This window comes from Eptesicus fuscus, chromosome 12 (genome assembly GCF_027574615.1).
Source record: "Eptesicus fuscus isolate TK198812 chromosome 12, DD_ASM_mEF_20220401, whole genome shotgun sequence".
Taxonomy (NCBI): Eukaryota; Metazoa; Chordata; class Mammalia; order Chiroptera; family Vespertilionidae; genus Eptesicus; species Eptesicus fuscus.
In genome coordinates, this window is record NC_072484.1 from 68455586 (window position 1) to 68578595 (window position 123010).

The following is a 123010-nucleotide window of genomic DNA, read 5'->3' on the forward strand; positions in this document are numbered from 1 at the left end:
AGCTGCCCCATGGGCCAGTCCTTTCTCTGCCTCCCACCTCCCTGATCATAAGTGTCTGAGGTCTCTAATTACCAAACTTCCCAGCCCCCGCTGGCACCTTTGGAGAAGTAGCAAGGTATTCTGGATAAGGACTAGTAATCACAGCAGTGGGTACCCCAGGTCAGAGGCCTGCCTAGATCTCAGCTTTTCCCGCTGAAAACCCAGAAGCTTGGATTCCATGCCGCCTAATGCCACTCGGGCTCCGATGGGAGTTCCTGGCCCAGTGGAGCACCCCAGCTTTCTCACATTCCCTCCCTCCCTCCCTCCAGCGGAGGAGGTCGTTTTAAAGAGGAGGCAGGGGGAGGCGTGCTCAGGGAAGAGTCCCAACTTTCTTCAAGCCAGGGGAGCAAAAGGTGAACCCTCTGGCTATGCCTGCTGCTGAGGCAAGGGCTGGCGGTGTGAGCTGGGCGAGAACGTTCCCTTTCCTAGATCTGTAAGATTGCTTCCTGCCTGGAGAATCATCTGGGAGCCCTGGAGGGATGAGCGCCCCAGGCCTTGGAACCAGCTCGCTAGCCAGCTCTGAACAACGTCCCTGCTGTGCGTGCCCGGAAGCCCGTCACGCACCAGAGACTGGAATACAGGCAGGAGGGGGGGGGCACCCCGTCTTGCGTCGCGCCTCAGCGACGCCGCCTTTGTTCCCCCAGGGTCAAGAGGAGCGAGCGCGGGCCGATCTGGTTCCACCCGCCTCGGCTTTGCCAGGGGTCCCCGGGTCCCGGAGCGTCCCCCTTCCTGGAACCCGGCCGCTCCCGCCTCCTCCCTGCGCCCCGCCCCGGGCGCCCGGAGTTACCATTGGGCAGCAGGCAGAGCGCGGCGCAGCCCGCCCGGCAGCACTTGAGGTTGTCGGCGCACTCCCCATCCGAGCTGCACTCCTGCGTGCAGTTCAGCTCCTCCTTCAGCTCGGGGCACACGCCCGTCTTCTCTGCTGCTGTGCCTGGGAGGGGACATTAGGACGGTCAGGGGGAGACCGGAGCCGGGCCCAGAGAATGCCCACCTCCTGCTCCGGGGACCCCAAATCTCAAGCTTCAAGGAATGCTCAGCCTCTGGCCCTAGGCACTCCCCCTTACAGCCTTCAGCAGACCCCACTTCCAAGCCAGGGGTCCCCAGCACCGGAGAGTACAGGAGTTACCTAAGCCTTGGCCCCAGAGCCCTCTATCCTCAGGGGACCACTCTACCCGCCCCCCCCTACCCCCCATCCCCCCGCACGGCTGACAGTCCAGGAGCCATCGGTGTCTAGGCAGAGGGTCCCCCTCCGGACACAGTCTCGCCTGCAGCACAAAGCCTCTCCCCGCCCACCGTACTTGGCCCCACAGCCTAAACTACAAGGGTCACCACCTTAAGCACCAGGGATCCCCAATTTTTCGTCTTCATGGGTCTCCCCACTTCCGCCCCAGAACCCCTACTTCTCCAGCCCGCAGAGAGGCTACGCCTCTGCGGCTCCCCTGGCCTTCCTGGCCCGGCCCTCCGGGCGCCGGCCTCTCCCTGCCCTCTCACCTGGGACCTCGGCAAAGCGGAGCAGCAGGCCCAGGAGGAGGGCGGCGAGCAGACCGTAGCGGCGGGTAGTCATGGTGCTGCGCCCGGCGGGGTGCAGGTGAGAGCCGCGGTCGCCGGGTTGGGGGGATTTAATGGCGCGCGCGGGGGGGGGCGGGGGGCAGGGGCGGGGCCGGGTCGGCAAGGGGGAGCCGCTCCGCACCGCAGGCGGGCGGCCACCTCCTGCCGTTTCACAATCCCCTGGGATCAGGTGTCACTCTTGGCCCCGGTGGGAACCAGGAACCTAATCAGCTTCCAGGCAGGCGCAGCTGACCAGCTGCAGCCGGACCCTTGTCCACTTCCCCTTCCCCTCCTCCCTCCTGGGACCTGAGGGTTGGGCCGCGAGAGGAAAGGGCCCGGCCCAAGACTCTTGGGTTCCCATTCCAAGACCCTGGGTCTCCCCTTAAAGCTCAGGGTCAGAGGGAGAGGGGGAGAGGGCAGGACCCCCAAAGACACTGTAGAGCCTGGGGATTAAGTGGTTGGATTTGGGGTCAGGGATTAGTGATGAGCTCTAGTGTAGTGATAGAGAGCACATAGTAAGGACTGGGAAAAAAGCAATTGTTATGAATAAATGAACCCATTTGACACAAGAAAGGGAGGCCCACAAAGGTGACCCGCCTATTCAGAGGTGACCCGTCTCCAGCAGTTTGGGCTGTGTTTCTTCCTCTTTCCCACACCAGCATGTAGCCGCTGACTAAGCCAGGCTCTGTGCTCATTGTTTCATGGAGCCCCAGCAAACCTGTGACTAGAGAGCTATGATTGTCATCAGCTGTATGTGACAGACGAACTGGGTGTCCGTGGCTTAGACCCTCCCCGAAGGCTCCCATGTAATGCTACAGAAACAAGGTTTTGAATCCAGGTCTCCTTCTGTCGGAGCCCTTCTTTTCCCCATTCCATCATAAATACTCTCCAGGTGCCCACTGTGTGACACATGCGGCAAGACACTTGTTTCAGAGAAAGGAATCAAAGGCAACGTCCTGCATTGGCCTTGAAGTGAGAGGGTCTAGGTTTGACAACGTTCCCCATTTTCCAGCTGAGGGACCTTGAATGAAGCACTCCCTTGTTCTGAGCTGCCATCTTTGTCATCTACAAAGATGTCAGTAATATCAGAGTGCAATGAGAACATGAATGGGATGTTCCTGACATGGGGCCGCTGTGTACTCACTGAGGGCTAGATCCACGTGATGGGCATAGATACCCACCCCTGATACACAATGGATAAATGGTATCTACTGTTACTAAGGACACTAGTAAGTATATACCAAGCTTTAGTATATGCCAAGCAAATGCCAAGAGAGAGTTACCCTGAGAGTTCAACAAGAAGTGCCTTCTAATATCCCTACTCCAACAATCTGAGATTCTGTAAATCCCAGGAGGCTTTGCTGCTGAAGGCTATAGGGGGTCTGGGGCTGTGACCACTGGGATGGCAGGTGAGTAGGGCTCACTTCCAGCCACTGTCCCCTCAGATGGATAAGGCTGAGAATGCCTCCCCCCAACCCCCAGCTGCCCATGCCAGCCTTGGGACTAGAAACATGCCTTCATTGGGAGGGGCAAGGACTGTTTACTCTGAGTTCAGAGAAGTCAACAGCAATGAAGCAGGAGCCAGGTGGGGGCACCCGCCGGGTGAGCTCCTGAAACTCAGTCTAAGGAACACAGAGGATTCTGGTGAGCAGCCGGTTTTAGCCTGTGGACCCAGCTGGCTACTGGGCATTTCAGCCTTAGGCACTGCTGCCCACAGCTTTTTTCGGGCACCTACCCAAGCTCCTTGAGCCAGGAAACTACCCGGCCTCACCACTCCCCAGCCCTCATGGGCTCCCCCCACCTCTCCAAGATTGAGTCTCTTTTACAGGAATGAGGATTAGCCTGAGGCTGAAGGGATAGGGTGGGGCAGAGGATGGAGAAGAAATTCTCATCAGTCTATGGCCAGTGGCATGCAAAAGATGTTTCGCTTTTGTGATGCTAGTCTCTGTGCTAGGGACATTCATATATTTTCTCTTCTACATAAAAAGTAAAAAGGACAGAGGCTTTAGAACCAAATACATTTAGGGCCAAGTCAGAGGCTGGCCACTTCCTGGCTATTAACTAGCGACACTTCGCTTTTTGGATCTACATCTTCTTCCTACATCTTATTTTAAGGATTAAAGGGGAAAAGCATAAGCAAGAGGTTGCAAATCTGGCTAAACCATATCTATTGTTACCCCACACCGTATATTTTTTAAATTTGAATTCATAGCCAAGATTTGAAAGCAGGGGATTTCACATACAAATAAATTTCTAGCTTCTCTTAGAAAAAGTAAAAGATCTGGCGACATAGTCTTACAGTCCTGTGTCACAGTAAGTGGGTCTCAAATTTGAGCGAATATCAGAACCACTTGGAGAGCTTGTTAAAACACAGATTTGGATATCTCCACCCCTAGAGTTTTGATTCGGGAGGTCTGGGATGTGAGGAATAGGGTAAAGAAATAAAATGGAGTCAAGCTGCTATATTACCAAAATCAAGTAGGCTGCGATATCAGAAAACTATTCCATTCTTGCTTTAATGAGCCTGGGAACGTAAACTTTTGAACTTTCCAGTCCTGCACCAATGCCTGGTTATATATCAAACCTCCAGATAGCCCTCTGATTACCCTCTGATGGACTCACATATGCAGACCACCTGACATCCATTGTTCAGATCACTGGGCATGACCAGGCACAGCCTGGCATCGAGCCGATAACCACCGTGAATCAGTCTAGGACTGGAGGACTGATTATTCCCAAGAATGTACTTTTTACTATAAGAACTCTTAACTTTTCTTTCTTCTTCGGAACGCTTCTGGGTCTTTTCCTAGTTATGTTTCCAGTTTGCAAACCCCAAGACGCTTGAATAAATCTTTACCATTTATTTCTAGCAAAGCCTTCAGACTCTTCTTTATTTTGACGGGTGGAGCCCGAGAACTTGCATTCCAGCTGGTTCACTTTATGAGGGAGACTTCTTTCCACTTTCCTATACTCTCCACTATTCCTTATTGTCTCACATACCCTCACCCTCACTCTAGCTACTTGCATTCACATTACTTGCCTGGTCTGGAGGATGTTTAAATTGTGACCTCTGGGGTAGTTGAATAGTAAGTACTCAGTTAAAGGTAGCTAATATTTACTTAACAGTCTTATGAATTAAGTATTGTTATTACTGTACTAGAGGCCCGATGCACAGAATTCGTGCAAGGGGCTCAGCCCTTACAGCCCCGGCTTTGTCCAGAAGGATGCCCAGTCTAATTAGCACATTATGCTTTTATTATTATAAATTACAAGTGAAGAAACTGAAATTCAGTTATGAAAGTGACTTACTGGAGGAAACACAGCCAGTAAACCAGAAGGAAGACACTTGCCAAATGCTTGTAGTCATGTGGTAACAATGACTTCAATATTATATACACACATCTGAGGTTAGCATAGATGATGCATCAAAGATTTTGGACACGACTTCATGACCATAAAATAATATTTATCAGGGAAGAAAAGGAGGAAAGGAAATAAGAAGGCAAGAAAGGTTTACAATGGAAGGTGATATTAGTCAGATATAGGCACACCCACTCTAAGATGACAATAAACAAGTTAACCTTGAAGATTTCAAAAATTCCCAGGACCAGAGTGTCTTTAACTGTACAATGGGGCCTCATCCTCTTGGGCCATTGGATCCACACAAACTTCCTTTACTCCACAGAAAACTACCTCTCTGAGTATATTGGTTATTTTGTTGTTTTGTTTCTTAGCATCTGTTTGTCCTTTTTCTGATAACAGTACTCTTCCTCTACCCAGGACAGGTGAGGCTGCAGGACACGGTGATCAAAGTGCTTGCCCTATCACCAGACAAAGACTGGCCAAACAGATGCTCTCCCTGGATTTTTAACTTTGAGCAATGAATGACTAAAGACCTGAAAATGTACTTCACTCATTCAGAGGTGCCCTGGGAAGACTCCGTTTTGCCCTATTTACCATTTTTTCCAAGTCGGGCTCTTTTAGCCTTCCCTCCAACTCTGCTAGTTGCAAGATGAAGAATCCAATAGAGGCTAACTTAAGGAAGGGAGAATAGATTCCCACACCATTCTCACAGATTCCTTTTCTGCTTATAGTAGCCATAATTAGTTTCTGTTGCTAGCAATCAATGAGATCTAACTGTCTATACCCAGGTCACCACCAAGTTTCTCATTTCCAAATCCAATGGCCTTTTCTCAGCCCTCACCCCACACCTCAACTCACAGTTAAGGCCTTCATGACACAAGCCAAATTCTTTACACAAAAATTATTTTCCCACATAGTTTCAGTGGAAAAAAAAAACAAAATAAAACAAAAACCACAAAAAAAAACCAACACAAAACATTAAAAGCAGAGCTTCCCTATTTGAAGGACCTGAGTCCCCTTTGTGATCTCTTGGGTTTTGAGGGCACAGCTTTCAAACCTCTTTTAGAGGACAGTCTTTGGCATCAAAGACTTGAATTTGATTCCTAACTCCTGCCATTATTGGTTATGTGACCTCGGAGAAGAGATTACGGCTCTGAGCTTCAACTTTTTGGTCTTTAAAATGGGAATAAAACCTCCCAAAGTCGTTGTGAGGTTTCAAGATGAAGATCCATGTGTACTTGTCACATAATATGTGCTAAGTAAGTGATGCTGGGTATTGTTCTGTTCTATTACACCACTCTCGGAGATTACCTCTCTCAGTTACTCACAGACTTGTACCACCACATCAAGATACTTTCTGCCACATTTGTCCTCTGAGGAACCCAGCAATCCCCATACCTTGTCTGAGCCTCAGTTTCCTGCACATAAAATAGGATGATGATGCCATCCCATTGGGCACCTTTGAAAGCCTATCCGCAATTATGAGTGTAAGGCACTAGCAATGTGCCTGGCACACAGTAGGTGCTCAGTACATGTCACTTTCCACTCCACTCCTCTGAGTCTACAACACTCAATCTTTTTCCATTCTTTTTTTTTTTTTCCACCCTCGGTTGTTGGCTTTGCACACTGCCTGGGGTAGAGCATTTCCACCCGGGTGTCCCATCTTCTTAAACTCAACACCTTTATCAGTAAGACCAGCTAAAGCTCCTGCCTCATTATTTAGGGCAAGAGGTTCATAACCGCAGCATCACTGTTGACACTTCCTCTTCTTGCCTGTCCAACGTCACTACGTCCAATCTTCCTTCTGAACATCCTCACACCCATCTGTTGGCTTCTCTGCAGCACAGGCTTTTGTTACCTCAAGGCTGAATGATCACATGCACCCCCTATATCCTTCCTAACGCCATTCTATTGCATATCCTCACTTGGATGTCTAACCTGCATCCCAAACATAACATCTCAAAATCGAATTCTTGATTCCTCCTTACCATGCTTCTTCCATCTCATAGATGGCAACTTGATTTTCCCAGGTGCCCAGGCCAAAAGCCATATAGCCATCCACAACTCCTCCCTTTCTGTCATAGCCCACAGAAATCCATCAGCTAACCCTGTTGACTCTGGCTTTAAATATGTAATTACTTCCAGAATCCTCTTCTCACCATTTCCATCATTCTTGCCTTGTCCAAGTATTATGTTGGCCCTTCTTCCATCTATTCCATCCATTTTCCACATATAGCCACATGTGAGTGCTCCAGTGGACAACCCCAACTAAGCTCCCAGCCAACAGCCAGCACCAAATGCTAGTCTTGTGAGGGAGCATGGACGTCTAGCTCAATCAAGCCTTCTTTTTAAAAAAAAAAAAAAAAATTTAAATTGATTTCAGAGAGGAAGGGAGAGGGAGAGAGAGAGAGAAAAACATCAACAAGAGAGAATCATTGATCAGCTGCCTCCTGCATGCCCCCTACTGGGAACCGAGACCGCAACTGAGATATGGGCCCTTGACTGGAATTGAACCCAGGACCCCCCAGTCCACAGGCCAACACTCTATCCACTGAACCAAACCAGCTAGGGCTCAATCAAGCCTTCTGATGACTATAGCTTCAGCCACCATCTGACCCAACCTCATTCAGAACCCCGCTGATCCAAGTCAACCCACAAGACCACAAATGATAATAACAAAGTGTTCTGAGCCACCAGTTTTGGCATGGTTCATTATGCACAATCGATCACCATAACAGAGGTAAACCAGATGAACAAAGTATCGGCCCTTGGAGTATATTCTCTAGTGAGGAAAATAAGCAAATAAATTACTAAATAGGAACTATCAATAAATACTGTAAAAAAAAAATTAAAGCCAGGTCATGTCAGTAAGTTAGGGGTGGAGGGGGCCGGGGAAGTGCTCTCTGAAGAATTGACATTTGTGCTGAGATCCAAATGATGTCTAAGATCTATCCATACAATCATCTAGGAACTGAGTGTTGAAAAAAAAGGCTAAAGCTCTTGACATAGTCACTTTTGTATGGGGGACAGTCTTTTTTCACACATCTAGATCTTTTCAGAGGTGGTAGAAATTTGCAGCTAGGATACATTAATCACATTCCAGATAAACTGAAGAATATCCTGCAGTTGCATGTTATAAACCATTAAATGGAACTGTTCAAGATATTTTTATAACTGTGATGTACAAAATAAAACAGGTGTCTATTAAATATTGCTTCAGTAAAATGTGCATAGTTTGCTGCCCATGATGAGTAAAAACAGAGTATTTATTAAAATTTAAATTTGTAAAATATAAATAAATAAATAAATGCGTATGTATCATCCTGGTCATAAGGGAAGGGGATGCGGGCTCAGTTGGAGGTAGCACTTCTTTCTACTGCCACCAGGGGACAGGCAGGGCTTCCATAAAGAGTGGTTCCTAATGGCTGAAGAAGGGGTGTCTTGAATCCCAAAGAAAACCAGCAATATCTTCCACCTCCTGTGCACACTTTTGAGAGACCAGAGAGTCAAATACAGAACAAGGTGGGATGGGTACAGTAGTGGACCAGGGTGAGGCCTATCACTGGAGCAAGTGGGCTTTAGGCTACCCCCGAGGAAGACTGTGACCCACTTGGAAGAGAAATTGTGGCACTCCTTAGGCACTGGAGGGACTTCCCATAGACGACTTCCAGGAGGTGACACCACACATGAAAATGGTGTTTGTTCCTTTCTTAAAAGCAGCAGCCAGCACATTTAAAAAGCAGTCAGGAGTCAATGGTATTAAAAACCAACTTGTATGTGCTTTCCGTAAGTTGCTTTGTTCTATAGTGTTCAAAATACTTCAGCACCATAATCAACATAGTCCTCAAAAATGCCCAAACCTGTGAATTTCTGAAGGCAGAAAACATCACCATATTTTACAAAGAAGGAAACTGGCTCAGAGAGATGAAGCGACTTGCCCAAGATCACACAGCAACATCAAGAGTTACTGAAGCCAAACTCTTCTAATTCATACCAAGTCTTTTTCCATTGCAGTTATTAATGAATAATGATCAATAATAATTAAATAACTTATTATTAATTTTTAATAGTATTATTATTACTGTTACCAGAGCTGCCATTCATTGAGGATTTACTCTGTCAGGCACTTGTACCAAGCATTTTACAAATATATCATTTAAATGCTCACCCTAATTTTATGAGATTGATGATTTCAACAGGGCAAGGGGGAGGTTGGAGGGGGAGGGCTCAAGCTTCCTTTCCCCCTCTGGGTATGTCATGCCATAGCACCTCGGGGTGATCCCCAACCTGGAAGCTTTCCACACCTGTGATGTTCAGTGCAGGGGCGGGGGGGGGGGGGGGGGGGTCTTGTTGATGTTTCATTGACTGAATCATTGGCTGTTGCCGATTGACCTCAATCTCAGTACCAGAGGTGGGGGGATTGGAAGTTCTAATCTAATCACTGGGTAGTTTTCTCATGCCTCATCCCGAAGCTATCTAAGGCCCCTCATTGAGTCATCTCACTACTAAACAAAAGACAGTAAATTCCAAGACTTTATGAGGCCTGGGCCAGGAACTTAGACAGATCAAATATTTACCTTTCCATTATACTGCAGTGAGGGTGAGGGAGGAGGCAGGGACCAGGAACAGAGAGTCTCAGAGTTGGAGTAGGGATCTAGTAGAACTGTTTGATGCCTGTTAAGCAGGAGAATTATTTTTTAATTTAACTAATTAATTTATTTTTATTATTAAAAGTCTTACAGATATCCTCCTTTCTCCTCCCCCCTCCCCTTAACCCTTCCACCCCATTCTCACCCCATCCCCAGGCCTTCATTATTGTCTGTATCCAAACCAGAAGAATTTTTTAAAGCTGAAAACACTAGTTATTTTTAGAGTCAGGAAATGTCCCCCGAGTTAAAACCTCCCAACTTACCAGGAGAAATCGGGAGAGACAAGACTGGCTCCACACACACCCAAGTCAGCTGGGCCTTACGTTTGGAAATGAGTCCAGGGCTCACTCCCCTGTGTGCCAGCCGCCAGGCTGCTCAGGAGGATGAGAAGGGCTGCAGAGAGCCAGTCGGCTCATCCTCACAGCCGAGAGAGAGCTCCCAGAAAAGCTGGGTGCTGGCGGAGCTTTAACATCCCAGCTGAGGGCTGGGAACTGGTGAGGAGGGGAGAGGGGAGGAGCAGGGATCAGTCCATTTCATTCTATAATCTCCCCCGCCTTCCCAGGCTTCCTGTTTCTCTCTGCTGGGGCCAAAATGCGTAGCAGTAGTGCTTCTCACACTTTAACATGCCTGCAACTCCCCTGCCGATTTTGTGGAAATGCAGATTCTGATTCTGCAGGTCTGGGGCGGGGCCTGGGAAGCTGCATTTCTAATAGGTCCCCGGTTACGGTGCTTCCCCAGCCCCCTTCCTCTCCTATAAAATGGTCCACAAAACCGCTCTTGAGTAGCAAGCCTGGAGGAAACTCACAGCGGGAGAAGGGATGCGGGCAAAGAGAAAGCTGCCCTTCCCACCCACGTTGGGAAAGTGGCAGAGAAGACACATCAGGAAGAGGTGAAGCCAGACAACTCCAAAATTTGCTCCCCTAATTTGTCCTCTGCCTGCACCTTACTTCTTTGGGATGGTCACAATATCTGCCACGTATCCAGTTATTTGGTTTCTTCTGCAAGAATGAATGAATCCTCTCCAACCCACCTCCCTCAGAGGATTAAGGAATTGAGCCAATTTTCATAAGCTTGCACCACACCACCCAGCAGGCAGGAGTTAGTGAGACTCCGCATTACAGCGTCACCCACCCAGCTACTACAGGGAGACCCTCCAGCCTGGATGTGACTGAATTGCCAGGACCCACTAACAAGTTGCAAGCACCCTGGGGGGAGGAAACACAACTGGAGTTACTAGTCAAGCTGGTAAATTACAAAGATCAAGTAGGATGACACACAGGGGAAGAATTCTGTTTGGTTTTAACTAGACTAGAAACTTTCACTTTTGAACTTTCCAGTCCTGTGTCAGCACCTGGATATACATCAAACCTCCAGACAGTCCTCCGCTTACCTCCTGAAGGACTAAGATAAGAATGTTTACAGAGCCAGACCACATTACATCCATTTTCCAGATGGCCTGTCACCCCTTATCCAGACCACCAACCATCTAGAGCAGCGATTTTCACCTGTTGTGCTGCAAGAATTTTTGAACAGGCAATACCTGACTAGTCAGAGGCACTGACTTCTTTTCCCTTAGATTGTCAAATAAAAAAATGACAACAGCCGAAACCGGTTTGGCTCAGTGGATAGAGCGTCGGCCTGCGGACTCAAGGGTGCCAGGTTCGATTCTGGTCAAGGGCATGTACCTTGGTTTCGGGCACATCCCCATTAGGGGGTGTGCAAGAGGCAGCTGATCGATGTTTCTCTCTCATCGATGTTTCTAACTCTATCCCTCTCTCTTCCTCTCTGTAAAAATCAATAAAATATATTTTTTAAAAAATGACAACAGCCAACACAACAATAGCCATTCGATGTGAATGAATCAAAATTATACCTATTTTTTTGTCAGACGGGCAAAAACTATTTTTTGGTGTGCTGCAGAATTTTAGTGATTCGTTTGTGTGTGCTGTGAGATGAAAGAGGTTGAAAATCACTGATCTAGAGGATTACCATCTCAGACTGATCCAGAGGCTAAGGATGCAGGACAGATTCTTTTTGAGAATGTACTTTGTACTGTAAGAACTCTTAGCTTTTCTTTCTTCTTCAAACCTGCTGGGCCTGGTCAGTGTAGTTCAGTGGTTGAGCGTCGACCTATGAACCAAGAGGTCCCAGGTTCCATTTCTGGTCAGGACACATGCCCGGGTTGCAGGCTCAATCCCCAGTGTGGGGTGTACAGGAGGCAGCTGATCAATGATTCTCTTTCATCACTGATGTTTCTTTTTTTGTTGTTTAATATATTTTTATTGATTTCAGAGAGGAAGGGAGAGGAAGAGAGAGATAGAAACATCAATGATGAGAGGGAATCATTGATTGGCTGCCTCCTGCACGCCCCCTACTGGGGACCAAGCCTGCAACCCGGGCATGTGCCATTGATCAGAATCGAACCTGGGACCCTTGAGTCCACAGGCCGACGCTCTATACCCTGAGCCAAACCAGCTAGGGCATCATTGATGTTTCTATCTCTCTCTCCTTTCCTCTCTGAAATCAATAAAAATATATTTTAGGAGAAACCAAGATGGTGGCATAGGTAAACATCTAAACTGCTGCCTCGTACAACAATTTCAAAACCACAACTAAAAGACAAAACAGTCATCATCCAGAACCACAGGAAAGCTGGCTGAGTGGAAATTCTACAACTAGAAGGAAAGAGAAAAGCACATGGAGACTCAGAGGAGCTGCAAAGGACTGAGGTATGGAGACGCGCGTGCGGAGAGGACTGGCAGCAGAGTTCCTGGCTGGCTTTCTCTAGCGGGAGGGAGACGGAAGCTCCCGACTGTGCTGAACTCCAGTTCTGGGCGAGAATCTGGGAACCCATACTCATTTGGGGAGAAACTGGACTGTCTGGCAGTGGGCGAAACTCGAGGGTGGCTTTCTCTCAGAGGTGCTTGCAGCGATTACCAAGGGATACTGAGACCCAGGGGCCTCATAGGGCAGGGCTGACAGGAAGCCAAGGCTGTCTGCTCCACCCTGAGACTCCACCCCATCCAAGCTGAGCACAGAGGCTTTTGCAATTTTGCAAGTCTCGTCTCATAAGGGTGTCTCCAGCACAGAAGTTCTCTCAGCGTAGATACAGCTGATCTGCACAGCCAATTGGCCTGGAGGTCAATTATTCCCAGTGATACCAGCAACAATCAAGACTTAACTACAACAAGGCTGTACACACAGTCCACAAAGAGGTGCACCAAGAGTGTTCACCTCAGGTAACTGGGGAGGCTGAGCCACTGGGCCCTATAGGACACCTAGCACACAAAGCTACTCTACCAACTCAGGGAAGCAGCGAAAATGTGGAGACAAAGAAACAGATCACAAACGAAAAAAATGGAGGAAAGCAAATGACTGAATATAGAATTCAAAACCACGGTTATAAGGTTTTTTAAGAATTTCCTAGAAAAGGCCGATAAATTTAGTGAGACCCTCGAGGATATAAAAAAAGGACCAACTAGAAATTAAACATACACTGACTGAAATAAAAAATATTATACAGAGACCTAACAGCAGACTAGAGGGACACAAGAATCAAGTCAAAGATTTGAAATACAAAGAAGCAAAAAGCACTCAACTGGAAAAGCAAAAAGAAAAAAAAAGAAAAAAATTTGAAGGTAGTGTAAGAAGCCTCTGGGACAACTTCAAGCGTACCAACATCCGAATTATGGAAGTGCCAGAAGAAGAGAGAGAGCAAGATACTGAAAACCTATTTGAAGAAATAATGACTGAAAACGTCCCCCACCTGGTGAAAGAAATAGACTTACAAGTCCAGGAAGCGCACAGAACCCCAAACAAAAGGAATTCAAAGAGGACCACACCAAGACACATCATAATTAAAATGCCAAGAGCAAAAGACAAAGAATATTAAAAGCAGCAAGAAAAAAACAGTTAGTTACCTACAAGGGAGCTCCCATAGGACTGTCAGCTGATTTCTCAACAGAAACTATGCAGGCCAGATGGGAGTGGCAAGAAATATTCAAAGTGATGAAGAGCAAGAACCTACAACCAAGATTACTCTACCCAGCAAAGCTATCATTCAGAATTGAAGGTCAGATAAAGAGCTTCACAGATAAGAAAAAGCTAAAGGAGTTTACCACCACCAAACCAGTATTATATGAAACTAGAGGCCCAGTGCACAAAATTCGTGCATGGGGGGGGGGTGTCCCTCAGCCCAGCCTGCACCCTCCCCAATCTGGGACCCCTCGAGGGATTCTGACTGCCCATTTAGGCCTGATCCTACCTAAATGGGCAGTCGGACATCCCTCTCACAATCCAGGACTGTTGGCTCCCAACTGCTCGCCTGCCTGCCTTCCTGATTGCCCCTAACCCCATCTGCCTGCCAGCCTGATCCCCCCTAACCCCCCCTGCCAGCCTGATTGATGCCAGCTGCTCCCCTGCCAGCCTGTTTGCCCCCAACTGCCCTCCTTTGCAGGCCTGGTCCCTCCCAACTGCCTTCCCCTGCTGGCCTGATCACCAACAACTGCCCTCCCTTGCAGACCTGGTCCCTCCCAACTGCTGGCCATCTTGTGGTGGCTATCTTGTGTCCACATGGGGGCAGCCATCTTGTGTGTTGGAGTGATGGTCAATTTGCATATTACTCTTTTATTAGATAGGATGCTGAAAGGTATTCTTTAAGAAGAGGAAGAAGAAGAAAAAAAGGTAAAGATAAAAATTGTGAACAACAAATACATATCTATCAACAAGTGAATCTAAAAATCAAGTGAATTAAAAATCTGATGAACAGAATAAACTGGTGAATATAATAGAATCAGGGGCATAGAAAGGGAGTGGACTGACAATTCTCAGGGGGAAAGGGGTGGTGGGGGTGCAGGAAGAGACTGGACAAAAATTGTACACTTATGGATGAGGACTAGACTAGAAACTTGGGGGGAGGTAAGGGCAGAGGGTGGGGTGGGAACCGGGTAGAGGGGAGCTATGGGGGGAAAAAGGAGGAACAACTGTAATAATCTGAACAATAAAGATTAAATTAAAAATATATATATATTTATATATATATGTATATTATATATACATATATATAATATATATATAATATATGTGTGTGTGTGTGTGTATTTTTTAAACAAAAACCTTCTGGGAATTCCCAAGCCAGAATAGCCTATACCCTTTCATACATTTATCATTTGCCAAATGAGCACTTACATGTCCTGACCTCTGTCAGGTTCAGATTGGAAGTCAGCCCCTGAGCCTCTAGGAAGCCCCTAGTCTAATGGAAATTAAAGGACAAGAACACCCAGGGTGATAAAGAATATGTAAAGGCAAGTTCAGGGAGCTGTGGGAGCAGAAGGAAGGGGCACCTACAGCAGCCCAGTGTTTCAGGGAAGACTTCCTGGAGGAAGCAACAACTCATCTGGCTCGGGCAGCTGAATGGGGTGTGGTTGGTGGAACAGGGCATTCTAAGCCAAGCCGCTATGACGGGAGGGAGGGACAGACTGCAAGTCACTCATACAGTTGATGCCAATTGTGCCAGAGGAAAAGACGGAAGATAGGGCAGGGATGGGCATCCACCTAAGGACCTGTTTTACAGGAATCCAGAATTGTATAACCAGAAGGGGAGGTGGGCAAGGCCCATGGGCGCTCTAAGGACCACCTGCAACACAAGCTCATGAGGAGCCTGATAAAAATTTGAAGGCCAGGCTACAACCAGCCCAACTGAATCCATAGGGTCTGGACCCCAGGAAGCTGCATCATTTTCACTCTTACTTGTGGGAAACAAATAGTTGTGAACAATCATTAGAAAACCACCACACACAGCTCCCGCCTCTGCAGCTCTGCCCTTGCTGATAGGGGACCAGTTCTCAGGGCCCCTAGAAAAGGCAGAGGATGATTCATTTTCATGGTCATGGATGTGCTTACATAAACGCTCCCAGCCAAACCCAGGGAGTTCTGGGAACTACTGTCAGAGGAGGCCAGTAGGGGAGGAATAAGCAGACTGGCTGCAGTGGGAGGAGATAGGGGAGTTTAGCAAATAAGCCCTAGTCCCCAGTTCTTCCCAGTCTTAAGGAGACAGGAGGCAAAGAACCAAGGAAGCAGCCATTTTTTATTCCACAACCAGTAAATCCCATCTACCACACCACCGTGGTAGCACAGCCGGGACGTAGGCCAGTGCTGCCCAAGAGAACTTCCTGCGCTGATGGAAATGCTTGCCCAATACAGTAGCCACTTATCCACTTCTGGTTACTGAGCACCTGAAATGTGGCTAGCACAGCGGGGGAAGTGAAATTTTAAGTTAATTTAAATTCAAATGCCACATTGTCTCGTTGCTACTGCACTACACAGTGCAGCTCTAAGCTCTGGCCTAGTCCAGGGGCAGTTTGGGGAGAGCAAGTACCAGAAACAGTCCTTGGGGTCACACCACCCCTCCCCAGAGAGAAAGAGCAGCCCCTGCTATGAAGGGTCAGGTCTCAGGGTCTCAGAGAGGGGGGACGCCGCGGGCCCGCCGGATAAGGTTAGCCAGCCTCTTGGCCAGGCCGCCCGTTCTGGGCTCCTCGATGTGGAAGGTCCGGGTGAGGAGATTGTAGAAGGAGCCATAGCACACGGCCACCACCGTGCACGTGAGGCAGATGACGTTGTAGGGCATGCTGAAGTCCGGCGTTGGCAGGTTCACCAGCAGCGGCTCCGTGTAGAGCCGCATGAAGTAGCTAGAACTGTCGGAGACTGGGAACCTGGGGGTCAGGGAGGAGTGGTGAGGCAGGACCCCTGCTCCTCCCTACCGTGCCCCATCCCCCTCGGGCTGCACTGGGCCAATGCTTGGCGGTCGGGATTTTCAAAGTTCTCTTAGCCTCCCAACCTTTCCAACAGACATCTGAGATGAAGGTCAATGCATAAAGCTGACGGAGAGCTGCCTGTGCTGAGGGGAAAGGGCCCTGCCCTCACTTGGCTGCCTCTTCCATAGCCGTCCGTTCTCAGCTAAAGGCCGTCTCCTCAGAGAAGCCTTCCTGGATACCCACCAGGTCACTCCCAGCACCACCTGGGACCCCACTGCTCTCTGAAGCAGAACCTCCCCTCTGGCAGTTCTCAGGGCCCCTAGAAAAGGCGGAGGATGATTCATTTTCATGGTCATGGATGTGCTTAGCAGTGGCCGGGCAGGGGCAAGTCTTTTGTTTACTGTTGGGCAGCCGGCGCTCTCTGGAGTTCCTGGCATTCCGTAAGTGCTCAACCAAATACTTGTTAAGAGCATCATTGAGTAAATATAGGCTTTAAATACTGCTTTTCTCACCTATCTATTCTTCTGGAAGCTTTGGAATCATTTTATAAAGTCCGTATTAACATTACAGACCACTGGGACTCTTATTAGGACTGAGTGAAATCTCCACATTGCCCAGCCCACCCTGCAGGAACCGGACCATCCGAGTCGATGCCTCCTGAGGCCACACTTACAGGCTGCTGAAGAGGGGACTCTCTTCCCAGTCCACGGGTTTGGCTGCCACCATGCTGGGCACGAGGGCACTGAGGACAGACGGGCTGCAGAGAAGCAGGCAGGTATTCCGTGAGCCAGGGTTGGTGGCAGATAAGGTGGGTGAGGAGGGCGGGGGCAGCAAGTGGGGGTCGTCGCCCACCTGACGTAGAAGCCGTGGTTGGGGTCCGGGGTGTACTCGGTCCACTTGAGCAGCGCCCGCTCAAACTGGATGGAGACCTTGGTGACCGAGCTGGCCGGCAGCTGAATGAGCATCTCCAGGAGGTGGGGCTGCAGCCGGTCCTGGGCAGGCTGGTAGTGGATGTAACCTGGAGACAGGCAAGGCTCAAGCATCACCCATACCTCCTCCCTGGGGTCAGACTACCTGCCCCTCCTGCCCCACCTATCGAGGCCTTGAGGCCCAGATCTGGGCACCCAGAGGTGGGCTCTGGATCAGAGAAGCCGGGCAGGCTCAGGGAAAGGAGCAGGGTCTCAAAAAAGGAAAAAGATGTTTCCAGGGCAGCCATCCAGGCAAGCGACTGATCAATCTTCACATCACAAAAACTGGGCAGCAGACATCAAGTGCCAGAAGTGATGCAACAAGAAGTTCACAGAACCACCTGGGCGTTTTCCTGCCAAAAACAGGGGACCTGAATCTAATCAAGTCTCTAATACTAACCATCAATACCCAAGAAATACAGGGGATGCAGGAACATGTAAACACTGACACAGAACAAATCCAGAATGTAGAACATTCTGTACAACAAATGACCCAGCTTGCCCAACAAAACAAAACAAAACAAAACAAAACAAAACAAAACAAAACAAGGAAACAGTTACAGATTAAAAGAGACTTAAGCCCTGGCCAGGTAGCTGAGTTGGTCAGAGTCTTGTCCCAATATGCCACACTAAAAAAAGTGGGGGCCGGGGGGGAATGATAAAAAATGAGAGGAAGCCGGAGATTGCTGAAGCTACTGCGGGGGCAGGGGAGCGGATTACACTATTCCAGCTGTGTTTGAAGTTTTCCAGAGCAAAAGGTAAAAAAACAGCCTACAAAATACACAGATAGGATGTTCACAGCAGGTATTTGGAAGGTGGTACAAGTAGTGGTGCTGACAGTAAGTAAAACTATTAACCACAGGCTTGAAAATATGGGAAACGACAGAGGGGTTTCAAGATGACGTGAAGCCTGGCCATCGGGGGTGTGCGCTGATTCTTCCTGAGAAGTCCTTTCTGAAGCATCAGTCTCTCCCCACTCCAGAGAAGAACAATGCTTTATTTAGTGCCATCCTGGCACCTAACAAAAGCAATCAGGAAACATTAACTCCCCTTCAGAAAAATAATGGCAAATAAAAATAAATGTTAAAAACGACACTTCTTCCCTCCCAAGGAAGCAAAAACCATTATCTCCAGGCTTGTAATCTTTATGCCCAATACTCTGTTGTTCTTGCTAGCCCTTCGCTAGCAGAAAGCCTGTGAGCCATCACAAAAGACTGCCTGGGCCCCAGGAAGGAGAAAGCGAAAAAGAAAGGAAACTACTGCCCTCCTCAGGCCTCACTAAGAATCACAGTCTATGAGTGTCGATTCTTTTTGCTTTATAAATTACTCCAGACCTGGCATTAGTAACTATTCCTAACATTTTCTGCCTGTGTAGTTTTTCTTGGGTACGGACTTCAGGAATTACCCTGAGAAATGAGGGTTTGGGGGACCTGGAGGGAGAGCGAGCGGGGTGGGCAGGGGTGGGGAGACCCAGCTCTCACTTGGCTTGTTGTCCTTGCCCTTGGAGGTGATGGTAAGGGTGTGCACATACAGCCGCAGGTACCAGGGCACGATGTCCAGGAGCAGCACGGGGAAGGCCCGGTACGGGTGGGTGTTGTACAGCAGCGTGCTCAGCTCCCCGCTCTGCAGCCCGTAGCCACTCACGTACCGCTGGGCGTGCAGGAAGGGCACTGGCGGGGCCTCTGCGTAGACCAAAGTCAGCCGTTAATAGCGCCTACAGGACAGGGTCACTCCCACTGCCACTCCCCAGGTCACACTCAGAGTCTCAAAGCCAGGAGGACATGGTGAAGAACCTGGCTACCAGAACTGGGAAGCCTGTGTTCCGGAATCATCCCCATCTTCCCCAGCCCACAGCGATACAGAATTACTATTATTTCATAAACACTCGTATGTGCTGAGCTCTGTGCCCCTGCCAACCATACCAGGTGCTCTCATGGTATTCTGCACTTTTCCTGGGTAACACTGAACACAGTTGCAATTACTTAATTGTTTGATGCCTGCCTCAACTAGCAGACATTGTTTCTCAAATGCAGATACTATCTTCTGTCTTCAAAAAATGTTTGTTGATTAAATGAATGCATGGACACACTCCATATTTTACATTAGGTATCTCATCTAGTCTGCGAGGTGTTTCTGTCCCCATTTTCCAGAGGAGGCAGTAAGGTTAGGAACCTGCCCAAGGTCAGAGAGCTTTGAAGAAATGGATGTAGAACCAGATGCTGACTCTAGAGATCTGAGTCTAAACACTAGCCTGTTATCTCATGATGATGAGCTGACATCTCAGTGTGTGGTGGCCCGCCCTCACCCACCATTCTCTGGGGGTCTCTTCCACTTGAGCTGGAGGTTGAGGTTGCGGGAGCTGTTGATCACGGCCGTGTCAAGCAAGTCGTAGACAGCATAGGTCTTCCGGGTGCCTAGGATGACATCCTGGTATGTGTTGAGGGGAGGCGGGTTCACCTCCAATGTCTCATTGTCCTGGGGACACAGGGCAGGGCTGAGAAGTGAGCAGAGGGGCAGACTGGCCTTGGGGACGGAGCAATGGGTATGGCTGGAGACCTTGGTACCTGGCTGTAGCTGGTGATGTCCACGTACACTTGGCTCTCTGAAGCCAGGGGGCAGGGCTCTGTGAGGGTTCGGGAGAACATCCGGAAGAGGGACCAGTCTGGGGAGAAGAGAGCAGGGCTGAGTGGGGGCTGGGACTAGGACTGATGTGCACAGATGGGGTGGGGCTGGCAGTGGGTGAGCAGAGATAAGTTGCCATGGTAGCTTACCTTTCTTCCCCTGCCCCGTGACGAAGGCATCAAATACAACGGAAAGAGTCTGCCTCAGCTCCCAGGAGATGCTGGTACAACGAGCATTCTACCCAAGGGCCAGACAGCAGCAATGAGGACATATCACTCCAACCCCAGAGCCTCAGGGACTCCTACCCGGACTTGGTCCCTTGTCTACAATGTATCTTCCTACCCATTGATTTGCTACCACTCACTACTGAGCACTTGACCCTGCGCCATACCCTGTGCCAGCAGCTTTATGCATCAGCTGGAACCATCGCCAACAACCGTGGGAAGTACTACTACCATTACTCTCACTTGACAGATGGGGAAACCAGGCTCAGGGAAACAAAATGACTCACTCAAGGTCATGCCAGCGGTGAGTGGCTGAACTAGCAGGTACACTGCGTAGCTATTCTGAACCACTAAGCTCCATGACAAAGATTCACTGAATGCTTGCCAGGCAACCACTCGGTTTCCTTGGTGCGTGGCCAATGCCCCAAGCAGTCATCACTGTATCTGCCATTTACTACTGGCTCAGCCTGGGCTACGTGCTTTGCCTGCACTTTCTCCCAGAGCCTCTGGATGGCACCCACCCCCATTCGCCATGACTTACTCTGCAAATAGGGCGGATGTGCACTGCCTGGGAGTGGTAGCTAGTGTGGAACAAGCGATCAGCCTTCAGCAGCATAGCGAGGCCTGCCTGGAGGAGGCGGGAAGAGAGGAAAGGTCAGTGCCCTGGGCACCTGGGCATGAGGCGGAGGTTATCTGCAAACACACCTGGCTGACGGCAGAAAGGGCATTTGCTAACTCCATCCACTCTCTGGGGCTCCCACCACGTTCAGACCACTCTGGCCTCACCTTGGAACTACAGGGCAAGAGCTTCTTCCAGGGGGTGAGGTTCTCGGTGCAGACAACCTCCCGCGGCAGCACGGCGTAGCGGAGGAAATAGTGATCCGTGTCTGAGGAAGACAGGGGTCTGTCTGGGGTGGGCCTGGAGGCCCCACTCCTCGGGACCCACACTCCTGCTCCCCATACACCTCTCTGGCGCCACCACCCTAACAGTCCCAGCTGGGAGTGGGACCCTCTCCTCCCCCGGGAGAAAGAAGGCAATGCGCAGACAGCACAGTCTTGGGAAGCCTTCTTCCGGGGCCTGCACACCCAGGGGATTTATGCTCTGGCCCCACTGAGGAAAGAGGAAGCAAAGGTTTGGATAAGAGGTAACAGGGAAAAGGAAATGGCCACAGGGCTTCTCACCATTGGCCAGCCCCAGGGGTTTGAAGGAGGCAGTGGGGGTGACTGTGTTGGTGGAGTCGATGAAGTTGAGAGAAGCGCAGAAGATCCCTGAGAGGACGTTACTGAGCTCCTTCCAAGATGTATCCACACTGGATGGAGACACAAACCCCCCACTGTCCCAGAGCTGCTTCTGCTCCCGTCCCAAAGCCTGCGTTGGCTGCTACACCATTAGACCGGCTAGTTGACAGAATTGGAATGGCATCACTGCCCCTGCTCAGCCCCTTCCTCCTCGCTCCCTGCAGCCACTCAGCTCCTGGCTCAGGTGATTCCTCTTCCTGCCTGGGAACGCCCCACTCACTCCTCTCTGCCCACTTTCAAGGAGGCTCCCTCCTCAACCACAGCCTCCACCTGTGCTGCTGTGGTTCTGCCCATCTGAGCCTCTCCCTAGACCAGGGGTCCTCAAACTTTTTAACCAGGGGGCCAGTTCACTGTCCCTCAGACCGTTGGAGGGCCAGACTATAGTTAAAAAAAAAAACTATGAACAAATTCCTATGCACACTGCACATACCTTATTTTGAAGTAAAAAAAACAAAACGGCAAAAACACCCGCATGTGGCCCGTGGGCCGTAGTTTGAGGACGCCTGCCCTAGACTCTCCTGGGAAACGGCTAAGTGGTGGCAGCATCATGTCCTAAGCATCGTTTCTCCTCTACCAGGCTGGACGCAGCCTGAGGACAGGGAGCAAGTCTGCTGTGTTTCACAGCCATGGGAAGTGCCCCCCATCTCACAGGCTGACAACACTCATTGATTCATACTTCTCTGTGACCCTGGGCAGGAAGGTGAGTAAGTCTGGGTTCTACCTTCAGGGTGGCAAGTCTTACATCTGTAAAGACTCACGGAACAAGGGAAAACAACTATTCTGGGATTTAAAAAAAATAAAAAACACAGCAAATCAAATCAGGTGTTTTTTTTTTTCATAGAGAAATACCAAAACAGATTTGCTCTCTATATTAATCATAGAAAGCATAAAACTAGAAATCTAAACATCAGCTCCACATTACAGGCAATTGGGAGCTGAGGGAAGACAGTGAGGGCAGAGCAGATGGGGGAAAGGGAGGGGCTGTGTTCAGGTAGAAGCCACTGGCAAGTTTGTGGGGGCACTGCTTGCTCCTCATCTGATATCACCTTAGTGCTGCCCTGGGCTTTTCCGATAATCCTCTGTTCAGGGCTTTTCAATTGCTCCAAGCTTCGAGCCTCATATAAAGATTGCACACTTGAAGCCTGAAAGCTCTACCCAAACCAGAATCGTGTTTCCTTTGGTGTGCACAACACTGACCCACATAGCATGTCTTACATTTTTAATTCCTTACTGTATTTAAATTTGCCAATTTTCACAATAAAATCTAGATTTCATGTATCTCTTTAAAAAAAAAAAAGAGAGAGAGAGAGTATCTTACAACAGTGGGCCTCTATTCCCATACCAACAATCCAGAGGGGATGAGTGGCAGCCATCCTCTCAAGCTCTGTAGCCTGCTACAGTCCCCACCACTCCCTATTATCGCCCTAAAATTTATTTTATCATAAATAAATTTTGATATTATGCTATTGATTTTTCCTGGTGGAATTAAGAGGAAATTGTGGTACAACAGCAATACCTAGCCCCTTCCCCTCCCAAACAAAAGCAATTCCTCTAATATGGAGATCTGGCATCTTGTAAGCCAATTCTAGCCCAACAGTGTTTTGTTTGGTCTTACATCCAAGCAAGCTTCAATTATTTGTTATCTGCCTCTGCAGAGGTACTTATGTGTTACCTCCGGTCTGGAAGTAGGTAGGGGAAAGAAGTATATTCAGCGAAGTAAAGCATGCTACTCAGTGGTAACATTATTTCTTACTTCCAAGGCAGTTTTCCCCCCCATAGAATGACTGCCTGCTGGAGCTGCTGTCCCCAGTGGCAGTGGCAAGAAGACAACACTTTCCCCCGCCACGGTCCCTCCATGGCCCGCACCAGGCCTCAAGGTGCGCACTCACTCAGTGACGGTGTCTTGGAACCAGACCCAGAGCTCTGCACCTGCTGGGGCCTGCAGGAAGGGTGGCCCCCAGTACCGAGTCCTCCAAAAGCCCTGAGTGAGTGACAGGTGCAGCTCCCGGAGAGAATACTTGGAGATCAACTGCCCCAGGGCTTTGGGGAAGAGCCTATAATGAGAAACTAGAGAAGGGGGAGCAGGTGAGAGATGATCCTGGAGGGAGGGTTCCCAGTCCCCCCAAAGAAGCAGTACACGCAAGCAAGGCTCTGGGATCGGAGAGATCTGAATTCCAGACCAGACTGTTACCAGCGATGTGATCGTAAGCAAGTGCCTTTACCTCTCTGCACCTCTAACCTCTTCCTAGTAATCTTTCCCAGAACATAGCACCCAGAATAAATGGCAGCCAGCAACAACATCATCAGTGTTGTAGACAGAGGGCTCAAACTAAAGTTCAGAGTGGCAGCCTGGAGCTGCGGAGCGAGCACTGGGCTAGGAGTCGCTGCCCCTCCCCGGACCTTAGTTTCATCAGCGGTACAATGGGATTCTTCAATAACTATCCCATCCTTCCCCCACGGACCCACTTTGTCCGGCTCCTCGCCCACGGACCAGAACCCCACCAGGGACTAGGCCCCTCCCGCAAGGCTTGCCCCACCCACTCCCAGCAGGTGTCCCAGTTATCTTTATCCGTCCAGTGTCGTCCTCTCACCTTCTCCGCGCTGCAGCTCCGAATCCCAGCGCGTGCGGAACTGGAATGTGGCGGCCACGTCTCCAGAAGGCAGCGGGGTGATGACGAGCTCCTCCCGCAGGCTGTCGCGTGGGCGCTCTGCATGGCCCCAGCCGCCTGGCCCCCGGAGCAGCAGCACCAGCACGGCGAGCCGCACGGCTGCCGCCATGCCTGCGGCTGCTTCCGCCCCCCAACAGCGCCCGCCCCCACGAGAGACCAGCCTCCAATCGAAAGAGAGTATGAGAAGTGACTTCCGGCACCATCCCGGAAACGAGAGTGCGGTTACCGGAGCAACGGGCAGGCTAGGCCCCTTAGGGCTGGTGCGTTTAAGTGGGCTGGGCGCTGGGAGGGTAAGGAGGGTGGTGGGTCTGCGGCGTGGCTGGGCGCTGGATTGACGTAGCCGCACCCACGAGAAAGTGCTTAATAATACCGAATGCCTCTGTGGTAGTTGAGAAAACAGACTGAAAAAGATGAATTACTTTTGCGAGGTGACAGGGCTTTGCTCCTGCTTCCCTCAGCTTCTAGTGTCTCCATTTGCTCTGTCCTAAAACTAGCCAGCTCCTCTGGTGGCAGAGCTTTCCTGCAAACCCCTAAATAACTGGCCCTTCTCTTATGAAAAATTTCAAACATACGGCAAAGGTGAAAGAATGAACACCTGTTTTCCCCTCACCTAGATTCCACCATTAACATTTTACTATACTTGCTTCATCACATATTGGTCTATAAATCCCTCAGCTCATCGTATGCTTTAATGCATAAATTGCAAGTTGGTCCGACGGTTGTGGGTTATTGTTAAGCTGATGAATGCATAAATTGCAGACATAAGTAACAAATATTTCAGCATGCATATCATTAACTAGAGTTCAATATTTGTTTACATTTTTCTTTTAGTGTAAAATCTACATACAATGAAATGCACAACAATGAAGGGAAAATTCACTGAGTCCAACAAATACATTCACCTGTGTACCCAAACTCTTAAGATATAGAACATTCCTAAAGCCCGAGAAAGTTGGCTAACGCCCCTTGCCAATCATTCCTCCTCCTCCCCACCTTCGAGACAACCTCTGTTGATTTTTCTTCATAGAATAAGTTAATCTGTTGCAGAGCTTCATATAAATGAAATAATCATATAGCCTGTATACTTTTTTGTGTAAGGCTTCTTTCATGGCAAGAATATTTTTGAGGCCTAGCTGGTTTGGCTCAGTAGATACGAGCATCGGTTTGCGGACTGAAGGGTCCCCAGTTGGATTCAGGTCAAGGGCACATGCTTGGGTTGCGGGCTCCATCTCCAGTAGAGGGTGTGCAGAAGGCAGCTGATCAATGATTCTCTCTCATCATTGATGTTTCTCGCTCCTCTCCTTTCCTCTCTGAAGTAAATATATATATAAAGGGTGCCTTTGAAATCGTGTTTTTGTATGTATCAGCAGTTTCTTTTTATTGCTATATAGTATTGCATTATATGAATATACCATAGTTTATCCATTCTCCTGTTGATGGACACCTGAGCTCTTTCAAGTTTTTAGTTATTATGAACTAGACCACTGTGCAATTTACTTTGTAGACACGTTTATCACTCACCTTGGGTAAAATTTTAGTAGTAAAGTGTAGGTTAGGTGTATGTTTAATTTATTTTTCTTGCCAGTTTGTTCTTGGGCAATAGACCTATTCAAACTTTCTGCCAAATCACACAATTATAAACACCAAGTCATATTATTTTAGAACTAGAAAAGACATTAAAGATGATCAATACTCAGACTATCCAGCTAAGGAAATTAAGTTAAGAGTAAGTGAGCCCTGGCTGAGTAGCTCAGGTGGTTAGAGTGTTGACTCAATATGCCAAGTTTGGGGGTTTGATCTCCTGTCAGGTCACATACAAGAAGCAACCAATGAATGCATAAATAAGTGGATCAACAAATTGATGTTTCTCTCTCCCTCCCACCCCCCTTCTGTTTCTCTCTCCCTCATGCTTCCCTCCCTCCTTCCTCTACTAAAATCAGTCAATCAAATAAAAATTAAAGAGAGGCAGTGAAATGGCATGACCACAGTCAACATACCGCTGGCTGCTGATCCTGGCAGAGTAAAGTCAGGTCTCCAACTCCTCTCTCTTGCTGTCCCTGCCTCTTTATAGAGAATCTCTCCCAAGTGAAAGACTAATGAGCACTCAGCTGAAATGAATCTTGTAGCAAAAATTTCAGAATTCTTTGCAACCTTTTTATTAAAATTCAAATAAATCAGGATCACTGGGTTTATTTTCTTCTGCTTGGGGGTGTATCTCCAATAGCACACAGGAGTTAAGCCAACAGGCTCTGACTGCCGTAACCAAGGGAAATGGGAGGATCTGGGAGTCATTTTGTTTTCAAGATGTTTCCAGGAGGAGCATGTTGGGCGGACATTCTCTGGCCCAGGAAGCTCGGTACCAACTTCCTTTGCTTGTCCTGAGTACCAGAAAAAGCTCGACTGCTTGTTGCATCAAAAGATAAGGTTTTAAATCTGATTCTAAGTCACAAATATTATACAGTGTTTATTGAAAATATGGCAATTTGTACTAGAAAATTGTAGGAAAAATATCTTTGCTCTTGTTGGAACTTCAAATATAGCAACTAGTATTTTTTTTAATTTGTTTATTTTTTTTTTATTCAATTTATTAGGGTGATGCTGGTTAACAAAATTATACAGGTTTCAGGTGCACAATTCCACAAATCATCTGTACACTGTATTGTGTGTTCATCATCCCAAGTCTTTATGTTTAATTTTATAAGGAACTGCCAGACCTTTCTCCAAAATGTGTCATTTTATACTTGTACCAACAGTGTATGAGTTTCTGGTCAACATTTGTTAATTTTTTTTCTTTCCATTTTAGCCATGTGGGAATGTGTGTAGTGGTATTTCATTATGGTTTTAATTTGCATTTCCCTGGTACCTAATGATGTTGAGCATCTTCTCATGTGTTTATTGGCCATTCATGTATTTCCTTTAGTGACAAGTATATTAAAATGTTTTTGCACCCTCCCCTCTTGTTTACTGGCTCGTTTGCCTTTTTATTATGGATTTGTAGGGGTTCCAGTGTTAATTCCTGCTTTAGGTTTTCCAGCTGCCCTATGGGGAACACATTCACGAAGAATTTTGCATATGGTCTCTTAGTAAGATTCACAACCATTACTTCAATGAAGTGCCAAATTTGGTGTCAGGCAGGTCTGCCAAGATATACCCCAACCAACCAGAGAGGACGTGTCAAGAAGGTGTCATTATCTCATTATGATGTCACTCTACTCCCATCCAGTATTCCTGTCCCACTAGACATGGACTAGAAGGCCATGATTTTAGATGTCAGACTAATATGGATTCAAATCTCCCACCAGCCTTAATCCATATGAGCATGAGCAACCTGAGTGTCACTTTCCCTCCTCTATAAAATGGATAAATCTACTTTCAGGGTTGTTGTAAGGATTAAAAGTATGGACATGTAGGATCTGGAATGTAGTAATTGCTTAATAACATTTACTCAAACAACTCTTTGAGGTAAGTGCTATATCTAGTATATCCAGTTCAGAGATGAGAAAATTGTTTTAAGGTCACAGTGAGGGATGGAGCCAGGACTAGAGGCTACACTATCAATCTCAAAATTAATTTTTTTTAAAGTGGCTGCCATCACTATGATTATGATTTTGTTTTCTATGCTTTCTTTCCTTTTGAAATTGCCTGTCCCATCATTCAAGACCCAGCTACCTCCAGAGAAGTCTTGCCTTCGCCCTCTCTAGTGTGCCGCAGTCCTCTGTGCACTTCTGTTATAGCCCACATTACATTTCCATTATCCTTGGCCATGTCTGCTCCTGGAAGAACTCTTGGTTGCCTTGGTATTTCTGTTGCCTAAGCAAGGAGGCTAGCTAGTATATAGTAGGTGCTCAGTAATGTTGAACTAACAAGACATCATTATAGCACAGTTCCATGTTGCCTCACCCTGCCGTGCTGTTCACAGTATCAACTTCCGTGCCCTCCTGGGGACAGCTACAGTGAGCCTTCCAGGGAATCTTCCCCTGCATTGTGGTCTCTCCTATTTGCTCCACACACAGGACTCTATAGAATGAGTTTGTCTTCTTTCCTCCTTTCCAGTCTATGATTAGTTTGTACAGAAGAAGCCACACTGCGGCTGAGAGACTAAAGGCTGGGCTGTTTGCTTCGGAATTGGCTCCAAATCATCCTCCCATCTCCAAGGGCACTGTGTGGCCTGAAGCCAGCTGGAGATGCTGGCTCGGAAGGCCAGCCAAGCCCCTGTGGTTTGGCAGAAGAAGAGGTCATTGTCCAACCAGGAAGTGGTCCTGGGGTCTCAGCTGACCCTAGACTTTTCCAGGCAGGGCTGAGATTCTTAACAGCTGAATTAAGGCTCCCCATCGGTTCACAAACAATTCTACCTCTCCAGAGGGCTGTATATAGACCCCTCTTCCCAGCAGACTCCCTGTTCAAGCCCCACAGATCCTAGCTAGCATCACATGCCTGGGGTACTAAGAGGTTTGTTGACATACTGACAGCAACCAAGCTAGTCTCGCTTCTCATCACTCACCTTGGAGGGGAAGTTCAGTGATCCCAGGAGCTAAGGACCCCTGCATAGCAAAGCTGCAGAGCTTATGGGCTGCAGCCCAGGAGAATGAGAAGCCACGGTCAGACAGGAGGTTGAGCCTTGCTGCTCCAAAGGAAGAGAGAAGGCACAAGAGGACAGACAGAGACCATGTGTACAGCATAGTTATAAGCAACCAAAAAGAACTACACAATTGAACATGATACTGGGCCCTAACCCAACTTAGTGGATGATCTCAATTTGGACACGGAGGCTTTTAGACAAAAGAAACACAAAACTCCCACAAGTTTCTCCCTAGCGCTAGGAAAAGACTTAAGAACTGTCGCTTACAATGGTCTCCTGCAGGGGTGAAAGCAGGATGGAACTATGGGAAGACTGAAGCCCTGTCACTCAGCCTAGGTGACACAAAGAGCTTTGGGATTTGGGCTAAAGGTCACTGATCCATGGTTAGTGTTTGATGTATGAAGAAAGGGTGGCATGATTTGCTTTTTCTAATGTGAGAAAAGACTTCATGTTCCTTAAGGCTGGATCCTATAACGCCTTCTTTCATTCCCACTCTCTCTCTGGGCAAACTCATTGGCATCCATGGGTTCACTTACCACCTATGCATTGGTAACTCCTGTATTTATCTTTCCAGCCCAATGCTCTCATCCAAATCCTACACTCATGGGTCCAACTCTCTACTTAACATGACCCCTTTGATGTCTCAAAAGTACCTCAAACTCATCATGTCCAAAACCAAATTTATGACCTTCTTCCCACACCTGGTTCTTTCCTAAACTCGCCATCTGGGTGAAGCACCCTGTTGTACAAGACAGAAACAACAGTGGCACCCTGCGCCCCTTCCTCTCTCACACCCACCTATCCGGTCTTCTGGAATTTGCCTCCTAAATATCTCTTCATTCCTACTGCTTTTCTATCCCCCACCACCCTCACCCTAGTCCCTTACCTCTTATCTAGTTGACTGCAATCATCTTCCAGTTTCCAGACACCCACTTTGGTCCTCTCCAATCAGTACTCCGTAAGGAGCCCCTCTAGCCATTCTGCCCCTAGTTTACTCCTACTCATCTTTCAGATCTCAGTTCAAATGCCACTTCCTCAAGGCAAACACCTTGTGGCCTCTCCGAATAGGCTAGTAACTCCTTTCTAGCACCAGAGTTGCAATTTTACATTTGGCCTCCTCAAAACTCTAACCTCTGTAACAGCAGGACGGTGTCTTTTTGCCACTACACTCCTAAGGCCATGCTCAATGTCTTGCACATGTTCCACACTGATACCTAATATTTACTGAGTAAGTGTCATTTGTTTATACCCAGTTAAGCTTATCATCACCACAATCTTCTGGGCCACAGTTATGTCATGCATGGATTATTGTGTTGTTTTATGTCTCTCTTGACCCTGTTCTGCTCCAATATATTTTCTACACTGCAGCTAGAATTATCCTTTTAACAAGCAAATTTTACCACTTGTAACATTTCATCACTCCCAATAGAGTTCAAATTCATTAACGTGGCCTCTAACATGTAAACTGCTAGTTACCTATCCCTGTCCTCTTGTTCCTTAGTAATATAACCCTGATTTTATCAAGACAGCAGTGTGCCCTAAAGAACTATCCCAGCCTTCCCAGTAGCCAACGAGCTTCTGAGAGGTTTGAGAGGTAGAAAAGCAATCAGATGCATTGGTAATTTAGTGACTTGGAAGGGTAATTGTCCTTCCAATGGTCAGAATTTCCTTTCTTCTAGATAGTGCCATGTCCCTATGTCTATAAAATGTCCATACATAAAGCATTTCTCATGTTAGCAAGTGCTGGCCAATGAGATGAAAGTGAATAGAACTTCCAAAAATGCTTCTTGATGTGGGACTAGACTGCTGGGTGTGCTTTGCCCCTCTCCAATTTCTTCTCTTGCTTTCTGCCAGTTTCAAGGAGATGATGGTGGGGCTTCAACAGGCATCTTAGACATGAAATATCAATGAGAATTTGAGCCACATGCCTGGGATGGCTGAGCAAAAGAGCCAAACAGGTCCCTGGTGCCCACTAAGGAGCGGCCAGATAGCCCTGTAGTTTGGACTTAAGATGAGGACATAAATCTGTACCTTAAGCTACTGATATTTTCCTAGCAGTCAAATTGAAACTGGGTACAGGTTTCTAAGCATTTTATGACTTGATCATTGTCATCTTACCTCTCCCTTCACCTCCTCCTCAAGTTCAACAGTTCAGCCAAGCTGAATTTTTTCAGTTTCTCACAGCTATTACCCTCCATTTAAAGTCTTCCCAAGCTGCTCTTGCTGCCTGGAATACAGCCCCCAACTATCTAACTCCTACTTACCCTTTGGATATTGGCTTCAAAATCAGCTCTTCAACAACCATACAAGCCAGGTTAAGATGCCCGTTTTCTGATACCCGAGTACTTCCTTGTCATGCTATTTATTGCACTGGGAACTCTGGTATTTACTTTATCTCCTCCCCCAGAAACAGGAAACCCCATGGAGGCAGGGATACCGCCTGTCCTATTCAAAATTGTATTCCAAATGCCCAGCACAGGTGTGCAATAAATATTTCTAGAATAAATGAAACAAATGAGTGAGGGGGATATGGTGTTGGTTTCAGAGCTAAACAAATACAGTGGGTTTGACATCTTTGCAATGTGAAAAATGAAGTGGAATGGTTGGTATATTATCATTTGTTTATTATTTATACCATGCCCTATTCCAAAAAAAAAAAGGACATAAGGAAGGAGGATGGCTGGAGTACCACCTCACTTGAGTGCTAAAGAGTTCATGTCCATTTAGAGACACTGGTGTAGGAGACTCTGTTAGAAGACTGCCAGGGTAGTTTGGGGGAGAAGGAGTGCTAAGGAAAGCAATGGCATCTTGTCCTACCTCATCTCCATCTCGTTGTTTGCAAGCTCTACCTCAGGAGTAAGCCAAGCACTAGTGGGAACGTTGCAGCAGGAAAAGGTTAGCAGTAAAACAACAGAGAGTTAACTCCCAAGGAGAGACACCATCCCACCTTTCTTTCCTCCCTCTGGTGCCTACTACAAGTAGAGTCTGGTCTTCCCGGAAGAGCTCTGGCTGGGCCTAGGGTCTCAGGTGGAGAATAGCCAGCTCAGTCAGTCCATAGGTCGGGCCCCACTGCTAGCTGGAGGCTCCAGGCTCTGCCCCTCCCTCATCCCCATCCTCTTCGTCAGACTGTGCCAAGGGTGTGTCTGCTCCGCTGACACTGGGATTTGGGCTGTGCAGGTTGGTGGAGGAGTCAGAAGATGAGGAGGAAGTGCGGGATGTGGTCCTGTCTGGCGTGTGCATCGGCAGGCGCAGCTCCTCTGGATGGTCGTCCACCCCTGCCCAGAGACAAGAGCTGGTCAGGGCCACAAACAGGGCTTCGAGGACTCTCAGGGATGACCTGGTCAGGAGAGACTGAAGCCGGGACAGGGACTTGTCCAAAGTCACTTAGCCAGTCCAGTGAAGAGCCAGGTCTCCTGACTCCCACCTCCTCCTACTTCTGGGATCACATCTGGGCCCTAGAGTCAAGTCAATGAATTCAAGATTTCAAGTTCTACCTATGTCACTTATTTGCTTAGTGGCTTTGGGAAAGTCACTTTTCCTCTCAAGGACTCTGCTCCTTCTGTAAAAAAAGGGATTCCTCCATTCCAGAAGAGTTTTGAGGATGAAATATAATAATGCTTATAAAATGTCTGGCACATAATAGGCTAGCAATTAATAAGTTAAGTATATGGGCTTTGGAGTCAGAAAGCCATGGTCTGGACCCAGCTTTTCTACTTTCTGACTATGTGACAACTTCTCTGAGTCTAATATCCTTCTTTATAAAATGGAGATAATACTACCTGCCCTAATAGGACATTTGTGAGGATTGAGATAATATATGTAAAGCATTTTAACACAGTATTAGGAACTTAATAAAGTGCTCAATAAATACTATATTAGGATGACCTAAAACTGCTTAAGTTCTCTAAAAAATCCTATTTTTACATAATTTTAATTATATTAATTTTACAAATGTAAAATTAACAAGGCTAAGTGGGGGTTGGGCATTCCTAGAGTTTTAGATTGGGGATCTGTAACACAGTTGCCCTTCCGGTCAACTTCCCTAAAATCAGAACAGACAGCTGTTTCACTGGTGGAAACGCCCCTTCCAGCCCCTATGGGTATACTTCCCCAGTCTTGTCCCCACGCTTCAGAGCCCCAACATCCGGCTCTGGCTAACTGGTGCCCAAGTCTCAGCACAGTAGCATACCCGATGTCTGGGGGGTTGATGGAGGATCTTCACAAGGCAAGAACACGTCTGCTCCGTCCTGGTCCCCAAGGTCAATAAGTTCCACTTGCTCCAGTGTGTCCACATTCACTTCCATGGAGGAAATACTACCTATGGGGGCTGCAGATCAAGAAGGGGACAAGTCAGGAGGACCCAGGCTGGAGCCAAGAGGATGGTCAGAGATATCTGTCAGGTCCAGAGACAGAATTCTGTTCAGAGGAACAAGAAAATAAGAGGGGAGGGGCCCCCAGGATTCTGGATCTATAAGACTTGTTCCCTAGTCCTTCTCCCCAGGACTTACGTCTCTGTGCCTCGAGATGTAGATGGGACAGAGGGAAGACAAACTCTGTCTCTGGCTGTAAAATGTCCTCAAAGAATTTCTGCCGCTCCCGCAAACGGAGCTGCTGACGCTCCAGGGATGCCCGAGGATTTGGGTCCATGTCAGCTCCTGGAGGTAGAAGACGAAGCTATGAAATTGAGTGATAATACAGTGGGGGCTTGAGTTTGGGGACTCCCACTGCAGCCAGCATCCCAACAGAGGGGCCTCTGGTTCCAGCCTGGACACCGCGGGATGTGGCTTCCTCCTTCCCTTTCCCTAAAGCAAAGTCCATTACCACAAACTTCAAGCCCCATACAAAGGCGGGGCTGACCTAGCTCCACAAAGGGGATGCCCGTTCCAGGCACGGCCAGAGAGGCTCCTCTGTGTTCAGGAGATGGACAGGGCCACTGGCCAAGTCTCAGGATCATGCCATCCTCAAATAGGGGAGGCATTTTATCCACTCCTGCCTCCACCTGCCGGTCCTCCGAGCCCAGGGAAGAGGAGAGGACAGAGATCTCAGGGTGGAAGGTCCTCTTCCTCTAGTGGTGTGGTTCCTGCCCGTTCTTCAAAACCCAGACAAAAGTTAAAGCACCCCCTCCCCTCCTCTCTCTCTCGCTCTACACTCACATACCCCATCACTTGCACCTCCATTCCCTCCCTACCCTGCTCTGAAGTCAAAGACCTGACTTCCAGACTTGGCTCTTTGCCTAAGGACATCATCTTTCTAGCCTCAGTCCCCGCTTGGAAAATGGTATAATCATCCTACCAGCCTCAAACACAAGACGCTGCTTGTGAGGGTGCTCTGTAAAATGTAAAGCTCGTCTCTGCACTCCCACAGCTCTTATTTGCACTGCTGTCTCCACCGACACATCTCACAGTTATCTTCCCACTAGTCAGTGAGCAGCAATTGGAAGGGCAGGTCCTGGGTCCAATTCAGACCAAGCCCCAGTGCTGAGAGCTTTCCGGAACACCAGAGCTCTGGGCCAGCCCAGGCCCTATACATTCACTCGCATTCGCTCAATCTCCTTCCAGGCATTCGGCTCAGAGCCCATCGCCAGAGGCAAGGGAGTAGTATCTAACCTGAGGACCAGATCACCCCCCTCCGCAGACAACCTTCCCCGCCTCATCTGTATTCAAGCATATTCAAGACCCTGGTCAGCTCAACAAGCGCTGGGATGGCCGAGAGGGACCCGAACCCAGTGGACCAGGCAGGGCCCAGGAAGTGTGGGGAGACCTTGTGGCCGCGGGCTGGGCTGGCCGTGGAGGAGGAAGGCGCTGACGCTGATTCCTGGGAAAGGCTTAGATCTGCGGCCCAGGTCACAACGCTAAAAATACCCGGGCCCCTGAGGCTGACAGCTTTAGCAGCGGTTGGGGGAGGGCAAGTAAGAGGGTAGGAAGAGACAGGGACCAGGGGCTCCGAGCGCCCCCTCTTTTCTCCCTCCCCCAAGCCCATCAATCTCTCGAGACTGAAGGAGCTGCCCGCCCGGGGGGCCCCGCAGAGCCGAGTGCTGGAGAGAAGGGAGTTGTTTACCCCACTAAGGGTGCTGGGAGAGGGGTGAAGAGATTTGGGGGCGGGAGGCTGCCAGGGGCCCGGCTGGAGACCAGCGAAAAGGAGAGCGCCCTCCTGGCCCCACCCGCACTGTAGTCAGAGAGAGCAAAAGAATTCCCTAAAAAGGGACGTGCCTGGTCTGCCGGGGAAGGGAGGGGAGGTGACGGAGGCCCCCCCTCCCAGGGCCGGGCCGCCCGGGCTCACGTCCTCCCACCACACACACCGGCCCTCCCGCAGCACCTGCGCCCGCCGCCGCGCAGCCCCTACCTGCCGCGCCAGCGCCCCGGCTGACTCAGTCTGTCCGCTCGGGCGAGACGGCAGCGGGGGCGTGGGAGCGAGCCGCGCCGGCCGGGGTGGGGCTGCGCCGCCGGTCTCCCCCGGGACGCACGGGCCCTGGGAGCCGGGAACGAGGAAGAGGCGGGAGGCGGAAGTGGGGGAGGGGCGGCGGGCACACGCTCTTGCCTCTCGCCCGGCGGTCGCGGGGAGCCCCTCCGGGCGCGAAAGCTCGTACTTCCAGGTCGGGCGAAAAGTTCCCGACCCGCATCCTTCCTCCACGCGCCCAGCCTGCCTCCTCCGCGCTCCGTCTGCCGCCGCCCGCGCGCTGGGCTCCGCACGCTCCGCTCCACTAGCCGCGCCCCGCTGCCAGCGCAGACCCGCCGCGGGAACACGCGCGGGAGCACGCGCGGACTCCGGGACTCCCGGCTCACGCACACTTGCTGCTTTCGGACTCCCGAAGCCCCGAAGCAACCAGCACGAACCCGCACCCGGCACCCTCGGCCAAACTCGCACGTTGATGCGCGCACATCTCAAGAGGGCACCAGCGGGGAAAGGGAGGCTGAGGACGGGCCGGAGGGGAAGGGCATCGACCCAGTGCACCCAGGCAGGTGCAGTGGGGCGGAGGAACCCCTGACCCTAGGACTCACCAGGCAGCCCGGTTCCAGGGTCCGGGACTGGGCAGAACCAACGCCCAGACTTCCAGCGCACTGGGCGGGGTGGGCGCCGGGACGGGGCGGGTCAGGACTAGAGGGGTGGGCCTCCGCGCCGCACCCCCAGACGCCGGCGGCAAGCCAACGCTTGCAGGGTGCTAAGAGGGGCGCTGCACGCCCGGGCTGGCGGGGGTGGAGGGGAGAGGTGCAAACTGCGGGCCGAGAGGGGAAAAGCTTGCTCTCTCGCAGCGCCTCCTGTTCCAGACCAGTGCCAGTGTCCTTGCAGTACCCGGACAGAGAGACTGTGCCCATTCTCTTCCTCCTCCCTTCCACCCATCCTCTGGTGCTCCTAGCTCCAGAAGCCCCCTCCTCCCCGGGGGAGCGGGGCGGGCAGGTGTCTGTTGGAGATGCTTCTGCGGCGGGGTCACTTGATCATTCAACGAACATCCTAGAGCAAGCCAAGAACTAGGACTCGTCCTTGTCGCCTCTCTGTCCTTCGCTGCCCTCATTAAAATACATGTTCATTTCCTGTCGATTCTCTTTCCCAAATATCTTTCCCATCCACCATTCCTCTCGGTTTCCACCACCATCTCTCCCTTGGCTCCTACACCAGCTTTCTGGCTGGTTTTTCTGTACTTCCTCTGACCCTGTTACACTCCATTCCCCACACAGCAGTCAATCATCATTTCAACAGGCAAGTCTGACATGCTACCCTCTGCTTAAGTCCCTCTGTTGTCAGGATAATATCTGGGCCTGATATCCGAGCTGAATTTTGAATAAATTAGTTCAACAAGCAGAGATGAGGGGAAAAAGAATGGAAGTGAAAATTCATGAGACATGTTTCCATGTCAGGGGACCAGCACTCTGTACAAATACTTAAAGCACTGCTTCTTCTATTGTTATTAGAATCTCAAAACAAGTCTGTGAGAGAAATACAGCAAGCAGCCTTCCCACTATTTTGCAAGCAAGGAAACTAGTTTGTGGGAAGAAACAAGTGCAGTGGTTAAGAGCACAGGCATGGTAGTCAGACCCTCGGGTTGTAAACCTGGCTCTGTGTCAAGCCAGCTGTGTAAACAGTTAACTTCTCTGATCCTGGATTTCCTTGCCTAATAGATAAGAATAATTAATCTCTACCTTAGGAGATAATTCATATAAAATACTTAGTACAGGACTTGGGTACTTTGGAGGTGCTCAATAAACTAGCTGTTTTGATTGCAATGGGTTCTAAGAGAGGGAAGAAACTGCTTTCTTCCACAAATTTCTGGAATTAGAGAAGTATGCCTTAATAGTTAATACTGCTACAGAGCTTGTTATGCACCCATCACTATTATAAGTACTTTGTATATATTAACTCTTTTAATCCTCTTAACAATCTTTTGAGGTATTATTATTATTATTTTCATTTTACAGACACAGAAATTAGGATGCAGAGAAGTGAAGGGGCTTGTCCGAGGCCATACAGCTAGTAAGTGATGGAGCTGGAATTTGAACCCACGGTAGGCTGCCTCCAGAGACTGTGCTTATAAGCACTACTCCCAGCCTGTTCCTCTTTAACCCTGTTGCAGTTTTCATCTTCCAGGGAATGTTTTGGTCAGTTGATTCTTACTCCTCATTAATGGATGGAGTAGATACTTGGTCCCATTTCCTAGCACAGAGGAATAAGGCCAAGTCAGGAGTACAGTGGATGAAAACTCAGCTCACCAAGTCATCTCCCCCCTTTTCAGGCTCATCCCTAGGAACAGGACTCCATGGATTATTTTGAGCTATCCCCAAGATAGTGACAGATCAGGAACTTCTGTCCCTTCTTTTTGCCAGGTATTTGCCAGATGAAAGGGTTGAGGGGGGAGAAAACATCCAAGCTAGAAATAATTCAGGTGGCTATGCTGGAAAAGTGTCAGCCAAGAGAAAGACCCAGGCAGTGGGCCTAGGAGTGGATGGCAAAGGAAGTTGAAAGGAGCAGTGAAAAAGCAGATGGCTTAGATTCCTGGCTTCCATTTAGGATGCAGAAAGCTGGGAAGAACATCATTACCACACTAATAGTTTTTTTTTAATTGTTAGGTAATCTATAAAATTATAACTTTTATTGAATCCATCAGAGAGCTGAGGTTGCAGAGCAACCAATTAACCTGAATTCCAAAGAAGGACAGGAGCCTCCAAGAAGAAATGGGATGCAGGCACTGGCATACTTATGAGGCAGGAGGAAGACAAGGTCTCCACACAAGCAGGTAAGGAGAGTTCAGCTACGGTTTTTGTTGAATTACTAAAGGCCCAGTGTGGCTAGGGTAAGAGGGGGAGTCCGCACATGCTAAAAGTAATCATGGAAACAATAAAACCCAAACATGGTTCAACACTTGACAAAACGCAGTCCTCAACACTAATGGCTTAAAAAGAGATGACAATTTATAGGTATAAACAATTTATCCTCAGTCTCTACTGTTCTATACATTATGTCCAGAAATCAATAAAAATTACAACACATATACAAAAAGCAACTTTACAAAACAAACAAAAAACCCTATTGTCAAGAGACAAAGTAATCAACAGAACCAGACTAAAGACCCAGATAACTCTCTGGAGTTATCTGACAGAGAATTTAAAACAATTATAACAATATGTGAAAGACTCTGTTGGAAAATGTGGACAACATACATAAACAGAAGGGGAATTTTAGCAGAGAGATGGAGACTATAAAAAAAGAGTCATATGGAAAATTCTAGAAAATTTAAAAACATGTAACAAAGATGAAGAATGTCTTTGGCAAGGGCATCAGTAAACTTAACACACCTGATAAAGAATCAGTGAACTTGAAGATAGGTCAACAGAGACCACCCAACTGAAATAGAGAAAAAAGAGTAACGCAAAACAAAACAGAACAGAACATCCAAGAGCTAATAAATGTGTAATTTGAATCCCAGAAGAGATACAGATAAAAATACACACACACACACACACACACACACACACACACACACACACACTATGACCTATCTACATATTCAAATTGTTGAAAACCAAAGATAAAATCATGAAGGCATCTAGAGGAAAAAGACACACTACCTACAAAGGACCAAAGGTAAGAATTAAAGCACACTTCTCATCAGAGAAGTTATATGATTAGAAGTTATAGGACCGTAAGACAATAGAATGATATCTTAAAAATACTGAAAGAAAAAACTGTCAACCCAGAATTCTATATCCAGCAAAAATATGTTTCAAACTTGGGTACACAAACACTTTTTTCAGATGAACAAAAATAAAATTCACTACCAGCAGGTCAGCACTATAAGTAACAGTAAACGAAGTTCTGGAGGCAGAAAGAATATGATACCAAAGAGAAACCTGGATCTACATATTGAAATGAAGATCTCTGGAAATGAATGGAATAACGGTAAATATAAAACATTTTTCTGTTTTTAATCACCTTAAAAGTAATAGACTGTGTAAAGCAAAAGAGTATCAATTCACTGTGGGTTCAGAGATATAAAAAGGAAAATGTATGACAATAACAATAGTAAAAAATGATGGGATGAGGAATTAGAAATATACTGTTAAAGAGTCCTTATGCTACCATATATAAGAAGTGGTATAATATTATTTGAAGATTGACTTCATTAATTAAAGATATATAGTGTAAATGCAAGGGCAACCACTTAAAAAAACACCTTTAAGGGGTATAATCAACAAGCCAATAGTAAAGATAAAATGGAATCATAAAAATATTGGAATGCATCCTACCTGGGCCTCTTTGTGTTCAGTATAACTGGTTGAATATGTCAAGACTTCTCTTTCACCTGGACCCTTGCTCAGGATTGTTAATACAGGTGGCAATTTTGAGAGGTGAGATCAGTCTTTCTAACACAAAGGCAGGCTTGTTACTGCTTGCTATAAAAGTGCTGGATCTGGGTTTCTCAGTCACACTATATGTGAACTGTGCATCTAGGACCACTGTGTCATTGTTGGACTTAGAGTTGAGGGAACCAACACAAAACTATGCTAATGTTCATGTTGTTTGATGTGCTATGAGTAATAAAGTGTCTTGCCTGGATACAGTAAGTCTCTCATTGTCAGCTTTTGGTACCCATGAGGTTAAGGCTTTTTTCCATGACAAAACATAATCAATCCAAAGTAAGGAAGAAAAATAGGAAAAAGTAAAAGGAAAGCACAGATTAAAAAATGTAAAACAAATAGTAAGATGGAAGATTTTAATCCAAATGTAGCGACAACCAATTAAAAGACTGATTACTAGATTGGGGGAATAAAAGCAAGAGGCAATAATATACTGTTTACAAGAAACTCAATTTAACTATAAAGAAATATATGAGTTAAAAGTAAATAGATGAAATAAGATATACCATACAAACACTAATCAAAGCAAACTGGAGTATCATAAAAAGTAGACTTCAAAAGAAGGACAATTACTGGGGATGAAGAGGGACATTACATAATGATAAAAGGTTTAGTTCACTAAGAAGACTTGACAGTCATAAATGTGTATACATCTAAAAACAGAGCTTCAAAAATATATTAATTAAAAACCAATAGATGTAAAATAAAAAAGAAAAATCTATAATACAGTTAAAAAATGAATGCTATAGAAAACCTGAACACTATCATATAATTTGTTCTGATTGGCATTTTATAACACTTTACCCAACAACAGAAAAATAAATATTCTTTTCAACTGCACACAAAACATTCAAGATACATCATATTCTGGGCCAAAACAACAACAAAGCTTAATAAATTTAAAAGAATTTAAATCATACAAAACATGTTTTATGACTATACAAAAAATTAAAATATAAATAATAACAAAGTTATCTGGAAAACAGCACAACACTTAGTAATGAAACACTTCAAAATATTCCGAGTCAAAGATGAAGTTGAAAGGAAATTAGAATAATATCTTGAATAAAATTGAAATGCAGCAGCCAGCCACCTAAAGAGCTCCCAATGTTCCTTGCCTTCTATTCATTCAGACCTTTGTACAGTTCTCTCCTATACTGTATCAACGTTACTCTATGTGACCAATAAGACACGGCAGAAATGATGGTCTAGATCTCTTCCAAAATTAAGATTAAATTTTTTTTTAAAAGACCACTGCTTCCATCTTGGGTGTGCTGTCTATGCTTGGATCACTCACTCTCAGGGAAGCAAGCTACTACGTTGTCAACAGCCCCACAAAGAGGCCAACTTGGCAAGGAACTGAAGATTCCAGCCAGCAGCCAGAGGAGAACAGAGGCCTGCCAGCAACCACATGAGGGAGCATGGGAACAGGTTCATCGGCCTCATAGAGCCTTGAGATGATGCAGCCCTGGCCAACAGCTGACTGCAACCTCGTGAGAAACTGAGGTTGAGCATTCAGCTAGAGCAGTGGTTGGCAAACCGCGGCTCGCGAGCCACATGCGGCTCTTTGGCCCCTTGAGTGTTCTAACGCCACTTCTTCAAAATAGACTCAACCGACTTCTGCACATGGGCCACGAAATTTCAATCGCACTGTACGTGCGAACCCACACGTGGTATTTTGTGGAAGAGCCACACTCAAGGGGCCAAAGAGCCGCATGTGGCTCGCGAGCCGCGGTTTGCTGACCACTGAGCTAGAGCATTCCCAGGGGTCCTGATGCTCCAAACCTTTGAGGTCATACATATTTCTTGTTCTAAACTGCTAAATTTGCTATGTAGCAATAGATAACATAGAGATTTGGGCCCTGGGGTAGAGGGCTGCTGTCAGAGCACTCTAAAGCAGCAGTCGCCAACTGGTGGTCCACGGACCACTAATGGTCCATCCGTGAGGTCCGAAAGGTTGGCGACCACTGCTCTAAAGTATGGGAGTGGCATTAGAACTGGGCAATAGACTTTGAGAAGAGTGTAATAAAAACCTAAAGTGCCTTGAAAAAGCTGTTACTAGAGGCCTCAGTCCTTTGACATGGTTGCAGTCAGGGCATAGAGGAAAGTGAAGTAAATACTATTGGAAACTGGGGAAGAATTCTTATGTTGTGGCATAAAGTGTAGCAGCCCTGTTGCAGTAAAGTGGAAAGCAGAAAATGTACCTAATGAGTTGAGTGATATTTCCAAGTAAGGTGCTAAGGATATTTCCAAGTAAGGTGCTGAAGATGCCACCAGATCTCTTCTTGCTGCTTAAGAGTAAATGCAACTGGAGACAGAGAAATGACAGCAGTTCTCAAATGAGAGCAATGTTGCCTCCTGGGGGACATTGGGCGATGTCTGAAGACATTTTTGCTGGTCAAAACTGGAGGTTGCTACTGGCTTCTATTTAGTGGAGGCCACTGATACTTAAATATTCTACAATGCACAAGACAAACCCTCTTCCCACATCAAAGAATTATCCTGCCCCAAATGTCAACAGTGCTGAGGTTGAGAAACCCTGAACTAAATAAAAGAAAGGACTGTTAAGTACAAAGGAGCCAGGACTTCATGGCAGAAAATTCTCAACCTCTCCAAATGGCAAATGATGGTAAAATTAAGAAATGGTTTTCTTCCAAAGCTCAAATCCAGGACAATGCAAAAAACAAATAAGAAAACATGGTCCAAAATGAAACTGAGAATGTGACTATAAAACCTTTTGTTTACATTGCAGATTTAAGGCAATGCTTCAGGGTGCTATTCAGTCAGGTAAAAGACCTCTAAGGAAATTATAGGTGTGCCCGGCCACAGTGGCTCAGTTGGTTGGAGCTTCATCCCATGCACCGAGAGGTTGCAGGTATGATTCCAGGTCAGGGCACATGCCTGAGTTGTGGGTTTGATCCCGTCAGGACTGGTACCGAAGGCAACCAATTGATGTTTCTCTCACATCCATGTTTCTCCTCTCCATGTTTCTCCTCCCCTCTCCCCTCCCCTCTCCTCTCTCTGCACAAAACAGAAGGCAACTGATTGATGTTTCTCTCTCTCTCAAATTGATTTTAAAAAAAGGGAATTCTAGCCCATGCTATGACATAGATGAACCTTGAGGACATTATGCTAAGTGAAACGAGCCAGTCACAAAAGGACAAATATTGTACAATTACATTTACATAGGTACATAAAACAGTCAAATTCATAGAGATAGAAAGTAGAAGGGTGGTTGCAGTGGCTGGGGAAGGGAAAAATGGAGAGTTGTTTACTGGGTATTGTCAGTTTTGAAGATGAAGAGAGTTCTAGAGATGGATGGTGGTGATGGTTGCACAACAATGTGAATGTACTTAACACGACTTAACCACAACTAAGGGCGGGGGCGCGGGGGGAAACTGTGGTGCTTTTCCACTCAAGAGCCTTTTAGTTAGTTTACGGGCTTACCAGCTGTGTGTCACTGGATAAGTCTCTCTCTGCACAAATGGTTTTTCCCATGTCAATGGAAGGACCAAACGATGGAATATGCAAAATGGCTTTGGGAGCCATTTCTGGGTACAAAGTCTGGTGGTAGAGAACTCCCTGACCCCATGGAGATGAACTCCCTCAGCAGGCACAGCTGAAGAGAGAGAAGCATGTGAGGGGTAAAAAGTATGGACTAGAACAGAATGGCAGAGGCATCTGGACCAGGCTCTCAGTGCCGAATCCAACCCTCTTGACTCAGTGACCCAAGCCCCGTCCAAGGCCCTCTGGACCCTCAGGACAAACTCCCAGCAGCCGGTGATCAAGTACACTTCTCCAGTTTCAGCCACTGCCACTCTTGGCCCTTGCTTTCTACTCTGACAACATATAACTGTTCATAATCCCTTACCACACCTGTACTTTAAAAAATTCCCTCTTTTGAGAATGCCCTACCCACCTCACACCCCTCTGCCTGGCCAACTTCTCCTCCTCCTTCGTTCCTTACTACCATCTCTACAGAGACTTCCCCAACCACCTCAGGCTGGTCCTCTGTGTTCCAACAACCCACGGGATTACCTTTATCAGAGATAATACTATTTCTTTCACTTTTCCAAATAATACTCATTGATACCTATTATCTGCCAAACATTGGGGGTTTATCAATGAATAGAACAGAAAAAGAGCCCCGCCCTTGAGGATCCCATATTCTAGAGGTACCGCTACCCTGGGCCTGTGAGCTTCTTGAAGGCAGAAGAGGCATGCTCTGCCTCTGATGTTGCTGTCCTTGGTGCCTAATGCACAGTGGGTCCCCAGCCCTTAACACCTGGTGGCTGAATGGCAGGTGTAGATGATTCTAGTGAAGCCCACCAGAGTCCAGTAGAATCCAGTTGATTCGAGCTGAAGTTGTACTGGCAAGGAGAGGGTTGCCTGAGCAGGCAAAGGGGCCAAGGAGTACTGGGTAGACAGGAGGGAGAAGAGAGGCTGTCCTCTGTGTCTTCCCTTCCAAGTCACCTCCTGGGTTTCTTCCCTGGACCACAGCATGTTTAGCCACTCACACACTGCTCCCCCTCCCATTCTTCACCCTAATGATGAAGGACATTCACATGTAAGAAGCTGTCTGCAATCTAGGCTTGGTTCATTGTTCCTAAAAGGTGGAACTAAGCACTCCCTATGCACGCACACCTCTCTGCCCTAGAAGCTGTGAAGTGATTCCCATACTTGGCCAACTCCATGGGTGGTACCTGAGAAGCTGACTATTCTGATGCAGCCAGCCAGGCAGATTATTCAAAGCAGTGGAGTTTAAATTAAAGTCTCCTATGATCTGTCCCAACCCTTCACCACAGCTCCCCCTCTGCCCTCATCTCCTGCCACTGCCACTTTCTGCTTCCCTTACCTCCCTCAGGTCTCTTCACAAATCTCATCTTGTTGGTGAATCTTTCTCATTCCACCCTTTTAATACAGCAAACCTTCTACCTTTGTTCTCCTATCCCTCTGCCCTGTTTAATTTTCTCCACACACTTATTTCCATCTGACAGAATAGTGGTGTGCTGGAACTGACTCATTAGGGGTCACAAAAGCCTATTACATTTTCAGGAACTCTGCTGGCTGGTTGTTAAACATAGCCATTATTAAAAATGAAATCATACAAGCTTAATTAACCTTTTGCACTCGGATGTCGAGTGTGACTCGACACGGTTAGCATTAGAATAAAGGAATCAAGAAAAAAGCAAGCGAGTGCAAAGGGTTAATGATATTAAAAGCAAAAGTGAAAATGCTTAAACTCATCACTTTGTAGTTTTTTATTGCCTTTATCTATGTTCTTGAGAATCTTTACATCTGTAGAAATATGTAATATATAATGGTACTCTCCATTTCTGTTCAACTCTGCTTTCAGTGACATCACATTGGTAGCTTAAAATCAGGGGTGGAAGGCGTATTTACACCACAGGCATAGGTAACATAATAAATCAGGTTTGATAGTTTTGTTGATGTCTAGACCAGAAGTTTGCATGGGTCAAATCCAGCTCATCAACTACTTTTGTAAGTAAAGTTTTATTGCAACACAGCTATGCCCACTCATTTACATATTATCTATGGCTGCTTTCACATTACAATAGCAGAGCTGAGCAGTTGAAACTATATGGCCTTTATAGAAGAAATTTCCCGACCCCTGGTCTAGCCTTAAGAAAGTAATGGAAATGTTGATAATGCAGATTCAATATAAACATGTGTCCTGTCTATAGCTGTTACATGGAAATAGACACACACACACACACACCCCAAAATGAGAAAATATACTTCCAGTATTTGAAAACTATAATCCAGTACAGCAAATAAGTTGATCATGTCATTAATGATTGGGTAGAATTCCAACATCATTGTTCTTTCATTTTTTCACTTTTCATACTCCTAGTGTAAATGAAAATATCAACATTCGTGTTGGAACTACACTTGTTCATCCATTACAACCATAGGTTGATTATGGATAGAAGAGTTAAGCATAAGTCAAGAAAAGTGTACTGTAAGAATCAACTGACTATATGGAATTTACAATAAAAAGTATTGTCAAATTTCATTATTGTAGATGTCTATCAGTAAAATTTATCACACACACACACACACACACACACCACACACACACACACACACACTTTGTTTTAGAGAGCCAATGATTGAACATTTACAGGTACACACGCTGTTTTGTTTGCCCTCTACTGAAATGTCAGTTCCTTAAGGGTAGGAATTTTCTTTTATTCCAGTACTTAAAACACCTGACATGTAGCCAGGGTACAATTAACACATGTGACATGAATGAATAGATGAGCATAGTTGGGAACCCCGGATTTCATGGGTAGGCTGTCAGACCTTAGGTTTCCAGCTCCACCTTTATCCAACTGTATGACATTGAGTAAATTATTTAACCTCTTTGAACCTTGGCTTTTTCATTTAAAAAGAGGGAATAATTCTCTTACCTCACAGGAAGGTGGTAACAATATACGCCTCTGCCTGTCACCTACCAGGTTTCTCTGCAGGTGAGAGTTTCTTCCTCACCCTCACCCCTGCCACACACACTCCTTGGAGACCCAGCCCTGTTGTCACACATTTCAGTGATGTCACAGCTCCCCTCCCTGGGAGATGCAGCACGACCATCCTAATGCCCAGCCTGGGTACTGGCTGAACTGAGAGGGGCAGGGCTCAGGCAGTACCTGGTACCAGTCTTGCTCCATCTGTCGTCTTTGAGGCATCACAGCCCCAGCATGAGTCCATCAGCAAAGAAGAGGCCCCAGAATAGTGTGGTTTTCAAGGTTGGACTAGGGACTGGATCTAGAAGGGTCCTTACAAAGAGTCCAACCACACCAGGGCAGGTGGAGGGAAAGGGAACGCTGAGGGGTGAAGGGAGGTCAGGAGTTAGAATGGTCTCCCTAGTTCTGCCCCCAAACAGAGGTGACAAAACTCTGAGTCTGGGGTTAGTCAAATCATGCTGAGCCAAATGGAGAGGTATAATGGAGGCATTTAGGGATGGTGGTTTTTCCGTGTTAGCGTTCCCTCTCTCTCTCTCAGATGCAAGATGAGAAACCACATGACAAGATACAGCAGCCTATCAGCAAATTAACTGAGCGGAACCGACTTAGAATGGTAAGAGGCCCATTTTGGTCCCAGCAGAGAAGAGCCTGGGCACCCATGCAGTACTGCTGCTGGTTGTCATAGTTAAGTGACCAGAACGAGTCGCCAAAGTCTGGATGGGGAGTGAAACATCTGTTTTTCTGGTTTCTCAACTCTGGCAGGTGTTAAAAAACTTGTCACTCTTGAGGCTACTCAAGAATTCAAACCCTCGGATCCAAGAACTATATAGCCTGGCCAGAAGGTGTTGGAATTCACTGCTCAACGTTCCGAAGGTCCTCCTGATCTCCTCCAGGTGAGCTCAGTCCACCCACGGCCCCACATGGACCCAACAGCTATCTTTGCTAGGAACAGACATTGTGCTAAGGAATTTAGAAAAACCAATTTTCACAAAGGCTCTGGGAGGAAGGTATTTATGACCTCTATTTTACTAATAAAAAGCTGAGGATCAGGAGATGAAGCGACTGTCCCAGTTATCTGACCTGGTAAGTGGCAGAGCTAGGATTTGAAGCCATTCTTGTCTATTATCAGAGCTGTGATCATAACCATGGTCATAATCATGCAATTATGGGACTAACTACCACCTTGGGTACTGAGCACGATGGGCACCCCTCCTGCTCTCCCTCTCAGGTCAACACAACCCCGACATTCACCTGTAGACTAGACATCCTGCTGGGGCTGTTTCCTCATCAGATGCATCAGAATATTAAGAAATCTTACATTTTTTAGTCATCTGGTAAGTGCCAGGTACTATGCTAAGTACTTTACAAGCATTTTCCCATTTAGTTTATTCTTCACAACAGTTCTATAGGTAGACAAAATTATCCCACTGTTAAGGTGAGGAAACTAAGGTTCTGAGAGGTTACATTTCTTGCCTCAAATCACATAGATGGTAAGAGGCAGAAACAAATTTGATCCCAGCTTGTGTCCCAAAAGCCTGTGCTCTCCAAGCCACTCTGCTGCTTCACTGCCTCCCACTGCGCAGGCCTCACACATAGTGGGCACTCAACCAACACTGGCCATTATCATCATCAGCACTGTCATTATCTTGAGCCCAAGGCCTCGCCCCTCCTCACACACTCAGGACGGTGCTGCCACTTTGCAGGGGACCCGATCTATGACAGACACATCGCTGCCAGCATTTAATACCTCTGGATAACTCCACATCTCTGGGCTCCTCTCTCTGTTGCCTTCCTAGATGCAGGTAATCAGGAAACACTGAGCAGGAGGGTCAGGGTCATCTAGTCCCATTGTTTTCCCACCCTTTTAAAGCAGCAGAACCTCTTCAAAATCTGTCCCCAAGCCCCAATTGTGTTGTTCATGTGAGGGAAGGTCTCCTGCATTTACCCGACCACTGGGGGCTACAGGAGGAATTCCTCAGAACCCTCGGGTTTCTTGGAACACAATCTGAAAACAAAACAACACATTGGACTAGTTCACCCCATCAAGTGAAATCCAGACAGGCAGAAGCCTAATCTAGTGGCTGATGCAGACCATCAATATTCCCAGGCGCCCTACCTATTAGTCCTCGCCTTTTGCCTTCCCAACCTCTCACATCCCTGCTGCCAATAGGTTCCACATCCCCTGCCCCCAGGTGGTAGAGAAGTTCCTTTCCAGGCCCTCCCTAGCTTTCTTCACAGGCTCCCCTGAGCTGGCTGCACAGCAGCTGCCTCGGGGGCAGGCAAGAGGACCTGGCCTTAGTCCTGCTCTGCTGACTGCTGTTCCTCTCCTTGCCAGGAACAACACCGTGTGCACTAAAATGGGCCAGAATAATGGACTCCAAGAGGCTAAGTGCTCCAAGAAGAAACTGAAGTCCAAGAACTTAGGGAAGCCTAAGGAGTTGAAGTCCCAGCTGAGGGTGCCGGAGAAGAAAAAGGTCCAGGAGTCACGTGCAGCAGTACCAGAGGGAGAAGAACAGGTGGAGCCTGAGATCCCAAAGACATCGAGGGGTCATGGCCTGATCACTTGCCCTGGAGCCTGGGGGAGGCAACTACCCACTGGAGACCCTGGAGTCATCTTCCTGAAGACCCACCAAGGGGACATGGAGCAGCTGGAAGTAGCTGACCAGTGGAACTGGTTTGAGGGGCTGCCCAGGCGAATCCACCTTCCAGGACCCCGGGTGATGTGCAGACCATCCACCATGCGCTTAGTCAAGCGCTGCTGCACCCGCTTCTGCTCTGCATCACTTGAACTGCCGATGTGCCATCCATACAGGGTGTGATGACGTCACTGCCAGGCCAGGGTGAGATGCAGGCCTCAAGCCAGGCCCAGAACTGGGCCCCAGAAACAGAGGCCTCAGAATACAATCTTGGGGGCTGTTGCTGGCAGTGCTGGGAGGCCCCACCTTTATGACTAGAAAGGGAAGCTCAGAGAGGGGCAAACCATTGACCAAGACCACACACCAGCCTAGTGGCTAGGCTGGAGCCTCTCAGGATCCAAGGGAAGGAGAGGCACATCCTGGGAGTGTGAGTTCTAGGGAAGGAAGGCACATCCTGGGAGTGTGAGTTCTGAGGTAGGCCTTCCCACTGCCTGGAGGCCTCAGGAGGGGCCACAACTGCTATGACTCGGAATCTCACAGAAGTCTGAGTAAGCACGTTAGGAATTCCTAAATGTGGGGGAAGGTGATGTGGTCAAGTAGGGCTCTGCCACACTCAGACCAAATGAACTCTCCATTTGTTTTATTAATTCATGTTTCAAAAAAGATGTTCTCTGAAAAAGTTCTTTAGCATGAAAAAGAAAAGACTCCAGTCCCTCCAAGAGAGAATCAGGTCCCAAGAAAGGAAGGGGGTGATGGGCTTGGGAGTCCAGTGGAAAGGGAAGCTTTCCCTTCACAAAACCCACATCTCCAACCTGCCAAACGTTGCAGTGTCCAGTCCCTAAGCCCTCTCGCTGGACAGCAGCGCCTCCTAGAGGCCTTCTTAGCTCCTAACACCGACATCTCGCTTGCAGGTAGTGTAGACCGCGGATGGGAGCCAGATTGTGAGCAGAGGATGGAAATCGTACAATCATCTGAATGGGAGGGTTGGACGGGAAAATTCGAGAGTATACAAATAAAATTTCCCATATGGCACTGAAGACTACTTCGCTGGCCCTGCCTGTTTGCCTGGGGCTGGAAAGGCTGGAGGAAAGAGGCCCTCCGCAGAGGTGGGGGGTGAGTGTGTATCACTCTCAGGCTTGTTCCACCCCCTTCCCAGGCCCCTAAAGTCAGTCTAGAGCCAGGAACAAAGCAGCCAGAGAGCTGCACCCCTCCCCACCTCACCGAACTGTGTGGCAGTACTCTATGAAGTCACAGAAAGGGGAAATTTCCTGGGTGCTTTCGGGTGTCCCCTGGGTGCCAGATGCCTCACAATGGCCCTGCAAGCCCAGGAGAGAAGGAGACCACGGTGCTGAGAAGGCAAGTACTTGCCCAGGCTCACACCGCTAGGAGAGGTGGAGCAAGATTTCTGATCTCAGTGTCCTAGCTGCTCCCCATTCCCTTTTCAGAAGAAAGGAAACAGCCGTCACGCACATGCTTGCGCCCTGATTATCACAGCGCAGATGTCAATAAATGGGTGTCACTGGGCCCCACCTGAGTCACAGATCATGGAAAGCACTGAGTCAGGTGGGAACCTGGCACTGTGTTCCTACTGCCCCCATATGACCTGGCACCATACATCATCCAACCCCAAGCCCTGGTCCATCCATCCAGTGGGAGTCACCCTCTGTCAGTAGAAGCTATAGGGCACTAAGCATGCAGTTGGGAAGAGGAAAGCCCAGGCTTTCTCTAAGACTACAATCCTCCCTATCCTTCCCCTAGAGCAGTGATGGGCAACCTTTTGAGCTTGGTGTGTCAAACTTCGCCAAAAAACTGAGCATAACTCGGGTAGTGTGTCACTTTGAGGAAAAGACATTATTTCGCAAGTGTTTCATCCTCAGGAGCAGCAAATATTTTATCCTCGGCATGCGGCCGCCACAGCGGCCGCGTGTCATCAGAAATGGCTACGTGTGTCAGTGCTGACATGCGTGTCATAGGTTCGCCATCACTGCCCTAGAGGCAGGATGCGCTGAACAGATGCCTCAAGGAAAGCAGCAGAGCAATCCCTGACCCACTCCCCACCCCACCCTCAGGAGCCAGGACAGTTATGGAGAGGGGTCCCCAGATTGGGAGAGAGGGGAAAGGATGAGGGGGGCTCCCCTTGAACCTTCCCACTCGCAATCCTTCACCCCACTGGTATTCAGCACCATGACTGAGCAACCAGCCGGAAATGGAACGCATTTCCCTGGGGGCAGTGGGACAGCCTGGGCACCCTGCACTGGCTGCTCTGCTCTGCTCTGCAGGGCTCTGCCTGGGTAAGGCGGCAGGCTGTCTTCCTGCCACAGCGCTCCCCTATCTACCATGCATCCCCCACTCCCTATCTAACCCCCACAACTTCTGTGCAAGCACTCCCCAGTAACCTCAGTTGGAGTTGTCTTCCCACTCAGCTTGCAATCCAGCCTAATCCCTGAGTCTCCATTTTGGTTCCCTTGCTGGACGTCATCAATCTTCGAAAACAACCTTCTACTCCATCTTTCCTCCCCAACACTTTCCATTCATTCATGCCACCGTCTGTGAACTTCTGTCTTGCGTTCTCAGCAGGCCACTGGTCAGGACAGTGTGCTCCCAACCAAAAACAGGGGGAGGGCAAGGAGGGGACCTGCACTATCCTTTGTGGGAGCCTAACCAGGGAACCCCAACTGGGGGCCCGAAAAGATTGGCAGCTTTGGCTTTGCCCCAAGGGAGCCAGAGCTGCCCACAGGGGATGCCATGAAGTAGACAGGAGCCTGTGTGCCCAGGCTGGGCTCTAATGTGCCCAGGGCACCCGGAGGAACAAGGATGCAGGCCTCCTGTGTGACTCCTAGCAGGTGCACCTTTTCCAGCCTTATCCCCACCTGCACTAGCACGTGGTCCTCAGGCAACCTGCCCTGCCACAATCCCACAACTGGGGGTCACCCCACTACACCATCCCTTTGTTTAACCACTTCAATCTGAGGCTTCTCTTCCGGGCTCAGATCCTGATTTGGGATCAGAAGCCACCCCAGAAATGGCTCCCTAACAGTTAATAGACAAGGAGGAGGATTAAAGTGTTTGGGTGACTTTTAACAAGTCACATGACCTCTCTGAGGCTATTTCATCTGTCTATTAAATAGGAATACTAATATCCATTCCAGAGGGCTTTGAGCAAATCAGGCTTGATGCAGTCAAGGCCAGCTTGTGGGGTATTGAACAAATGTTTGGCCTTTTTTCCATGCCTTCTCCCTGGCCTTGCACCATAATAAAGCCCCAAGGCCAGTACTGGCCCTGTTTCTCATTTAATGAGCAGCTGCCGCACTGCTCACTAAAGGAAACCAGTAGCTTGTTAAAAAGCCAATCCTACGTTCACATTCACAACCTTTTGCTAAGGTGGCATCTGGATTCCCGAGACCTCCCTCTCCCTAGCTGAACCATGTACCACTCAAACATAACTGGAACATGAAAATATGAAGCTTTAGAAGCAGACAGGCCTAGCTGTTACTCTCAATTTACTCCTTATCTTCAAGTTGTCTGCAAAATGAGGAAAATAACGGTGCCTCTCTCTCTCATTAAGTGAGAGTACATGTGTCACTGCAGTGCACGGCACACAGGAGCTCAATACTTGCTGGCTCAGAAGAAAGGTGTGTTCTCTGTACAACTGGGGGCAGGGAGGGACAAAACTTATAACAGACTTATGGACCACTTCCTATAAGTGCCAGGCCCAGTGCTGAGTGTTTTACACGAGACTCGGTGAATCCTCACAACCACCAGGGAAGTACTATTATCCTCGGCTGACAAATGAAGAAACTAAGGTAGGGAAAGGTTAAGTAGCTTATCCACAGTCTCACAGCTAATAATGGGGCTCTAAGACTTAACTCTGCAATGCATTACAGCTCTCTAAAGTCTTCCACTAGACCCCTAGAATTTTGACTTGCCCAGGGCAGGGACTGAAACCCTCATCTCCATCTACCCCCTCATCTCAATGCTGTCAATGCTGTTTGCACCACCCTTCACTAATTTCCTACAGAAAACCTCAAGCACCACAGTGGCTTTTAAGTCCCTCTCCACAGAGAAGCCGCTCTTGTGCCTTGAATCTGCCCTCCCCGACCCCCCAGTTCCTAAGGCTCTGTGGTCGTTGGGCAGGAGTTCCTCACTGCACACTGACTGCCTTCTGTGACTGCCAGAAGGAAGCTGCCTGATCTGAGTCACTGAGGAAAGTCTACGGTCTAAGAAACTGCTTCCAGGGCGCCTATTGGAGCTGTGCACTCCAGAGGACTCATGGGGACCAGGAGCTTCCCACCCACCCCTGCTGCCTACTGACTGCCACCTGGCCCATTTGGCTCTGATCTGGACAGGTGCCTAGAACTAAAAGTTAGAGGCACCCTCAGAGGCACCATCTCTTCCTCCTTTCCCATCCTTCTCGTGGGTTATAAACTATTCTGACCACCTGCTACTCATTAGTCTCCACTTCTTTCCAAATGACCCGAGTTTAGGTAGTGCAGTGGTTGGCAAACTCATTAGTCAACAGAGCCAAATATCAACAGTACAATGACTGACATTTCTTTTGAGAGCCAAATTTTTTAAACTTAAACTTCTTCCAACGCCACTTCTTCAAAATAGACTCGCCCAGGCCATGGTATTTTGTGGAAGAGCCACACTCAAGGGGCTAAAGAGCCGCATGTGGCTCGTGAGCCGCAGTTTGCCGACCACGGAGGTAGTGGGTAGGATAAAAGGAGGTCCAGATTTCAGACCCTAGAAAGTCAAGATACAACAACTCAGTGGTGGGGTGGATACAACTTTCCTTTATCCTTGGAAAGAAAAACATTTCCTACATTCTGTTTACTTGGAAATCTGTGGCCGTATTTAATGTATATGTGTGTGTGTTTTTTAAATGTATATCAGTTTTTCTTAGAAAGCTAGTAATGTTTACAAAGCACTATACATTCTTAGTATTTAATACAGTACAATAGGGCCCGGGTGGTGTGGCTCAGTGGTTGAGTGTCAACCTATGAATCAGGAGGTCATAGTTTGATTCCAGGTCAGGGCACATGCCTGGGTTTCGGGCTCGATCCCCAGTGTGGGGTGTGTAGGAGGCAGCCTATCAATTTCTATCTCTCTCTCCTCCCTTCCTCTCTGAAATCAATAAAAATATATTTAAAAACAAAACAGAAAATAGTACAGTAGGGTGTGGAGGTATGATTATAAGGTGATAGATTATTTAACCAATAAGAATTTATACAGCCTTTAACTATTAAAGTCTTCAGAATGAGTTTATTAATGTCACTACTGGAGCCCAAATCCTGGCTCTGCCAGCTCCTGACCTGTAACCTTTGGCAAATTCCTTACAGTTTCCTTATCTGTAAAATACAGAAGATATTTTCTATTTCAGGAAGTTGTTGTGAAGACTAAATGAGCAGGAAGATGTAAAACACTTAGCCCACTGTTGTACATCTATTAAGAACTCAATAGACGTTTTTTATTACTAAAATGACATCACTGCCATTGCCCAATTCTCTCTGGAAAAATAAATCTCATTGAGGTCACATATCTTATCCAAAAATCAAATTAACACTCAAGGGGCAGAGATTTCCCATCACAGGAAATATGCAGAACGGCACAAGCTCTCGAAGGAAACCCCCCAGAAGTGTGCCATCACAGCTGAAGAGACCACCACAGGTGACCAGAGGAGATGGCAGCCACATGAATGTGCGATGCCTTTCCTAACGTTAGTCACTTGCCTTTAGAGTCTGTGGTGTCTGGAAGGAAACCCACCAACCTAGGGAAGTCATCTCAGCTGGCCTTGCCTCCTGGACCTTGTAGCCAGGATTTGAATACTATTACCAGGTTGCCTCCTTCCAGCTTAGCCAGAGCACCCTGAGTTAGGGAGGTGCTCACTCTTGCACTTTCCCAGCCTCTGCCCAGGCACATTCTCTCTTAAACCTTCATCTTGTCTGCCTCAATGCCCTCCTCTGGGGGCAAAACTCACCTGTGTAGCCCTAACACTAAAATCTGAAAACTGACGGCTCTCTTGGGCAGACTTCAGAGGATCCAAAGAGGAACACCAATGGTTTCAATGCAGAAGTGGGTCTAGACCAGTGTGTTCCACTGGACATGTTCAGAAATCACCAGCAAATGAGAAAGGAGTCCTGGGAGTCATGGCAGTTCACCCAAGGTGTAGCAGAGGAGCCTGCAGGTGGAGGGGGTGGGACATAGGAGTTCCCTGCACTTAGTATTTTAACCAAATGGAGGAACAATCTGGGTCCAGCAAAGGAGAAGGTGAACTGATCATTCTTTCCATACAGCTCCCTTGCCCAGCTATGCTGCTCCTCTCACAGTCCCAACCATGGCATTACCAAGTAAGTACAGGCAGAACCGTGGGGAAAAGCTGTATTACGTACATAGGAGGGACAGCTGCAGCCCCTCACAGAGGACACTCCACTCCCAAGAAAAATCTTAACAGCAAATTCCTATCTCCCTCAGCCCTGTCAGTACAGGTCAAGCTGGAAGGTTGGGCTTCCTATCTCTGGGCACCCATCATACCCCTCTCACTGAAGAATTCCAAATACGTCAGGAGGGTTAGGTTGAGAGCGATGCTGGGACTCTTCTCTAGGTCCTAAGGCCTGCTATGTTGAAAGCTGGCAGCAGGGGGGTACCCAGTAGAGAAAACGGAAAGTTAGTCATGGATTCATGGGTGCACACACACGTGCACAGCAGAACACAGGTTGTGCATTTTCCTTGTGCTTGATTGCCTCCATCTGCTGTCCTCTCCCTGATAGCAGCCTAATACTTTGAACCTACATCTTTTTCTGGGGTTATGAATCCAGACATCAAGTGTTTCTCCAAACAAAACAGCTGCAACAACGTGACAAAGATAACACTGTCCCAAGGAGACAAGACAGATGACTAGAAGAGTGGTATGCTCCAATCAGATATCCTTGATTTTTTTTTTTAAATAACAGGCTGGTGACAGGTTTGATGGCTCAAGAGTGACATGGTTCCAATTCTGTTATTACCCTGAAAGAGGTCCCCTTGCTGACCTCCCAGATCCCAAGTTCAGATCCCTTTGCTGACCTCCCAGATACCAAGGCTTCAGCAGACGGAGGCCAATCTTGCAGCTGTGATCCTGGCTGCTACCTGCCTTCTTGACAGGGCCTCACTATCTCTCCCACACCAACAGACTTCACATTTCCAGGGTTCCTCTCGACCTGGGCTGGACCTCATCTGGAGGGTCTGAGCAGCCCAATGTGTTGGGGGGCCAACTGCCCAGCAGGGTGTCCAAAGGACCCATTTCTAGACATTGGATTTAGGGGCTGAGTTGAGGGGGATCTCCTTGAGCTCCGTCCGCATGCACAGGTACTCCCCGATGACAGCCATGAGCGCAATGCACACGGCTTGGACCAGCCACCAGGTCAGCGCCGAGGGGAAACGGGAGCTGTAGAACCAGCAGCCCAGGAGGTGAAAGAAATGGACAGTGACAGTGAAATCCAGACACTGCTTCCCTCGCCGGATGAAGTACAGCAAGCCCAGGGCACTGTGGGGAGAGGACAGCAGTGAGTTGTCACTGGGTTGTCCTGGCCTTAGGTTATTTGGGGAGTGGGGACAATCAGGATGACAGCATAGAGATCAGAAGCAAGCGAGGTAAGGTGAAGCAAGGATTACATTATTAAATGCTAGAGGAACCTGGCAGGTAATGCTGAGAGTGAGTCAGGCTGGGTAGAAGAACAGCAAAAGACGAGGTTGATGATAAATGGCAACTGTCACTCAGGGGAATCGCAGGAATTGGTGAGCACTGTAATACCCTGAAGCATACACATTCCATCTAAAGTGGGAACAAGCGCTACTCACAGCATGGGTAAATCAGCATCAATCCTCTCATTTTTCAAGAGAAGCCAGAAATCTGGATTTTTTAATATATCCTTTTAACTAAGTGGGAAAATGTTCTAAACACCATGCATGTACTGACAACTGTGTAAGCCAAACAACATATCTGGAAGCCAAATTGGAGTCAACCCACCAGTTTCCAACCCCCAGGGTAAGATCAAGAGTAGTAATGTGCAAGGTACTGTTCTAAGTACTTCCATGAATTAGCTCATTTAATCCTTATAACTATTAAATGAGTAATATTATTAGCCTAATTTTACTAATGACAAAACTGAGGCTTAGACAGATTAACTTGTCTACAGTCACTAGACTAGTGGGAAAGCTGAGGTTCAATGCCAAGTGAGTCTGCTTCCAGAGCCTGAGATCTTAATCACTATGTTAACCTGCCTCTCAAGAGAAAGGCAGTGGTCTGGAGTGACATTAGACCTTACCAGTGAAACCCCTCAGTGTACAGATGAGGAGCCCGAGGCCCAGAGAGGAGGGAAGTAACATGGTCAGTGTCACAGGGACCAAGAATAGAACCCAGTCTCCTGACTCCCAATCTGCTCCTTTCCTCACCTCATTCCACATCAAGGAAGTGATCTGAGACAGAAGGTGTCCCACAGGCAGCATGCACAGAGTGACATAGAACTTTCCGGCTAAGTCCACACAGAGATGAAAGGAGCCCTGTGATGGAGCCAGTCCCAGAATTGGCCTCTGCCACCCACTCTAGTCCACTCCCCAGGAACAAATGCCAACCTGTCTCATGTCCAAATGTAGGAAGTTAGTTCCAGTGCTAAGACCCCAAAAGCTGGACAGCAAAACTGGTGATACTCACCAGGTGAGGGCGTTGAGGATGAAGGACATCATGGAGAGCCGGCCTGAAGGGGTGGAAAAACCCAGGATCTGAGGGGGAATCACAAATGGAAACATGCTAAAGAAGTGACGTGAGAGCCCCAGGCTCCAGTACCTCATCCTAAGGAACTCACCCCAGAGCACAGATGACAATATGCCCCTTAATCTGTATGGCAGCCTATTTCCACAAGGTGCTCTCACAAACATCCATCATGGCATCTCATTTGAACCCTCACAGCAGCCAGGAAGGTGTTATTAACTCTCATCTTACAAAGGAGGAATAAAAGCTCAGAGAAGTTAAGTAACTTGCCTAAAGTGATATAGTAGGTAAACAGCCAAGAGCAAGGTCTAGAACAGGGTTCAGCAAACTATGGCCCCAGGGCCAGGCCCCTCTTTTGGTAAATAGTTTCACTGAAACACAGCCACACTTACTCACTTAGTATTGTCTAAGGCAGCTTTTGAGCGACAATGGCAGAGTTGGGAAGTTGTGACTTAAAATCTTTACTAGCTCATCCTTTAAAAAAAGGTTTGCCCACCCCTGGTCTAGAATTCAGGTTGTATGTGCAAGAGATGGCTCTTCAACAAAGCCTCGGATTCCCACATGCCCTGCTCAGGAGGACAGAGGCTCCTAAGAGGGGACTACCTAGGCACCTGTGGGGGTGTAACCTCCACCACTCTTGGTGAAATACTACTGATGACCAAACACCTGCACAACCCTTTCAGCCTACAAAGGCCTTTGAAATCCATAATCTCATATCCACACAACAACCTCACAAAGCTATTATTTTTGTTGTTCTTCTTACCTCTTTTTGAATAAAACTTACTCAAGGGCTACCCAGAGAATAAGCAACAGGAGTAGGAAATCCGTCCCAGATCTCAGGGCTCCAAGAACAGGGCTCATTACGATACACCACAGCTGCCTCTCAGGTGCAAATACCTTCTGGGCCCCCATTACATGTCATAAAGTACTTCCATATCCCTAAGCCCCTTTGGGCCTCATAATATTTTGCTGAGGATTATTCTGTCTGGTTTCCAGAAAAGGAAACAGGCTCAGAAAGGTGAAAAAACTTGCCCAAAGTCCCAGAGCTAGTATGTTTGGGCCGAGATTGAATACCTAGCTTTTTTGAATAAAAAATGCAGGCTCTTTGTACTGCAGTCCACGGCCTCTCTGCTACTGGTCTCATCACTTTGCGAACAGAAAAAGTGAGGTTCAGAAATATGATGATACTTGCCCCAGGTCATACTAGTTAGTAAGTGGAACTTAAACGGACGCCTGACTTCAAAGTCCAGGCAGTTTCCATTACATCTCCTGGAATACTGTTACCCGTCCCCCGCTCCCCAGTTTGGCATCTGAGAATTTTGGGGCTCAGGGAAGTGAAGTCAAGAGTGTCAGAAAGGAGGTGTATCCGGTTGCCTAGGACGCTGGCCTGTTTGTTATAACACCCAGCCCCTTTCCTTTGTACTAAATCAGCCTCTGCTATCTGCCATTCGCCATTCCATTTTACAGATGGGGCAGCAAAGGCTCAGTAAGGTGAGACCTTGCCCAGGGCCTCAAAGCTGGAAGGTGGCCCAGCCAGGTCTACAGCCCAGTAGTGTCGGACCCCAAAGCTCTCACTCCGTGAGGCCGAGGCACCACCGCGCTGGTCTGAGGACCCTACCTCGGCGTCGAACATCTGGTCCAGCGAGGGGCTGCCGCGCAACAGCCAGTCCACCAGCGCCAGCCACAGGCCCAGGGAGCCGTAATAGACGTTCTGCATGAGGACGATCTGCGACAGGATCAGCACCGGGTCCCACACGTAGCTGCGGAACTGGCCTGCCATGCCTGCCCGCAGGGGTCGGCCTCCGCCGGGGGTCTGAGTCAGAGCGGCCTCGCCATGGGCTCCAGGACGCCCCGGCACCTGCCAGGACACACGCCGAGCCTCAGCCAGCCGGCCGTTACCATGGCAACACCACCCAGCCCGGGAGGAGGGGCTGGGACGGAGGAGGCGAGCCCATTCCGGGAGTGGGGGCGGGGGGGGACGGACAGACCCATTCCCAGAGTGAGGGGAAACCCTGCCCGTCCGGCTGCCCGGGCCCCACCCACACTCAAGCTCCCTCGGGGTTCACTCACCGGTGACCGACTCGAGGATCCAAAGGTCCGAGCGCGGCCCAGCCTGCCTCACCGGCCGACCCCCGAAACAGTCCTGACAGACAGGACCATGGAGGAGAGGCCCTACCAGCCTAGAGAGGCAAAACTCCAGCGACCCGAGCTGCTGCGGCGGCTGCGTGGGAAGGAAGCGTTTCCGGGGACAGCGGCGGAGGGGCGGGACTGCGGCTGCGCAGGCGTGGTGGGTGCAGGCCTCGGCTGAGCAGGGCAGCGAGGGTGTGCGCATGCGTCAAGTGAAGCGTGCCGGCGGTCGGAAGTGAGGCAGGAGAATCGTAGAGCTTGCGTGCCCTCTAGAGGGGAATTTTGAAGAAAAAGAGAGCAACTAGGGGAGCAGGAAGAGGGGTAGTCAAGGGCGAGGAAATGTTGACTCTCTTTAGCAAAGATTTCCAGTATTTTCTTTCCCTTAAAGTCTGGGATGTTTTTAATGAAACTACGAGCTCTCCCACCGACGGTTTTGCCATTGTTCGCGTTCCACAGATGATTGACCTGAGAGTCAGTGAAGGAAAGCGACATGCCGCTGTCTGTGTCAAAGACGTGAGTGAGTGGCCCTCGGGATTCGAATTCAGGTGTTGCCAACACCACAGCGTTGATTTTATACCTACTTGGTGAAGTATGGTAGCAACCATACTTAGGTAAAAACTGCTGTTTGAATTTTAACCCTGCTCTTCTGGCTTCTGCACGCACTTACTTGCTTAAACAATAGGGTAGTGACCTCAGCTTCCAGACTGAGACCTGGAAACGCACAAAGGTAATTTTCCTGTGCCTGTGGCCCAGGACTACAGGAGATTGATCCCCACTGACTCAGTAGCTCCAGGAGCAGAAACTGTAGATAACCTTTAGAGATTATTAATTGCTTAGTTCTGCTTCTGTACTATTGCTTTCGCAAGATAGGGCCACATTCCAATGTCCAGCAGGATGTGGCTGGGAACCCCCTGTGGGCTGTTCCCAGCATTTAGAATTTAGAATTTAGGACAAAGGAAAAATTTTGTGGTTTAGGCCTTTAAAAGGACTGCCTACATCTGGAACGGTGTGGTCGTGAGTGTGGCCACCTGCGTGTGGTGCTCTCGCGGCCGTCCTGGCCAGTTCAATAAATCCTTGCCTGCATTTTTTAATCAATCAGCAGCCTCCGGTGGTCTTAGTTTTGACTCCAGGGTTCGACCCCACAACACTTGGTTCCAGTAAGGTTTGGACTCATACTACAAGAGAGTCCCTGCCCTCAGACAAAGCTTAATTAGAAGGCAGAGTAGTGGGTGTTTTATCTTGTATCCATATATATATATTTATATATATAGATATTTATACACACACACACACACAAAAAAAAAACAGGTTCAGAAGTCCTGAAGGTCCTGGGAGCAGATCCTGACTGCTTGCCGCCATGACTGTTTTCTCTCAGGCTTCTCTTCTGAGCCCAAATAGTGTGGACAGTCAGTAAATATTTGCTGAATGAGTCAAGAACAGAGAAAGGGCAACAGCAAACTGATGAGTCACTTTATTCCTGCACCAGCAGAACAAAACCCCTCAACTTCATTGATAATAGCCCCTCCCCCATGAAAAGAAGGGCAGTAACTGGTTCCAGGAAGGCACCCTGAGTTTCCGAACCAGCGGTAGGAGCTGCATGACTAGCAAGCCACTTCCTTCTTTAACCTTAGCTTCCCTGTTTATGGAATGGGGAGTTAGACATTAATGTTTTCCAACACTTAATCTACCCTCTGCTAATTATTTTCCCATTTAAGAAAAGTACCAAAGACCCATGTAACTACCAATCAGAACTTCTGAACAGCATGTGATAACCATATTATCACCTTGGGTGATACAAGTCCAGACAAAAGTAAAGAAACTTGAGACTTTATCAAGAGAAAGTATGTGATTTCCCTTTATCATTTGGAACTACTGTAAACAGTTCACTTAGACTCCAGTTTGTAAGTTATGAAGGCCCAGAGATTTCTGAGGGACTTTCCAGCTCAACCAACCTCTTAGGTGCCTCAATTGGGTTCAATAAAAATACAGGGGTGGGTGCACCTGGCCCTGCGCTCACCCTCTCTATCGCCACCTGCTGCTCACCCCGTTGGCTGGCAGAGCACACAGGCTTAGTGCTGAGAGGGCAGAAAGCCGAGATGTCATCTTCAAGCAGTTCCATTTCAAAACCTTCAACAGGGCTTTTGGCTTCATCACAAGAGTGGCCCTGCAGGCTGAGAAACTGGACCACCATCCGAATGGTTTAATGTGTACAACAAGGTCCACATCACCCTGAACACCCATGAGTGTGCAGGCTTGCCAGAATGGGACATAAACCTGGCCAGCTTCATTGAACAAGGAGCAGTGCCCATGACCTAGACCCTGCCTTTCCTCTTCAGGGAAAGGGGTGACTGAACTAGAAATCCAGAGAGAGAGAACAGAGGAGCCCCAATATGTTGCTACAGTCAAAATTGCCAAGTCCGGCCGAAACCGGTTTGGCTCAGTGGATAGAGAATCAGTATGTGGACTGAAAGGTCCCAGGTTCGATTCCGGTCAAGGGCACGTACATTGGTTGTGGGCACATCCCCGGTCGGGGGTGTGCAGGAGGCAGCTGGTTGGATGTTTCTAGCTCTCTGTCCCTCTCCCTTCCTCTCTGTAAAAAATCAATAAAATATATTTTAAAAAAATTGCCAAGTCCGTCCTGCTGCCTCCATCTGGGGGTGAGTCTTTGCTGTGGAAAGAGATGCCAGCATCACTGCTTACACCATGCTCTTCATCCTTGAGCTCTATTAAATGTACACTAATTTGAATAAGATCTTCCCATCCTTTATAGCTTCCCAGCAACCGTAATGGTCTGCTTTCCAGGCTATATCTTGCTCCCTTTCTAATTCATTTACCAAGAAGCTGTGTCTAAGATAGACAGAACCATCTTAGAAACCAGGATCCTCATGCCACCCCCTCCTATGCGATAGAAACACGTATGCTTTTATGCGTCAAGTAAAACTGTTTCACTGGAAATTCAGGGGTGGGGCACAAGTAGGTTAATAAGAGTAATAAATAAAATAATAAAGAATAAACTGTGTTTAGTGTACTCACAACTGTAAACCCACTTTTGCACACCCTGCATATAGTCAAATCCTTCTGGCCCCTAATTACAGGATCTAGTGTTTCTGAGAAAACATCTTTTTAAGTACCTACATGATCTTGTTTCATCCTCACAATCCAAGAAGATAGATATTATCCTACTTTAGAAAAGTAAAAACTGAGGCTCAGAGAGGGGGTGACTCTACCTAGGTCAGAAGCTCATAGGAAGCTGTCATAGGGTTCAAACCCATGACATCTGACTCCAAACACCAAGATACGTTTCCAGAAGAAGAGAGAGAGAGAGAGAGAGAGAGAGAGAGAGAGAGAGAGAGAGAGAGGAAGGAAGGAAAGAAGGAAGGAAGGAAGGAAGGAAGGAAGGAAGGAAGGAAGGAAGAAAAAGAAAAAGGAAAGGAAAGGAAAGGAAAGGAAAGGAAAGGAAAGGAAAGGAAAGGAAAGGAAAGGAAAGGAAAGGAAAGGAAAGGAAAGGAAAGAAGGAAGGAAGGAAGGAAGGGAAAGCTAACTGACATGAGTGGTGGAGTAGTGAGAAGTGGAAAAGGACCAGTGAAGCCCTCAGCTCAGTATCTCTGGGTAAGGGAGTAAGGGTGATGGGAGGAGAGGCTCAGGAAAAGTGCTTGAGAGGTTTAACTTAGTTCCTGAAAGCAGCAGCTTCTTCCTGCCAGGTGCTGGAACGTGTGGCTCTTCCTGAGGTGTGTCGCCTGACGTCACAGCTGGACCCTGTCCACCCCCTCTCCTCCCACAGAAGGAAGGCTCTCCCTGCACATTCTTCTGAAATGGAAAATGCCCAAAGCTGAGGCAGGCTGGATAGCTGGGGCTGGTATCCGTAGAGCCTGGAATTTTGTTTCTGGGAAACCCCCAAGGGCCAGCAGGACAGCCCACTGCAGTTTCCTTTTCCGTGAAGGATGCCAGCTCTGGAATTCTCACCATTCCTGGCCCTAGCAATGGGCACCCTCCTGTGTTTTTATTCAGGTGCAACACGGAAACCAATCGCTGGGGAAAACCGCAGTAAACTCCCTTGGCCAGCCTCCTTGGTCCATTTTAAGAATTTGACTACAGGCAGCTGGAGAAGAAGAATGAGCTTTGGGTTCAGACCACAAAGCCTGAGCTAGGACTACACTGACTTGTCATGTGACCTTAGGCAAGTCCTGTGCTGGTTCTTAGAATACCAAACTATAAAACGAAAGAAGGGTATTGGACTCAACTTGCAAAGGCAGCCCATGGCCCTGTTCCATCTGAACCACCTAAGGAACATATCATATAGCAGATTCCAGCTAAGTCTGAATCTTCAGAAGCAGAGTGCAGAGATCTGTAAATCTAAAGAGCTCCCCAAGTGATTCAGAGGTTCAGCTATATTTGGTAATTACAGAACAAGATTATCTGTAATTGACTTCAAACCAACTCCTCCTTCTAACAGAAAATTGCCCTGTGACCTTGCTATGTGTGTGCCTCTCTTTGGACCTCAGGGTTTTTTTTCCATCTGTAATATGAGGGGGTTGGACTAGAATAGCTGATCTCCAAGGGCCCTTCTCTCGCAGCCAAGTTCGTGATTCCAAACTTATGAATGAAATTTTAAACTTGAGGTCAGAGGCAGAATGACAAACAGCCACAAGCTGGGACAAACTGTCCCCGGGGAGAGCCTCTGATCACTTGGTGACGTCACGTATGTCACTCCCACACTGGGCCCCACTATGGGCAAGTGAGGACAACTGCTGCTGGGGTCACATTCCAGATCCACCCCCACAAATCCCCTGGGAAGTGTCCTCATACAGGTCTAAGGGCTTTGGAACCCTGCTTGTATTTGAATCCTGGCTCTACTACTGTCTTGCTGGATGACCTTGGGGGAGTTACTTCACCGCTCTGAGTCTCAGTTTCCTCATAAAATGAGGATCAGAATAGTACCCATGTCATGGGCTGCCCTGAGGGTCAAATGTGAGCTTATCTCACTGCCTGATACACAGTCAGCATTATGTAAATGTTAGCGATATTAATTATTGTTCTTTTTCTTCTCTTGGAATGTGGGAGTGGCAATACCTGATCTCTCAGATTTATGGCAAAGATCTAGGTAGCTATCAGAATGAGCCCAGTGCCTGGCACGTAGTAGGAGCTCAGTAAATGTGGTACCCTCTCGTTAATCCCACCCCACCCCCAAGGGTCTCCAGCTCCCTACCTTTCTTCCTTTTCCCTCCCCTAGGCTACCTTACAGCCCAGCTCACACGATCCCTTTCAAAGAACGTTTGGTGAAAACACGTCCGTGGAGATGGGTGCCGCAGGGACAGGTTATACAACCCCGCGCTCACGCTTTTTGGAAACTATGCGGGAGGCCAGCGTTTGGCTCCTTGTCCTCTGCATCAGTGACCATCCTGGGCTCTGGCCAGCGCGTTCCTCTCAGAAGTGAAATTGGAGAGAGAGACTTCATCGGCTGCCTGTTTTCTCCCCCAGACTGAGAATCCTTTGTTACCTAGACTTTCTTAAGGGCTGTGTGTGGCTCCATGTTTGAGGAGGAGTATTTGCTGAGCACCTACTGTGTGCTAGACATTTATATCTGCTCATTTAATCTTTATTTAATTTCTAAAACAAGCCTGTGAATTGTGGATACAATATCCCCACTTAATAGATGAGGAAACTGAGGCTCACTTAGTTCACAGCTGGGTGTAGTTGGTCTTGATCCTAACTAGAAATTATTCCTTGCTCTGACCTTTAAGAAGAAAAGCTGTGTTCTTCACCTTCTCTTCATTATCATTCATTCATTCAATCATTCATTTTATATTCATTGGCATTTACCAGGAACTGGTCTGGGTGATACAGATATACATAAATAAAGTGAAGAAAGATAAAAACTCTGACTTCATAGAGTTTATGTTATCAGGGAAGAGACGGACAATAAACAAGTCAACCAAATGATAAAATTCAACATCAAGTAGTGAAAAATGCTATGACGGAAAATGGGGGAGGAAGGAATAGAGAACAAAGATGATAAGGAATTAGTTCAGAAATGGCAGTCAGGAAAGACTTCCCATTTTAAGTAGAGATCTGATTGAAGTGAAGGATGGAGCCAACTGATTATCTGGGTAGAGCATTCCAGATAGAGGGAACGCAGTTCCTCTGAGGCAGGAGTGAGATTGGCATATTGGAGAGATAGCAAGGAGGCCCGTGTCACATGAACTTAGTGAACAAAGGAAGGAGTGGAGGTTCCAGCCATCAACCCTCGCCCAAGAATTTCCAGCTTACAGTTCATTATCATCTTACCACACCCCCTGGGAGATGAGAAAGGGGAGTGGGGGCGGGAGTAGGTGGGAGGGGTGGAAAGAGGGGGACAGCTTCATTCACTCATCCAACAAATATTTTTAAAAATATGTTTTAAAAGAGAGGAAGGGAGAGGGAGGGAGAGAGAGAGAAACACTGATTGGTTGCCTCCAGCATGCACCCCTTCTGGGGATTGGACCCGAAACCTGGGCATGTGCCCTAACCTGTGATGGAACCGGTGACCTCTCAGTGCACAGGAGGATGCTCAGCCAACCGAACCACACCAGCCAGGGCCCAACAAATATTTTTTGAGTGCTCACTAGGTAGCCGGCACTATGCTAGTCTCAGTATAGAAGCAGACACAGCCCCTCCCCTCAAGCAGCTTCTGATCTAGCAGAGGAGACACACAGTAAAGCAAGAAAACAAATAATTGTGTAAGTATAAATGGCAGTGAGTGTTATGCAGGAAGTAATATAAAAGAATGTGGGCCCTAGCTGGTCAGGCTCAGTGGATAGAACATCAGCCTGCGGACTGAAGGGTCCTGGGTTCAATTCCAATCAAGGGCATGTACCTTGGTTGCAGGCTTGATCCCTGGCTCTGGTGGAGGCAACCAATCAATGTGTCTCTCTCACATCGATGTTTCTCTCTCTCTCCCCTTCCCTTCCACTCTCTCTCAAAATCAATGGAAAAAAATATCCTCAAGTAAGGATTAAAAAAAAAAAAAAAAAAGAATTTGGGCAGGAACACAATTTGACCTCAGGGGAAGGTCTCTGTGAGGAGGTAAACCTGAAAGATGAGTGAAGTTAGTCAGGGAAAGGATGTGGCAGGCAAAGGAGACAGAGCGTTTGTCATCACATGATAATCCTCATTTATAGGAGGAGAAAATATAAAGCCAAGATGTGTCATAAATCAAATGGCTAGCCAGGCTTCAACCGAGGTGCTTTACTTCCTTACCCTGTTACCTTTCTGTTGCACCAACAACACTTGCTGTCTTCAAAGAGCACATTCTGAGTTCTGTGGCATCTGGAAAATACACTCTCTCCACCTTAACCAGATGTTGGATGGAGGCTGGGGGAAAGGACCTCAAAAGAACAAAGAAATGCCCGGGCTGGCATGGCTCAGCGGTTTAGCATCGACCCATGAACCAGGAGGTCATGGTTCAATTCCCAGTCAGGGCACATTCCCGAGTTTCTGGCTTATCCCCTAGTGTGGGGCATGCAGGAGGCAGCGGATCAATGATTCTGTCTCATCATCAATGTTTCTATCTCTCTTCCTCTCCCTTCCCCTCTGAAATCAATTAAAAATATATATATTTTTTTTAAAAATATATTTTATTGATTTTTTACAGAGAGGAAGGGAGAGAGATAGAGAGTTAGAAACATCGATGAGAGAGAAACATCAATCAGCTGCCTCTTGCACACCCCCTATTGGGGATGTGCCCGCAACCAAGGTACATGCCCTTGACCGGAATCGAACCCGGGACCCTTTCAGTCCGCAGGCCAACGCTCTATCCACTGAGCCAAACCGGTTTTGGCTAAAATATATTTTTAAAAAAGAGCAAAGAAAGTTGGAAGGAAAGGGAAGGCTCAATGAGTGATTACTAAAGTGCGATGATGAGCCCTAGCCGGTTTGGCTCAGTGGATAGAGCATCAGCCTACAGACTGAAGGGTCCCAGGTTCAATTCCGGTCAAGGGCATGTACCTTGGTTATGGGCACATCCCTGGTGGTGGTGGTGGTGGGGTGTTCGGGAGGTATCTGATCGATGTTTCTAACTCTCTATCCCTCTCCTTTCCTCTCTGTAAAAAAACAATAATATATATATATATTTTTTAAAAGTGCAATGATGAGCTGAGGTTCAAAGTGTCCTGCTCTGTACTCTAGCTGTACTCGCTGTGGCATCTGAATCACATGGTCCTATGCTACCACATAAAAGTGCTCAGATGAATGATGGTCTCTATCAAGACTCAGAGGCAACAGGGAGTTTGTGGAAAGCGTCCTGGGCTGGAAACCAAGGGATCTGAGTTTAGATGAAGATTTGTAACCCAGACAACTCACTTCACCCTCTGAGCTTTAGTTTCCTCAACTATACTATACACTGGTTGTAATAAAATCAGCCCTGGCTACTCTCTGGAACTGTCTGGGTGTGCAAATGCAATAATAGCCTAGATGAAACCTCTTTGAAGAACTCTGTCAATTGTTTTTTAAAAAAATTTATATATTTTATTGATTTTTTACAGAGAGGAAGGGAGAGGGATAGAGAGTTAGAAACATCCATGAGAGAGAAACATCGATCAGCTGCCTCCTGCATACCCCCTACTGGGGATGTGCCTGCAAACAAGGTACATGCCCATGACCGGAATTGAACCTGGGACCTTTCAGTCCACAGGCCAATGCTCTATCCACTGAGCCAAACCGGTTTCGGCTAGAATTGTTATTATCTATGCCTTTCTCTAGCTGTCAGAGTGGGATGCAGGGAAAGCAAGAGCTTAGTATGCGGGTGGTTCTCAGGGACAAATCTTTCAACCTCTTTTCCAGAACCTTCCTCTCTTCTCCTCTGAGGACACGTCAAAAATGTTTCTGTGGGGAGAACAGGAATCAGACCCATAAGCTCAGTGGGACATGTGGAGAACAAAAGAAACTGGATTTGAATCATATATTAGTCAGCTGTTGCTGCATAACAAAGAACTCCCCCCTCCCCCCGCCCAAATCTCAGTAGCAAACAGCAAGAGCATATATTTGTCAATCATTGGTTTGCAGGTCAGCTTTGTTACAAGGTTTGCTGTCATTTCTCCTCTCTGAGCCTGTTTTCTCATCTGTAAAAGAGAAATACTACCCACTTCACAGGCTCAGAGGAAAGATGGTGTTCAACACTCCCTGTTAACTAAACGTACCTTCTGCTCAGGGTATGTTAGAAGCTAGGTGATGTTCACCCTCTAGGCCAACTAGTAATCCAAGAACTGGTCTGACCTGAAAGCTCTCACTCTAGGAGACAATGAAGGACAATCAGACTGGCTGTCCCCCAAATTCAGATGAGAAGAGAGAGCCAAAGAGTCAGAGGCACACATCCAGGAAAAAAGAGACACTCTTAAATAAAGACCACACAGGCTTCAAAAGATGGAGAGAAGTCAGCCAGCCCCTGGAATCATCTTAGTTCTTGATGTCTTTTCTGTTTTAGTCTTTAGCCCTCCTATATCCTTCTGATCCCCTTTTTTCTTAAAGAGTTCTGAGACATGGTTCCTTACAATTGCAAGAGCTGCTTTCACACAGAGAAGTTACGCATAAAGTTGCCAGCCCACTGGGACCTATTGTTCACTAATAAGGAAACTGCTTAAGAGCAAGGATGATATCTCATTCATCAACATTTTTCAAAAGGTCTCTTACATAGATGTTCACCAAAAGTTTATTGGATAAATGACCAAAGGAATGTATTTCTATGCTTGCCTCTAAGGACAAACATCCAAATGGCATTCATCTAGTTACCTATACAGCCAACACTTACTTGAGCAAAGCACCAGGGATACATCTGTGAACAATACGGTGTCCCTGCTTTCATGGAGTTACATCTGGTGGGGAAACAGATGATACATAAGTAAAAGAATAAATACGTGCTGTCAAGTAAGGAAAGTGTTATAACAAAAAATAAAGAAAAGAAAAGAAAAAAAAAAACAAGGAGAAAGAGTGATTGGAGGGGGTGAGGGTTATTTTTAGAATTCTTTAAAATACCTTAGATGGATGCTGACTCATTGTGTGGGCCTTGGTTTGCCTATCTTACAATCGGTTTGCCTGTCTCTTAGGTTGAAAGGTCTGGGAGGGTCCTTCCCAGTTTCTGTAGTTATGCAAGGCAGTGGCTGGACATTCCATGGCCTCTGGAAGCTCATTGTCTGGAGCTGGAGCAGGATTTGCATGTTGAGGAAGGCTGTGGAGGGTTGGTGCCTTCTGGGAAAGAGCCCCACACCCACTCTCTCAGCTGTTCTGAAAATAGTGACATGACCACTGTTATTTGCATTGTGTGAGGAGTTGTTGGGGAGGGGGATGACTCCAGACACAGAGGAGACCTCTGGGATCATAAAAACGGATAACATTTACATGCTAGGTACTGTGTTAAGCACCATACTCTCCATGATCACGATAGAACAACTATAATGATTCCCAAGTTACAAATGAGGAAACTGAGGCACAGAGAGGTCAGGTGTCCTGCCCCAGGCTACACAGCCAGGATTACAGCCCAGGTCTCTCTGACCCTGAAGCCTATGCCCTTAACTTCTGTGACTTAGAGAGAAAGGAATGTCTGCTCAAGGACAGGGACAGATAGAGTACCAGAGGTCTCAGGGGAAAGAGAGATGAGAGCTAGACAGAGTGAGGGATTGAAGAAGGCTTCCAAGAGGAGGAGGCATTTGAGCTGTAGCCACTTGGCTTTGGTGTCTCTGGATGCTCCAGTTATGCACCCAGCTTCAGTCAGCTCTGCCTGAGCGGCCTGGGCAAGGGGGAGGGGCAGCTTCACCCGTGATGGCTGGATTTCAGCTCCTTTTTTGAGCTGTGTGAGGTGGGTGCCTATCGACTCCTTACATTACTTCTTTGCCTGAAAGGAAGCTGGGTGAAGAACCCCCAGACTCACTCCATCTCAGGTGTAGAAAATAAGAAAGGGGTGAGGGAACCAACATGAGGGCATGTACTATGGACCTGGCCATCACTTTATTCCATCCTCCTAATTACCCCCAAGAACTAGGTCTTTTAACCCCATTTTACTGAGGAGAAAAGTTACTCTCAAACTTTCCTCTAAATGTCAAGGATTTATTTACTTATTATTTATTTCTCCTCCTCCTCCTCCTCCTTTGTCTCCATCTTCGTCTCGGTCTTCTTTAAGTAGGTGATGGAACCAGGATTTTAATCAAGAACTTCTTACCCTAAAACCTGTGTGGGTTTTGTTTGTTTTGTTGGATGGTTTTTTGTTTTTCTTGTGTGTTTTTTTGTTTGTTTATTACTTCAGTCTCAGACAGACACTTGGGGACTTCAGTTTTACAAAACTTTGACTACTGCATTTTGTTTTCTGGCAGACAAAGAAGAACCCATTAGAACTTTGTAAAGGGCCTCAGGGTCTGGTCAAATTGTTTTTAACTCTTTGGAGGTCATGACCTTGTTGTGGATCTAAAGAGAGAATCTGAAGTTTCTTGCCCTAGAAAAATTTACACAGAGACATACTCTCCAAAAGTAGTGACCATCCATGTTCCCTTTGCCCCCAGTCCAAGCAGCACAGGTTAAAAACCCCACAAGGCCGAAACCAGCTGTATTCAAACGTACTGCACACCTTCAGAGAGATTCTCAGAACTTGGAGAAGGGGAAGTTAATTCTTCTAATTTCAGGGGGTTGGCAAAGTTTTATAGAAGAGCTTCCAGTAACTAACTCAACTAGGAGTCTTCGATCTTTTTTGCTAGTGTACTCTCTAAATGATTATTGAAAATGGATGTACTTCCTGGCACACTTTTTCGTTGACAGCTAACCTTTTTCATCAAAAGTTGACAAAGTTACAAAGGTTGTAATTTCTGACACATTGTGAAGTCATACACTTAAAAATACATGGTTACATAACTCTTTAAAATCTATCCAGTTAATTAATACCCTAGCAATTTGATACTTACAACCATCCACTTAAAAAATACATGAACGGAGTTAGAGCGGTGGCAGCTTTTGGAGCAGATACAAAACTCCATGGCATTTACAGGGAGCCAAGCCTCTGATAACATTTGTGAATCTTCAGTGATGCTCCCCTCTCCCTCCCCCCTCCCCCCCCCCCCCAAAAAAAAAAAGCCCAGGACGCTGTCTCCAAGCTTAAAAAGTCAGAAGCCTCAGGAACTTGTGCTGGTGATTGGAACAGGAGCGCTGTGGCTGCACCTTAGGTTCCAGCCCGGAAATCCTGGAAGGGGTTAATTCAGGCCTTACTGGATGCTGTCACTGATTTTGACCTTCTAGACGATGAGGAGAGCAAAAATTTCAGAAATGTCTCCGTGGGGACAAGGATCTTACTCATGTTGCCCGTGAGCTTATTCAGGAACTCTCTCCTCGGGCTAGTAATGACTGACCCACACGTTTCAAGGACTGTTCATGTGCAGTATTCAATGACTTGGACTCAACGATGGGAGACTCGAAAACAGCGACTTCACCCAATGGAAAGAGGAGCCCTGGTACTGACCACACATTTCAACATCTCCTGGAACTGCACGCAGCAGATCAGGGAAAACAACGTGAATCCCTTGACCTCACTGATGAACAGAAGGTGCAAGAGTGGGCCCCAGAGCAGCGGGAGCTGAGCCGTGTTACACGCCCATGGGGCCTACACCAACCCTAGTGGCACTGTCTTTCATCCAGCGGGGTATCAGCATGTGCTCAGGAACACCGAAGTTATGAGAGAGATTCAAGTCACTTGAAATGTGAAAACAAGTCACTTCTTTCCCGGGGTGTGGCCAGATTGTGGATGACACCACTTTCCAAGTCCTTTTCCCGCAGGCTGTCAAGCAGAAATCTGACGTAACACATCTCATGCTGGTTTGGATAGGAGATAGAGATGAGTTCAAGAAGTTTCAAGACGGCATGGGAAACAGAGGATTCACGCTGTCCCTTACGGAAATGAACATACTGGTTTTCCAGAATATTTCAAGTGACTGGCCTGTGAGATGTCCGGGAGGGGTAGGTCAGCAGGGATGGTGTGAGAAGGTCAGCTAAATGGTTCATTGGCAGCACACAGCGAAATAAGAGACCGCAGGACACGAGGGGGCTACAGAAGTCACCACCATTAGACCAAGCTGCAAGGCCCTACCGGGGACAGTGTTTAACAGTAAACTTACAAGAACCCAACACAGCTCCAACGAAGAACCAAAACCCAGAAGTGGAAGGCTGTGCCTATATCAAGTGGGGGCGGGGGACGTTCCAACTTAATCCTTCTTGCCAGTGGATCCTTGGTCTTTTTTGGTTTTGTATTGTTTGTTTGTTTTCCAGTTCTTGGTCTTACGTGTCCTGTTCCAGTTGGAGAATACCCAAGGGACAACAGGACCCAGATGTAGCTCACTAGCCCACCCCTAGGCTGGACACACTGCTTGTGTCCACGCAGCAGGTCAGTGTGGTATCTGCTGAGTAGGCTGCTGCTCTGCATGAAGGGCTTGGGGTGTAGATGCCAAGGCCTCACCTTGGCCCTCAGTGTAGTTTTGTACTCTAGACTTCGTGGTTCAATGAAGCTTAATGACTTTTTTTTAAAAAAAGACTTGAAGTTCTAGTTTTCTAGATCTCTTACAGTGTACAGTATTTTACTTCCCACTGTATTAAAAGCTTGTTTATTAAAAAAAATACATAAACAGGCTTTTCTCTACATCATTCCCCTTTTTAAAAAAATATATTTTATTGATTTTTTACAGAGAGGAAGGGAGAGGGATAGAGAAACATCGATGAGAGAGAAACATCAATCAGCTGCCTCTTGCACACCCCCTACTGGGGATGTGCCCGCAACCAAGGTACATGCCCTTGACCGGAATCGAACCTGGGACCCTTGAGTCCGCAGGCCGACACTCTATCCACTGAGCCAAACCAGCTAGAGCCACATTACAATTTTTTAATGTCACACCAAAATTTTTAACACCTTTGTTGAGATACAACTGACATAAAATAAACTACACATATTTGAAGTGTACAATTTGACATATGTATATGTTCATGAAACCAGTCCCCAAACTTTGCTAAGTAATTATTAAACTGAAAAGGTAAAATTGGGTGATTTTCCTCCCCAATTAGTTCCCATATCCCTGGGTGAATACTGTTTGTGCTAGAATGAGATCATTTTAGCAATACTTTCATTCCTAATTTTTACAGCTGTTGAGCAGTGGTATGCTGAAACCAGCTTGAACTGGTTCAAGTTTTGGGAATTTTGTGGGTGGTAGGTTAAACATAATCATTACTAAAATTTAAGTTACATAAACTTACAATTAAACAAACTATATAAGAAACAAAGAAAACAAGTACCCAAAACTCATCACTGCCTAATTATTTGTCTACATTTTACTGTTATTTATGCTCTTGATATTATTTGCACCTATTGGATTTGTGTGTAGCAATACTGCTCATCCTTAACCAACTCCAAATTCAGTGACATCACGTTGGTAACTTGAAATCAGCCATGGTGGGAGTATTTACACCCAGAAATTGGCAAATGGTACAAATTAGCACTTCCTGACTATCCCCTTTCTCTCCCCGCTACACCACTTTTTGTTAAATATTTACCAGCGCAACACTGGCTGTAAGTACTGAGAAACCCTCTTCACCTAAAGAAGCTGTTGGGCACGAAAGGGGTTTTGTTATAGCAATGTGATGATAGATAACGAAAATCGCATAGTGGTCCATCATCAAAAATGATTTTTAATGATCTATCTACTGACCACTAGATTAAAACCACCTTCAATTCTGTGGACAGCAAAGATTGCAAAACCCATCTGACTTGCAAAAGGGTTTCTTATTCTGACAGGAAATTCATTCATTTTTCTCAGTTTATTTCCAAATCCAAGCTGAAAAAAAATTGCTTACCTTTAAATCCGTGGGGAAACACCTGAGCAGCATTTGAAGCTTGCTTTATTGTCAAGGCTGTCTGCCTCAAAAGATTCCAATCCTTTGATCATTAAGGGATGGGACGGAAGAGGGGAAGTCACTCCCAACTCTTCACAAAGTGTGTGAATTCATAGTGTGCCAACAGAGGCCAAAATATCCTGGCTCTGAAGCCAGGCTTCAGCCTTAGAAAGATAGATACACATATTCTCTTAAAGACACATTATACATGTGTGTATATATCTTTATATCATATAGCATATCTTCATCTCTGTAGACCATATAAAATACAGAAGAGCTAAGGAGGCTAGGCACCGTTGATACTTTGACTATTATAGGTTGCTTCCCCCTAATAATTCCAACAATACCGGTACCCAGAGGATTTACCCCTCCCACCCTCCACCCCACCCCCCCCCCCACTGTTGGGAGGATGCACAAGCTTTTTTTTTTTTTTTTTTTTAACAAAGGTGAACACAGATCTGAGAATGGAGATAAACTTGCAGACCAGTTCTCTGAGAGATCCAACTTTTTCGGAAGTTCAAAATCTGGGAAAACAAATCTCTTAAAACAGAGCTCAGCCATCCTAAGACCAAGAAGTCTGCCCGTGGCTTATTTTTGTTCAGCTCACTGCTAAGAATGGTTTTTATATTTTTAAATGATTGGGGTGTTTGTGTGTGTGTGTGTGGGTGTGTGGGAGTGTTGGGGGGAGAATCAAAAGAAGAATGCTATTTAGCGACACGCAAAAGTTTTATAAAATTCAGATTTCAGTGTCCATAACTACTGTTTCAGTCGGACACGGCCACACTCATTCTTTGAAGTATTTATTGGCTCTTTGAGCTACAACTCTAGCGTTTAACTAATGGTGACAGGAGGCCCTGTGGCCGGCAAAGACTAAAATACTTAGCTCTTCACAGAAGTTTCCTGACCCCTTAGCTGCCGGCGTTCGCGCCCCGTTTGGGATGTCTTCCGTCCCCTCCGAGGGGAGCGTCCCTGGTTTGAAGAGTGCTGGTCTACACCGACGCCCCTGGGCAAGCCCTTCCCGTCCGTGGGCCTCAGTTTCCCCCACTGTAAAATGAGAAGGTCAGACGCCATGATCTTTGGGGGCCTGTCTGGCTGGGGATCAAGTCAATACAAGGGGTTGGGGCTCCTGGAGGACCGTGACTCGGGTCGGTGGGGACCCCGCTGACGCGCACAGGGTGGGTCCCTTGGGGTTTCCATCTCCGCGGGCGAGCGCTGCGCCCCGGAGGCCCAGCTTTCCCGGGGAATTCCTGGGGGAGGGGGGCCGGGGTGCGGGCCCGGGGGCGGGGCGGGGCGGGGCCGGCCGCCGCCTATAAGGAGGGCCGGCTGCGGACGGCGGCCACTCGCCTGCGCGCCCTTTCCAGACCGCGACGCCATGGCCCCCACCCGCCTGCTCGCGCTCCTGCTGCTCCTCGCGGGCGCCCCCGCCGCCGCCGCGGAGTCGGTAGGTGCTTCGAGATCCCCGAGGGGGCGGACCAGTGTCTCCTTTGTTCCTGGGAGCCCGGGATCGGGGGGCTGCGCCATCCCCAAGGAGATGCCGAGGCCGGGGAAACTTTGTTGGAAACTTGGCTCCGACCGAGGTCCCAGGGAGGCCCCGGTCGAAATGGGGGGCTCCTCCGCTTGCCGTGCGCCCCAACCCTGTTGCTCTTCCCGCCTCCCCTAGGCCTCCGCCCCGCTGCAGGCTCCCGGCTCGGACGTGACTAAGCCCGTGTCACCTTCCCCCCCACCCCCCGCCCTCCTTCCCCGGACCCCCCCTCCCCGCACCTTCCCTGGTGATCCTGGGACCAGCCCGGAGGCCCGAGCCCTCCTCCTCGCCCCCTCGGGCAGCTTCCGAATCCGAGACGCCTGGGGATGAGGGGCTGCGAGTCCTCGGGAGGGGGAGGAGTTAGGGTTCCGCGGCGCCCGGTTTCACACACACACCGGGGAGTGGAGGACTGAGCCCTGACCTCACTCCTGGCCGCAGCGTTGCCACTGGCTTGTGACTTGGGGCAAGGCCGTGCCCCTGCCGAGTCTCAGTTTCCCCATCTGCACCGAGGGCTTGGGGGAGTGGGGCAGGAGGTGACAGTGCTTCTTTAGGGTCAGTCTTTACAAAGTTGAGACTGATCTTTCCAGGGGGACGGCAGGGATGGTTGGGGCTCAGCACTTCACCGCGCCCCCCCTTCCAGCACGCCCCCCTCCCCCACCGTCCCCGGCCCTCCCTGGGCTTTATGTAAAAAGAGTGTTTATTTTTGCTCCTTGCAGACTGGGAAATCGAAGCACCCACCTTGAGTGAGAGAGAGGTGAAGGGGGTTGGGGAGAGGGGGCCTCCGTGGGCACGGAGAAGCCGTGCCGTCTGGCTGCCCACAGGTCCCTGTCCTAGTTTACAAAGCCCTGGGCCACCTGAAGCTCCATCCCAGCAGCCAGCTGGGGACAAGGGGAGGGAGGCACTCTCTGGGGAGTTGAGGGCAAACGAATCGCTGGAAGAAGTGATCAGCCTTCCACTGCCTTCCAAGGGCCTGGGCTTTGTGCCCCCTTCCTGTCCTAAAACCCCGAATCCCTGCTGTCAGTTCTGCACGGGCTTCCCCTTCAGGTGAGGAATGAAGACCCTGAGCAATAACCCTCCAGCACAGTTTAGTCTGCAGTGTCCTAATCGCTGTCTAATGGCTGTTCTAATGGCTGTCAACGACCTTAATTCGGACAACCCTGTTTACTGTTCTTAAACTGGTCCTGAGGCTAGAAAGGCTAACTAACTTGTCCAGGGTCACACAGCTAATTAGGGGCTGAGCAGATCCTCCCAGCTCTCATCTTAACTTGTCGTCTGATGCTACTCTGAGTGGCTGCTGCTGTGTCCCATCCTCGGATAACTCGAGACTAATTTAGAGTTGCCCCAGCCTCAAGGAATTCTGAGGTGGAAGGTGATAACGCCCCCAAACTAAGGGCGACCTTGCCAGAAAGTTAGTGGCTGAGCCAGGACTCCATCCCAAGCCTGCTGCTCCCTGGTGCAGAGGTCCTGAAGGATGTGTTGGAGTCCAGCAGCTGGGGAGGCATCTAAAGCAATGCCATGTTGGGTCCCCTGGGCCTGGGCAACAGGAAAGACCCTGGAGATGGTGAGGCCAGTGCATGGGCAGTCACCTGCCAGTCTCAGCTCAGGGACTGCTGAGCCTGCAAGTCCCTGAGTGAGGAGCAGACAACTGTGTCTCCGAAGGATGTGGTTTGGGGAGGGCTGTCAGCCCTGCGAGTGGTGACCCATCAGCTTGGGGAGAAGTCAGTCCTGAGCCGCTGCTTCTTGAGAGAGGTGTTCTTCTGTTTCGTCCCGACCTGAGTGTTCCGCTTCCTGGCTAATGTCACAGACCTTCCGCCTGTAACTGGGTCAGAGGGCTTCCCCTTTTGGCCCCACCACCCCTTTCCTCCCAAGGTTGTGGCCAGGAAAATCAGACCTCATCACAGTGGGGTTAGACCACAGAGATGATCCAGTCAGCCCTGGTGTGTAAGGTGGAGAAAACGGGCAGAGGGAGAAGGGTTTGCTAACAGCAGTTATGATTTGCTCGGCGCTTTCCCTCTGCCAGGCTGGGTACATGGGAAGCACTCCACAGAAAGCCTGTGGGGATTGTACTATGCCCACTCCACAGGCGAGGGAACTGAAAGCGGTAAAGTGGGTACCACTTCAAGGTAGCAGAGAGCATCTAGACCATCAGAATCTGTCCAGTAGCCCCTCCAATAGTGCTACTGGGACCGCTCGCCACATTTTAGGTTTAAGCCAAAGGCCTGCCCTCCCCTCTGGGTGGTTTCTCCCCACCCCCAGGTGCCACAGGTTTTGGGAAGTGAACCCGGGCTGAGCACCCTGCCTCTTCTCCATTTGGCTGGGGCTTGCTATCCTAAACCAGTTCTTCCTGTCCAGCTGGGAGCATTCCCCTGAACTGCCTTCCTGCCACTCCCTCCCTGGCCAATTAAAGGCAGCCTTGTTTAGGGAGTCTGACCCCCACCTCCCAGGTGGGGCTGTCCAGGCCCAATTGGTTCTGGGGAATTGTCCCCCACCTACCAGTGTACTTTAGCTGAGAGATATTTCTGGTTTCCTTGAGAATTCTCTCCTTGATTGCAGAGAAGTGGGGCTGGGGAGGAAGCCCAGGGGTCTAAGACCCTTGAGTGACCAGTGAGAGCTACCAAGCACCCAGGAGACTATTTGGGCCACAGAGTGGGGGCTGGTGAGTTCCATGAGACTGAGTCCCTTTCCCTCTCTGGGTTGACTTCCCCCACCTGTGAAATGGGATTTGAACCCAATGGCCTCCAGAGCCCTTTCCAGCTCAGGTATTTTATTAACGGTTAAGTACCTACACTCTGAAAGGGCTTTGGAAACCATAAAGATGTCTAAGATGTCTTAAAGAAGTTATGTTTGGTGAGGGAACGATATACTCCACCAAATTCTGAGTTTCCCCCCACCCCGCCCTGCCCACACACATGGACGCACCACTTCCACCCACACACACCGAGGCAGGAACTCTGCTCTGTTCCTTCTTAGTGAAACACCTGTCTGTAGTTAGTACTCAGGAAATGTTTGTATGAATGAATAAGTAATATTCAGGCATGTAACTTCATTCTAAAAGGTGCACTGAGATGATTTAATACTGATATGAATGCCTCCTGGTGTACTGTGAGGTAGGCATGATTATCTCCATTTTCACAAGAAACTGATGCTCAGAGGAATGTAGTGGTTTGCCAAGGTCAGGACAAGGTCTGTCGGACAACGCTAGATGTTTGCCTTGATCGTCCTCAGACAACATCCCAGATCAGGAAACTGGCTGGGTTGAAGGTAGATACCTTAGGTCCTGCTTCTGAATTGCTGGGTGACCTTGAGCAATATGCCCTATCTCTGGATCTCAGGGTCCCCACCCCTAAAATGGAAGAGATTGGACCAGCGCCCTTCAGGGTCCTTCCTGTCCTGAGAGCCTACTGCTAGGGGGAGGAGCGCTCTCTTGGCCTCCCTGGGAAAGAGCCTGGACAAGAGAAGTTGGGGGTGGGGAGGGACATTCAGCTCCTGCCATCCCCAGCTCCGGGAAACAGAGGGCTTTTCCAAGGACTTGGAGTGCTGAGCGGCCTGAATGAGCGACTGGGAGAGCCAGGCTGGGCTACCCGCCCCAGCTCCCTCCTGGGAGGAATTGACTCCTCGCTGTCCTCGGCCTCCTGGACTGCTGGGTGTGACTTCCAAATGACGTTTAAAATTGGGGAAAGGGGCTGGACGGGGCTCTGTGAGTCACTGGAGGAAAGCGGTAGCTGGCCTGGCTTGCCTGAGTCACCCATTCCTTTCTACCTCTTGGCTATAGGGTGGCTCTGTGGTGGGGGTATTGCAGTGGGCTCCAGAGTTTTACCTTGTCCTTTGAGAGCCTGTTAAAGAGTCAGCATCTCAGTGCCCCGGGCCTCGAGGGGACACAAGTCTTTCGCAGTGCCTGGCCCTGTGTGTGGGCTTTGAAAGAAGAGAATTCAGCCAGTCCTCAAAATTGGTTAGCTGGCCTCTGCTGAGCAGGTAGTCCTTCCTTCCTTCCTTCCTTCCTTCCTTCCTTCCTTCCTTCCTTCCTTCCTTCCTTCCTTCCTTCCTTCCTTCCTTCCTCTTAAAGCAAAACTAAGGCTGCAACTGCTCTGAGTTTATAGAGCAAAGCTGGTCCAGTCCAGATTGGATTTGGCCCCAGGAGTCTCTGGTGTTTTGGACGCCCCCCTCCTTGCTTCCTGAGACTGGCTAGAGGGCATTGGAACACTGGTTTGGAGTTAGGCAGACAGGACTCCAAAGGTGTGAAGGCCTACCTGACTCAGCGTGGGCCCCTCACCCGCTCAGCTTCTTGGTCTGTAAGAAGATCTGGGTTGCGGAGGTGACAAGACCCGCAAATAAAGCCCCCGGCACCGGGCCTGGGAGGGAGGAGGTGTGCTGAGTGGCAGTGCCCTCTTTGTCCAGGCCACTTGGATGCTCCCTGGTACCTTTGAGGAACCCACCTCCTTGGTCTCTGGGAAGCTTTTCCCTTCCTGCCTTTCTAATCCAGAGCCACAAGGTGGTGAGGGAGGAGTCCAGGGTGCGGCTGATGTGGAGCCCAAATCTGAATTGTTTATCTTAGAAGCGGGCTGTTTGCTAATTATCAGATGGGTTTATATTTAATCAAGAACTAGTTCCCGGCAGCCCCACCCTCCTGGCCCAATCTGTAGGAACCCCTTGCTGAGCAGTTTGCAGCCTGAAAAGAGAGGGGGCAGGAGGTTTGTAAGGGCCAGACCACTGGGACACTGCCCAGGACCCAGGGGTGCCCCTCCCGAGTTGGAGGACCATGTTAGAGGCTGAGTGAAGATCGGGCTCTGGGCTTTGGTGTGTGTGCCTGTGTGTGTGTGTGTGCCTGTGTGTGTGTGTGTGTGTGTGGGCGGGGGGCGGGGGGGGTGGACGTGGACAGAAAGAGTAGTGTTCTGAAAAGCCAGTTTTCCTGTGTTTTCATTGCCTGGTGCCCAGAGAGGATGGAAGAGGAGGCATTTGTCAGCAGTTGGGGCGTGATTTAACCCTAGAAAGGCATACGACAAACCCGGCCTCTCTGGCAGGTTTGTTATTAACTCGCTGCTGACCTTTGGGTGCCGCCCCACATCTCCAAGGGGCCCGTGGCCTGTCTGCTGGAGGCTGGGTGCCTGGTTTCACAGCCAGAACAGCCCGAGTCCCATCCCAGCTCTGCTCCTCACCCTTCAGTGACACACAGTGAGTTAATAAGTCACTTTGCCGATGGGAGGCCGTGTCCTCTACAAAACACCTGTGTCGCTGGAGGGTCATAATCGGAGTTTGGCAAACTTGTAAAGTGCTGGCTTAGGTTTAGTTTAGTATTACCAGCTAGACAAGGGTTCTCAAAGCCTCTGGCTTTGGAAAGGTGGCCTGTACCCACGTTGAAAATGTAAACCGATGGCTACAGTTCTCCGGGTTCAAAACTTGCTTTTTTCCAGAGGGCTCTAGGAGTGCCCCAAAGCTCACTCTGACCGGAGCAGTTCTTTCTGGCTTTGGCCCTCTGCAGTCCCCCTGCCTACCCCTCCAAGTTCCCACCCACCTCTGGCCCTGTTACTCCCCACTCCCACCCTCCCTCCAGGCCCTCCAGCTCAGCCCCACCCCCTTACTCTGCACGTCCCCTTCCCAGTCCTTCAGGGCTGCCCCAGTTTTCTCTGGCACAGCAGAAGCGGCTGCTAGTCAGGTGACACCTGGGGTAATGGAAAGGGGAGGCAGGGAGAGGCTGGTATGTGTGGAAACAGTGACTTGATGGAGCCTGCTGGACATGGCCAGGCCTGCAGGGACTGGCTGTACCACTCCAGCCTTGGGGCATGGGGGCAGGGGTGACCCGTGGCTGGGCGAGTCACCAGGAGTAGGGGAAGCTGGGCTGAGATGTCTTTGGGACAGACTGACTTGGTCTGCAGCAGTGGCTTCCCCAAGTGGTAGGGGAGGCTTCGAAGGGGCAGGAAGCCAGTACCCAGAGCTGATCCGATCAGCCCAGACAAGGCTGTCGACTCTGCTCTTGAGAACAGGGAGGCTTCCCTGCCATCCAGCAGGGACCTCGGATCCAGGATCCGCTGCCTAGATTACAAACCCCAGCTTCAATGCACCTCTGTCTCCGGGGCCCTGCGGGAGCCAACCCCTCCCGCTATCTCCACCGGTAATCGGAGCAGCGCCCAGCTTGGTTACCAGGCCTCAGACAGAGGGAGGCTTGTCTCTTTGAGAGCCGTCTTTCACAGGTGGGGAAACCAAGGCCCAGAGAGGCCATTTCCCAAGGTCGCCGAGGGAGTCAGTGACGGGGTGTGACGTCAGCTCCTGACAGGGGGACATCCAGAGGCTCTAGAAGCTCCCTCCCCCTGCCCCCATTCCTAGCTGGCACCCCAGGATCCTGGAGCCCTTGCTGTGGGAATGGGCTGCCCTGGGGGGAGGGGCCGGGGAGGGGTTTGGTGGAAAGCTGGCTGCTGGCAGTGCCAGGCCTGGCTACTCTCCTGAGTGATTGTGTTCCAGTAACCTGACCTCAGAGTGGGCAGAGCTGACATTCGAACCCCCACCCCACCCCCAGACCTGGCTTAACCCTTCGGGTACCACAGGCCAGGTTGTGTATTTGTGTGTGGCTGTTTTTGCCTTTTATATAATATTTTTTTTCATCCCTAAGGCTGGTCAGGATATACTCTGGCATCGAATTTCCGTCATCCGTCCTCATTGCCGTTGATCCTTCTGGTCTTTCTTCTGCGTCTGTCTGCTTAGGGCAGGTGCTCCAAGTTGTGTGACCTTGGGCAGGTCTCTGCCCATCTTGGGGTCTTTCTCCCCGGCACAGTCTGAAGGGGACGTGATTGGTTGTGGAAAAGTCTCTGACCCGGCATACGTATGTCCCTTCTCAGTTTGCAGATGATCTCCAACCACCTTCTTTCTAGCAATGGAATCGCTTCAACAACTTTTTCCCAGGTCCCTCTGACCCTTTGACCATTAACCCCCTTACCCAAAAGGAAGACAGGTGGGGATTAATAACAGCCGCTATTCATTGAGCACCTGCTGTGTGCCAGGCCACATGCTGGGCCCCTTGCACACACTAATGCATTTCACTTAATCCTCCTCGTTCTGCCAGGTGCTCCTCGCCCTAGCTGCCAAAAGAGCAAACTGAGGATTCAAGATGTGAAGTAAGCCCCCAGGCTCCTATAGTTTTGCTTATGAATCTGCCTTTTCTGGTAACTACTCTGGTGGAGCCTTCCTTTCTTGCCGGGGTGTAGAGAGCCCTGATTGTGGCCCTCAGGTTTTGTTCAATCTGGGGGGGGGGGGGGGGATGTCTGACCTTCAGAAGGGAGGCGGGGGAAGAGTGACTGTGTCAGTGGTTCCCCTTCTGGAGATCTCCTGCCAGGATCACTCTGCTGGGTGTAGTCACGGAGCCCAGGGTGCTCACTAACCTGCCCCCCACCCCAGACCCATTGCCCTTCTGGTCTCACCTCCCGAAAGAAGGGTCAAAGTGTGTCCCTGGCCCTGACCCTACCTCCCGCAGGGAAGAGCCAGGTGGGGGAAGGCTCTCCTCCCTCCTCGAACCAGTTCATGGTTAACCAAGCCCTGACCCTGAACTTCTCCCTGGTGCCCCAGCCAACTTTCTGTTCTTTTGTTTAAGCAATATCACTTTCAACTCTGTTTACTCGCTGGCCAGGGGAAGGGGCGCCCTGGAGGCCTGGCCTGGCAGCGTGGGCTGTGGGATTGGGGTGGAGAGGTGAAGCGTGGGCGGCAGTGAGACGTTTGGCTGTGGCTAAGACGTAGTCTTGGGAAAGATCTAGGATTGGAATCCCAGCTCTGTCACGTTCTAGCTCTGTGACTTCGGATGAACGCAACTGGACCTGCAAAATGGGTAGAACACCCTCCCAGTTTGTGCCAACAAAACGAGCTCATATAGAGAACCCGGCGTGGTGCCCGGCATGCAGAGGGCACTTGCTTGTCCTGGGTGACCAAAGCTGTGGCATTTGGGATAGGGTTTGGGGACCTTTTCCCAGCTTCATGCGTAGGCACTGGAAGGGGGTGTTTCTGGAGTGACAGCAACTGCCTGTGGACCCATTGAGACCCTTCGGGGCAGCCAAAACCCTTGACGGGGGAGGGAGGACAACCGCAGCCTGAGCACCAGGAGACCTCCGTTCCTGCCGCCAACTGCTTGGGTGACCTTGGCAAAGCCCCTGGTCCTTTAATCTGTCTGCTGGATTATACAATGAGACGCTTGGGCTCGGTGGCCTCAGATACCGTCTGTTGGCAGGTGTTGGTCCCTTTAGAACAAAGCAGCACCTACTTCTCTCCTTCCCGTGGACAGTGTGGGGAAGCACTCAGCATCTCTCAGCCTCCAGGCACCGGCCCCAGGGGCACACCAGCCGCGGGGCCAGCAGGTCCATGAGACCCAGGCCCCTGCCTTGTTCCCCTGGTGATATCTCTTGTGTGTCTGTGAGAAGGACAAAGACGGGGAGACCTGCGGGCCCAGAGAGGATGGATGCCTGTGCGTGAACACACATGTGAATACATGTTCCCTGGGCAGGGATGGGGTGAGCTCAGGTAAACAGACCACATCCTTAGCCAGGAGCAGGGTGGGGTCCTTCTCTGATCAGGACTGGGCTTGGCTGCTGGGTGGCCTGATTCTTCAAAGATACCCGAGGCTGAATGGGCCTTGCTGATAAGAGGATGGGGGGAGGGTGGGCTGTTGGCACTCCACCTCTACACTCAAAGGGATGATTAGCCACAAGCCCCTGCAACTCAGTCCTGTCATGCTGGCCTAGTCTTAAAGGGTCCTGGGCAGAGAAGTAGCCAGAGAGGGTGCTTCTGGAACTGAAGAATAACATAATTTCCTGTTTCCTCTTATCAGCACACCTCACGGTTCTGCCAGGTCACCTGACTTGCTCTAGGAGTGCACTCAGGCTCACCTGATGCAGCCTTTCGGGACCCCGTCCTTTGAGAGCTGGAACAGGTATCCGGCGGGGTCGAATCCTGACCCTGCACCTGGCCCCTGGTGTGATCTTAGACAAGTCCTTTTCCCTCTCCAGGAACCTGGTGTGAATATGAAGGGTTATGGATGACCAGGTGATCACACAGAGGACTGAACTGGGAATAAATCTGGTTCAGCCTCATTTTTGCAGATCTGGCTACAGGAATGCCATGCCCACCCCCTCAGTCTTCATGTTACCAGCATAAGATGGGGGTAGTTACTATCAACCAATCGGTGTGCTAACCCTGGCTGTTTCGAAACACTGTCACATACTGGGAGGCAGGCTCAGAAGCAACATTATATGGCTCCTGGGGACGAGCAGGGGGAGGGCGGACCTCAGCCCGAAATAGTCCTTGTCGGGACCCCAGCCGCTGTCTTGAGGACCTGGAGCTCTGGCTCCCACAGCCAGTCTGGTCTCCAGGCCAGGCCAACAAGTGGCCATAGCACCATCTTTCCCTCCTGGGCTGCTTTGACCTCCACGGAACAGGGCTCCCTGGGTAGGCGGGCACTCGGTGTGTTCGTGTGTTTATGCATGTGGGTCTGTGTGTATGCGGGTAAAGGCTCAGGAGACCCATGCTTGGGTTCTGGTCCAGTGTGGCCATTTTCTGCCTGCGTGAATTTGGGCAAGTGAGTTTACCTTTCTGAGCCCCCTTCCCACGTCTGTGGAAAAAAACATACCATCTATTCGCAGAACCACTTCATGCCGAGTGCTTAGCTAGGGAAGCCACGGAGGTCCTGGGCCCCAGAGGACAGGGACCCCACCCGGGGACGGGCACCTTGTGCAATCACCGAGAAGCCTTACTTTTGAGCTGCCAAACCAAAGCCGCAGGCACAGGGCTGTGTGCGCGGGGGCTGGAATTCCAACGCCAGCGGCTCACCGGCTCCTGATTCCCAAGTCATGAAGTCATCCCTCACCCCTTCTGGCTCCCCACCCCCACGTGTGCCAGGCGGTCAGCAAAGATTCTCCTCTCCTGTGGGAGGTGCGCTGCCTCCCCACTGCCTTCCTCCCAGCCTGTCCCGCTCCCTTCCCGGAATCCAGCTTATGCCCTCGTGGGAGTGGAGGAGGGCTTGACAGGTTCCGCCCGCCTCTCCCCGGAAGCCAGCGGAGGGAGTGCAGGAGGCTCCCCGGCCCTTCCTGCAACGGTAACCTTGTCTTCGGAACCAGTATTCCTCCTCGGGCTCCCCGGGCAGTGTTGGTGGGTGAAGGACGGCCCGGGCATCCTCTGTGAGCTATGTAGCTAACTCACTGTGTGAACTTGGACCAGTCACTGACTGTCCGGGGCTAGTATTCTCTCAAATTCTGTGAAATGAGAGAACAGGACGTCCCTGGCCTCTCTCCAGCTGGTATTCTGTGGTTCTGAGCAGAGCCCTGACCTCTTGCCCTGAGGGGTTCTGGGAAAGAAGGTGAGAAACTGTTGGGGGGTGGGGGACGTGTATTGAACTTAATCGAAACCCTAACCCTTCTGGCAAGTAGTGGGCACTTTAATATTTGAATTAATTAGTGCAATCATGAACTTGGCCCAGGAGCTAAGAGGAAGGTCGGGAGCCCAGTAGCTGGTGTGCTATAGGACCTTGAGAAGGTTCTTTACTTCCCTGGCTCGGCCTTTGTTACTTTCCTTTTAAAAGCTTCTCAGTCGGGGTGGACCGAGATTCTGCTGTGACCAGGTGGGTCCCCATGAGTAGGGGCTGAGCGACACTGATGGGTGCTGGAACGGTGGTCCCTGAGGCAGGAACCCCCTGTCCTGCAGTGTTGGTGGCAGAGTAGATCGGTGGGAGCTCTTTGGAAGGCTGAACACAAGAGCGTGTTTATGCACTCCTGAGTCACTAGGTCTGGGCAACGCCCTGACCTGAGGCTGTCCCGGGGTGTGGGTGAGCCAGCCCTGCCTGTCCCAGCCCTGCCTGTCGCAGCCAAGTCTGACTCAGCTGGGAAAGGGGTCCCAGAGCCAGCAGCCCTCTCCACCGTGGGTGAATCAGCTCAGCGGCACCACAGAACTCTGGCATAGGGTATCCTCCGGCCGGCCTGTGTGGGTGGGAACACTGGCTCTGAAGTCGGGCGGCCCGACATGGAATCCTCACTCCTCCATCTGCAACTTCTGTCACCGAGACAAAATGATTTTAGGTCCTTAATGACCACTTTTCTTGCTTGTAAAATAGGGTTAAAGTTTAAGAACAGGTCCTGACACATAGCAAGTGCTTTGTAAATGGTACCTGGTACTGTATTTACATTCTGATTATTGCCACCTTTATTATTTATGGGAAAGAGACTTGCCTAAGGCCCCACAGCAAGTTAGAGGCCAGGAGGAGTCCAGGACCCAGGACTCTAGGCTCTGGCCTGCTCCCCTTCTAGCGCCTCAGTTTACTTTCTCGAATGCCCATTTCACTGCCTTTTGGGGCTCTGTTGTAGACCAGGGAGCTGTTGTAGACCATTATGGGGGCTATTGGCTGATCTGTCTCCTTTTTTTTACCCTAGATCCGAGAGACCGAGGTCATCGATCCCCAAGACCTCAGAGAAAGCCGATTCTTTTCCGGACCCCTACCAGACGACGAGGACGTGGGGGACCCCGGGCAGGAACTCGATGACTTGGAGCTGTCTGGCTCTGGAGACCTGGGTATGGAGGGTGCAGTGGGCAGGCCTGGGGCACGGGGCTGGAGGGAATGTTTACTCTCCTCCCGGGAGGGTGACTTCTGTGGGGATTTCCTAGAGTGCTCCTCCCTGCTCAAATAAGAGGAAGCCAAGTAACTGGATCAGCCATTTCCACCCCCGAGACCCTCCCTGGGCTGGGTGTTTGTAGCTCTAGGTTTTCTGAGCAGCAGCCTGGACCTGTCCACCTAGGACGTAGTGCGAGTGGGTGGTGTGGGAAGAACTGAGTGTTTTCCTTCCTTTGAAAAGGAAAAAGACCTGGGGGTCTATCAGGGCAGAGGTGTGGGTGGGAAATCAAGAATAAGCCCTTGCTTCAGAGGGAGTGGGAGTGGGTGAAGGCGCCCCGGCTTCTTAGGGCTGGACCTGGGGCTAGGGCCTTGTGTGGTCTTTGGTGACCTCCTGGCCCTGGATGCTGGACTAGACAGAGCTGTTAGGAAACATCCCTACTGTGTGCAGGGTGGCAGAATGATTCCAAGCTTGAGCTTTGGAGTCACATAGTCCTGAGTTCAAACTGTCAGCCTATGGCAGGGGTCCTCAAACTTTTTAAACAGGGGGCCAGTTCACTGTCCCTCAGACCGTTGGAGGGCCGGACTATAGTTTAAAAAAAAACTATGAACAAATTCCTATGCACACTGCACATACCTTATTTTGAACTAAAAAAAACAAAACGGCAAAAACACCCGCATGTGGCCCGCGGGCCGTAGTTTGGGGACGCCTGGCCTATGGCCTCTGAGCCTTGGTTTTCAGGTCTGTAAAATGGCAAGAGAAATGACATTACATCTGTGTTTTGGGCACTGGACTCACTTGAAGCTCTGCACATACCGAGTGCTAAGGAAATGTTTTAATATTGCAATTCCAATGTTTAATATTGCTCTCTGGAGTCTTGCCTTTTCAAATGAGGCCCCTGGGGATCTTGTTAAAATGCAGATTCTGGTTCAGTGGGCCCTGAAGTTCTGTATTTCTCACCGGTCCCTCAGGTGTGCTGTTGGTCCCTGGATCCACCCTTTACTGAGCAAGGGGTTGGAGTTGACAAAGCATCTGTCCAGCTACCAGCTCACCATTCCTCACCATTCCGGGAAAGAGCCGGGGAGGCAGGTGTTAGGACCCCCATTTTACAGATGAGATGACTGAGGCTGGAGTGGAAACGGGTCACTTACTGGACATTGAGCATTTGGGAGCTGCTTATAAGTGTGCACTCCCAGCAGCCATGGCTGAAAGAGGGTCATTTATCTGGGTGTAACTGGCCTCACACTCACACAGTCTTTCTGAACTTACAGATGATTCAGAGGACCCCAAGGTCTTCCCCAAAGTAATCCAACCCTTGGTAAGTAACCGCGTGCCTTGCTTCTCCCCCTCTCCTCTGTAACAGCTGCTGAGAGGGGCAGAATATGTGAGGGTGTGACCTCACTCTGCAAGAAGACTTGTATTTGTGACCCTGGGATCCTTGGGGGCAGGCACAACCGTGGGTCATGGGTAGGCCATCTTTCCTACAAGGATAATCACTGTCAACATTTAGATGTGTTTCCAGCCCCTTTTCTGTGCGTTTATAGGTATTCCCAACATGAATATCAAGTGATAGAGAGTTCTGTGTCGTACATTTTTCACTTAAAGTGGTCATGAGCATTTCCCCACATAATTAAATATTCTTCCTAGTTCTAGAGGCTGCATAACTATAGTTCCCCCAGCTCCCCAGGTTGATGGAAAAGTTGTTGATAACTTTTTGATATTCTGAAATTATAACACTACAGCAAACACCTGATACAACCATCTGATTCGCATCTTAAGGCAGAGTCCCAGAGGCAAAATTGCTGCCCCGATGGGCAAGCAATTTCTGCAGTTTGGCTAACCTTCCCTTCAGAGTGGTCACTCTGAAAATACCCACTGAGCAGCAATGAGTGGGGACACCTGCTTCCTTGTACCCTCGGTCCCATTCGTTCCCATTTTGAGAGACTTCCTAGAAAAGTTGTTGAGGTTGTGGCTGATTCCTGCCCCAGGGCCACAAAAAGTTGTTGAGGTTGTGGCTGATTCCTGCCCCAGGGTTCAGTCAGTAAGAAGGCAGAACCAGATTCCCCACCAACTGAATGTCCCTGCCCCCTGTCCTGGGTCTCTCCCCAAACTGTACTGAGCCTTTCTCTTCTTTCCCATCCAGGTGCCCTTAGAGAACCACATTCCTGAGAGGGCCGTGCCTGGGAGCCGGGTCCCCACCGAACCCAAGGAACTGGAGGAGAATGAGGTCATCCCCAAGGGTCTCTCGCCGCCGCTTGAAGGGAACGAGGATGTGTCCAACAAGGTGTCCATGTCCAGCACTGCCCAGAGCAGCAACATCTTTGAGAGAAAAGAGGTCCTGGCGGGTAAGGTTCCCGCTCCTCACAGAAGGGGGAGGGCTCAGTGGGGGGGGCAGTGCCTCAGGCAGGGGCACCTTACAGCCACACTCAGGGTGTCCCACCTTGAAGGTGGGGTTCAGGGGGGCTGTGACTGTGCAGCCTGATGGAGGGGGAGAATTAATTGCACATCAAAGTCTTCTAAAGAATAGACAAGCTGAGTCATTCACTTGCCTTAAATCCTTCTCTTATTTTCAAAGCATTTTCACCTCCTGGGTTTGGTACTTAGGGATTTAATTATTAAAAGTCAACATTCTTTGAAAACCTCCCTTGAAAGCCCAGACACTCCTTAGGATTAGGCTAACTCCCCGCCCCCACATCCCCACTCTATCACCTGACAGGCTTCTGACCTTGGCTGAGAAGCTTTTGAACCTCAGTGGAGATGAGCCCCAGTTTCCTCCTCTCTAAATGGGGACAATGACGCCTCCTTAGCTTGGTATAACAGCTCCATGAAAAATAGAATCTGAGATAACTAGGCAAACTGTAAAGGGCTATTCTGATTTGTTAGTATGATGTGGTAACTTAAAATATAAGGTGAAGGTGAGAGGCTACAAGGATTTTATTTGAGATCCAAAAAAATAGCTAGTCGGGAAGCACCGATTCAGACTCAAATAGTGTTCTGAGTAGACAGTGAAGGTAAGGGGTATTTATGAAAAAGGGAAAGGGAATAATTACATGAATAGAAGGAAGGTGTTCCTATGGTTGTTATATACGCTAAGGAAACATAAACTAGCAAAGTGATGCTAATTGTAAAGAATGCCTTTCATTTTCAGTCATGATACCTGCTTTCCTATTTATTATCTTTGCAAACAGCTGTTTGCAATACGATGCTGCTTTAGGCCCAGTCCTTCCAAAGGTTATTTTGTCCATTCTTCACATTCCAAAGGATTGAAGAGTAACACCCGCAAGGCAGTTTCTCTAGTGTGGCAGCTCCGGCTCCTTTTTTCTTTTTAGTATGTTTTTATTGATTTCAGAGAGAGAAAGAGAGAGGGAGAGAGAGATAGAAACATCAATGATGAGAGAATCATCCATCGGCTGCCTCTTGCACACCTCCTACTGGGGACCAGGCTTGCAACCTGGGCATGTTCCCTGACCCGGAATCAAATTGTGACCTCCTAGTTCATAGGTTGACACTCAACCACTGAGCCACACTGGCCAGGCCAAATAAAGGATCTTGCCTACACCTGGCAGATGAGGCTCCTGGAAATCTAACCCCAGGTGACTTTGGGCCCATCTCAGCCCTGACCCTGGGCCCCTGGTACTGAGCCAATGCTCTTTCTATTTTTCCTTCACTGCTTTCTGTGTGGTGCAGGTGGGTGGGGTGCTGTCAGAACTAGGGGAGCCCTTGGAGACGATTTAGTCTTTTCAGTTTCAGGCTCTTCGGTCGAACTGTTTTAAAGCCTCCCCAACCTTTCTTCAACCACAGAGTTTCACTTTCAGATGCTTGTAAGGGGTTCACAGAAGGTTTTGCTTTTACCAACTAAGGGTTCTATTCCTTTTTTCCTTAATGGCTTTAAAAGAACAAACAAGCCGAAGCCAGTTTGGCTCAGTGGATAGAGCGTCGGCCTGCGGACTCAAGGGTCCCAGGTTCGATTCCGGTCAAGGGCATGTACCTTGGTTGTGGGCACATCCCCAGTGGGGGGTGTGCAAGAGGCAGCTGATTGATGTTTCTAACTCTCTATCCCTCTTCCTCTCTGTAAAAAATCAAAAAAATATATTTAAAAAAAAAAAAAAAAAGAACAAACAAACCATGAAAGTGGTTTTACAGACCACTGATCCATTCTAAGCAACTGTTTCTTATACACGGGAAGGCTAATGCCCAGAGAAGGCAGCCCACTTGCCTGGGTCACGTAGCAAGAGGCAGGCTGAAGTGAGGTCCTCTCTTACATCTTGCAGCTGAGGAAGATTCAAGTACATGATCTTCATGTGAAGTCACGTTGTCGAGCTAACTGAGGCAGGGCCCTCCCCTCCCACCTTTTTTATTTTACTTTATTTTAAAATATATTTTTTATTGATTTCAGAGAGGAGGGAGAGGGAGATAGAAACATCAATGATGACAGAGAATCATTGTTCAGCTGCCTCCGGCATGCCCCCTACTGAGGATCGAGCCCCCAACCGGGGCATGTGCCTTTGACTAGAATCAAACCCAGAACCCTTCAATCCGCAGGCCAACGCTCTGTTCTCTGAGCCAAACCAGCTAGGACCCATCCTACCTTTTTAAACAGCACCTGGGAGTTTATCGAGTGCTTGCAATGTGCCATGTGATTCATGTACTCCTCTCATTAGAGTCCCCAGTAGACCTGGCATTTGAATCCAGGACCACAGTCACTTCTAAGACTGTAACTGAACTTGGACCTTGTGGGGAGTCCCAGCACAGAACTACTAGAGAAGCTGGGGTCATCGGAGGGAATGGTGTGGATGACAAGAATGGGGTTGGCGCTTGAAATCCTCTTCCTGGCATCTCCTGGGGGCACTTTGTTGCTGCTTTTCATAGAGTTTTAGCCAAGAAAGAACCTTCCTTGGCTCCCGTGCCCCCATTCTCTTTGTAGCTTTGTGCAGGGATGGAAAATTAATCTCCTTAGCCTGAGTAAGTCCGAATTAGGGGACTCAATCTGCCCCAGAAAGGATTCCATGAGACATCCCTGCCCCCTCCACAAACAGAAGGAGCCATTTCGGCCTCTTGGCAGAGTGCAGAGGACATCCTGGAGTTAGGAGCCCGCATCTGCCTGACCCTGGCCGGCGCCCCGGGCTGTGCTCCTCTCTGAGCCCAGCTGTCCGTGTCATTGACTGTTGCATCAGGCTCGATTCAGGGTGCTAGGGAGGCAGATAGAAACCACAAACATGTACAATTTATGAGTACGGAGCATGTGCTGTGCACTTCTAAGCACTCTAGGTGGACTAATGTATTTAATTCTTAGAACACACATGTGAAAGGTACTATGATTTCCATTTTGCAATGAGTGAGATGAAGGGACTTAAAGTCACACAACCTGTAAGTGGGAGGGATGGGAGGAGACGCTAGCCTTACCCACTGATCATAGGCCACTATCTATAATTACCTAGGACATCGGATGGACATGCTAGTGTGTTACACCTGTGCACGTAGCATATACACTGTCTATAGAAGTGTAGGCCGGTATGAGTACAGGGGCACGCAGGGACAGCTAGAGGACTGCGCGGTCAGTGTATATCTGCGGCCATTTCCACAGCCGCAGTTTTTCTTGCTTCTGGCTCAGTTAGGGCTAAGCTGCTCCTGGGGAGTCGACCTGGTGTTTGGAAAGAGCCGGCTTTGGATTTGGACCGGTGTGGGTTGGAATGGTGGCTTTGCCACTCTGGCCCTAGGGTCTTCATGACCCCCATGACTCCCCATGACCCCCTGGACCCCCTTCTCATAAGGGAGGCCATGAGGATCAAATAAGACCTCAGCATGCAGGGCACAGGCGGTGTGACGGTGAGGATGTCTCGTCGTCGTAAGAAAACCAACCGTGGACGTGGGAGGGTACCCGAAGGCCCGAGGAGCCGCTCTCACCTGCTGTCCCTTTCCCCTCCAGCTCTGATTGTGGGCGGCACGGTGGGCATCCTCTTTGCCGTTTTCCTGGTCCTGCTGCTGATGTACCGCATGAAGAAAAAGGACGAAGGCAGCTACGACCTGGGCAAGAAACCCATCTACAAGAAAGCCCCCACCAACGAGTTCTACGCCTGAAGCGTCCTCATGGACACCGGCTTGGACTGGAGGGGGGGCGAGAAGCCGGAGGATCTTGGAGGGTGGACTTTAGAGTAGGGGGAGGACAACCTAATACTGACCTGTCAGCATCTTCAGCTCTGATCACATTGTAAGGGACGGGAGCCTCATCATCTTCTGTTCCTGCCTGCCTCTGGATTCCCTGGGTCTCCATGGTCCCAGCAGGAAAATGAGGCTCAGCTTGGCCTTTCCAAAGGCAAGCCTAGGATTGCATTGTTTCCGCATCTTCCAGTTTAGAATCTGGGCCCTGCTTAGAGTCTGTGCTGACCACGCCTCACCCAGAGCCCCTCTGAGGCTGCCGAACGAGTCCTGCTGGAGGTCTGTCTCCAGCGCCTGCCTCCCTGCCCCTCCCTTTCATTGCCGGCCCCCCTGCCAGGACCTGGGAGAAGGAACTAGAACCATCCGCACCTTGAGATGGGCCCAGGAAGGGCACTGTGCCCACACTACAGGAGTCCGTGGTATGCCACACCTTAGGCCACTGGGCTCTTTAAGTGACTTTTGGAAATCAACCTTTTTTATTTGGGGAGGGCGGGGGTGGGGAGCTGAACGTTCGTATTGAAATGGATTTGTAGAATTTTTTGTAAATCTATTTTTAGTGGGGTTTTTGTTTTTGTTTCGACAGTTCATTCCTTTGTGTAGAGTCTCTGCCTGGGCAGGAGTGCACAGCCGCCGAGGCGTTCTCTGCTCTCTTGCACATGTCCACCGTACCTGCTAAGTTTGTATTTAATGGTTGTTTGGTTTCGTTTTTGGTTTTTGTTTCTCGAAAATGAGAGAAGAGCCGGAGATATGATTTTTATTTTTGTTTTTTACTATTTATAGCTTCCGACAGGGCCTCGCTTTTCTGTTTTCCTTCACGTCCCCTCCCCATTTTATAAAACAGACTTTACAGTCCTCTGCTCATGACTTGGACCCTTTCTGAAGCTGCTTCCTCTAAGGAGTGGCTTTTGCTGAGACATAGTTTTCTAGCAGATCCCAAAATATAATGTAAGGGATGGTGGGATATTTGTGTCTCTTTTCTTGTAATATATTATTATTCTTTTCTTGGTTCTAGGAAAATAGATGAATATATTTTTTCAGGAGGTAGTGTGATATTCCCATTTGAAGTTGGCTGGGTGGTTGAGTGAGTGGATTTTTATATGGCCGAGGGGGGTTTTGCCCGTATCTCTTGCCCCGGTCCTGGTGCCTTTTCATGGGGCTAGAATAGTTGAGGGTAGATAGTTCTGCCTTCCTTTTAGCTTCTGCTTTGAACTCAGCTGGTGGTCCTCATTTCTCCAAATTTAAGAGAAAAATTGGAGAGCTGTGCTCGCCAATACAGTAACCACCAGCCGCAGGTGGCCAAGTCAATTAGAATCACATCAAGTTAAAAATCCATTCCTCAGTTACACTAACCGCATTTCACGTGCTCAGCTGCCACATGTGGCGAGTGGCTACTGGAGTGAGCAGGCAGGTGGAGGCCATGTCTGTCTGTTGGACAGCACTGCGAGAGAACTAAGCTGGCTTAGCAAGTCACAGCCCCAGCTTTGCTGGCGTGACCTTTGTCTTCCTGGGCAAAGGACGGGGTTGGGGAGGGCTGATTAGGCCCCAGCTCGGAGCCTGTTACCCATGACCTTCCCCTCCAGAGAGGAGGGCTTGGTGGCCTAGCCTGGGTAGGCTGCATCTTCTGACCCCACTGGCTGGGGTGGGGGGAATCAGCCTCATTTCCTGTACCCTTCACCCCCACAACCCAGGGTTCCCAGCTGGCTGGGTCCTCTTCTCCATCCCCCACCCACCCATCCCCAGGCCCTTTCCTCTGGCTGTGTTGGAAGTGAGCACCTCTTGTAGCCCCTCACATTGTTGTCTGTTACTGACTTTTTGATAAAAAGATAATAAAACCTGGTACTTTCTAGATCGCCTGCCTCTGTGGTTTTAAAGTTCATAAGTTCTCTCCGGGCTCCGGTTCCCTTGGCCTCAGTGGAGCCTGAGATGACTGTCCTGCCCAAATGCCCTTGGGGAGGCAGACAGTGGAGGCAGAGAAGTGGGAAGCCAGCAGAGGCCTGGAGGGGATGGAAGAAGTGGGAGTGTGCACGGCACGCACGCCTACCTCTGTGTTGCTTAGATAAGACCGTGTTTAAAAAACAAACATACAAAAGTCCTTGGATTAGTTGCCAACTAGAAATGAGGCCATTTCCCATAAAAATCCAGATTCCTCACTTCTCTTGGGGAAAAAGATTTGACAACTCTCAGGCAGCATGGCAGGCAGGAGCCCGCCTACATGTGGGTTCTCGGCCTCGCCACAGACTGCCCACCAGTTTCACTCAGGTCGTCAGCTTGGCCTCAGCGGGCATTGTAATCGACAGACTCTAGACACTTCTTTTGATCCTCACAGCAACGCTGGGAGGTGGGTAAGATCCTTCTTACCTAGCAGACCACCAGGAAGTCCATTCTGTGCTTTACACCTGAACTCACTTAATCGTCACAATTCCGCACAGTAAGATCCTGTTAGCACCCCCATTTTACAGATGAGGAATCTAGCTAAGACGTTAAATAACTCGCCCAAATTGACACACTACCAATGGGTTCCGGCCCCGGCTGGTGGGCTCCAGAGTGCTCACAATCACACTATCCAAGGGTTTGTGTCAGCGTCCCTTTACTGGGGTTGCTCAGGCCCACAAACCCCCTCTGAAGCAAGGAGTCTGGTCTCAAATCCCTTCTGAGACCCCTGCCACACTTGCTTTTCCTGAGTCCCAGGAGGCTGGAGGGGTCTCTGCTCCTTGTAACTGGAGTCTTGCAAAAGCCCTCACATCTGTTCAAACTACCTGCTCGTTTTGAATCACTAGGGGTTTGGGGAAGAGCTTGGCAGAGTGGCCCCCACTTCAACACTTTAAAGTGAGTCCCTAAGGAGCCTGGTCACAAGGTCGTGCCTTTCCCCAGGACTTTGCCTGCTCCTCCCATCCCCCACCCCTGCCCCAGGTGGCGAGCAGCCAGTTACAGCAGGTGTTTACCACTTCACCACTGAAAGCATTATTGTGTCACCTCTGCCCCGCCTGCTTTTGTCAATTGGGGCCTGGAACAGAGCCAAGCCTCACCGTGGGGCCCTTTGGGGTGAGTATGGTCAATGTTGACCCTTGCGAAACTTATTAGATATTGTGTTATTGGTTTCGCTCCCTTTAAAGCCACTTCCCCTCTCTCTTACCATCTTCATGGTCTATGGCCTGAGCAGTCCACATCCTCCCCAGGGAGGAAGGTACCTGAGAATTTCCCACACTGTGGTTATGAGTTCTCTTTGAGAAAACCCAGTTTAAACGAGAGAGAGAGAGAGAGAGAGACCCAAAGGTCCATGCTTAAGCCAGAAAGCTAGTTTGTTCATGGCGGAACCTCAGGCAGCATGAAAGCTGGTCAATTGGGACATTTTGGAACAGACAATTTTGACTTTATTCTATGTGCCCTGCTGCCTGCTTTCTGCCCATTGTAACGCGCACACACTACCTACAGCGAGCAGCAAACTAAAAGTATTAAATACTATTAGGTAGAGAATTAAAAGAACCTCAGAGCACCAGACTTAGCATCAGGAGTATAGAATTCAAGTCAGGCTCTGTCCTCAACCTGCTCTGAGAACGTCATGGGCCTACTCTCTCAGAGCCTCAGTTTCCCCATCTGTAAAAATGAGGAGGAAATGTGAGTGCGAGCAATGTTTCTCAACCCTGGAAGGTTCTGACCCTGAGAGCTTGAAAAAGTGAAGATTATCTTGAGGAACCCTGACAGTAGGAAAACTCAATTCTCAGGAAGGAAACAGTGCCACCTGCTGGTTTCACTTTGCACTTGCAAGCTCCAGATATCTGCCAATGCAATGGAACGCAATTTGGTATTTATTGAGCCCAACTCAATAATCAAGCATTGTACTGCGCCCTCCAGGATATGCAGCAATGAGCTCCTTCCCACTTGAAGCTCATAGTCTATAGGGGACACTTGAAATGTACATAAAGCCCTTTATTCCAAGGGGGACATGGTCCCAGTGAGGCTTTCCACAAAGTGGAAAGCCTGAAACCAGGGCCTGCTTTATGGACAGGTGACGTGTACAGTCACAATAGGCCTTGTGCTTAGCAGGGCCCTGCTTGATTTCAGGCTCTGCTGTCGCTGTCTTGGAATTCGGAATAATTTTGGCACGGGGCCCCACACATTGTGTAGCCGATCCTGCATTGGGGCAATCTTGGAGGTGGTGACATCTGAGCTGGGTTTGGAGGACAGGGTGGTAGTGGCAGGAGAGGAAAGGAGGAAGCCTATTTTAGTGTGGAAGGAGGGGTGGAGTCAGTCCTTAGACCTTGGAAACTGGGTGATGTGGGGGAAGGAGGTCAAAGATGAAGGGCTATGAGAGGGGTGGGGCAGGGAGGCGAGTTTGATGTTCCATGGACTCAGGCTTAGGCTAGGAGGACCTCCAAGGACAGTCCAGCAGCTGGAACTCAGGCTCGGGCTGGAGCTTTGAGGTCATAGACTTCCAGGGGGGGTGTGCGGGTGGGACCAAGGGTTCTAGGGTGCCCTGAGGCAAGCTGCCCAGCTGGGCCAGGGCTCTCAGGCCAACCTAGGTCCCTGGCTTGCACCAGGCCTGCCTGTGGAGTGGCAGAGGAAGTCCTTGAGGGCAGGGCTGGATGGGCCCTTGAGCCCCAACTTCCTGTGTGGTGGGCTACGAAACTCCTCTTAGCCTCCTTAGGAGCGGCTTCCGGCTTCAACATCATCACAGGCACCCAGCCCAAGCTCTCCTGAGGTGAGCACTCAAGTCGGGAGTCGGGGACATTTCCCCTTCAGCTTGTGCCCTGCATTCCTTGGCCAGGATTCGCTCTCGGCGGCCACGAGGGGCCTTGAACGAGCTGCTCCTTCCCTGTGACGGGGTTGGGGGGGGGGTTCACCCCGCTGATGGAGGCTTTGGGGAGTCTAAAGAGCAAACCTCTGGGGAAGTGTCAGCATCTTCTTTCTCCTGGGGCTTTCCATGTTCGGGGAGGAGTTCTGCAGGAAAGAGCCCCTCCTCAGAGTTCGAGGAAAGTCCAGGCAGCGGGGAGGTGAGAACCCTGAACCAACACTTCAAACTGGTTCTCTCCGCTTGGCACCGTGAGGAGCTAGTACAGTTGCGGGCACCTGTGATATGTGTGCGTGGTTCCAGCAGCCAGAGCCAGGACCCTGCCTGGGTCCTCTGCTTCCCTGGAGAGCCCGGAGCAGGCCGAGGGCGGGCAGGCTGCGCAGGGATGGCTGTGGCTTGGTCTCCAGGCCTCATGCAGAGAAGCTCCTCTCGCAGCTGGGTTACTGCCCAGTTGATCTCAGATGTGTCTGGAGGTGTCCTGGGGGAGTTTTATTGTGTCCTGTGTCCCCCTGTGTGTCTGGGGTGCATCTTTGCTTGGGGTGGGGGGGTGGCTGGTAAGGTAACTCATTGCCAGCGTGGACAGGTGGCCCCCATGGCAGGCACAGGGTCAGGGCTGCTGGCTGCTTCTCTAGAAAGGGCCCTCAGGACAGGCTCTCTGCTCCACGGCACCGTTTCCTCCCCCATGTGTGAGGGTGGGGGAGATACACTGGGACCTCTCTCCTTGCGTGGGTGGGCCATACAGATTAGAGTCTCACTTGGATTGGGGGTGCTGCTAGCACAGCAGAGTGACCCCCGACCCTCAGGACTGCATCCTACTGGGCCTACAAGAGAAGTGCCTGGGTGGGTGGTTAAGATGGCAAGACCTTCCCAATGCCCAGGCACCTGCCCGACCACTAAAGACGTGAGCCAAAGAGGAAGCACGGGCAAGGGCACTGCGCCTGCCTCCAGCCACAGGGCGCACAAGGGAGGGCAGGCCTTTGTGTTCCAGGTGGGACCCAGGGCTCCAGGTGGGACCCAGGGCTCCAGGTGGGACCCAGGGCTCCAGGTGGGACCCAGGGCTCCAGGTGGGACCCAGGGCTCCAGGTGGGACCCAGGTCTCCAGGTGGGACCCAGGGCTCAGGTGGGACCCAGGGCTCAGGTGGGACCCAGGGCTCCAGGTGGGACCCAGGGCTCAGGTGGGACCCAGGGCTCCAGGTGGGACCCAGGGCTCAGGTGGGACCCAGGGCTCAGGTGGGACCCAGGGCTCAGGTGGGACCCAGGGTTCCAGGTGGGACCCAGGGCTCAGGTGGGACCCAGGGCTCCAGGTGGGACCCAGGGCTCAGGTGGGACCCAGGGCTCCAGGTGGGACCCAGGGCTCAGGTGGGACCCAGGGCTCCAGGTGGGACCAGGTCTCCAGGTGGGACCCAGGGCTCCAGGTGGGACCCAGGGCTCAGGTGGGACCCAGGGCTCCAGGTGGGACCCAGGTCTCCAGGTGGGACCCAGGGTTCCAGGTGGGACCCAGGGCTCAGGTGGGACCCAGGGCTCCAGGTGGGACCCAGGACTCAGGTGGGACCCAGGGCTCCAGGTGGGACCAGGTCTCCAAGTGGGACCCAGGGCTCAGGTGGGACCCAGGGCTCCAGGTGGGACCCAGTGCTCAGGAGGGACCCAGGGCTCCAGGTGGGACCCAGGGCTCCAGGTGGGACCCAGGGCTCCAGGTGGGACTCAGGGCTCAGGTGGGACTCAGGGCTCCAGGTGGGACCCAGGGCTCCAGGTGGGACCCAGGGCTCCAGGTGGGACCCAGGGCTCAGGTGGGACCCAGGGCTCAGGTGGGACCCAGGGCTCCAGGTGGCACTTGACACACCGGACAGATCTCATACTCTGATCAGGACCCCGTGCTCCAGGGTCTGTAGGCCAGGCCTGGGCGTGAGAAACGATGTGAGACAGAGAGAGACAAAGATGGAGCGACAGGGCACACAGACATCTACAAAGTTACTGAGGGAGGGAGACAGACTGATTTAGAGGGAAACGGAGACAAAGGCGGGAGAGCCACTCTTAGTGCCCGCAGAGAGAGCCTCTTCCTAGGTGTCCAAGGAGGAGCCAGCTGCGCGGGGAAGACCCGCGGGGCCGTTTCCAGGGCCAGAGCCTTCTGGGCTGCTGGGCCTGGGCCCTCCCTGGCCTCCGGGGCACCCTGGGCAGAGGGCAGGGCGGGGCCGGGGCCTAGGTCTGGATGAAGAGGTGGAAGTTGGTGCGCGTGAACTCGCGGTGGATGCTCTCCAGCAGCGCGTCGGCGTCGGCGTGGGCGGCGGGCTGGGGGGCGCCCGGGGGGCCGGGCCGCGCGCTGTGCTCGGGGGTGTAGGTGAAGGAGAAGGCGCTGGGGTAGAAGAGGCCGTCGGCGCGCACCAGGCTCACCGCCACCGTGATGGGTGTGCGCAGCCAGCGCCAGTCGCTGCCGAAGGCGGCAACCACCGGCACCACGCACACCAGGGACCGCGGGCTCCTGGGGCGGGACCGGGGGGGGGGGGTGCACAGAGGTGGGGACAGGTTAGGGCTGCAGGGACATCCGGTAGGGCTGACGACAAGCACCTCCTCTCCCCGTTCCCGGGCCCAAGGGAGGCCCCCCCCCCCCATACCTGTACATGGTTTCGGCCTCCACGTCCCCGAACCACACCTTGAGCCCCGTGTGGAAGTTCTCCCCGTGGAGCTCCAGCGTGGCCACGTCACCCCCGCCACTGAGCTGGGAGAGGGTGGGACCGGGAGGTGTGGGGGAGGGGTGTCAGGGGCCTGCCGCCCTCCCCCCCAGCGCCCCATCCCCCAGCGCAGGCCGCCCGCCAGTCTCCCCCCCCCCGACGCCACCCGCGCCCCCATTCACCTCGAGGGTGCTGATGAGGGGCACCGGGGTGACGGGCTCCCGGGTGCACGCCAGGCTGGTGCTGAAGGAGAATTCCACCGACTCGGTGCCTATGATGGTCCAGCAGGAGCTGTCGTTGAGCAGCGCCCTGTTGGCCTCCTTGGGGCAGGGGGCGGCCTGGGCGGAGACGCGAGGGGAGGGGCAGGGGCTCCGGTTGGCGGCGCCCGGGCTCCGAGTTCTGGGTTCCGGTCCCAGGCGCTGCGGGGTTCCTGCCCTCGGGGCTCAGACGAGGCCCTTCAGTTCTCCCGGCGGGCGGCGTTAAGTAAGTTCGCTGGGTGAACTGGCTTCCAAAGGCCTGTTTTGTTAGGATTCTAGAATCCCGTGTCTAACACTGCAATTCTGTGCCTCAACGGTCTACAGTTCTGTGACTTACAAGTTTATGATTCCAATGGTCTTTGCTCCATAGCACTCAATACCCTGATTTATTGTTTTTATTTACAGCCTGCAACTTTATATATTCCAGCCTTCTATGACTCTAACAGTCTGGGAAGGAGTACTGCTCAGTAATATTATTTTTTTTTCTGCGTTCTCTGATTCTGTCTCCATAGTCTATGGTTCTAGCATTCCCTGGGAGGAAGGAGAGCTTCATTATGACGATGATGGTCTAACACAGCGGTCGGCAAACTCATTAGTCAACAGAGCCGAATGTCAACAGTACAACGATCGAAATTTCTTTTGAGAGCCAAATTTTTTAAACTTAAACTTCTTCTAATGCCACTTCTTCAAAATAGACTCGCCCAGGCCGTGGTATTTTGTGGAAGAGCCACACGCAAGGGGCCAAAGAGCCGCATGTGGCTCGCGAGCCGCAGTTTGCCGACCACGGGTCTGACATGCTGTGGCTCTCTGCATTCTGACTGACTAAGATGCTTGGTGCTGATCATCTCGACTCCTCACCTGGAATTGCACCACCTTCTCTGTGGCAAGACACAGGTAGGTGCCGCCGCCCCCAGGAGGGCCCCCAGGAAACTGGAGTGCGCACTTGTGCAGTTGGGAGATGGGCTCGTCCACGTCAAGGAGTGCACACTGTTTGGCCACTTTGCGGATGATCTACAACGACAAGGTGACAGGAAGGGTGACGGCAAGGTGCCTGGGTGCCGGATGCCACCCTCCCGGCCAGCTTTCTGCTACTCCAATAGCCATGTGGGCACTGGCAGACCCCCCCCCCCCCCCATGCCAGCCCTTTGCCTCTATCCAGCCCCACAAAGCACCGAGGATCCTGGGTGAGAACTCAATAGGTGTCTTTATGCCTCAGGCCCTCACCCTCCAGCCCTGCCCACGAGGGTCACCCTCTGTGTGGATCTGGGGATCCCTCCCTTCCCTACCATTGGAGGGAGTGTGATGCCCGTGACAGTGCAGACCAGCTGCACCAGGGAGCCGTAGCGGACGTAGCCCTCTCGAGGTGGGAAGTCCCCCTGGGAAGAGTGGTCATCAGCTGCGGGTGAAAGGAAGGAAGAAGAGGATTTCAGAGGGCCCCAAGCTCCCGCTGCAAACCCTGCCCTCCTTGCCTCTGACTCCAACCCATTCACACCCCACGTGGGTCTTGTGGGTATGGTTGAAGGTTCTCCTCCTGGAGGGGTCACTTGTGGCCATCCTCGCAAGTGTGTGACCCCTGGGACAGGGGCTGAGGTGAGGGCCAGGGCTGGACACTGGAGTCAGAGGGCTTGGATCAGTCCCCGACTCACTGGGACCCCTGGCAAGTCTTTTTGTGTTTGGAAGCCTCACTTCCAAGGGCGGAGTTTACCTTCCCTGAAGTGTTGTGGTGAAGATCAAATAAGCGAATGAATGCAAGTGCCCAGCCCCTGCCCGCGGTGTAATTACCCAGGTGCAGGGTGAAGGCAGCCCACTGGCGCGCACTGGCCACGAAGGCCCCGTCCTCCACGGAGAGGTAGCGCGTGGACACCGTCTGGGAGCGCAGGCGGTTGAAGAGGGAGACCTTGGAGCCCGAGGATATGCACACTGAGAGGGGAGGAGGAGTCAGTGCCCCGGCCTGGCTGGGTCCCTTGGACATGCCAGACACATCCAGTCTCTGTCCCCTGTGCCCATTGGGCTCCTCTGCCCACCAGCCTAGACACAGTGGGCATTCACATTTCACAGCTATTTATCCAGGACCCGCCCTCGTCCCGCTTCTGCACTTGCGCCTGCTCCCTTTTGCTGCCTGGGCATCCTTCAGCTCCATACACGGCGATGAAGTACTCACTCAGTGTGGCAGGCCCTGAGCAGGGTGCTGGGCCCCAAAGGGAGAATCAGAGCTAGTCTTGCTCTGGAGGAGCTCACGGCCTCAGAGAGGAAACAGGGACATAAATATAAAAGTTCAGTCTGGTGTGTAAGGGCTGGGTTAAGGAGGGCCTCCCGGAGGAGGTTATACCCTCAGCTGGGGAGCGTGAAGCAGGTGGAAGTGCTTGGGGGCTGCACAAGCAGAGGCCATGTGGTGTGAAACAGCAGTCCAATGCGTCTGGGGCTTGACCTTGATCTCTTCCAGCCTCTCACATAGGAAGAGCCACAGTTTGTTTTCTGATTAGATTTTGACCACCTGGGGAGAAGGCCTTGGGTCGTCTCCCTCTCTCCCCTCACAGTGCTAGGCATACTATAGGTGCTCAATTCACACTTAGCCCAAGTTCCAATCCATTGAATAATAGCTGAAGTTTGCTGTGTGTCCGGTACTGTTTTAAATGCTTTATAGGTATTAGTTCATTTGAACTTCTCAGCAACCCTCGGAGGTAGATGATATTATCTCTACTGAAGAGAGCAACTTGCTGAAGGTCACTAGACTAGCAAAGGGTAGAGCCAGGATTCAAAGCCAGGCCACCTGGCTCCAGAATCTGCACTGTACCCGTCACACTATAACACTCCTCCCTGGCCCTTTCCTGACACCCAGGGTCAGCCAGAGCACTGCCTGGATCTGAGACATCCTTCGGGGTTTTTAACAGACGGAGAGTGTGGTGTAGGAGTAAGAGCTGGGCTCCGGAGTCACACTGACACAAGTCCAAATCATGGCTGGACCACTTCCTAGCTGGCCAATCTTAGGCAAGACGCCTGGAATACGATAGGCCCAAGTGTGTCTCAGATGAATGGGTGAATGTTCCAAACCTCACTTTCCTCATCTACAACATGGGGACAGTGACAGTATCTACCTCACAGGGACACAGTGAGCATCAAAGGTGTTCCAGGAAAGCTAACCCTCCCTTCGCCTCCCCCTTCCTCCCCGCTCCCGTCGGGGGTAGTGGTGGTGTCACTGTTATTCAGGCTTTCCTCCCCCTTAAATCCTCCAGTACTTGGCACCCAGGACAGTACTGGTCTCAGACTCTCTCTTTGATCCTCTGTGCATGCCCCTCTCCCTGCTAGACTGTGTTCCTCCAGAGCAGACACTTGTCCTTGTTTTATAGGGATCCAGCACCCAGCACAGAGCCAGGCATAGAGCAAGCGCTGAGTAAATATTTTTAACTGAATTTCCTCTGTCTTTTTATTGTCACTTTTAATCTGTCTCTAGTTCAGTATCTGCTGGCTGTTTGAGGTCCCTCCCCCCCCCTCCCCCACAAACTACGCCGTCCCTAACTCACACACTCAGGACTGGTGTCTGCCCCTCTCCGCTCTGCCCTTGCTTCTCTAACTTATTCCCAGAACTCAGCTTCACCGGCTCAGCCAGACCGGGTCCCCGCCCCGCTCGGCTCAGACCCCGCCTCCTCCACTCTGACCCCACCCCTACCACCCAGGTCTCTCCCCAGCCCTCCCCCCCGCCCCCCAAATCCCCCGCCCTAAGATTTGAGGGCACCTCCCGGCCCCGCCCCGCTCACGGTCGGTGTTTTTCAGCGACTGCTTCTTCTGGGAGGGCTTCGAGATGACCTTGATGAGGCGGCTGTGGAAGGTGCCCAGCTCCCGGCCCCCTCGGAGCACCAGCCGCAGCACCAGCCTGAAGTGCTTCCTCTTGTCTGCGTCTGAGATGTACAGGGTCTTGGCGCAGCCGAATTCCTACGGGGTTCAGCGGGGTGGGGCCGGCTCACCTCGGCTGTCCGCCTCGGGGTGAACCTTCCTCCCCCAGTTATCTGACGTCCGCCCCGTCGGGCGTGACGGAAGCGGCACAGTCCAAGCTCTCGGGGCACCCTCCTTGCAGACCCTCGGTGTCCAGGCTCCCCTCCCTGCCTGTCGGGTGGCTTCTGCAGAGGAGTAAATGAGCTCTCCTCCCCAAGGAAGAGGCAAGGGTGGGAGCAGGACTGGGACCCCCTCCCATGCACTCTCACCCTGGAGTCGGGCTGCTCCTCGAAATTTAACTTCTGCGTCTCGGCGGCGCTGCCGGATGCGCCGTCCAGTCCCATGTAGCCGCAGACAGTGGGCCCCGTTTCCCCTGCTAGGTGGGCTGGAAAGGGACGCCAGCGGGCTCGGGAGGGACTCCGGGGCCGGGCAAGCCTACTTCTCGCCGCCAGAGGGCGCAGCGAGACTGGGTCTGCGGACCGCCCCGCTCCCAATCCCTACAGCGTGGTCCCCTACCGAGGAAGGCGACCAGTCCTGGGTCTGTCCTCACCTTGGCCCGGCCCTGGCTTCACCCTCCAGCCAGGACCTGCGAGGTAGACACAGGGCGGGGGGCAGAAGAACCTGCGGAGACATGTAAGCGCTGAGCTCGTGTATCATCTCCCCTGTTCTGTCTTGTAGGCATCTCAACGGTAGCAGAAACCTGAAAGAATCCCCCGCCACCTTTCCCACCTCCCTCCCCAGGCTCCTCCAAGGCTGTGAACCCCATTAACATCCGAGCCCTCTCCACTCCACCTTTAAAACATATCCAGAACCCACTGGCTTCTGGGCACCTCCACATCTTTATTTGTAAAACCACGAGCCAACCATGTCACTCATCTTCTTAAAATCCTCCAGTGGTTTAAATTCCAAGTCCCCATATAATCTGGCCCCTGCTTACCTCTCCAACTTTATTTCCTACATCCCCACCCCCTTCTCGAACTGCAGCCACGGTACTTCTTTTGTGCCTCAAACAGGCCGCGTTGGTACTGCCTCGGGGTCTGTGCATTTTCTCTTTCTCCTCATTGGAACACGATTCCCCCAGACTCCCTCCTGTCTGGCTCTATTTTCTCATTCGAGTCTCAGATCAGACGTTACCTTGACCCTTCTAGCGAAAGTACCCTCCCTTCTGTTTCTATCACGTTGCACTATCTATTCCCTTCCAGCTCCCACCGGGATCTCGTTCGTTGATGGTGGGGACTTTATTGGCTTGTCTCTTCCTCACTAGAATGAAGATGCCACGAGAGCAGGGACTGTATTTGCCTCGTGCAGCTGTATGCCCAGTGCCCAGCGGTGCCCAGAGAGCCTGGCACATGACAAGCACTCAGTTCCCATTGTTGAATGAAAGTAGGAATGAATGGGTGAGCGAGTGAGTGAATGGAGACTGTAGATTCCCAGGGAGGTTCTGCTAAGACCAAAGTGGGGACTATTGGTGGCTGAAGGAAAAGGCCCATGACCAGCCAAGAGCTGAGCCCCAGTCCTGCTCAGGTTCCAAAAGATGCTAAACAGGAGGAGCGCACGGGGCCAAATGCCCACGCGACCTGGGCGGGGCGGAGGAGGCACCTACCGCTTCTCATTTCCGTAGGATTTCTGGGCCACCTTGGCGTGCAGGATCCGCACCGTCTGCTCGCACTGCTGCTGCAGGCACCGGCGCACGCCTTCCCTCAGGACGGTGGTGCGCTCCGGGGATGCCCTGGGAGGCCCACAGCGGGAGCATCAAAGGGGGAGGTGCCGTGGAGTTCGAAGCACACGTATGTTGTATGAAATGAAGTTCTAGTGGTGGCCACTCGTGGACGCATGCAAGTCGTGAGCTAAATATTTGGGCTGCACGGTTCTCAGTGAGGTTTGCCGGGAGCCCACCTGGACCCCCAGGCACACCACTCTGCTGGTCTGGCTCCGCGCCCATTGTAGCCCGGAGCCTGGGGGGGATGCCCCAGGGGCACAAAGACCCAGCTTGTGTTGGCCCTGGGATGGAGGCAGACTGCGCGAGGGCACCTGGCTCTCCCTGCACCCTGAGGGGACCTACGCAGGGAAGTCTTGATGCCAGGGGACAGCAGCCTTTGCTGGACCCAGGGAGCAGAGTGCTCTCTCGCCTGCTGGCAGACACCTGCACACGTGGAAGGGCCCCCAACCCGTGTCCCCAGTCTCCTGGGACTGGGGGAGGAGCGCATTTCAGTTTTTCCCTGCAAAGTAACCCTCCCTCCTTCCTCCGGAGAGAGAGGCCTGTTACTGTCTCAGTTGTACTTCCCTTGATCGCAGGGCCTCCATTGCCATGTGGAGTGGACCAGGCAGCGGCTAGGGCCTGATGGCTTCTCAGCCTGCGAGTTTTGATGGGTGAGGGTGGGTGAGGGTGGGTGAGGGTGGGTGAGCCCAAGACTTAAGCAGTTGCAGAGAACACAGGAGTCCGTGATGGCAGAGATTTGAGGGACCGCCAGTGGGGCGGAGGAGAGCCATGAGCCAAGGCTGCTCTGAATTTATCCTCCTCGCAGGACCAGTGTCCAGGGCCTCTCCCCACTCCGGGAGGAGGCAGCGGAGGGCAAGAGCCGGCCGCGCCCTTGGAAGCGGGGCCAGGCAAATGGCGGCCCGGCCCAGCCCCGCTCCACCCCTTGGGGCTCCCCCGGGGAAGTGGCTCGAGGCCTCCAACGCATTCCGGCTGCGGAGAGGGCGGCCGCCCAGCCAGCCTCCCGCGGCACCGAATTCCGGCCCCGGGGCCGAGGCGGCGGCTCTCTAGGTGGCTGGAGCCGGGGCGCCGCTCAGGCCCCGCCCCGCCCGCGGAGCGCGGGGCTCGCCCGGCCAGTGGGAGGGTCGCCGCCCGCGCTCCCCCTCCCCACCCGCCCGCCCGCCCGGGTTAAATGCGCCGCCGCCGCCGCGCGCCGCAGCTGCCTGGCCTCCCCGCCTCGGGCACGCTGCCCGCGCCGCTACCTGCTCCAGCTGCCCGGGAGGCTCCGCCCGTCGGCTCCGCTCCGCGGCCGCGCCTCCAAGTTGTCCCGCAGGTTCAGGTGAGTCAAAGGGCCCGGGGGCGCTGAGGGTTCTGCGGGGGAGCAGGCCACCGGCCAGACCAGGCGACCGCACTTGACGCGGCTGCACCCCTATGGTGCCCGCACTTGACCCGCAGTGCCCTTCCCGCGTCTGTAGGGGCCTTTCCAAACGGAGTCCACACCAGCAAGCCCACCGAAAGGGGAGGGGACGTGTCCCCCAATCTCCTCCCCTCGGGAACCTCCCCGAACCTCCTCAAGGTGCTCACTCTTCAGCCAGCTCTTGAGGAATTGTTCGCAGCGCTTCCCTCCCTCCGGAGCCGGCTCGCCCCACCCTAGAGGCATTTCCAGATCTTGGGGGATTGATTCACCCCGACAAGGAGCTCTGGGTTCTAGCGTCAGCCTTGTCACCAGGTTGCTGTGTGACTTTGGGGGAGACACTACCGTCTCTGGACCTAGTTCCTTCCTCCGTGGAATGAGGGGGTTGGAAAGGTGATGAACTCAGGGAGGCAGCCGCTATTTTGATTTTCTAGGGTTCCTGGGGTACAGGGAGGATGCCAGGTGAGATGTTTGCTCACGCCAAGAGCAGGATAAGGGGGACCTTAATCAAGACTGGGGGGCCTGGAAGCTTCTGAAGGTAGGAAGGGATGAGAGGTGGCAAAAGCCCCTGTGCCTTTTAAAACCCCCCCTGCTCTGGGGGTGGGGGTGGGAGGGGGATGCTGGCCTCAGCTATGGCCCAAGCTAGGGAAAGCATTCCACACGTCTCCACCTCCAGCAGCTGGCACATCTGGCGGAGTCACCCTCCGTGACGGTGTCTGCCAGAGGGATTTTTGTTCCTCTCCCAGGCCTGAAAGGCGAAGGCGGAGAGGATCCGGGACGGGAAGGCCGCCTAGAGTGAGCGGCAGGCCCTCGACCTGGCTCAGAATAGGCCCATTCACGGACGGGGGAAGGGGCGGGGCTGCGGTTGGGTTAGGGGCGGCCGGCCCCCTCTACCCGGAGACAGCAATAGGAAAGGGGCGAATGCAGCTTCAGCCTGGGGCGCGGGGGTGGGTAGAGAGCAGAGGGAGTGGATGCACAGAAAAGAGGTCCAGTGGCTCCCAGACCCCGGGTTGCCAGGCAACTCCAAAGGAAGAAGGGGAACAACTCCACGAGTCCCAGGTTCCTTCGCAGCTCCGTGGGCTGCCCGCCCGGGCCTCATTTTCCCCATCTGTACAATGGGAGTCTTTCTCGTGATTCTCCAGGGGCCTCGTCGAGGGCCTCGGGAGGGTAAACGCTCACCTGCTGCCCCCACAGGGTCCATGGCCGCGCTCCGAGGCCGCTCACTCACAGCCCTCCGGGTGCGCCCCGTGCTGCCGCCCTCAGCACCCTGCGCCCTCCGCTCCTGGGCCCTCGGGCCGGATATATCCCACCCCGCCTTATCTCAAGGCCCCGGGGCTCCCGGCCCGCTGTTTGCTCTGGGCAGGGGCACCTGCTGGGCAGATGTGGGCTTCCCACGGCCACCGAGCGGAGGAAGCCAGACCCGGAGGGCGCCCCCTGGCGGCTTCTCCTGGGAGCTGGAGGCGAGTCGAGGCGCGTAGCCTCGAATTCAAGTGCGCGGTGGGCTTTGGCCACGCAGTGCCCGCCCCTTACCCTCCCCGCCCGGAGCGCTCGGCCCTCCCCCGGCCTGCGGTAGCGCGGTGTGTGGCTGAGTGTGTGTGTGTGTGTGTGTGTGTGTGTGGCTGTGTGTGTGTGTGTGTGTGAGTGTGTGTGTGTGTGTGGCTGTGTGTGTGTGTGAGTGTGTGTGTGTGTGTGTGTGTCTGAGTGTGTGTGTGTGTGGCTGAGTGTGTGTGTGTGTGGCTGAGTGTGTGTGTGTGAGTGTGTGTGTGTGTGTGTGTGTGTGGGTGTGTGTGTGTGTGTGGCTGTGTGTGTGTGTGTGTGTGTGTGTGTGTGAGTGTGTGTGTGTGTGTGTGTGTGAGTGTGTGTGTGTGTGTGTGAAGGGTAGCCGCACAGAGGCGCCTTGTTTGGGGAGGGGAAGGGCCCGCGGTGAGGAATGGCTTCCTTCTGCAGAGGTTTTCCTCCCGGGAAACGAGGGCGTGAACACGTCGGCTCGTCCCACCAGCCCCCTCTGTGTAGGATTTTCCCGGCGCAGCCACTTTCTTGTCGCCAGACTTTGGGTCCCGGCGCTTAAATTCTTTGGGCCCGTTTCCTGATCTGCACAGTGGGAACATTAACAGCCCGTCTCATAGAATTGTCGAATTGCCGAGAGGACTAAATGCCACAAGGCGTGAGAAGCGTATAACCTTGTGCCGGGCACAAGGAATTCAGCGATCTCACTGTAATGAGAATTAATTATTGTGAAAAGATGCACAAAAGCGGAGAGATTAGTAAAATAAGCCCAGGACCCTCCTACACCGCCAAGTGCCCATCACCCAGCATGGGAGTCCTGCAGAGACTACTGTTTGGCCATTTCCTTCCTCCCTCCAGGCTCTGACACCCTGATTTCTGTCCCCCAAGGGCCATGAGGGGCCTCCCATGCTCACCACTGCCCGTATTGCTGCTCCTTCTCCAGCCCTGGGAAACCCGGCTCCAGTTCGAAGGTGAGCGGGAGTCCAGCCTGACCAGCGAGGGGAGAGGAACAAAAGCCAAAAGCAGGTTTTCTGTCGGCAGCCAGCTAGGCCTGCTGGGAGAGAAAAGCAAGACTTTGGAGCCCCCCTCGCCCCTGCCCCCCGCGGCTGGGTTCGAATTTACCCTTTCACCTCGCTGGGCCTCAGTCTCCTCATCTGTAGGATGTGGCTTAGAGATAACAAGATTGGGCTCATGCAGAATGCCCATTTGGTGTTAAATTTTTCAGAGTTAATTGAAAAAAATCAAGAGATTTCACATAAAAATCCATAGTTGGGACTTCTCTTTAAAAATCCAAGGATCTGCTAACACGGGTCTGCATGGCTGCATGCAACTTTTGGCTGCAGCTGCCCCCTCTAGGAGGGATACGGGCTCTCTGGGTGCCCGCCACCCTACCCCGCCAGGTTCACTTATACATGTTGCCCACCTGGCTCCTACAGGCATTTGAATTGCGGCATCCCCTCTCCCTCTCCCAAAGGGGTAATGCCTCCTCAGAACAGCCCTCAGAGCTGTCGGATAGAGGACTGGTGAAATCTCCTGGCCCAGGCCCTCAGCACGTGCTGGCCGAGTGCAGGCATCTGACTTGCAGTTGCTAGGGTAATTCCGTGTGGGCGCTGTTACGCAGGGCGAGTGCCATTCCGCCCTGGTTTTCCCTGGGGAGCTCCTCGGAGAGGAGGCTTCGCTGACCTAGGAAAGTCCCTCCTGATCTCCTCGCAGGTCCCAGGTGCCGCACTGGACCCCTGGATTTGGTGTTTGTGATCGACAGCTCGCGCAGCGTGCGCCCCTTCGAGTTCGAGACCATGCGGCAGTTCCTGGTGGGCCTCCTCCGCCGCTTGGACGTGGGGCCCAACGCCACGCGCGTCGGCGTGATCCAGTATTCGAGTCAAGTGCAGAGCGTCTTCCGGCTTGGCGCCTTCTCGCGCCGCGAGGACATGGAGCGCGCCATCCGCGCTTTGGTGCCGCTGGCGCAGGGCACCATGACGGGGCTGGCCATCCAGTACGCCATGAACGTGGCTTTCAGCGTGGCCGAAGGCGCGCGCCCGCTGGAGGCGCGCGTGCCGCGAGTCGCGGTGATCGTGACCGACGGGCGGCCCCAGGATCGGGTGGCAGAGGTGGCGGCGCAGGCGCGCGCCCGCGGCATCGAGATCTATGCGGTGGGGGTGCAGCGCGCCGACGTGGGCTCCCTGCGCGCCATGGCATCGCCCCCGCTGGACGAGCACGTCTTCCTGGTCGAGTCCTTCGACCTTATCCAGGAGTTTGGCCTGCAGTTCCAGGGCCGGCTGTGTGGTGAGTTGGGGGAGCGCTGGAGCGAGGCTCACTCTGCCTAGACCCCCGTTCCTACCTCTTCCATCCCACCCCAGGCGGGGGCCCCGCCCACCGGAGAGCTGAGGCGCTCAGGGCCTAACGCACGCCACGCAGCCACGCTGTGTCACATGCCAGCTCCGGCCCCTTTTGCCTAGGCATCACCCACCAGTAGCAACTTTTGGCGTGCTCTCCAACTAGGATGGGCTGTGGTTTCCCACAGGCTTAATGTCCGCCTCCAACACCGCCCCCTCAACACTGGAAGCACCGCCCCTCAAACGTGAGAGCCAACTGCCCACTCCAAAGAGTCAGGTCTCGCCCACGTGGGCATGGCCCTGCCCGCTCGCGTTTTAGCTCCTCCTCCAAGCTGCTAGCGCTGTTTTAGTCACACCTCCAGTTACTCCGCCCACCTCGATTCAGCGCCTCTCCGCCTCTCTACCTTACCCCTGCATAGTCCTGCCCTAGCCCATTGACACATAGGGCCGGGGCCTCCCTCGTTTGAGCCTCTTCACAGGGGCTGTGAACAGGGCCCTGTTCTTTCCCGAAGCCTTCCCACTGGGATCGGCCCTTCTCGAGTGAATCATATCCCACCTAAGTCCATTCTTGATCACGGTTGCTGCCTTTGACCCCACCCAGCTGTCTCTTGTTGGAGGGTTCTGCCCATCTGTCCCCTGCTGTTCTACTCTTGTGTGTCCTCAGGAAAGAACCTGTGTGCTGAGGGGGGACACGGCTGCCAGCACCAATGTGTCAGCTCCCCTGGCACCTTCCACTGCACCTGCAATCCCGGCTACCAGCTAGCAGCAGATCTCAAGGGCTGTTTGGGTGAGAACGATTCCGGCCCTGCGATCCTGAGCCTTCTGAGGCTCCCATTGCCCCAGCATCAGCCCAATGGGTCTGGAAGGGCCTTTGGAAGTAAAGTCCAGCTCCCTCCCTTTCTAGGCCTGAGAAAGGGACGGTATGCCAGGAGCCGCACAAGTCGTGGATGCGACCACGGCTAGAAACCGTGACCCCACAATGAAGTGTGCTTTCTGCATCCTCCTGTCCACTCTTTCAGGCCGTCTCCTGCCCGGCTCCAATACACGTCCCAAACGTGTTTGTGTCTTCTCATGGGCACCTCGTTAGAGTTCCTGTAACTTAGACACTGTGGGAGTCTTCACTGAGGGTCTCCATACACCACCACCCTGCCATGTCCATGCTGTCATTCCTGCTTCCGCATCTCACCGGCGCTGCTCCCCTGAGCTCTCTTCCGGCTCCTCCCTGCACCTGCCGGGGTTCTTAACTTTTGCCTCCTGAAAAGCTACGGCACACAATGCTTTGCCTGTACAATTGGGACTTTCTTTTTCCTGTGTATCTGTGTCCACTCCTTTCATCTTAACGACAGATGCCATTTGCTGAGTGCCAAGTTAATACCAGACAGTGTGCTTGGAGCACTGCATACATTATCTCCCAACCTCACCACAACCTGGACAATGAGGTCATGTGATCCCCATAATGTCCGCTGGGGGTTTCTTGTTTCTAGAACGTTGACAAAACTGGTTTGAAGCCCCATGTGATGACCCACAAACATCCCAACCCCTCCCCCAGATCTCTGGGAATTCCCCAAGTGCTTACATCCTGTGGCCCCCCTCTCACTCCGAGCTACTGCAGAATTCAGTCAGTGTATGGCTCCTCTCTCAATTTCTCAACCCCACACATGCTGTCCTTGTTCCATGCGCATAAATCAGCCTCTTCCTTGGTTCACACACTTGTGCACACAACGACACGTGTGTGTGTGTACTTGTAAGTGCGTGCATTTGTCCATTTCCCTAAAGATGGGGAGGACGAGGTGTGAATTACATCTCAGTAAAGCCAAACACACACACACCAAAGGAAACATCCTTTTTCAAAAATCCTTATTGCTGAAAGTATTGCAGATGTCCCCTGAAACATCCATTTTTTAAAATAATTGAATACTAAGCACCCTTGACCCTGAAAGCCCTCGGTCACCCACTGCACGGGATTTTTTTACTGGCTTCTCAACCCACACAGTCACTCAGCTTCACACCATTTGTCTTGTTCTTTTTCTTCCTCTCTCCACTTCCCCCTCTTTTCTAGAAACCCTAAATTCTCACTTTTTTATGCAGGATAATTCACCTCTCTCCAGCCCTTATTCCCCAGTGCAGCGCTAGGCCATCTTTGCACATCTAAGCCATCAAGATACGCAGCAGGGCAATAGCTCACCTTCCCCAGAAGGAAGTTGTAAATAGCAATTGCTCTCTCTCTCTCCCATTATTTCCTCATTTTGCAGATGGGGAAATGGAGGCTCAGACAGGTGAAGTGGCAGGATCTAGTCCCCCTGTATTAGTCACTGAGCATCTTCAGGGCAGGGGCCTTGTTTTCCACAACTGTGGATTCTTGGTCTTCATCCTGGCTCAGTAAGGCGCACCCTGGGATGCATCTGGGTCCTGAGTTGGTAGGGCCACCTGTCCCAGAGCAAGGAGGTTTGCACGTATAGGAATCACAGATGCCTGGTTACCACACCAGATTAATTAAATCAGGATAGTTGGGAATTGCAGTCCAGGCATAGATTTTTAAAAAATATATTTTTATTGATTTCAGAGAAGTAGGGAAAGGGATAGAGAGATAGAAACATCAATGATGAGCCCTAGCTGGTTTGGCTTAGTGGACGGAGCGTTGGCCTGCGGACTGAAGGGTCCCAGGTTCAATTCCGGTCAAGGGCATGTACCTTGGTTGCGGGCACATACCCAGTGGGGAGTGTGCAGGTGGCAGCTGATCAATGTTTCTAACTCTCTATCTCTCTCCCTTCCTCTCTGTGAAGAATCAATAAAATATATTTTAAAAAATTAAAAAAAAAGAAACATCAATGATGAGAATCATTGATCAGCTGCCTCCTGCACACTCCACACTGGGGATCAAGCCTGCAACTTGGGCATGTGCCCTGATCAAGAATCGACCTCCTGGTTCATAGGTTGATGCTCAACCACTGAGCCACGCCAGCCTGATGGGGCATGGGTATTTTTTGAAAGCCGTGCTGTCAGGGCTGAGAAGTGCAGCCCCCAAAGTATATGCCAGCCTCCCCTCTTGCTCAGCCATTGACCTGTGCCCTGAAGGGACTCATGGCTGTGAGCACCACTGTGTCAGTTCCCCAGGTTTCTAGTTCTGTTGCTTCAGAGCTGGCCTTGTACTCCAGCAGGACCAGAGGAGCTGCAGGGGTGAGCGAGCTGCCCCCCCCCCCCCCCCCCCACACACACACACTAGCATCCTGGACTGAGGTCTCTAATGGCTCCAGTCAGAAGCGATATCTTGCTGCCTTTTCCTTCCCACCAGTCATTGATCACTGCAGCTTTGGGAATCACAGCTGCCAGCATGAGTGTGTTAGCACCCTTGCTGGGCCAAGGTGCCGCTGCAGAGAAGGCCACGACTTGCTACCTGACGGGAGGAGCTGTCTTGGTGAGGAGGGGTCTCCTGCATTGTGCAGAGGGGCAAAGGGTCTTAGCTAGTGGAGTCCACCCTGACTTACCCTGACCTGCCTCTCCTTTCAGCTCGGGACCTTTGCAATGGCATAGACCATGGATGTGAGTTCCAGTGTGTGAGTGACGGCCTCACCTACCGCTGCCTGTGCCCTGATGGACGGCAACTCCAGGCAGATGGCAAGAGCTGCAACCGTGAGTTATGGGTGGGAGGGGACACTGCCTGTCCCTGCCCCCACTGCTCACGTTCTGAGCATCCTTGCCTTTGGTGTGGGTGTGGTGTGAATGTGTGAGTGTAGGTGGTGGTGATGGCATTGGAGGGTGTGCCATGCCCTGCCTCTATCTCTTTCTCTTCAATTCTTTACCCTGTTGCCAATATATTTTTATTGATTTTAGAGAGAGTGATAGAAACATCAGTGATGAGAGAGAATCATTGATTGGCTGCCTCCTGCATGCCTCCTACTGGGGATTGTGCCCACAATTCTGGCATGTTCCCTGATCAGAAATGGAACTGTGACCTCCTGGTTCATAGCCCGACCCTCAACCACTGAGCAACACTGGCCAGCCGAGGTTAATTTTTATTTTTATTTTCCCAGTATATGCTTATTTTTTAATTACTTTATTGATTAAGTTATCACATATTTGTCCTCAAACCCCGCCCCCCCCCATTCCCATCCCAAACCCCTCCACACGCATGCCCCCACCCCTCTGTTGTCCGTGATCACTGGTTAGGCTCATATGCAAGCACACAAGTCCTTAGGTTGATCTTTCTCCCTTATCCCCACCCTCCCCTACCTTCCCTCTCGAGGTTAATTTTTTAAAAATACATACATGGGTGGGAAAAAGTAAGTTTGCAGTTGTGAGTATGTGAAACACAAAGTTTATTCTTGTATTATTATTTGTTGATTATTGCATTATTTTCCATACAAACAACTATAACCTACTTTTGCCCACTCCTGTATTTGATCACATTCTTCCCTTGCTCAAAAGCCATCTGTGGCTCACTAGTGCCTACAGAATAAAGATCAAATGCCTTACCCCTGAGTTTTTCAAATGGGGGTACAACCACATTCGTGGATAATGAAATCAAATTAGGGGGTTACAACCAGCATTAACACGAAAGAAAGAAAAAAATAGAGCTTACAGCATGTAGAAAGAATAAATATTATTTCATGAAATGTAATTTTAATTGTATGTGAGCATATGTAGTGCATCATGATGTATTATTATGGTTGTTGTTTTTACTGTGGGTGTGGTCACAATTTTAAACCACTGTCTTAGCTCCTCACAGTCTAGCTTCGGCCAACCCCATAAGCCTGTCTCCTGCCACACCTGAACACTTTAGCCGGACTGGCCTGTCTATCCCCAAATGTGTCGAGAGCTCCTCGCTTCCATGCCTCTGCATATTCTGCTCCCACCATCTAGAATGTCCCTCCATGCCTTGGAGAACTCCCACTCTTCTTTGAAGACCAAGTCAAATGTCACCACCTCCATGCAGCCTTCCTCACCAACTCCAGGAAGAATGAATTATTCTTACCTCAGGCTCTCTGCTGTAACATAGGGCACGTCTGACTGCTCTGCTCTCTCCCGACTGCCTTATGGATCAGGATTATGTTACATTTATTGTTGAAACACCTTCAGGACTAGCAAAGTCCCTGGCTCAGAACAGGGGAGTCAACATTGCAGAGTGCTTAAATGGGTTTTGGGGTCAGACAGACCTAGTTCCAGATCCTGGCTCAGCCACGACTGGCTATGGAATCCAGAGCAACACTTTGTACTTCAGAACCTCAGGTTACAGAAAATGGGGATAATCCCCAAGGTGATTGGGGAGATTGAGAAACAACATATAAAGCACCTAGCCCAGTGCCTGACCCACAGTAAGCTGTCGAATAATCATGTTTTTGTTTTTATTGAGTATTGTTAATACTGGTAAAGTGTTTAGAATTCTGTCTGGTACATAGTAGATGATCAATAAACATTAACTATTGTAGTTGTGGGTATTATTATTGTTGTTAAGATGCTTTTCGCATATTGCCTGGTTTGTTGTGCTCAGCACTCAATAAATGGCAAAGGTTGAAATGATGCTGATAATAATAATAATAACAATACATCATGCAGTGCCCTGCACAGGAAGGCCTTCACACATGGTATCTGTTATACCATGAATGAATGACGAGATGGGTAGATGGCTGCTGCCAGCCAAGATTCCCCTCTCTCCATCCAAGACCTTCTCCTACTGCCTAGGGTGCCGGGAGGGCCACGTGGATCTGGTTCTGCTGGTCGATGGCTCCAAGAGCGTGCGCCCTCAGAACTTCGAGCTGGTGAAGCGTTTTGTGAACCAGATCGTGGACTTCCTGGACGTGTCCCCCGAGGGCACGCGCGTGGGGATGGTGCAGTTCTCCAGCCGGGTGCGCACCGAGTTCCCTCTGGGCCGCTATGGCACCGCGGCCGAGGTGAAGCAGGCGGTCCTGGCTGTGGAGTACATGGAGCGCGGCACCATGACTGGGCTGGCGCTGCGCCACATGGTGGAACACAGCTTCTCCGAGGCGCAGGGCGCGCGGCCCCGCATCCTCAATGTACCTCGCGTGGGCCTGGTCTTCACCGATGGCCGCTCCCAGGATGACATCTCAGTGTGGGCTGCGCGCGCCAAGGAGGAAGGTGGGCTTGGCGCGAGACGCGCTGGCGCGGGGTTGGGTTGGACGCGGGGAGGTGACTTTCCTGAGGTCTAGGGCGCCCCCTGTCTCCTCCGTAGGCATCGTCATGTACGCCGTGGGCGTGGGCAAGGCAGTGGAGGAGGAGCTGCGCGAGATCGCCTCGGAGCCCCCAGAGCTGCACGTGTCCTACTCCCCTGACTTCAGCACCATGACGCACCTGCTGGACAACCTCAAAGGCAGCATCTGCCCGGGTGAGCACCTCCGGCTCGGCCCCGCCCCTTCTCTCTTTGCCCAGCCTCTGCTAGCTCCCCTTACTATCCACCCCCAGCCCCTCCTGGAGTTACAGCCAGGGCGTGGGCCTCGCTAGACAGAGCCTTGTTGCTGTAAGTGTGGCCTGGGACCAGCCGCAGGGCCCTCACCGGGTAGCTTGTTAGAACAGCAGCATTTCCAACTCTCTCCAGGCCAAATGGATTAGATTTTGCACTTGAACCAAATGCGTTCGCATGTATGTTAAAGTTTAAGAAGCACTAGACTAGGCTATACCTGTCCCCCAAACTAGTGGGTGTTCAGAATAATTTGGGGGACGTTTCTCAGAGGAATGCCAAACAGCGTTTCTATAGTTCATTAACTTGGAATTCAATTTTACAGACTCGGCAAAGTGGCAGGACGGAGTGTTTCAAGTACACAAAGCTATGTATTTTCGTTTGAACAATGTAGCCCATAAATGCAATCCATACTTCACGGTGTTCAGCTGAAAAAATGCTGTGAAGGAGGAGAAGAGAGCTGTTGAACCTTGTGAACTGTACTTTATAGGCCATACAGGGGGTTTTGGGGGGTAGTTTTTACCATAGAGTCTTTAGACTCTAACCCAGGCCTAAGATGTGACTCTTCTTTCAGATTTCCAGGCCCTACCTCCAGAGCGAGGTTCAGGAGGGCTAGGCTGGGCCTAGGAAATCACACACACACACACACACACACACACACACACACACACAGTTGACCCTAGAACTGCATGGGTCCACTTAAATGTGGATACAATGTATGCCTGTAAGTAGACTCGCTCAGTTCAAGTCCATGTTGTTCGTAGGTCAACAAATCTGCATATGCGGAGGGCTGACTTAAGTGATCTGCAGAACTTCAACTATGCAATGGATCCTCGCTTTGTTCAAGGGTCAGCTGTATATACATACATGTAGGTGTATACATCATATATGTGTGTATGTATATGCATATACATATATACACATGCACACATACACCACCCAGGCTAATTCTAATAATTAGCCACGCACTATCCGGGGAGGCACTGGATAGCTGCTCCTCCAGGGCCCTTCCTGTCCTGGCTCTCATGTCCCACACAGTGTGACACTGGATAAGATACTTAATCCCTACCCCTGCCTCAACTTCCCTCTGTAACAGGGGAGGGTGCTGGCTACCCAAGGTTGTCTCCAGCTCCAGAATTCTAAGAGAAATCTGGGCTCTGTGGTTGAGGCTCTTCACCAATTAGCTGTGTGACTTTGGGCAGATCCTCCCCCCTCTCTGGCCCTTGATTTCCTCATCTGCAACGTGAGGAGTCTTTGTGGGACAGTCACCAATGCCATTAATGGCATGACATACAGCAGTTGGCTAAGGATGCATAGAAGACTAAGAAATAACCTTTAAAATCATAACAGCAGTTCTTCATTGGAGGCCCAGGCATTGTGCTGTCATTAAAAATGCCACATGTTTACAGAATGTCAGCGAACCTAAGGTGCCATCCATTGTCAAATTCACCATTATTTTCTATGTAGCTAAGAAAAAAATGGGGCCCAAATTTAATTATAAGGCACTTTTTGCATCAGACTCGCCTAGCGGTTGAGTTCAAACACAGATTGCTGGGCTCCAACTGCAGTGTTTCTGATCCAGGTAGAGCCTGATAATTTGCATTTCTAATAACTTCCCAGATGATGCCGATGCTTCCTGTCCCGGGACACTTGGAGAACCGCGGGTCTAGTTGAAATACACTGTCAGGTATTCACTGTGTCAGGCGGTGCTCTGGATCTGCTCTCCCAATAAGGTAGCCACCAGGGACATGTGCCCACTTAATTTAAATTAATTACAATTAAAGTAAAAAAAAATAGTTCTTTAGTCACACAAAGCCACATTTCAAGTGTTAAATAGCCACACGTGGCTTGTGGCTGCCACACTGGACAGGGCAGACACGGAACATGTCGTCATGGCATAAAGTTTCACTGGGAGAGTGCTCTGTGAACTCTGGCCCCTCAGCGTGTGGGCCAGGGGCCAGCAGCATCAGCAGCTCTTGGGAGCATCTCAGCTCCTTCCCCACTCTGAATGAGAATCTATTTTATTTTAACAAGATCTCCTGGTGATTCTGAGCATCAGGTTTTGAGAAACACTCTCCTAAGGTGTGTATAGACATACACAAATGATAGAATCCTTAGTACCAGCCAATGAATAGATTTTCTCGTATCCTCTGTTACAGATGAGGAAACTGAGGCTTAGAAAGGTTGAGTGAGGTTTCCAATATCTCACAGCTATGTAGCTGGACTCATCCCAGGCCTGTTTGAACTCAAAGCCCCTACCCTCAACCACAGGCTGGGTGGAGGCATAGCACAGGGCCTTGGCCAGGGACCCCTGGTCCTGCAGATTCTCATTCCCCTGCCTCTCTGTCCCTGGCTGGCAGAGGAGGGCATCAGCGCCGGGACAGAGCTTCGGAGTCCCTGTGAATGCGAAAGCCTCGTGGAGTTCCAGGGCCGCACGCTGGGGGCGCTCGAGAGTCTCACTCAGAACCATATCCTTTTGAGTTGGGGGCGCGGGCTGGAGTGAAGGGGACGGGACCCCCGGCGACCCCCACCGGTTTCCTTAACCGCTCACTCGCCCAGCTGACGGCGCGCCTGGAGGATCTGGAGAACCAGCTGGCCACCCATATGTGAGGCCCGCGGTGGCCCGGACCGGGCAGGGGTGAGGCCCCGAGGACTATGCTCCCTCGTGCGCCATCGGGGCGCCAGGGCGGGACTGAGCCGGAGCCCCTTGGGCTCGGGCTGTCGGGGACCAGGGGCTGGCGGGTTCCCAGCGCTGAGCTGGCCTCGCCTGGATCACAAGCCTGACTGCGGAGGACCGGGGACGCGTGCTAGATCCGCACGCCCTCACCGCTTGCTTCTCTGCTCTCAGTTCTTTGTTGGATTTCTTGTTTGTTTGTTCGTTTGTTTTCTTTTTCTTAAAAAAAAAAAAAATCTGGTTTCCTTGGGGTCCGTTTGTGGGTCTTGCTACGCCGCCAGGGGGAGGGGAGGCCAGACGGAGCGCGCTCCTGCGGCGCCCGAGTGGCGTCTCCTCGGAGAAAGGCGCATTGTGCGGGGGTCGGGCTGGGGGGCAGGGGCCTGGGCACCGCTTCCCCCTCCTTGTTTATTCAGCCAGAACAGACGGCTCCTTCTGCCGGCGGCGGGGAGGGAGGGGGCTCAGGGGAACTCTTAGGGTCTGCGCAAGGCTGCGCCCCCTCCATTCCGCAGCGGATCAAACGCTTCGCTCTCTGGCCATACTATCTCATGGTGCCCCCAAACCTGACTTGAAAAGCTGCTGGAACTGGGCGGGGGAGTGGGCGAGAAAGCAGGAGGCAGTAACTGAGTCCCTAAATGGACGGGGTGGGGACGGATAGGTGGGTTTCGCCTGGATTTCATCTCCCTCCTGCACTAGGCAGGAAGAAGAGAGGGTATCAGCCGGGACCTCTGGCGCAGAGCAGGCCTCTGCCTGCCCAGCCTGTGCCCCACACTCTCTGCCTCTGCTCCTCAAAACAGGAAACCCTAAAACCAGCCCTCTGTGGTACAGAGCACAGACCAGTACCATTTCCCAAGTGCATGTAAGAAAATGCAAAGATGAAGTGATTTGCAGGTATCGGCATTTTATCCTCACAACAACCTTGTGAGGTAGGAATTATTGCCTTTTATCATCCCCATTTTTGCAGACCTTCCAGCCAAGCCTTACCCTGTGGCTGGAATTTCTGTAGGTGGCCAAGGAGGATCTTCCAGGCGAATGAAGCATGGACGTGTGTGGTTAGGAGTGGCTGGAGTTAGTGGGGACGGGATAATTGACGATTGAGATCCTACCTGGACTTGAGGGTCAGATGGGCTAAAGTGCTAAGCCACAGTGCCTGACTGTATGACTTCGTCTGCCCCAAACCTTTATTTTATTTCACAGTTGGGGAACCAGGCCTAGAGGGCAGAGTTGCCTGCTCAAGATCACACAGTGGGGGAAACCCATCTGGATCAGGCAGCAGCCTAGGAGGGTCTGATGGGATTGAGGATGCCAACTGACGGGGTGGCCAGGAGCGCAAAGGCAAAGCTCCCTCCTTTGGCGATGGCCAGGACTGCCTTCTCTGCGGTTTCTTTTCTCGTCTGCTGGTTTATCCTGCAATTTCTTCCATAGCCACTGGATGGCGCCTGAAGCCCTGACTTGGAGTCGAGTCCCAAATCAGACACTTGGCATCTGGCACTTGGACTAAGGAGCCAGGCCAGCCCTTCTCCATAAGGCCTTCTTCCCGGTTCAGACCCCTCCCCCACTCTGGCCGACCCCCCACCACCCCAGGCGAGAGGCTGCTTGTGTTCCATGGGTACTGAGCACACACTCCTGGATTTGCACACCAACCCCGCTGCTTA

At 50.6% G+C, this 123010-nt stretch overlaps 8 protein-coding genes, 1 long non-coding RNA gene and 1 pseudogene across 13 annotated transcripts in view; 4 read left to right on the forward strand and 6 right to left on the reverse strand.

Moving 5' to 3' along the window:
* Window positions 1-1675, reverse strand: part of WFDC2 (WAP four-disulfide core domain 2) — a 5885-nt gene extending 4210 nt beyond the window's left edge. Inside the window, exons 1-2 of the mRNA XM_008161136.3 lie at window positions 1531-1675; window positions 827-970 (exon numbers count right to left, since the gene is read on the reverse strand). Coding sequence (XP_008159358.2) covers window positions 827-970; window positions 1531-1603 — 217 coding nt within the window. The 5' untranslated portion in view covers window positions 1604-1675. The remainder of the gene's footprint in view (window positions 1-826; window positions 971-1530) is intronic.
* Window positions 1676-15664: 13989 nt separating this feature from the next.
* Window positions 15665-24262, reverse strand: PIGT (phosphatidylinositol glycan anchor biosynthesis class T). Its single transcript, XM_008161648.3, has 12 exons — window positions 24056-24262; window positions 23354-23531; window positions 21348-21475; window positions 20952-21052; window positions 20707-20793; window positions 20091-20178; window positions 19884-19981; window positions 19629-19794; window positions 18801-19001; window positions 17204-17369; window positions 17025-17108; window positions 15665-16309 (listed from the first exon to the last, which is right to left on the reverse strand). The coding sequence occupies exons 1-12, from the start codon at window positions 24240-24242 to the stop codon at window positions 16057-16059; spliced, it is 1737 nt and encodes a 578-aa protein (XP_008159870.2). The 5' UTR covers window positions 24243-24262; the 3' UTR covers window positions 15665-16056.
* Window positions 24263-31319: 7057 nt separating this feature from the next.
* Window positions 31320-33359, reverse strand: DBNDD2 (dysbindin domain containing 2). The gene is made up of 3 exons (XM_028137614.2): window positions 33221-33359; window positions 32902-33039; window positions 31320-31987 (listed from the first exon to the last, which is right to left on the reverse strand). The coding sequence occupies exons 1-3, from the start codon at window positions 33357-33359 to the stop codon at window positions 31785-31787; spliced, it is 480 nt and encodes a 159-aa protein (XP_027993415.2). The 3' UTR covers window positions 31320-31784.
* On the reverse strand, window positions 33291-59695 carry SYS1 (SYS1 golgi trafficking protein). Of its 4 annotated transcripts, none has more exons than XM_028137642.2 (4): window positions 59497-59694; window positions 59045-59284; window positions 57370-57437; window positions 33291-33367 (listed from the first exon to the last, which is right to left on the reverse strand). In XM_028137642.2, the coding sequence occupies exons 2-4, from the start codon at window positions 59204-59206 to the stop codon at window positions 33361-33363; spliced, it is 237 nt and encodes a 78-aa protein (XP_027993443.1). In that variant the 5' UTR covers window positions 59207-59284; window positions 59497-59694; the 3' UTR covers window positions 33291-33360. The 4 variants fall into 4 exon arrangements, with proteins under 4 accessions (XP_027993443.1, XP_054580472.1, XP_054580473.1 ...); XM_054724497.1 differs by lacking the exon at window positions 33291-33367 and adding an exon at window positions 37099-37358 and having other exon boundaries at window positions 59497-59695; XM_054724498.1 differs by lacking the exon at window positions 33291-33367 and adding an exon at window positions 49304-49651 and having other exon boundaries at window positions 59497-59695.
* TP53TG5 (TP53 target 5) lies at window positions 46243-49722 on the forward strand. Its single transcript, XM_028137645.2, has 5 exons — window positions 46243-46326; window positions 46583-46657; window positions 46807-46937; window positions 48380-48884; window positions 49592-49722. Exons 1-4 carry the CDS (start codon window positions 46279-46281, stop codon window positions 48861-48863), a joined length of 738 nt encoding a protein of 245 aa, XP_027993446.2. The 5' UTR covers window positions 46243-46278; the 3' UTR covers window positions 48864-48884; window positions 49592-49722.
* Window positions 59696-63099: 3404 nt separating the features above from the next.
* Window positions 63100-72626, forward strand: LOC103304161 (protein FAM118B-like; annotated as a pseudogene).
* A 2597-nt stretch (window positions 72627-75223) lies between these two features.
* Window positions 75224-76336, reverse strand: LOC129150845 (uncharacterized). The gene is made up of 2 exons (XR_008557588.1): window positions 76198-76336; window positions 75224-75480 (listed from the first exon to the last, which is right to left on the reverse strand). It is a non-coding gene; the product is annotated as an uncharacterized LOC129150845 (long non-coding RNA).
* On the forward strand, window positions 75756-95527 carry SDC4 (syndecan 4). Its single transcript, XM_008161087.3, has 5 exons — window positions 75756-75877; window positions 87349-87487; window positions 88797-88843; window positions 89669-89870; window positions 93452-95527. The coding sequence occupies exons 1-5, from the start codon at window positions 75809-75811 to the stop codon at window positions 93601-93603; spliced, it is 609 nt and encodes a 202-aa protein (XP_008159309.2). The 5' UTR covers window positions 75756-75808; the 3' UTR covers window positions 93604-95527.
* Window positions 95528-100626: 5099 nt separating this feature from the next.
* Window positions 100627-109634, reverse strand: RBPJL (recombination signal binding protein for immunoglobulin kappa J region like). Of its 2 annotated transcripts, none has more exons than XM_054723953.1 (12): window positions 109613-109634; window positions 108282-108390; window positions 106927-107052; window positions 105874-105944; window positions 105593-105708; window positions 105149-105323; window positions 103176-103313; window positions 102680-102789; window positions 102252-102404; window positions 101319-101474; window positions 101080-101183; window positions 100627-100943 (listed from the first exon to the last, which is right to left on the reverse strand). In XM_054723953.1, exons 1-12 carry the CDS (start codon window positions 109632-109634, stop codon window positions 100667-100669), a joined length of 1557 nt encoding a protein of 518 aa, XP_054579928.1. In that variant the 3' UTR covers window positions 100627-100666. The 2 variants fall into 2 exon arrangements, with proteins under 2 accessions (XP_054579928.1, XP_008156990.2); XM_008158768.3 differs by having other exon boundaries at window positions 100627-100946.
* Window positions 109635-110831: 1197 nt separating this feature from the next.
* MATN4 (matrilin 4) lies at window positions 110832-121587 on the forward strand. The gene is made up of 9 exons (XM_054724423.1): window positions 110832-110910; window positions 111653-112222; window positions 112937-113059; window positions 115565-115687; window positions 115780-115902; window positions 117952-118365; window positions 118460-118612; window positions 121045-121151; window positions 121235-121587. The coding sequence occupies exons 1-9, from the start codon at window positions 110832-110834 to the stop codon at window positions 121292-121294; spliced, it is 1752 nt and encodes a 583-aa protein (XP_054580398.1). The 3' UTR covers window positions 121295-121587.
* The last annotated feature ends 1423 nt before the right edge of the window (window positions 121588-123010 follow it).

Bases quoted from the DNA above. Each gene is read 5' to 3' on its own strand.
- PIGT (XM_008161648.3), bottom strand. From the start codon at position 24,242: ATGGCGGCAGCCGTGCGGCTCGCCGTGCTGGTGCTGCTGCTCCGGGGG. The intron at 21,053-21,347 runs GTGAGAAGCCCT...TGTCTTCCTCAG, and splicing joins ACCCCTGGGGCTGGCCAATG to ACACGGATCACTATTTCCTC. The intron at 17,109-17,203 runs GTGGGCGACGAC...GCTTCTCTGCAG, and splicing joins AACCACGGCTTCTACGTCAG to CCCGTCTGTCCTCAGTGCCC.
- DBNDD2 (XM_028137614.2), bottom strand. From the start codon at position 33,359: ATGGACCCAAATCCTCGGGCATCCCTGGAGCGTCAGCAGCTCCGTTTG. The intron at 33,040-33,220 runs GTAAGTCCTGGG...CTTGATCTGCAG, and splicing joins ACATCTCGAGGCACAGAGAC to CCCCCATAGGTAGTATTTCC. The intron at 31,988-32,901 runs GTATGCTACTGT...GTCTCTGGGCAG, and splicing joins ATCAACCCCCCAGACATCGG to GGGTGGACGACCATCCAGAG.
- TP53TG5 (XM_028137645.2), top strand. From the start codon at position 46,279: ATGAGTCCATCAGCAAAGAAGAGGCCCCAGAATAGTGTGGTTTTCAAG. The intron at 46,658-46,806 runs GTAAGAGGCCCA...CAACTCTGGCAG, and splicing joins AGCGGAACCGACTTAGAATG to GTGTTAAAAAACTTGTCACT. The intron at 46,938-48,379 runs GTGAGCTCAGTC...TCTCCTTGCCAG, and splicing joins GTCCTCCTGATCTCCTCCAG to GAACAACACCGTGTGCACTA.
- SYS1 (XM_008158787.3), bottom strand. From the start codon at position 59,206: ATGGCAGGCCAGTTCCGCAGCTACGTGTGGGACCCGGTGCTGATCCTG. The intron at 57,438-59,044 runs GTAGGGTCCTCA...ATTCCCCCTCAG, and splicing joins ACCAGATGTTCGACGCCGAG to ATCCTGGGTTTTTCCACCCC. The intron at 56,203-57,369 runs GTGAGTATCACC...CTCTCCCCACAG, and splicing joins ATCCTCAACGCCCTCACCTG to TGCCCTGGGCTTGCTGTACT.
- SDC4 (XM_008161087.3), top strand. From the start codon at position 75,809: ATGGCCCCCACCCGCCTGCTCGCGCTCCTGCTGCTCCTCGCGGGCGCC. The intron at 87,488-88,796 runs GTATGGAGGGTG...CTGAACTTACAG, and splicing joins GTCTGGCTCTGGAGACCTGG to ATGATTCAGAGGACCCCAAG. The intron at 88,844-89,668 runs GTAAGTAACCGC...TTTCCCATCCAG, and splicing joins CCAAAGTAATCCAACCCTTG to GTGCCCTTAGAGAACCACAT.
- RBPJL (XM_008158768.3), bottom strand. From the start codon at position 109,634: ATGGACCCTGTGGGGGCAGCAG. The intron at 107,053-108,281 runs GTAGCGGCGCGG...TGGGCCTCCCAG, and splicing joins CTCCCGGGCAGCTGGAGCAG to GGCATCCCCGGAGCGCACCA. The intron at 101,475-102,251 runs GTGAGGAGTCGA...GTCTCCGCCCAG, and splicing joins AGAAGGTGGTGCAATTCCAG to GCCGCCCCCTGCCCCAAGGA.
- MATN4 (XM_054724423.1), top strand. From the start codon at position 110,832: ATGAGGGGCCTCCCATGCTCACCACTGCCCGTATTGCTGCTCCTTCTC. The intron at 112,223-112,936 runs GTGAGTTGGGGG...GTGTGTCCTCAG, and splicing joins GTTCCAGGGCCGGCTGTGTG to GAAAGAACCTGTGTGCTGAG. The intron at 115,903-117,951 runs GTGAGTTATGGG...CCTACTGCCTAG, and splicing joins AGATGGCAAGAGCTGCAACC to GGTGCCGGGAGGGCCACGTG.